Source organism: Papilio machaon, chromosome 28 (assembly GCF_912999745.1).
Source record: "Papilio machaon chromosome 28, ilPapMach1.1, whole genome shotgun sequence".
NCBI lineage: Eukaryota > Metazoa > Arthropoda > Insecta > Lepidoptera > Papilionidae > Papilio > Papilio machaon.
In genome coordinates this window covers 1,658,486-1,762,912 of record NC_060013.1, presented here as the reverse complement: position 1 = coordinate 1,762,912, position 104,427 = coordinate 1,658,486, and the positions used below count along the sequence as shown (strand labels likewise).

Sequence of the window (104,427 nt, the reverse complement as noted above, 5' to 3'; positions counted from 1 at the left end):
TTCGAACCGCAGCGATTCTACATGCTAAGCGATTACGCAATATTATAGAGCTTCGTACACAGGCACATGTCGCTCACAGTTCTTTCGCCGTCAAAGTTAGTCGCTCTAAACCTGTTTTTTAAGATAGTCGCGAGGAAAGTCGCTGCGATTTTCAAAACGGCGGAGAAAATCTATATATCGACGCTGGAAAGCATAAATGCTGTAACCCTTGAAATCGCGAATATGTTTTCCACACGTTAATAATTTCAACCATTATCAAAGGATAATGATTTTATTATAGGTTAGCACAAACTACACAACATTGCTAAATACCGCATGCTTGTAGACGTATCAGCTCACGAGTTATCATTTTTTGGCTCTCCTGTAAAGTTCATACTTTCGGGGTTACAGCGTTTACGCTTTCCAGCGTCGATATGTAGTTGACGTGTAGTAGCTACTGGCCGAATAGTCGCATCGACCATATAACGTTGTGTGTACGGAGCGCGCACAACGCTATACTAGCGACGCAAGGATACAATATTAATTTTGAAGATTTATGTTGCCTTTTTTATGTTTATTAATTCAAGTGTTACTTAATCTAAGTAATTGTCAGTGTTATCGATGTGTTTTTCAATTTTGACTTTTTCAGACCCAACTCTAACAAGAGTACTATGTATCTATAACTGTAAAATATTATTTAAAGCATTAAATACCTTGTAATTTAAGATGCATAATAAAGAGCGATAATATGATCGTAACATAAAAACCTCTTTTGTATTTCCCCGTTCAGAAACTCATCAAAGAATGATTATCAACGTTCGAGACATCATAAAATAAAATCATTATGCGTGGTCACACATCTTAATGTTATTATTACAACAAAAGACCAAAGTCAATAAAACCACAAGCGTCAAATCGTATTTGCATATCAGCCATCTTGGCTGAATGTCAAAAGAACAGTTGCAATTTGAGAGGCGAAAAAAAAATTACAATTCGAAATTCGAATCTCGACAGTCCTTAAGGTTTGTTATCTTTTGCGATCTTTTGAATGGATTTGGTGTTTTTTTTTATAACACGTGTCCGTAAAAAGATTTGTTAGTTGAATCACCATTTATATTTTACTTAGGTTATTTTGAATTAGATACAACTGAATTATGCTTTTATGAAACTTGAATACTGTTCTTTAATTGTATTATAAACCTATTAGAAGTTTTTTTAATCAATTATTTCGTTTATGTAGTTATTTCGATAAATCCGAATACGTTCTTTTCATCAGGGAGTATGCTTGTCTTTCTTTTGAATTACTTAAGATAATTATTTCTTGTGAATCCACCAGAATAAATCATTATCAGCTTAATTTCACTGACCTCTATAAATAGACAGGCCATAAAACGTGTTTTTTGTTCCTTTTTTAATTTCGCCATCTTGGCACTGACGGGCGCGGTTGATAGCGGTGGTGAAAATTCGAACTAATAATAGAGATAGAATTAAATGTCATTAACGTCCTCTGGTGCGTCCAAATTATTGTAAAAGTGACACCTTGACACTGTCGGACTACTACTGTTGCGTTATATTATAAAAAAATCTCGCTAGAATAGTCCCAGAGAGCGCAAACAAAGACCGGAGGATGTTCCTAGTGCTTGAATGACATAGATTATGTTCCCCATCGAACAAAAACAAGACACACGTGCGTTCTAATCCGACGGATCCGGGTTCGGAACCCGGTGGCCCCATACTTCATAGCCATGCTGAATAGGTGGGCGTATGCGCTTATTGTTTTAGAGGGTACGAACGTAATAGCGTATTATATTTTGTATAACACTTGAATATTTGGTAATTATTAAGTTGTATTTGTAAAGAAAATAAGATTAGCAATATTCAGAGTATTGTGGTGGTTCAAGAGCACGGATTTAAAATTCTAGATTGCGTTATATCCCACGAAATAAAAAATATTAGTAATAATTACTTTTTTACTGCAAATTTCTGGCCATATCCGTGCAAATTAAAACAAAATTTGAAACTAGTTACTTCCGCAAATGTAAAACTACTTTAAAGCTCGTTTTGTTATCTATTTTTCTTATCCACTTCCTTAATCTCCATTTTTATGAAAGGCCTTTACGCATTTGTAATTTTTTTAAATTTAACGGATATATCGGTGATTTCCTTAGAATAGATAAGTAATTTGTCTTCTATGATAAAAATAATTATATTTACGTATATTAGAATTTCACAGGTTGTCGACAATGTTCTAAAATTATTCACAAAACGCGTGGGAACGGGTAACAGGATTGTAAATTTTGGTGTCCAAAGTCAATATCTATGGTATTGTTTCGTTTTTTTTCGGGATGGGCAAAGGCTCGGTGCGATAATGCCATTGTCTCTGGCCGCAAGAAGGACGCACGTGTCTCCGACAGGTTTCACTACGTTTTGTTTATTAGTAATTTTTTTTCACAACGTAGTGGACACCTGTAGTGTCATTCATGACTTGCGATGTAATCGTTCAACAATTTGCGTGGGAAAGTTAGAGGTGAATCACTGCCGGTGACATTTTTTTACCTACCAAATGAGCAAATGCCGAATAAGAATTACTAATTATTTTATTTTTTATATGTGTCAATGTTGTATTTTTAAGTACTAACTAAACAGATGACAACAATTTTTTTTACCTGAGAAATATGAAATGTAGAGCTTTTAATGTACGATTTTAACGTACGGGGGAAAACTATGTTTATAGGCTTTGGACTACATCCAACAAGATTAAAAACTCCATTGAAACATCTTAATAACGGTATTTCACTGTAGTCTTTCAATTTCATATTTATTTTTTCACTTATACCGTAATTTCACGTTTACATAAACAAATTTCAATCAACTACCTGTCGCTAGTAATTCATAGTAATTGTAAAATATTATTCCCACGCTTGCTATACCAAAGAAAACAAACAACAGGACAATTTTTTTTTGCATACTACATCAATTTGTTAAAATTTTTACAATATTCTTACTGTAACATTAAATTTTAAGTCTTATTGTGTTAATTATAGAGTCAATTATCCAACAAAAGCTTTGACAGATTTGTCAATGACATTGTCTTTGGCGCTATGAATGACAGGACCTCGGTGGATGCTTTTGTTTGAGCGGGAAAATGTGACAACAATGGTGATTACTCAATAGATGCAAATTACAACACATTTGTCTATTACATTTGTGCAAGATTATTTCAATTTTGTTTTAATTCTATATAGGTCTTTTTTAATTATTACTAAGTTACGTCCGAGAAGAAGTAAGAGCGTACTAAGTTTTGGACTCGGAATTGACAAGAGAAATAGTAATAAATGTAGCTTAAGTCACTCACTTGTATGAATATTACGACATATAAACATCATAGTGAATATCTTTGCAAACAAAAAATTATTTTAAACTAGTTGTCGTCCACTTCTTCGTTCGCGTGGAACTAAAAAAACTGTGGTAGCCTATGCGCTATTCCAAATTTTACCTGTTCGATCCTTGTGACATAATGTTTTACTATATTGTTACTTGTTACATTCATCCATCCATCCAAAATATCGCATTTATAACATTACCTACTAGCTTTTGCCCTCGACTACGTCTACGCAGATTTAAAAAAAAAAGGTGAAAAGTATCTCATGTGTTACTCGAATCTATGTTCTATATCTGTGCCAAATTTCAGTAACTTGTGTTGAACTGTTGCAGAAATGTTGAATATATATGACGACTTGTACACACATATAGTTATTACCTACTAAACATTCTCTCTTTATGTTGTGGTCAGCTGTAAGAGAACTCTTTTAGAGTTAAGCTCACCAGTACGTCACCGCATTTCTAATGTAATATTACAAAAATTATATTGTGTACAAAGCCTAAATAAATAAAAACATGTGAATTAAACGAATCCCACGGGGACCGTTTACATTTCCGGGATCATAGGTAGCCTATGTGTTCTTTCGAACTATGTTTTACATCCCTAATTTCAAAGAGATCCATGCAAGAAACATCCATTCATACATTCAAACATTCTCATTTAGTTATAGTAAGGTTCGAATTTAAGGTAAATAGTTTTTTGATAAAAACTATCTTTAAAAATGTTCTAAATAAGATAAAGATTGAGATGCTTACTTGTAAATGTCAAATAATTCTTCCATAGACAATATATTTTGACAACTGTCATTAGAGCAAAGGTGTACAAACAGAAAGTAATTTACGGGAAGAGGCAATTTATCAAATGGCTAGTTTTTTGTTGTAATTCTACGTCGGGTTCCGTTCCAGCGGGATTAAAGGATTACGACCCAGTTTAGTTCGCGAACAAGAATTATTGCGTCGAGGGAGGCGGTAATCCACGCACTGAACATCTGGCTGATTGCGTGAGATTTGTGTAATTGTTAAATACTGGCTGGTTATGAAGAAATCGACTTTATTTTTAATCACCTGAAGTTTTTATTTTTATTTAAAAATATGCTTGGATGGAGTGAATTTAGAATACCACGACTGATAGAGATGTATGGAAGGAGTACTATGACAACACTAGATAAGGAAAAGAGCAGGCTTTATCATTATTTTATTTTCTTATTTACACTTGTACCTTTTTATACGAAGAAATCCGCAATATTTATAAATATACGTACGTCATCTTGTAAGTGTATCATCTGTGCTAAAAACAACGGAATATAAAATTAATACAGATTGAAATGTGCCATAAAATTATTAGAAACAAAAGCGTTCACGGATCATAATTTAATACACCAACAATGTGGTAAGTGACCGTGCTGTCAACTTTGTAGCGTAATCGATATTGGCGCGAAAACCGTCCGCCATTACGTGCTCCCGCGCGTAAACAGGGAGATGGCGCGCGCACGCCGAGCACGTTCCGTTGCAAGCGTTCGCGATTTTCCTTCACTAATGGCAACTAAACTGTTACTTTGTTGAGATGTTTAACTATTCATCTTGTACTTAAACAGTTGTTTTACAAAAAGGTTTGACTAACAAGGCAAACAAGTTTCAGACCACCAGTAATAGATTTTGCAATATAGGGTTGTCTATCACGGGCTTAAAAACAAAAATAGATATTTTTTCAGTGGCAGAGACCTCTAATTTCTCATATTCAAATTTTATTATATTACTGCTTATAATGTTGTCTCATTAACAGTCTTCTACTAAATTAAAACCCGAGCGTTGTTGTTGCACATGACTTGTAATTTGAAGGTCCTGGATTCGAATACCGCCATGTACCAATGTGTTATTCAATTTTCGATTTACATATGTACCTTTTTATAAACACTTCGAATAACCAGATCAACCTCACGTCCTATAGTGAATAAAGATTTAACCAATTTAAGAATATAGAGGTGATAAAATATAACAATATCACTGAATGGATTTACATAAGACGATCTCTATCAAGCGACAAGGGCTTAAAGTTTTGTTCTATATATAATGTTTAATTACTCTATTCGAACTAATACGTTTGTAATGAAATAATTATTACTTATATACTAATTATTCTATTAGAGTTGGCAAGAAGCAGGTCGGTCGTACAAAATTAAGCCAAAACATTAAGGTTAATAAAACTTTATGCGCCGACCCTGCGTGAGTGGGATAAGTCATTGAGATGATACCTACACTATGTATGTTTATCAAAAACTAATAAATAGAACTAGACGAAAAATAAAAAGTCAAAGATTACAAAATACCTAGTTATTATATTATTAAAACGACGATCACACCTGTTGTTATTTTGTTTATTTTTTATTCCACCCTTTCTGGGTTTGTCTATATATAAAAAAAGGTTTACTTCTGGCTGATCGTTGATCATCATTTGTCTAAATCATCCAAAAAAAAAACCCGCCAACCTTCGAAAAAATGCAGCCAACATCACGCACGAAAACGATCTATAAAGATTTAGTGTGTCTATACGTGCGCGCGCGCCGTCACGCGTTAAACAAAATGGCGGCGCTTTTTCACATTTTTTCCATTTTATTTGTTGCTCGTAGTTTCTATATTTGTTTTTATTGCGACGCAATGCATTTTGGTAGTCACGAATCGACCATTAGAGGGGATTGAACGGTTGCCAGCTAGGTTTATTAGTGAATTGCCGAAATTTTACCGACCTACGTGATTTTATGGTAAAATTTTTATGTGAACGTGTAAACTATTGTATCGGATTTGTACAATAGGTAAAGAATATTCAAGCACATTGCTGTATGGGATTACTAATTACTATTAACTTCTTACTAATATGTATTACAAATGACAGATGGAAACATGTTTCTAAAACATGTTGCTTAACGCATCCGGATGAAATTTAGCTGTAGATGTTAGATCTAGTAAGGTGTTTTGAAGAACGCGGAGGCTATACTTTTGATTAATTTTTCTAATTTCGCGCAATTATGAATTATCATACTATGAATACAGTCCTGGTGACATTGGTCCTAAATTACTCTTTTTTTACTCCTATCAGAATAAAAAATCATAAAATGAAATCAAATATGATTTTAAAATTAGCACAGATTCTCAAGTCACAGTCATTTGTTTCGTGATTGTTAATTGGCATTTCACTGATTGTCCGTCACGTACAGCCTGGTTTACATTATGCCAGTACAGTAGGACAGTAGCGCTGGCTTGGTATAAACTGATATGACAGACTGGCTCCAGTAGGTATACGTTTATATTACGCCACTTGTTTGCGAGAGCTGATTTAGAGCATAATGTAAACAAGACATTTGACTTTAAAAAAAAATAAAAAAAAAACGTGCATTATACATAGTCAATGCACTGGTAGCAGGTTTCTTCCATTTATTAAAATCGATGCTTGACGCCACGTGCACGACATATCCAAATAAATATTTGGTCACCGATAAAGCAATTTTATCCATATATTCTAAATAAAAAAAAAAAAACATCGTCCAAGTTCTTAGGAAACAGGTCTATAGAGTCGGCCATTTTATTTCACATTTACTCACAATATGGCTACCGACCGCGCGACCATGTTTGACGAGTCAATATATTATTTTTTTTATATCCTCGACAGGTTTTCGAGTTGCTTTATACAATATGTAGGGTTCAGTAATATTACGTTTAGAAGTTGCGCCCGTGATGGAGAAATTGTGAAGCAAATGGTTAGCGTTGTATGGATATATTATAACTCATGATTACATAAACAAAGGGAATATAATAAGGGAATTAATTCAGATAAGGTGACTGAAGTGCGTAGGGGAAAGGGCTGGTGATAATTAATATTACGTTACTTCTTATCACAACGCTTACAAACTGTAATATTAATTTGCATAATTAATTATCAAATACAATTATCTGTCATGTTTTGACATAATATATGATTGACATTATAAAGTGTCGAAAAATATTGCCTAGAAATAGGTAACTGTGACGTCATCTGATTGTAGTAATGATAGGCATAAGTAATACTAAGGGAAAATAATCACAACTGTAAGAGATGTTTCTTCCACGTCATAATAGTACAATAGAGATTTTAGTTGGCGATACCCATGGTTAGTTCAGAAATCAGCTATGAAACGGTTCAAAAGTTCAGCTCACATAAATCTGAACCGTTGAGCTGCGGTTCACTAATTAAATTGGCTGCTCACAGCTCATCGCTATGACTATGTAAGTCAACGAGTTGAGAGCTGTCTGGTGACTAGCAGATCGCAACTTGAAATGCAAATATTAGGTCCTTACATATGAAATTGGCGTTTTGTATGGGAGGAACAAAAAGTCGAATATTTTTTAATATAATATATTTAATTAATCAAAGTATGAACCATTATTTTCTATGCACTTTTGCCATCTCATAGGTAGTTCATTGATCCCTTTACTAAAAAAAACAGTCGGACGGGAATCAATAAAATCTTTGAAGGCGATTTGGACTGCCCCATCGGAGTTGAATTTTTTCCCTTGCAAGAAGTTATCCAAATTTCGAAAAAAATGGTAATCTGTTGGAGCAAGGTCCGGGGAGTACGGAGGATGTCTTAGACTTTCCAATTGAAGCTCTTCTAATTTAGTAGCCGTCTGTTGCGCAGTGTGTGGTCTAGCGTTGTCGTGAAGCAGCAGTGGCGTGGAGCGATTGACCAGCCTAGGTTGTTTAGCCGCTAGCTTTTCCATCATGGTTTGCAATTGCTGACAATAGACATCAGCCGTAATAGTCTGGCCAGATTTGAGAAAACTGTAATGCACAATAACGGCACTAGTCCACCAAACGCTTACAAGTAACTTTTTTGGGGTTAATTTTCGCTTGGGGCAGGATTTGGCTGGCTGGCCAGGATCCAACCATTGCGCTGAGCGCTTCCGATTATCGTAAAGAACCCATTTTTCATCACAGGTAATGATTCGGTTTAAAATACCTTCATTATTGTGCCGGTTTAGTAATGTAACGCAACAGTCGACGCGCGTTTGCCGGTTTGCTTCAGTCAATTCGTGAGGTACCCACCTTTCAAGCTTTTTAATCTTCCCAATTTGCTTCAAGTGAATTAAAACAGTTTTATCACTAACATAGCAGCCTGCAGCTAACTCGGACGTGGTTTGCGATGGATCCGCTTCCACAATAGCCTTCAACTCTTCATTATCATCTTGAGTCTCAGGCCGTCCACGGAGCTTGTTCTGCAGATCGAAATTTCCAGAACGAAAACGTTGGAACCAAAAACGAACTGTGTTTTCTTTTGCAACACGACCGCCATACACATCATTCACCCTTCGAGTCGTTTCCGCAGCACTAGTGTCACGGCGGAACTCGTACTCGTAAATAATGCGATATTTTAAGTTTTCCATTTTGTAAAATGAGTGACGTAAACAGAAAAAAACAGAAGAAAAAAAACAAATGAATGACGGTCATCGAACCACAAATACATGAGTCTATAGCTGTACAAATTTGAATTTGGAATTCCTTACCAAAGAGGAGAAATTCGTGATTAAAGTGGCCAGTACGAAAAACGCCAATTTCATATGTAAGGACCTAATATAAGAATAAATAACTAAGCAGATACAAATTGAGTTGAGCTGCGAGCCGGTTCACTGATCTGTTAAACACTTGTGATCCGTGAGCTGATCTGCAAGTCATCAATCTATTTGAGTTACCCATGTCTACTCGTGGATGAAAAATACAAGTTACAACGATATACAGTCGAACCTGGACAAGTGAGAAACTTCTTTAAGCGAGAGTTAATATTCAATCCCAATGAACGATCTCGAGAAAATTATCGCTGTGCCTTCAACTCTCGCTTATCCTGGTTCGATTTTATTTACATAAAGAAAGATATAATTGACTGAAAGGTACATTATCTATGCACAACCCTCAATTACTGTGCCGTCATACTTGGAATATTATTTATAAAGATGTTGCTGTTGTTACATAATTGAGATCCAAATCGTCTCCTAAATCTTTTAACTTCAGAGCGTGGGGTTGACTTTTTTTTAATATTCCCTTCAGCAGAATTATCTAAAAATTGACTAAAATTTCTTAAGGTACTCTAAATTAGTGTTATTACTATGACCCGACCCTTCTTGCTAATGGAGTGAAATGGTTTGTAAACTCAAAAGCTAGTGGGAGTACGGCAAACTCTCAAACACCTTCTTGCAAACAAACAAATTTAAACCTAATTTACTAATCCTTAGCTTATAATTTTCAATGTAACTAATCTCGTAAAACATACTCTTGTACATTTTACAAGAAATGTTTAATATAAGCATCATATTCTGTTATAGACGAGGAAAAAGTTTAAATAAAATGTAAAACCTTCAAAAATCCACAGTCACCCACGTTTGTGTACGTGTGGAATTAAAAAAGTAGTAGTTAGTAGTTAATTTATATTTAAAATAATAATATTTAAAATATAAATTTGACGTTCCTTTTTTTACTTAATTTGGATCAAAAAGAAGGATGAGCGATGTCATAATCATTTTTAAAACTAAATTCTGGGCCGCGTTCTAAATTCAAATTTTCACCATAAAGCCGGTAAAGCCTCTATTGTATGCGATGCGCGGAGGGAAGGGCGGGAAGGCGGAGTCTCTATGGATCGATGACCCGGCGAAGGTCGCTCTTTACCTAACCTATATGAATATAATGGATAGATTTAAACATGGATATGTTAAGTATCCAGTATAATCTTGTGTAGAAAAACGTATAAACTGGCCTATTATTTTATATAAAAAAATAATCGAAAAAGTAATGTTTCAAACGCGTTATTAATTCTCCTTGCAACATCATAACCAATATGTAATTGTATTTCAAAACATTTCATTTACAAAACTTTTTATAACCGCATATTTAAGACATATCTCTAAAAGGACTCTATTCTCAGAAAGCATATGACGTCATTTAACACCTGTTAAATATTAAACGCTAAGACACAAGCTAACAATTAAATTTAAAAAAATACTACGAATGTAATTCGAGATAACAAAACACTTCGTTGCGATTTAACAACGAAATTAAGTGAAAAAAGGAACAACAATTTCGAAACATTGCCGCCATTATGCTATTTCACTTTTTTAATTATCTTATGGAAAAAGCTAATGTGACATAAATTATGTGAAAAAAGTTTTTTACCTGAAATATTGGAATTTATGAATATTAGCGTGATGTATGCCTATGGTTAAGTGTTTTGATTGAGATGTATACGTGAAACGAAAATTTGTATAGCTATTTTCATATAATTTGGCGGCTCAGTCATCGGCGCTGCGCAGTGCCCGACCCCATTACGCTAAATTAAGAGCCACCAAGATGTTTGAAAACTACAATATTCCTTTTAAAGAAAATTGTTAAAATAAAATAGAAGAAGCGTGAAAGGTAGGGTCTCTGCCTACACCTTTGGGTTACGAACGTGAGTTATTAGTCGTTGAGAAATCTTTAAATTAAAGTCGAATTCCGATCTATGGGCAACAATTATAACTACTAAATCAGGGATGGCAAACCTTTGTCACTCGTGTCATAACTTCGAAAGTACATAAAGAAATTAAAATGTCACGGGCGACAGCTTGTAGAATATAAACTAAATAATTGTAGGTAAATAATTCAAAATTACTTCTATAAATAAACCAACAATAAAAATGTATAATAAAACATTATAAATAGAACAAAACTTTAAGCTCTTTAATCACATTAAATATACATCTTTAGAAAAATGGCACGTTGATACGTAAATGTTTGTCATCCCTGTATTTAAAAACGTATTAGGAAATAATTAGTTTGATATATTGATACTCCATCATTTTGTTTTGCTTCTGTGGTGGTCCGGAGTACGAAATGTTATCGCGTCTTTGCTGTAGGTAGCTTCGACAGTATAAACAAGATGAAAGTTACTGTACCTATTAATAAGTGTAGCAAAAATATAGTCTATATTTTTAAATAACTAGCTGTCGCTCGCGCCTCCGTCGGCACAGAATTTAATTTTTTTTAATAAGTAGCCAAACAATGTTCTACATCTGTGCCATTTCGTCTAGATCCATTGAGCCGTTCCGGAGATACCTTCTAACAAAGATCCATCCAACTAAACTTTCGCATTTATGATGCGTGCGACACTGTGTGTGAAACAGTAGGTAAATTTAATATAGCAAACAATCGTAACAAGATTTCCGTGGAATTAGAAAAAGCATACTGTTTTCCCTTTTTTTCACAGAAAGAAAGAGCGGGATGACAGTATTTTTTTGTACGCACAGAGTTAAAATGGTTTTTGTTGGTTCAATTCAAAAGTTTAGCATTTAGCAAAGAATTTTTATTTAGAAATACACTTTTATACTTACCCAACTTATGTGTTATTTTCATTTTCAGTTAAGTCTCCAAATAAAAATTAGCAAAATCAAACTAGTTCACTAATAAAAAAATAATTATCACTTTAAAAAATCACAGCATTTTAATTCGAACTCATAAAATGGAGCGCGTTTGAATAACGCGCGTGAAAGCGCGCGGACCTTCTATAGCGCGTAAACGTCAACTGTCAACTTTTTTCTTTTTAATTTATCGAAATGAGTTCACATATTCAGGCTGCGGCCACTTCCTCGTTACATCAATGTCAAAGCAATACAACGTCAGCGCTGTCATCTGGCAAGTGAAGGTGGAACTGCTGATGCGGCGCAACTGGCCAGTGTGACGTTATTGAAAATATAAAACCTCCTTAGAAGAAACTCATTTTGCTATTATATTTCTTTGTTCTTGCCAGTTCTAATACAAAATATGTGGATTACGTCACTCTTTATCAATAAATGCACTTTGAAATATTAGCCAATAATACTTTGTTTAACGTTTAATAATTGTTTTACGTTTTCTTAGTATTGGTTAATAATGTTCAAGTTATCATTTATTAATTTACTGGTTTTTTATGATTAAAAAAAATATGAGCAGATGATTGAGCAATTAATTATTATTTCTTGCAATCATAAACAATGAAGCTGCTTTTTACTACGGGATTTGAATTTTTGAACCTACGACCAAGAAAAATTAGAACCACTAGAACATTATAAAAACACAAATGATATCAATAAAACTTATTCTCACCTATCTTCATAACATAAGCTACCATTTTTTTAAAGGTGGGAAGGGGAAGTGGATTTGATGGAGGAGGAGATTCATAGGAAGGGTAAACATTCTCTTTTTGAGCGTCTCCTCCTCGGTGGATTAAATGTAAGCAACGCATCTACAATTGCGGACGTCTATGGTCAGGGGTCGTTTCTCCATTTCGGCGAATTCAGATGGCCGCTTGTTAGTTTGCCACCTTGTAATATAAAAAAAATCTATTTTTTTTTTAAATGACAGAAAATGTGAAATTATGTAACGAGCGTTATATAGCCATTAATTCACTTAACTTTATCATTGAATTGAAATTATATATCAATCCTATCTGATTTTATTTATAACTTTAAATATTATAATTAGAAAGAAAACTTTTTTACGCATTGACTCATCGCTCATCGCCAGTGACTTGGGAAGTGCGAACTAATCACTACACGAAATTGTACCGCGCTGACCCAATGAACTGGCATTGAAAATAAACAGGTCAATATTTTTATTAAGAATGATTGAGTAATAATGTAAAAGGTAAATCGAAAAATATACTATATCTTGTGATTGTTAAAATTTTATTTATTAAACTAGAGGTTACTCGTTACTTTTTTTGAATTTATTAAATTTTCTGTTTCAATCAAATTACAGTGCTAAAAATTATATTACGTTTAGAATCAAACATAATAGAATTATTGCGATGACTCCTATGAATAAGGGCCAATGTGCAAATTGATAAATTTACAGAAGAGGCTCACGAACTTTCAACCATATAGGAAAATAAGCCGCATAGGCCCTTTTACTTCAGCAAAAAAATAACATTTACACCTGTAAATGTGTATTTTATTTAGTGCATAAACTAAACTAAAAGGTAGCTTTTAACAAAAAAAAAGTAAAAATAATCAATTTGTTATTTGGCCCTTATACATAGGACTCATCGATTAATTGTTATTTTACGAAATGGTATTGATTTGATTATTTAAAAAGTTATAATAATTTCAAAATGGCGATGAAAATATCTATATTAGTTATTGTAGATGACATTTTATAAGCTTAATCGTAGACTTTAATAAGAAAATAATCGTTTATTAATCGTTAACCAGAGATAAAAGCACAATGGCGTCGACCCTCGCGTGGACGTGCGGTGGAATAACTTGTCTTTGTCTATGCGCCGATGACAAAATTATAGCACTCGAGCTTTTGACGTATCTTCGCCATCTCACGCGGGGTTCGCAGTGCAATGATCTTGATTTAAATAAAGAATTGCAACTGCAATAGTACGATCAGAATTTTAAAAAAATTAGTTAATAAACATAAAGTATTAGATTTTTATTTCTATTATTTCAATAAAATTGATTCAAGTTACTATTTTTAACTAGGTGATGCTTCGTCTGCGTGACTTAAAAAAAAAGATAATCTTAGTTCTCTCACATTTTCACCTGTACTTATAGTATGGAACTTCTCCTTGTAAATTATTGGTCCCAAATAAAAATCCTAAACCTAAAAAGGCTACAATTTATTTTGAAACGCGTAAATTCCGAGATATTTCTGGTTACTATTTCTCACATCACTTTATTTCAAAATTTATACAAAACTAGCTTTTACCCGCGACTCCGTCCGCGCGGAATAAAAAAAAAATAGAAAACGGGGTAAAAATTATCCTATGTCCGTTTCCTGGTTCTAAGCTACCTGCCCACCAATTTTCAGTCAAATCGATTCAGCCGTTCTTGAGTTATAAATAGTGTAACTAACATGACTTTCTTTTATATATATAGATAACTAAAAATGTCAATTATCGTAATGGCCGCCGTGTATGAAATTTGACTTGCCTCTTTACTTAATTTAGGTTTTCAATCGAAACGAAGGATAAAGTAGAAATTACACAAAAATCCTTTTAACATTTGTTCCAAGCGCTTATTCAATATACATCCGCTCTCGAACTATAAATAATACTTTTCAATACAACGACAATTATAATTGTACAACACAGATAAATCAGTATTGGAGACAAAAAATCCATGTAGCTCTACATCGACATTGTCTATGGTACGTGACGAGGAAAGCGACGCCCGCATTACGCGCCAATACCACCGCGCACAGTCACAGATTATCATAATGTTTTTTTTTGGTGACAAAGTAGGTGAGTAGGCTGAATCGATAGAAACATTCAATCTTTTTTAATTGTAACTTGGTTCTGCCTTTGTTAATGGCTAAAAAGCGAATTACCGCTGACCATAGACATCTGCAGTAAGTTAATAGCCAACAAATTGATTTGCTTACTGTTAATGAACGGAAGATGGGACATACAGAAAGAAGATATCGACGCTGGGAAGCGTAAACGCTGTAACCCCGAAAGTATGAACTTTACAGGAGAGCCAAAAAATGATAACTCGTGAGCTGATACGCCTACAAGCGTGCGGTATTTAGCAATGTTGTGTAGTTTGTGCTAACCTATAATAAAATCATTATCCTTTGATAATGGTTGAAATTATTAACGAGTGAAAAACATATTCGCGATTTCAATGGTTACAGCGTTTATGCTTTCCAGCGTCGATATTTGCCTTTTCCTAACTCACTCCATTCATTCCACGTTTCCGAACGTGACACACTAAATATTTATATTAAAACTGGCGAACTCCGGCCGCGCAAAAAAAAATTAAATAGCCTATTTGTACTTCCAGGCTATAGGCATCCGTACTAGAGATACCTTCAAACAAACATCCATCCATCTAAACATTCGCATTATTATATGAATACTATACAAAAAAAATTGAATAATTTGAATTTTCCCACAATATTGTATAGTTGGTAGCGTACAACGCCCACCTGAAGCGAAACTCCAATTGTCTGCAAATTCATTAGCAGCAAAGATTTAACGCCCCGTGGGAATAGGCCTATACTATGAACACTATGATAAATACATTTTTAGGACAGTCTCAAAATATGAAAAGTCAAGTATTATGTAGAGTGCGAGTGTTATTCTTTGATATATTACTTTTTATATTGTAAAAGAATAAAAGAATAACACTCGCACTCGTCATAGTATAATTGAGGATTTCAATGGTTGAAACACTTGAATAAACTTAATTTTTTTTTTTTTTTTTATGGCACAAGGTGGCAAACGAGCAAACGGCCACCTGGATTCGCCGCAATAGCGAGGCGACCGTTACCCATAGACATCCGCAAATGCAGATGTGTTGCCTACCTTTAATCAACGGAGAAGGGGACGCACAGAAAGAAGATATTTCTCCTTCCTATGCGTCCCCTCTTCCGCCAAATCCACTTTCCCTTCCCATCCTTTCCTAATAAGAAAAGGGTGGGAAGGGAAAGAGGACTAAAATTAGGCCTCCGGTACCACACTCATCAGACGAAACGCGGAATTGCTCCCACTTCACGCCTGTCTTCTGTGTGGTCGTGGTATTTCACTGAGCGAGGCCAATTCGTGCACCCAACAAATATTGTTGTTGCGGGATCTACCACTGTTAATGCATTCTTTTGCCTTATTGTCTATAATTTTAATAGTTTTGCATTATAATTTCCTTCTTGGTAGATAAAACTAATTAATATTTGTTTTTTCTACAAGGTAAATGGCAACTGAACAATCAGTTTCATCTTACTACTTTCATAGTCATTTTCGCAAATGAACATGTTATGTATTTCCAAACCGCTACGACTTAGGGTCCTTCAAGAAGCGAGCGTATCACCTTCTCAAAGGCCGGCAACGCATCTGCGATTCCTCTGGTATTGCAGATGTCCATGGGCGTCGATGAACACCTTGGTGTTCCCGCTGCTCGTTTGCCCCCTTCTCTTATATATAAAAAAAAAAAAAAAAAAACATCGAATTATATAACTACTAGATTTTGCTCAGGACACCATCAGCGCAGTATAAAAAAAAACTTTATAACCTATGTGTTCTTCCAGACTATGTTCTACATCTGTGCCGAATTTCATCAAGATCCGTTAAGCGGTTCCGGAGATATCTTCAAACATCCATCCATCCATCTAAACTTTTGCATTTATAATATTAGTAAGATTATAGTTATATTATTTTTTCAAACAGACCTACATTTTTTTCTATGTGTTTATTTGCCAGATTTATTGTTAAGTTAAATTGAATACAGTTTATGTCCACCAAATTTTTGGTCACCCTAATCTCAGGATATCCAACAGCGATGTAACAATCAATGTATTCCTATTGTTTCCACACGTACAACTATTGTATTATTTTTTAATTATGCCATCATACATATAGTATCCATCTTTTCAAATATCTTTACAGCTCAAGGTCAAGCTCAAGGCACGCTGCGCAGTGCCCTCCTCCGCATTCCTTTGCACTGAGTTACACTAACAATTGTAATATGTGCTGAGCAGCGACTTGTGCGATGTTCCGAGCTGTCAAGATATTATATATAACAACCTCAACCTTGTTGCTAGTATCTATGACATATGAAAAAAAAAGCATGGTCGATAAAGTATTTACCATTTGTATTAAAATATTGGTGTTCAATTTATCTTGTGTGTCCTGATTTATAAAAAATAAAGTGGCCCCAAGTCATCTTGTCTATATATAGCTATCTTAATAACTATTTTCATATTAAACGGCATCAAGAATCAAAAGTGGCCAGTGTCTGCTCATTTTTTTATGCTCAAATACTTAGTTCATTGATTAAATGAGTCTTAAGTATTTTTGTTTTTGTTTTATGTGATGTGTGCAGAATGTATGAAACTCTAAAAATAAAATAATCAAATAACGTAGGTACTAATTTTTTTGTAAAATTTTTGTCAAATAGCATTGACTAAAAATTGTCCGGTAATGTAATATTAATTACGATTATAGGTACTGGCAGTATAGAATGTGATGTTCAACAGACATTAAAACTGTTCTTTATAATATTTATAATCTGTATAAATTATCGGGGCGTGGTGCGCGCCGCGACGCCCCGCGTTCCCGCCTATAAATAACTGTCTCCCGCCATTTTACTATATCAAATCAATACTAACATAACGTAACATATTTATTCATTCATGCACCGTTCCATAAATAACTAGCTTTCGCTCGCGACTTTGTCCTTGTATAAAGTATTCATTAGTAAAGAAAAAACATAAATGAAAAAGATTCACATTAGGTTCAAAATATTTAGTTGAAAAAACTTTCGAAAAAAATATCCCTTCACCTCCCCCCCCCCCCCGTTTAGACATTCGGGAAATAAAATAAAAACTTTTTACAGTTATCATCTACTTAGTACCTACAAGCCTCTAGGTAAAAGTCTCTAGGCTCCGTATTTTACCAAATTTTAGTTAAGACAAGCTTTAGCCCACCACCAAGCTCTAACCTCCAAATTTAATATTGATTATATTCGCTTTAGACGTTACGAACTGAGAAATACTTTTAAAATATAGCTCCGCGATAGAATTAAAACCAGTTATTCAATTCAATTTATAAAACCATGTTAAACTATCGACCGTCGCCGTCGCAGTGCGTGCAATGGGAGCATATTTGAGTAAGGCACGCGCCGTCTCGAATGGTAAGGATTTCGTTTTCGTTTAAGCAAGCTAATCCACATCAGCTGACGGATTGCTTGAATATTCCAATACGATTAAAATAATTTTCACCCAAAAACAGAAGTGTAATGTTTTTCACGAGAAATTACTGGACCGATTTTGACGAGCAAGTTGTCAAGCGATTTTTGACATTTGTTATATAGATTTTTAATTTATAATATTAAAAAAAACAACGTCTTCGAGTAGGAGTTGTTTTGTAAACTGTATTCAGCCCATGGTGATAAGATTTAACATGAAATAAATAACCAAACGGTTGTACTTTTTAGGTTGTACCTTTCAAAACGTCGAAAAACCTTTTGAAGTGGGCTCGCTCGTTATAGCTAAGAGGTGGGCAAGCTGCGCCCTGATTGGTAGAGCGGGGGGTTGCAGAACAACCCCGTCCAATCACAATCAACCCCCGTACGTGCCCTATCTCGCTATACCACCCCTAGGGTTATGTTTACGTTGCATTTTAGTTGTTTGTCGATTTAATTGATGCTCGTTTTTTTTCAAAGGTGCTACTCGAGGGGTAGGTAGGGAGGGTGGGTTTTAGGGTCGTGTTTTTAGTGTTCACTAACAAAGGAATCTGAAGATTGTGTAAAATGTTTGATTCGCTTGATTGTTATGGCTACTTGACGTCCTGCTATAAATAAATCTTTATCGTTTTGACCCGCTCGTAGACGTAACAAACTCTAAAAACCTAATACTAACTGATTTTTAACTGCTCACATAGCTAAAAGTTATCGTAATATTGTTATAGGTTATGGAATTTTTTGTATTTATATTTCAGTTATAAAAGTCCTAACTGAAATATTCCAGTCCAATAAAAACTTATTTAAGAACATAAATCCATCAGAATCCTTCGATAATAAAAAATAAACTTTATTAACGGTCATATTTTTTATAACAAAGAACAAAAGCAATACGTCAAACTGGTCATGGCAAGCGCGGGAGACGCGAAAGCCGAAGAACAAAGCTTTTTGTTTTTAAAACTGTCGAAATTCGACACTGTTTTGACGTCGACCCCATTCAGCCAGTGCTGTATGACTTTTAAAAAAAATGTGTCACGTAGCAATAAAAAAATCGACACCGTCCAATATTTTAAACGAATAAAAAAAATATAAAAATGACCATCGATAAATTGCAACTGGCCAGTTTTAATACACCAAAACTCATTTTGAATAGGGAATTTTAAAACCGTACATTATCTGTTTTTGAAATACAAATTGCATTTCACGCCTTTATTTTGACAAATAGTACTGGCCGGCAAAGTATTTAAACATTATTATTTTTCTAGCTGACAATAGGGTCGTTTATTTACACCTTGCAGTTCTGAACCTTATCGACCTAGATAATAAAACCCGAAGTTAAAATACGTCGTTTCAAATCTTGTTACCAAACAAACAATAACTACTACTACTTTATCAAAGCTTATTGAAGGTCTGCTTATTATTGTTTTTTACCAGATGACTTTCTTGGAACTAAATTAAATTAAATGTACCGTTAATTATCCTTTGCTGTTATCAAATGGTGATTTAATACCTTTTTCATTACACAATACCTTTATGTAAAGTATATAATACGTATACAAGCGAAATTATTATAATATATTAACGTAGCGGGAGATAAAACGTAAAAATTTCCGATGCAGTAAGTCTAATACTTACGTAAATATTTTGGTACACTTTGATATTATTTAAATTTGCATTCATTTATAATCCATCCCTGTATAAATAAAATTATTCTACACAAAGTGGAATAAAATAGTACGTATTCAAAATTAGACGTGAGCAAGTCAGCTCTGAACCGGTGCAAAATTTCCGGTATCGTGAATTGGAACGTTGAGCTGCGACTCAACAACTAAACTGGCAGCTTACGGCTCTTCGCGATGAATTATTATGTGAGCCGACGAGCTGCAAGTTCCCTACTGACTCGCAGATCACAGCTTGAAACGCAAAAAACTCCACGAAGCTTCAAAGTAAGCTGAGCTGCGAGCCAGTTTACTAATTTTCTTAACACATGTGAACAGTGAGCTGATCTGCATGTCATCAATTTTAGTAGTATTACCTATGACTATTGAAAATCAATGTATTAAAAAGAAAAGCATAAATTTTGTATGGTACAAAGTTTTCAATTTAATTTTTGGATATTACGCGAACGAATGTACAAAAAAATTTAATATAAATTATGATCGAATTTAGATCAAATAGTTGCAATAACTGATAATGAAAGTCAATACAATTTTTATAGACATAATTTTTAATTAAGTATAACTTAAATTATAATATAACTAGTATTTATAATATTACGTACCTTATAAGAATCCAATAGGTACAAATTGTAATAAATATGCTTTTTCACCCAACATAATTCACCAAATAAAACAAAGAAGTTTTCATTGTTTTCTAAATCACTTGACACTAGCAACTAAGAATCACTTAAGACATAAAATTTAAAAAAGATTAAAAAACATTCATTTATAATCACTCATTGTTGCAGATTAATAAACGTAAATTAACATTAAAAAAAGTTTTTAATTGTAATAATAAAATGACATTTGATTGCACTTTCTAAAGCCTAAAATATAATCACATTTCTATAAGATTAAAAAAGATATTAAAATCATAGACAGCTTTTTTTTAATATGCGTTATGGCGTCGCGGACGTCGGCGCTTGACTGACAGCCATCGAGCTTTTGTCCCGTTCCCTCAGTATCCCGCCGGAGGGAATAGGGAGGGATGGGGGCATGAGGATTATCTCAAATGGTATAGCGCGTGATAATACCAAAATGACACGTCTGTTTTTCAGGTAATTTATCTTTATGAGGAAAGCTTTTAACGATTTTATATTCGCAAAACAAACTTTATTATGGTCAGCCAAAATGATTTTTATGTACGATTATTTTGACATGCGTCACGTATAAAAGAAAATAATATTTTTCGTAGTGACTTACGCCCTTACAGTGTATTAAAAAAGGGTTCTAAAAGCTTCTACTTGTGAAATAATACGCACACTGTTTCTATACAGAATTATGTTGAAATCAGGACGAATATATATTACTAATTTTACTATAGTTTTATAACTCTGTACCTATAAGATGGGAAACGAGTAAGCAGCTACCTGAATTCGCCGAAATAGTAAAGCGACCTTTACTCATAGACGTCCGACAACTGTAAATGCTTTGCCTAACTTTAACAGATGGGGGAGGCGAATTTTTCCGCACAGAAAGTTCTCATTCCTATGCGTTCATCCGTCAAATCCACTTCCCCTTCCCATCCTTCCCTTATAAGAAATGCATGGGAAGCGAAAGAAGAGTAAAATTAGGCCTCCGGCTTACACTTCGGTATAACTTAGTCAAGTATTTACTTCCTAGGACAATACTAGTGTAAGCACTAACACTTTTCCTAATATGGAAAAATATGTAATTCGTTATAAATTTCTTAAACTTCCGTTAATTCGATCTTCAATCAAGTCTTTAAATTTAAATTACGACATGCAAATTTTCAAAGCCAGCTTGCCTTCTAGATAAGCATAATGTTTATGTTTTTGATTTTAGAAATATGAAAATATCATCGCTTCAATATTCTTCGAATCATCGTAATAAAATTACCACGTCTGGCTGTAAACAAACAAAGCGCCGAGAAACGAGTTTGCTATAAAAAAAAAGTTAAGTACAAACGTCATTTGCATTTGACGTTTGCCTCTTCCCGCCTCCGACGAGTGAGAGGTCGCTATTGGCTGCGTGACGACCAATCGACTTCGGCGCGACCGGCTTTACAAATGATATGATTCCCTTTTCAAAAATTCAATAAATTTCTGATTGATAACATTCGATTGTTGCCAAGATATTTACGAAAATTTTGACTGCGAAATTAAAAAAAAAATAAGTAGCCTACTAGCTGTAATCTATAGTGGCTATGCCAAACTTCGTCCAGATCCGTTAGTACGTTTTAGAGTTGCCTGCGAATATATATCCATCCATCTAAATATTCTGATAAGCAGACATACCAAAAGTTTAAAAATTGATTTTTAGTTATAGGCTACACGAATACAGCATGTGTACGAACTAATTTTATATCCATATATGTTTTTCCGATCTCCATACAGACACTCCAATTTCATTTATATGTATAGACTATAGATGTGTAGATAAAGCAATAAGTATAGTTATATTTCTAAATTCCGTCCCGTAATTACGCAAGTTCCTCTCCTCCCTACCTTTTTTAACTATTCTTCTCTTCTGGCAATACTGGCACACTTTCCATAGTCACATAAGCAGTGGTGACTTTGAAATTTGAATTTGGAACGCTGTTGTAGTGTATGTGGAACTTTCTAGAAGTATAAGTTTTAAAAAGTAGGTACCTACTTACCAATTTCAAAAGTTACCTGTGACGTCAGTCGTTTCAAGATTTCGTCACGTTTGGAAGCTAACTTTTACCGGTTTTTATAAATTTATTGTAAAGTAATTTAAGTGAAATGTCTTTATTTGTCTATTGTAGTACTAGTAAATAAATATTGAAAAATTTAACTCATTGAAATTAGTTCAGTACGAGGAGGAACGCGACCGCGAATTTAGTACATTAATCAGTCACCCTTAAGTACTGATGACATTTCTGATACTAGTCAGTTGAGTCGTGATTTTAATTCGTTTAAAAAGTTTTATAGTGTTATTGTGTTTAGTTTTAGATTTATTTTGTATAATTGTAAGTGTACGAAATCTGTAATGTTCATTATAATAATTAAACAACTTTGTGCAGTAATAATTTTGAACCCAACAAAGTGAGCGTCAGAGTTCCTCTACTGCAGACATTTCCGAACAAATTTAACTAATTACGCTTCGCCCTCGCGCCAGTAAAAAGGTAAGTTCAGATAATAAAATATATTTCTTTTTAATCTTTTTAGGTATGACGTAATTTTTACGTATAAATTACAAGATGTGGAGTTATTTAAGATAGATTTTTTAAGAAACAAAATGATGCATTGGAAAATTATATTAATGAATTTAGACATTAAAAAATTTTTTTTAATTTTTTTTAATGAAATTCAAACATATATTTTCATTGGTTGTCTGGAATATATCTAGTTATATGAATCTAGATTATTTCCTAATAATAATATCTATTATAGTCTGTGTATTTTATAAATTAATAGAAACAAAGGCAATTATCAACGTCGCGCCGCTGACGACGCGGGCTCGTTAGCGCGGCACGTGGCGCCTCCTGGTGGCAGCGCGTTTACGCGTTGTTATTAGGAATTTGTCTTATTATTATTTCGTAATCACAAGAGTTGGCAGTTTAAGAATTTATTCTTTATTCTTTAAATCAACCTTCGAATCGAATAGAATCTTGGATAATTTTCGCATCTGACAAATATTCATAAATCTATCTACTTTCAAATCTATATAACTTTGCCAAGATAGCTTCTATTGAAAAAATTATTTTACCAATTTACTCGCCTTTGTTTAAATGTTTCTGACTTAGGTGAGTTTAAAATTACAGTTTATTTATGAACATAGAAATATTAATAAAAGGCAAAACTACTTTCCCAAGCCGCAGGGCGCGTTATAATTGTGTCGCGTGACATATTGTGTGTAATGAAGGGCGTTTGATGTGCACAGGACCACCGCGGCGATCACACACGGTCCCAAACATACAATTAGTGCTGTATTTTTTAATGTAAAATAAAAAAGTAAAAACAGTTAAAGAAATGATAAATAAGACTGTTTTCCGCATTAATAAAGTAACGAAAAACTGACCTAACACTTAAATCAGTGACTAATTTCTATTTATCAGTAATTTCTCAGGACATCGTGGTTTTTCATTTTTAATTCTATTCAACAATAGATGTCGCTAATAATTCTCTGCCATCTTTTGCCGAATAGAAAGACCAGGAGTTTAAATATTTTCTACTCACTCTCAGATGGCGCTACGCATTTCATCTTTTTTGACCAACAGATGGCATTAAATTAAATTTTTAGAATACACTTCAGCACTTATTTTCTCCAAGTCTCAAAATTATAAATTTTACCTAAAACAATTATCGTCATTGCTACGATTATTGCACTTTCTAATTTTTTAATATTTATTTATTTATAATACGTCATTAACCTTGGGATTTCAACTAATATACAAGTATAACTTTGGAAATAGGAAGAGTTCACTCCTAACTTTAGGTAGGCTCCGAGCCCATAAGTGGGACATATAATGATCTGGAGATAATAGGAAATGAAATCAATGAAAAGATCTTAAAAATATTTATTTAAACTCTTAATTCTTAACCTTACAACAAATTTTTATAATGAAATTAGAAAGCCAATCTCTTCATAAGTAGATACATGTGCTGGTCAACTTCGAAACCGTGCAAATTGTTAGCATCTCCCTGCAAACGCATCAGTAGACCTCCAAATGAGACATACGCAGCCAATCTTGATGCCGGCTCCATTGCTGCTTCATCACCTTCTATCCTGATGAAGGTATAATGTAAATTTTTAGTACATACATAAAAAAACAGGCACCTGCAACTTGGTCACTATGAAACTAAAAAAATGAAAACAGAGTTATTAGAAGCCTTATTCCAATCTTAGTTTGTTTTTTAACCAGATCTGTTCGGCCATGATGGAGGTAAAAGAAAACAAACATTGGTACATCCAAAGTTTACAGTATTACATTTATTTATAACAAGCTGTGGCCCGAAACTGTCCATATAGGATTTTACAAAAATTGTTAATAAGTAGTCTGTGTTCTATATCTGTGCCGAATTTCATCAAAATCCATTGAGCCGTTCTAGAGATATATTCAAACAAACATCCATCCATCCATCTATACATTCGCATTTATAATATTAGTAAGAAGTAAGATAGTACTGCACACATTAATGTAAGGTTTTAAATTATTCTATAACAACTCTATGTGATATGACAATAGTTTGAACTGAGTCCATATTTGGGTTTGAGGTGCTTTTTAATTCAAGTTTTTGGCAAATTATTACTTATGCATTGGCATAATTTACTAAAATGGGTTCTGGGAAAACTGGGAACAAAATCCCTGTTTAAAACATTTTGTTATCTCTGTTTTGCAAAAGATAACAACCAGGATGACAATATGTTTTACAGGAATTTTGGTCTCAGAAACCAACAGTTATACGTAAATAAGTATTAAAGAACATATTACAACAAAATTGGGTCTAAATGACAAATATCAACAGTAAACACTAACTAACCTATAAACTTTGCCCGACATAACATACTCGAAACTGTCAGCCCTGTTACCCTCCGTTTCTAAAGGATTCCATTCTCCTCCATCAGGGTAACCGTTCTCCCTTAATGTCGTAGCTAACACTAATCGAAACTTATCTCCCAATTCCATAGGATAAATCCACGAATTTATATCTAATATTAAATCCATTTTGAATGATTCAGACTCGCAATGTAATCGACTAACTCGATCGAATTTCTTTCCCTCTGGATCCATGTCTTTCACATTAAATATATCTTCAAATAATACGCCTGCCATAATCTTTTGTAAATTTTTATAGTACTGAGAGTTTAATTTAAATTATTTGAAACTATAATGACAAACAAAACAACACGCTTTTTCTTCTTTCTTATGACATTGACGATGACAGTGACATTAAGGGATTAACGTTATTGTTTTAGTTACCGCAAAATCTATGGTGTAATAAAAAGGGAATCGATTGTCACGTTCGATTGTCGAAAACTTCAAGTCTCCTTAAAGGTTTTTAGCGTATTGGTAAATTATAAAAGTGTGCAGCGTTAGCGTAAAAAAACTCTTGGTGTCATTTATTTTTGGTTCATTAATTCTGACGTGTTATTTTAACATCTATTTTCGCTTTGATTTCGATTTATAACCATAAACAAGACTCGATACTTCGGCAAAGTAATGTCAGCTCATCCCTTCAACAAAACCCAAACTTGACGCAAACGAGCATCGTGAATCTAACCTATTTAATCGGCACGTGTGTTGTATCATAAAGATAAATGTGTATTTAAAAGTAACTATTCTAGTTTCACATTAAATATTGTGTTATTTGAAAATTCTCAACAATGACGGAAGTTCTGCAACCGGGTACCGAAGTGTTTTCTGAGAAAAAGAAGAAGAAAAGCAAGGAGCAAGTGACGCTGGGCGCATTTCAAAAGTTAGGCGACTTTAAAATTGAACCTTCGGAATGTGTAAGCAAGTTAGATACGGCGTACTGGCCTCTATTATTGAAAAACTTCGACAGACTTAACGTACGTACTAACCATTACACACCTTTGCCTTTCGGTCATTCTCCTTTGAAGCGTCCTATTGCTGATTATGTCAAGTCTGGATTTATTAACGTTGACAAGCCGAGTAACCCGAGTTCTCATGAAGTTGTATCATGGATTAAACGCATTCTCAAAGTCGAGAAGACTGGACACAGCGGCACACTCGATCCTAAGGTAACTGGTTGCTTGATCGTGTGTGTAGACAAGGCCACGAGGTTGGTTAAATCTCAGCAGAACGCCGGTAAGGAGTATGTAGCCGTGTTCAGCCTACATTCCGCAGTAGAAAGCATTAAAAAAGTAACACAAGGCCTTGAGAAACTCCGTGGTGCTCTATTCCAGCGTCCTCCACTCATTTCAGCAGTTAAACGTCAACTCCGTGTTAGATCTGTGTATGACAGTAAACTTCTAGACTTTGATGAGGAGAAGAACATCGGGGTATTCTGGGTTAGTTGTGAAGCGGGCTCTTATATCCGTACAATGTGTGTTCACTTGGGTTTGATGCTTGGTGTTGGTGGACAAATGATTGAGCTTCGTAGAGTACGTTCCGGTATTCAAGGGGAAAAAGAAGGCATGGTAACAATGCATGATATATTAGACGCACAATGGGCATACGAGAATCATAAAGACGAAAGTTACCTGCGTCGAGTTATCAAACCTCTGGAAGGTTTGTTAGTTGCACATAAGAGGATATTCATTAAAGACAGTGCGGTTAATGCTGTATGCTACGGTGCTAAAGTCCTCCTACCTGGTGTATTGAGATATGAAGATGGAATAGAAATAGATCAAGAAATAGTTATTGTTACTACTAAAGGTGAAGCGGTGGCACTAGCTGTTGCTCTTATGACGACTGCAACTATGGCGTCTTGTGACCATGGAGTAGTTGCAAAACTAAAACGTGTAATCATGGAAAGAGATACTTATCCGAGAAAATGGGGATTAGGACCAAAAGCATCTCAGAAGAAGCAGTTAATCCAGCTGGGAAAACTGGATAAATATGGTAAACCGAATGAGAACACACCGGCAGAATGGCTCAACAGTTATGTAGACTTTAAAGGCAAGAAAGCAGCAGATAAAGAAGAAAATGGTGACAATGATATGGAAGTGGATAGCAGGAAACGAACAGCTAGTACAGCAAATGCTGATGATCCTGATAATTCAGTAGAAGTGAAGGCAGAGAAGAAGAAGAAAAAGAAAAAGCGCGATCAAGAAGAGAACGAGGCTGATACAACTGTAGAGGCAGCGGCAGAAGAACAAACGGCAGATGATTCAGTACGTAAAGAGAAGAAGAAGAAAAAGAAGAAGGATAAAGACAATGAAAGACAAGAAGAATAAATGAGTGACATGGACAATTTTTTAATTTGTAACGTAATAGTTTTTTAAGTGTCAAGAACCTTGATAGCTTATAATTTAGAGAGCATGGCTGTCATAAATGTGTTCGAGTAATAATGAAATATATATGTTGAAGGAGTGTTTATAAAAATTTCACATCAGATGTTGCAAACTTGTTATAAATATTAACTTCACAATTTGGAAAAAAAAACTCTACAAATTAGCATTAAATTATGTATTTCATACTTAATTTGGAATTGTAATAAAATCAATTCATTTACAATTATTTTGCACAACTTCTCAGTTTAACGATCACTTACTAACTGTAGCCAGATAGACTTTCCACACATACCAACATAGTTCTCTGCTATTATCCAGTAATTTTCAGCCATTCTCAAAATCATTTATAACATCCATGGTTGCTAAATGTTTTTGTATTTCAATGTCATTAACAATGTGCATTTTGATAACCAAATATTTGGTATCACTTGTCCAGAGTGTGTTTAAGTTTTTTTATGTATGCCCAATTTAAATGTTACGGGTTCCTACATTCAGCCACTTTCTAGTAATAAGCTTAGTTATAAATGGGAAGAATCAGCCCAATTTTTGTTTTTGAAATTAAGTATAAGTTAGGAAATAAGAGAATTTTATAGATATATAAATGTAAAATAATTGTAAGGAAATGTTTATTAACATTATAATTTCATGGAAAATAATAATTGTTTGATTTTGACCTCTTTCATATATCAAGAGTATGGTGACTAGACAGCTTTTTCCATGTCGGGGACGAATTAATCACACAATAGGATAAATGAAGCGACAATGTATAAAACGACATTCTTAACATTATAAACTAGCTGGCGCCTGCGACTTCGTCCGTGCGTAGTTAAAAAAGAAGCTTAATAAGTTGCTTAAGTGTTCTCCCAGATTATGTTCTACATTTGTGCCAAGTTATATCAAAATCCGTTGAGTCGTTCCGGAGATACTTTCAAACATCCATCCATCTAAACATTCGCATTTATAATATTAATTAGAATAAAATTACTCCTTGCTTAAATTATTTTGACATTAATTTTCTTTTTATATCAAACTAGCGACCCGCCCCGGCTTCGCACGGGTGCAATGCAAAATATACCTACTACAGAATGTCCTTATACACAACGTTCACAGCGTTCACATTAGAAACCTTTAAATTTATCAGTGTTTCTCTACTATATTATGCATTTATTATACATACAAACCTTCCTTAAGAATCACTCTATCTATTAAAAAAAACCGCGTCAAAATCCGTTGCGTAGTTTTAAAGATCTAAGCATACATACAGCGAAAGCGACTTTGTTTTATACTATGTATTGATGATTGATCTTAGAAGCTGGTAACCCTAATCAGACGTCATAGTGACGACATTGTTGTTGTCAAATGACAAAAAATTTGAAGATCTGTTATTATGGTTGTAACTTTAACTAAAAGATTCTAAATAAAAAATCCTATGATGTCTTTACATACCGCGGCAATTGATTCAAATTTATATACTTACGAATATTTTCAACAAGAAGATGTATGTAGGCTCTGTTTTAGCAAACACGCCGAAAGAGAAATTATTTCAAAAGATTCAGACGATATATCTTTTATTAAAAACCAGTTAATCGATAAAATACTTTATTGTTTAAATATAGATGTAACAGAACTGAACCATCCGAATAAAGTGTGTGAAAACTGTATCGATGTACTAGACAAATTTTACGAATACAAAATCTTTTGTAGCGAAAACGATGGAAAGCTTCGTGAAGTTTTAGCAGAAAAATCAAATGTCGATAAAACAGACGAAACTTGTGCAGTTAAAGTAGAAAACAATGATACATTTGAATTAGAAAACTCTGAATATTTCGATACTTATTTTCTCGATTTAAAAAACACAGATCTGAATTTAGCTTCAGAAACATTAACAACACAAGTGATGGACAAAAAAACCAAAATAAAATCAAATTATAAGCCTGTACGTACACTAACTTACTGCAATATCTGCAGAATTGACTATGAAACTGTAGAAAGTTTTACGGAACATAACTCTACATATCATGGAATTGAAAATGATCTTTACAAGTGTTTTGGCTGCGAAAAGAAATTTAAAAATAGAAAGACTAGATTAGGCCACGAGATAAATTTCTGTAAAGGTTTAAAAGATGGCTATCAATGTAATATTTGTAACAGATACCTACCAAAACGGAGAATTTATGAAAATCATATGCGGGCACATAGATACAATGTTGTTGAGGAGATATCGGATGATATTTTTAAATGTTTGAAATGCTACAAAGTGTTTAATACAAAAACAAATTTAAACAAACACATTGAAGAGCATAATGTAGAGAAGAAGAATTTTGTTTGTGAGGTAAGTTACACTTTATGATATATATTTGAACAAAAAGAAAAATTGTACAATGTAGTGAGAGCAGAGTGAAAATGCACCTACTAAAATGTGTACAATATTTTTACTAGATCACCTAGAGGTGGAATCATGGTAATTTATTATTATTTAATTATTTATTTATTTATTTACAATACAATAATAACCTAAAATAGAACTATGTCCCACAAAATTATATAAAATAATTTGACTGTGGGATCAAAAAATTTAATTTAAATTTTAATTGATATAAAGTAAAATTAGATAAGTATGATAATTAAAATTAAAGTAAATTTAATTTAAATTAATATAAAATAAAAATTAGATAAGTATGATCATTAAAATTAAAATAAATTTAATTTAAATTAATATAAAATAAAAATTAGATAAGTATGATAATTAAAATTAAAATAAATTACTTTATTGATAACTAGTTGCCACCCGCAACTCTGCCTGTGTGGGATTAAAAAAACCATAATAAGTAGCCTATATGTTCTTCCAGACTATGTACTACATCTGTGCCAAATTTCATCAAGGTCTGTTGAACTGTTCTGATGAAGAAGTTCATACATATTCAACAAACAATAATTGTGTTATAATATAATTCTCAATATAATGTTATCTTACTAATATTATAAACTAGCTTTTACCCGCGACTTCGTCCGAGCGGAATAAAAAAATGCACACAAGATAAAAAAGTTCCTATGTCCGTCTCCTAGTTCTAAGCTAACTCCCCATCAATTTTCAGCTAAATCAGTTCACCCGATCTTGAGTTATAAATAGTGAGGTATAAATACTTTTATATATATAGACAAGATGTCAATGTTTGCATGTATCTATGGATGGATGTTTTTTACAAGGTATCTCCGGATTGGCTCAACAGTTCTTGATAAAATTTGGCACAGATGTAGAACATAGTCTTGAAGAACACAGGCTATTAATTAAGTTTTTTTTAAATTCCGCGTAGACAGAGTCGCAGGCGACAGCTAGTTTTATGATAATTTTCAGAATTGTGGCCGTGTGTTTACTAGACAGGACTATCTATACAAACACAAATTGATACACACAGGAGTTAAACAGCATGTCTGTGCGCAGTGCGGCTTCGCAACTACTCAGAAGTCTTCCCTCACTGTACATATCAGGTATGAAATATAGGTTTTTTAATTATACAAGTTCTTTATCAGGTCAAATTCAACTTTTAAGAATTCAAAAATAATGGCTAAGTTGTATAGTATTTGTTAAAGTAGATTTTTTTTTTAAATATAAAGGTAAGTGGTCAAGTGGCCACCTAAAATCGCCAAAATAGCAAAGCATCCGCTCCCCATAGACATCCGTAATTGCAGTTATGTTGCCTACCTTTAATTACCTGACGGAGGAGGGGACGCACAGAATGCTTATGCGTACCCTCAGATGAAGAATTATATAGATATGGCATGCGCGTTCACCCGTAAGGGACAGATAGAGAGTACTATAGACTATACCTATATATAAGTGAGAGGATTGGGGTTACCAGTTATTTGTTTTGTCCCGAAAATGAATAATTACGATATAATTTAATATAGACCAATTTATAAATTCCCAATTAAATTGTAATTAATAAACGTAATAAATATAAAAAACAATGCGTAATTTTTGTTTATGTGACTAAGATTACATAAACAGATTTTTTTAGTAATACTTAGTCAGGTCATAAATTCTGTTACATGTTTAATATAAAATAATTGAAACAAGTTTATTCATTATGTGACCATTTATATACCAAAATGAACTTAACAAAACATAGATTCTTATGACACTAAAGTTTATTCAAAATGACATCCGTGATTTTGAATACAGGCCTTCAATCTGCTCGGCCAGTCGTCTATCACAGCACGAACGAGGTCCATGTCAATATCGGCGGCTGCCTTAATCAAGGATGTCTTGAGTGACTCCAAAAAAAGAATTTCCCGATATTTTTTTCCCGCGTACTGCTTCAACAAAGCGCGGCATCTCTTAAGTCTTAGGTCCATTAGACGAGCATTCAAATGATGTCCTATTTTTCTTCGATATGCACGAAGCCCTAAGTCTTCATAAAAAGCTACAAAAAACATACCAATATTATAGTCATATAATTTTAAATTACTCTGTATATCATTACAGTGAACACTACATGTAAAACTACTTAATATTAAACTATTTTGATTGTAATTTCTAAGAAACAAAATTTACATGGGACAAATTAAAAAGCATACTCTTTAAAATCAACGGGATAAGAAAGTATCAAATATTTAAAAACACAGCATATACCAGAATTAAAAACTCCTTTTGAAATCTGTTGAAAATAGTATAAAAAATGTGAATTGTTTCATTTATATACATTATACATACTATAATTTATTTCCCCTAAATTCAGGGTAATTTTTACAACAAGATGGTGGTATTATTTTTACGGGTAATAACCAACCAATTTGAAAAGAAGTTTAATATGGCCGCTTGTTTCCCAGATCTACAGTATATTATTTGACACAAATGACATCTGCGTTTGGGCGCATAATGTTCGAAAAATACTATTTTATTTTAGCTGATTTTACCCGTATTTTAACATATTAGTTATTACAAAGACTGTAAAGAACAACTAGTTTGTATTTTCTTCCTTATTTTGTATGAATACATGTGAATAAGTGCGTAGTTTCAGTACTTACGAGTGAAAGGTTATGTTTTTCTCTTTTCGCTCACTACGGCTTTTACAACCGACGATACAGCAGTATACCATGTTTTATAAACTTTACCTTACTAAAACTGTAATATCAAAATATTTTTGCACAATTACAGCCACTAAGTACTCACAATTTTCGAAAAATAGCACGAATGTCAAACTTTGTTAGGGACAACCTAGGTTGTTTGTAGGGGACAACCTTTGTTCCAAACAAAGCCCAAACCCTGGTACGCAGAAAGGGACGGAAGATAGTTATCCCTGTCTTTGTCACGTCACAGGAATTGTGTATAACTGTATCTCTCTCACTCACGGTATTATTATTACCGTGTCATAGACTTGTGCGTACCCTTCACTGTCAAATCCACTTACCCTTCCTTTCCTTGTAAGAAAAAGGTAGGAATGGAATGGGGACTAAAATGAAGTGTCAAAAATTACATTTTAAAGATGGGTAGGAAATAAACATCCTCAACATGTAAATGTCTTGTGCTTTGAAAAAAATAGCGGAATGACGATCTTTAATCTCTTCCTACCCTCATTAATGATGCATGAGCATGAGTATTATATTGTGATGTAGGAAGCATACAGGAGAGCGTCCATACGAGTGTGACTTGTGCCCTCAACGCTGCGTGTCCAGCTCTAATCTACGTGCCCATCGCAGGCGGCATCTCGGCCTCAAGAACTACGAGGTGATTACCCAACCATAGATTATATCGAACCATAGACACTTAAGAAAGTTAAATTCCATTGTGGCCGTTATGCTATTTAACTTTTTAGTTATTTAGATATGTGAGAGATAGTCTAGATATTTTTCAGGTTATATTTTGATATTTATAATAGTTTAATCTTAGCTATTAATTATGGTTAGTTTGTCTATGGTAAAGACTTTTCGGTTTCGATGATAATCTGTCACAATTTTTTAAATTTACTCTTAATTGTACCATTTCTTCTTATTGTGATAGTTGTACCGTTTTTTTACTGCAGTGTACAATATGCAGCAAGAAGTTTGGTTACAAGGTAAGTTTAGAAGAACACGTGGCGTCAACGCACGAACGTGCAAACAGCCACGCCTGTGGACAGTGCGGTGCTGCGTATACACGACCGCGCGGTTTGCGTCGCCATGTTCTCACTAAACATACTAAAGTCAATACAGATTTATACAAACTTAACGAGAAGGTTGAAGAAGAAGATGTAGATCCGGAATATGAAAATACTCAAGATGTGTTTATTGTATAAGACTTATTAAAAAAAAAAAATTGGTTTTTTTACCTATTAAAATTTTATTTATTCAAAATAGGATTGTCTTGTCATTTTGATGTCGCTGAATAAAATTTATATTAATCCAATGGAATCCATGAGAAAAATACTTAAATTCGTAAATTAACAATAAGTAAGAATAATTTTATTGATAAAGGTGATTTAAATTGCTTATTTATTGTTTAATAATATTTGACGATTAAATGGATTCCTTTGGTTTTTCAACTAAATATTGTAAAAGTAGATCCTTTTAACTTAATAAGAACTTACTTTGATAAATTATTTTAAGGCCGCCAAAAGCAGTAAAATAATATATTTGGAAGAAAATCATAGATACCATGACATTTTGTTAATTAATTTTATTAAAAAAAAACTTGAGCTTTACAATTATTTATAAAAGCAACTATGCTATGTTTTTTCGTTAGGTACTCCTGTTACTGTTACAATAATAATGAAAATAAAAATAAAAAATCAAAACCACTTGGAATTTAATTGTACAAAAGCACCTAAATAATCCAATCTCCCTGGCCTTATCCCACTCACGTGGAGTCACAAGGTTTTATAAACCTTAAAGATTTGGCTTCTTTTTTTACGGCCGGCCGCCTGCCTGTCACCAACTGCACTTAAGAATATCTTAACTTTAAATAAAATCTTCTTTAAGATCATCTCCATATTCTTGACTCTCTTCACTCCAATAGATGAGATCGATCTGGACATTCGAAGTGATGGTATATTATCAATTCTTAGATCTTTATTTTTCCATACCATATAATACATTTGATATTGACTATTCTGATGTTTCGAGAAGCTTTTGCTTGACACGATGAACAAAAGAGAAATCTGCCCATAATGTAAATAACCCCGAAAGTATGAACTTTACAGGAGAGCCAAAAAATGATAACTCGTGAGCTGATACGTCTACAAGCATGCGGTATTTAGCAATGTTGTGTAGTTTGTGCTAAACTATAATAAAATCATTATCGTTTGATAATGGTTGAAATTATTAACGTGTGAAAAACATATTCGCGATTTCAAGGGTTACAGCGTTTATGCTTTCCAGCGTCGATATGTTCCGTGTCACAACAATCCTAAATAATCCAAATAACTATGTCATATATCATATACCACAACCAAGTAATATATTTTTAACTAATTTTAATTCATATTATGTTAATCTATTTTTTTTTTCAAACATAAACTTATACAATAAGGCAAAGGTGATCGAAATCCTCACTTTCTGCAACAAATGTCAAAGTTTCGATTTGTTCTCCAATAGGAATTGAGAAATGTCATCCGCCATACATCCAGGGTCATTTAAATGTACAACGTGGCCTCCGGGTACTATTTTATATTTGAAGTTTTTATTAGGCCATGCGGAAGGATCTCTTAAAAACGGTACGTCATCGTATGTGCCCAAGTTGATCTCGTCCTCAGCTAATATTGCAAAAGTTGGCGTTGTGGGCGCTGTGTAGATTTTCTTTAAAAATTCACTGGGAAACGGTAAAAGGGTCACGTGCTTCATACGTTGATCGTAAGTGAATCTGAAATCAATGGGTTTATTGTTTTGATTTCTTAATAAAATACAAGGACTACAATAACATAGTCTAATTTTAATCATCTTTCCCTTCATTAGAAAAAAAGGATGGGATGGTGACGCATAGAAAGAGGAAATCTTTTTCTGTGCTTCCCCTCCTCAACGACACACAACAAGATAGACAACGCATATGCAATTGCGGATGTCTATAGGTAACGGTCGTTTCCCTATTTCGGCTAATTCAGATGATTGCTTGCTCGTTTGTCACCTTATAATTTTAAAAAATAGTGTTTATAACAAATACTCTTACTAATATTATAAACTAGCTTTTACCCGCGACTCCGTCCGCGCGGAATAAAAAATAGAAAACGGGGTAAAAATTATCCTATGTCTGTTTCCTGGTTCTAAGCTACCTGCCCACCAATTTTCAGTCAAATCGATTCAGCCGTTCTTTAGTTATAAATAGTGTAACTAACACGACTTTCTTTTATATATATAGAGATAGATGCGAATGTTTAGGTCGTTTTTAGAAGGTATCTCCAGAACGGCTGCATGCATCTCGCTGAAATTTGGCTTAGATGTTTGTTATTTTTTTTTTAATTCCGCGCGGACGGATTCGCCGGCGATAGCTTGTTTTTAGCCGACTTCAAAAAGAAGGAGGTTATCAATTCGAATGTATTTTTTTTTAATTCATAAGTCAACTAAATGTTGCTCATCTGAGAACTATAGTCATAATTAGGTCGTTAAAGTGTCTTAGTGGTTTTTAGATTTTCCATATTAAAATATTATTTACGCTATAAAAAGACGCCGTACCTATACAATCCATCTCCAGCTGGTTCAATTATTCTCTCTAGATGGTGTTTTAACGCTTCATCGGTCAAATCTTGAACATTTCTCAACAACTCTTTTATCTGTAATATTTAATAACAGGTATTATTTTTTATATTAAAAATGAATTCGCCTAAATCTTAAGGCCGAATATTTCTATGTTTCAATCAATTCAACGCGTAGTAGACGAACGTTAAATTGAATGCACATCTCAGTCATTACGTTATTTCTCTTTAAAGATAATAAAGTGTAAAACAATTTTTTTGGTTTATAACTCAAGATCTTAGCAATCACGCCATATTTTTGGAAAATTATTTTTGTAATGAAAGTCCTTATACTTTCGACACGCTTTAGGCTATATATTTTCACGCCATTAAGTTTAGGGGGCGAATAAATTGACAAAAATTGTTATCCGAGAAAGGGACAAAAAATTGCAAGCCAATATGGATGGAGCATTTGAATATTGACATTTGTAATTGAAAGTTTTACGCAATGTCGACAATAAAACAATGTAAAAAATAAAAAAATATAATTATAACATGTTGTATTTTAGTTGCGTCAAAATTGCTCCATTAGTTTTGTACATTATTTGGAACATATGCAAACTTACTAGATAAAAATTTTAAAAGCTTGTTTTTTTAAGTTTTTTTTTAAAGTTATTTGAAGTAAATAATGAAATACCTTCTCCAATGTATATTTGGGTGCAGTTTCAACACCATCATTGTGTTTCTTGTAACTATCCTCTTTGTAATAATTGCCGTAATAGTAATGGTACCAATCACCGATGGGCCTAGCTGCGTCCGTATTCTAAGCCGGTACAGGGTCTAATTCCACCATCTTAGATACACGTCCAGGATACGCGAGGTTGAAATATTTACCTACGAAAAACACGATTCGTTAATGTAACGAAACACCCGACTGACTGTACTCCCATGACATAGGAACATAGCGGGCCTAGCACGAATATTTGTGACAATTGCATAGTATCATAGTAGTCATATATCAAAAATAGTACGAGACATTTGGTGTACTTTACGTCCGATAGGTATCAATTTTAATACAACTTGTCGATAACGATAAGATGGTTCCTATTTAAACACGCCTGTTGATGTTGCCGAGTAGTGACAGTTTATCTATATTATTAGTTTGAATCTAAACCACTCAACCCCAACCACCTGAAAATGGCGAAAATCAAATAGGCACAACATAACGCGGTGTATAACCTATCCATGTATAAAGGTCAGTGTAGGGGAATAATACGAATTCGAATGACATCTTACTCGTAAATTGGGTTCAGTCGTCTAAGACGGTCACAACCTTTTTTTTTTTTTTTTTTAAGTCAGGAAATGTATTTACGCACCCCTACGCCGGGCTGTGCAATGGCGTAGGGAGTGAGGGACTCCGGCAAGACGGTCACAACCTAACTTACGTACAAACACACATATATAAAAACCTTTTCAATTACATACCCAGGAAAAAGATTATCCTGCGAAAATCTGGTAATAAACAATTGAAAAATTAAAAAACTACTTACCAATAGCTGATCCCAAAGAATGGCCGATATAAATGAAATTGTTCCACTTGTAATATTCAACAACAGTTAAGACTGACGGAACTAAGTCTTGGATAGAAAACCTCACTCCAAGCGGGAGAGTGTCCGATGATCCATTCCCTGGCAGATCCAAAGCTACGTAGAAAAAACTATTCGGTAACCTTAGCACTAGAGGTCTGAATATTGTACAAGGCTGCATTCTCCCAGGACAAAGTAATACTGGAGGATTTAACGCATCACCCCATGTTAATGCTGAAAAATAATTATTCTTAACACCTTAGCTGCGGCAAGTAAAATCTTAAACCTTCGTCTAGTGCGGCGGCGGGCCAAAGTGTGCCCCCAATGATTTTTCCGCCAGTGCGTGGCAGGCCTTTCTCGACCCACCAGCATAAGGTTAGATTAAATCGCTATATCTTTGCGAAAACATAATATAGGTGTGTACTTTTTGGACTATTAGAAAAACCTTGAACCCACCTTCTTTAGAGTTGATTCGCCCCGGGATCTGCCAAACAGGAAATGAGAAATGAACCAGGGAAAGTGGCGGGTCGATATCGACCAGCACCGCACTAGAAAGTATTTTTAGTAGTGATGGAAAGACAAAAATAAGGAGATATCGAAAATAAAATAGAATTGTAGAAAAGAAATGAAAAATAGTTTATTTAATTATTTATTTATGCTTGTCCTTAAAACATTTCGCACAAAGATTTTGTGTGCACATCCTATTTTTTATTTTTCTTGAAGGAAAATATCTATTTTTTTCTTGAAGGAAAATATCTATTTTTTTTCTTGAAGGAAAATATTTCCTCACTGCTGTCCCTATCACTTTTATCTGCCTCGCGAATTAGTTTATTTTCCAAAATTTGTATTTTTCTTTTGTTTCGTGCCATCGTGCGTCGTTAATTTTACGAAAAGAAAAAACGCGACGTACAGTTCAGTGAGATGGCTCAACACTAACTAGCGAAGCGGGGCGCTCCGTGCGGTATCGGGTCGCCAACCGCCTGTTGGGACGGCGGGCCGCGATAGACCCCTGCCGCACCGAGTTGATATTTTTCACCGTCAGTGCGTGGTAGGCCGATAAAGGCCTGCCGTGATTTTTTATGAGATAATCGTTCCGCACCAGTGAGAGGGACATAGTTTTCTTCGTCCGCACCAGCTGAAATTCCGCGGCAGGTCGATTTAGGCCTGATCCGCAGTGAACGTGTTAAGTTTACTAGGTTGACGGAAATGGTCAAATTGACCATACTAAATTATACTATAATGGATTTTATAAAAAAAAGTAACTGCCCGTAAATTCGCGCGGAATTAAAAAAAAAATCTAGTAATAAATATGGCCAATGTCACCGTGGAATAGTGTAACTTTCCAACAGTGTAGCAATATTTTTAAATCGATTTAGTAGTTTCGCAGGCAATGCAATCAAATCTTTATTCTTTATAATAGACAAAATGTAGAAAATGAAAACAGGCGTGAAGTGGAAGTAATTCCTCGTTTCGTCTGATGAGTGTGGTGCCGGAGGCCTAATTTTAGTCCTCTTTCCCTTCCCACCCTTTTCATATAAGGAAAGGATGGTGTCGTGAACTACATCTCTGTTACTATAGCCACGAAGTGTCTAATCTGAATATACGTGCATACACACGCATGTGCACACGTATCTGAATCGAAGCACCTACGTTCTTCGTCAATCTTAACTCTAAATCGGGCTGCACCCGTCACTTAATCGAGATACCTACGCATCTCGTCGATCTCTATGTAAGATGAACATTCTCAATCAAGGGTTTGCACCCCGCCAATGGCCTCCACCTCCCCTTACAGCCATCCCTGTCCACACGCTCTAAATATCTCTGATAAATATCAACAAACAACTCACCGCAGTGATACATATATGGTACAGTAACAAACAGCACTAAAAATATTAATGGAAATTGTATAATCGCTTACCAACTGCTTCTCTGGATCAACACTTAATCAGGATTTCTGTTTGCCTTGTTTATTCGCATCGCGCCAAAACATGCGTCCAAGCGTTACCTTCCATAATGCAAGAAAGTCTAAAAGTTGCCAGAGGAAAAAAGTTGCCAGTTCAAAAACTTAGTTTTTTACCAAACTAGTTCGCGTGCGTTCGCGACAGATGGGAAGGGGAGGTGGATTTGATGGAGAAGGAGATGCATAGGAAGGTTAAATATTCTCTTTTTGTGCGTCTCCTCCTTCGTCGATTGAGGGTAGGCAACGCATCTGCAATTGCGAATGTCTATGGACAGCGGTTGCTTCGCCATTTCGGCGAATTCATGTGGCCGCTTGCTCGTTTGCCACCTTGTAATATAAAAAAGTACCGATAACATAACGGTTAAGTGTGCGGACGATCACGTGGTCGTGGGTTCGAATCTTATCATTCGACTGTTGTGAACTATATACTAGTACAAGCCTGGAGGCTATTTATAATAGTCATAATACTAGTAAAATAACATAAATATTCTAATATTAATTACTATTAATATTACCGGTTAGATTACCCCATGGTGCCTTTATATTTACAGCCTTTTCCGTTGTCTCGAGTGATTTCATTGCACTAAAATAAATAAAAATAAATTATGTTATTAATCTTACTAATATTATAAATGCGACTTTAGATGGATGTTCGAAGGTATCTCGGGTACGGCTCAACGAATTTTGCTGAAATTTGACAGAAATGTACGAGTAGAACATTGTCTGGAAAAACACATAGGCTACTTATTAAGTTTTTTTTAATGCCGCGCGAACAGAGTCGCGAGCGACAGCTAGTTTGTCCATTAGCGCCGATGTTGGTATGGAACTGAATACTGGCCACCTTATTTATACACCACATTAAAAATATAATAAAAAAAAAACTTTATTACGTGATTACAAGGTTATGTTTTTTGTATTTTATTATAACGTCTGTAGCCTGAATATACATGATATAATTTATGATGCGCTGGTATCAAATGCAAATTTGTGTACGCCGTCTAAAATAGTGTGGTAAAAATAAAGGTTTACATATACTACATATTACATATTACATTCACAGCAAGTTTACACGAATGTGACTACATAAAAATGTTGTCAGGTATGTTTTGTGTGACCGAATATTTTTTGCCATTAGACAGGTTAGACATTATTTGTCAGCCCAGTGTATCGGGTTGACACGCTGCCTAAACTTCTAAAAAGACTGACGGGGTATTGGACTTGCCGGAAAAAGATGCCATCGAGATCTTATCTTATGCGGTTGAAGTACTCTTGACTTCGGCTGTCATGTTTTGCATTCCGAATCTAGGATAGCCAAAAAGCCCAAAAAGGTTTCCTTTTAAACAGCTGATTTTAAAATACACAGCTCCCTACACATAGACTATGTCACTATTTTATTATCTGTTATAACATTAATCGCTATAAACTATAAACACGAATGTCATTTGTTATCCACTAACTTTTTTACAAAAGACTATTAAAGTAAATTAAGTGTAAAGTTTAATTTGTTTTATTAAAAACTAGCTTTTACTCGCGACTACGTCCGCGCGGAATAAAAAATAGAAAACGGGGTAAAAATTATCAAATGTCCGTTTCCTGGTTCTACGCTACCTGCCCACCAATTTTCAGTCAAATCGATTCAGCCGTTCCTGAGTTATAAATAGTGTAACTAACACGACTTTCTTTTATATATATACTAGCTTTTACCCGCGACTCCGTCCGCGCGGAATAAAAAATAGAAAACGGGGTAAAAATTATCCTATGTCCGTTTTCTGGTTCTAAGCTACCTGCCCACCAATTTTCAGTCAAATCGATTCAGCCGTTCTTGAGTTATAAATAGTGTAACTAACACGACTTTCTTTTATATATAAGATATAGATAGATAGATTATTGGTAATTAATTATTCATTAACACTTAACACTTACATTTGTAACAATCTTGTTAACTTCATGACAATCACATTTAACAAAACACTGAATCATATATTTCTAGGTTACTCTCTCAGTACTAATTAAGATTTAAAGAAAAAACAAACACAACACATAATTAATTCATTAAAAAACGGCTTAACTCACGCGTGATCGTCCCATCGGGGGTCCGAAACTAGTCGGTGCCGTCACCGGACGACATACGTGAGTTAAGCCGTTTGTTAATGAATTAATTATTATATCTCACGAAAGTTTTAACAATTTAACAACACATAATATACTTAAGGATGTTATACAATACCTATTTGCGATTAATATCCGTAAACTAACAATTCTATACGAAAATTGACAAAGTATTTCTTATCTTAAAATAATAAATAAACCACCATTTCCCTCGCGTTCTTGCATATATCTAACTTCGGAGATTTGAAGTGCAACGACATAAAGTAGTTTTTTGTTTGAGGATGATTGATAAAATGATAAATAACATCAATAAAGAATGAAAATAAATTTTATATTCACATTATTAGCGATTGCCCGCGACTTCGTCACCGCGGACAAAGAATTAGCCTAAGTTACTCTCGCACACATTAGTTTTACGTATTTTATATCATATGTTCTGTTATTTTTTGATCGTACATACAGACACTCCAATTTTATTAATTGTATAAATACAGATGACCTTGAATTTCAACTGCAGTAGACGTATATCTTTTGTATTCTCTCTTTCTTTTAAATAATGAAAGGGATGGCAATATTATTGTGACAGTGGAGACTAACCGTTTAGCTAGATGACGATAGGCTAGCCGCACACACACAATAATATTGTCAATGCAAGATTGTCAAAAATCTTCATCAACATATGGTCCCGCATACTACGCAATATTATTGGCAATTTTTCATGGTACAATCTGACTTAGTCGCTCAGCAGCTAGATTCATGTGTGCACGTTTCATATAATGGATAGAAGGAAAAAAAGTGAGTGTGAGGAAGTGAGAGTACTATCATCAACAGTATCAACACTATTTTCGTTGTTTTCGTCCTACATTTTGAATAAAAAACGAACGTCCGTCTTTCTCGAAATCTTTTACTCAACTAAAATATTGCTGCGCGCCCGCAAACGACAATATTATTATTATTATATATTGACAATACCCCTGCCTCCCCCCAATATTGACGTGACAAAATCAGAATTTCTGGATATCCACAATAATATTGAACAATATCACCAATACAGGCCGCACGCGCATAATATTATTGACAATACGTACTTTATTGTCAATATTATTGTGTGTGTTGTCACTGCTTTCTCAAAGTGATTGTAAGGGATCACAATATGTTTCTTTGCAGTACGCACACTTACTACTTATATGTAAAAGTATGACTTGCGATTGTGTTCAAATATTTTTCACATTGTGACTTTGTTCCATAATAAGTTCGACACATCCAAAGTCCAACGAATTACGATAATTGCAACACGTCATTTCTGAATTCGTTATAAGACGAAATTTAATATTTTACGATTTACTTGGCCAGTGACATTTAGAGTGTGGCTTGGTCATGTTATTCGGAGAAATGAAGGTCATTCAAAGTAATAAAAAAGAATGATTTAATGAAATTATCATAGTAGACGAAAAGCAAATAAGATAAAGGCCGAAAGAGATATAAAACGAAAGATGCATAACTCACTTTCCATTACATGGATCGGTGTTTTGATATATTCACCAATAATGCGCAATGTTTGGTTTTGAATTTTATCTAATTTAGAAATATGACTATTAGGCACTTGAATCATATAGAAAACAGCCAAAATCTAATCTACTTATCACAAGTGCTAAGTACAATTTACGTAAATGTCGGGTGAATACCCCAACTCGATCCAGACAAAACTTTTAGTATATTAGTGTATTTTATTACCATTTCAATGTTCTATACGTCCACATGCCTAAATAATCCACAGCGGATATTCTATTTCCATTTACTTCTAACATAATTTCTTGTCGCCTTATCCCTCTGCTAAAGATCCATACATTTTGATTTTTCAACAGAAATTTCCAATCTTATTTTTTTAAGTGAATTTGCTAAGTTTTTCAAGGAATTTCGAATGTGTAATTGTATTTCTTGAAAATAAAATTGTCTTGCGATTTCAACGTCGCTGAAGACAATAATATTTAAATTAATTTAATTTAATGAAATCCATGAGACATGATTTTATTTATACAGGTAATTAAAATAGTTATTTTTTAATGATATTCGACGATTAAATGGATTTTTTTGGTTTTTCTAACTAAATATTGTACTCGTAGGTCCTTTAAACTTAATAAGAACCTACTTTGATAATTTATTTTAAGGCCACCAAAAGCTGTAAAAAATATTATAATTGGAAGAAAATCATAAATACCATGACATTTTGTAAATTAATTTTATTAAAATAAACTTGAGCTTTACAATTATTTATAAAAGTAACAAAGGGCTATGTTTTTTCTTTACTCCTATTATAATAAAAAAATATTTAAAACCACTTTGAATGTTATGGTGAGCACTTAAATAATCCAAATAACCATAGTAATATAAATTTTAACTTATTTTTATTCATATTATGTTAGTCTAGTTATTATTTTGTTCATACTTAATTGTACATTAGTTAGTCGTAGTCCAATTAAAAATAAGGCAAAGGTAATCGAAATGCACGCTTTCTGCCACAAATGTCAAAGTTTAGATTTGTTCTCCAATAGGAATTGAGAAATGTCATCCGCCATACATCCAGGGTCGTTTAAATGAACATCATGGCCTCCAGGTACTATTTTATATCTGAAATTTTTATTAGGCCATGCGGAAGGATCTCTTAAAAACGGTACGTCATCGTATGCGCCCAAGTCGACCATTTCCTCAGCTAATATAGCGAAAGTCGGCGTTGTGGGCGCTGTGTAGATTTTCTTTAAAAATTCACTAGGAAACGGTAAAAGGGTCACGTGCTTCATACGTTGATCGTAAGTGAATCTGAAATTAATGGGTTTATTATATTTACGTGGAATTAAAAAAAAACATTATAAGTAGCCTATGTGTTCTTCCAGACTATCATCTACATTTGTGCCAAATATCATCGAGATATGTTGAGTCGTTCTGGAGATACCTTCAAACAAACATCCATCCATCCATCTAAACATTCGCATTTATAATATTAGTAAGATGACAGAAAAATACATGGAGTTCAATAACATAATCCGGAGGCCTAATTTTACTCCTCTTTCCCTTCAGAAGGATGAGAAGGGGATGTGGATTTGGCGGAGGAGATGAAGCATAGAAATTTTTTTTCTCTGCGTCGTTCCTCCGTCAATAAAAGATAGTCAACGCTTCTATAATTGCCAATATATATGGGTAACTGACGAATGGAAGCTTGCTCGTTTGCCACCTTATTATATAAAAATAATGCTTATAACAGTCATTAAAGTGTCTTAGCTGTCTTTACTGTACATTTTAACATTGGTAGATTCCTTAACAACAATATTTGTTGTTGTTACGTTGTTTGTCTTAACACGAGCACAGAGAAGACAGACGTCAAGTGGAAGCAATTCTGCGTTTCGTCTGATGAGTGTGGTTCCCGAGACCTAATGGAATGGAAAAACTGGGGGCGCATAGGAAGGGCAAATATTCTCTTTCTGTGCGTTCCCTTCTCCGTTGATTGAAGGTAGGCAACGCATCCGCATTTGTGTCTATGGGCAACGGTCGCCTCACAATTTCGGCGAATTCAGGTGGCTGTTTGCCACCTTTTGATATAAAAAAATCATATTTAAATATTATTTAACGCTTTAAAAAGACGCCATACCTATACAATCCATCCCCAGCTGGTTCAATCATTCTCTCTAGCTGATGTTTCAATGCTTCATCGGTTAAACCTTGAACACTTTGCACCAATTCTTTTATCTGTAAAATTTTAAAAAAATTAAACAACAGGTAACGTATGACGCTTGTATTAATTTTACTTCTAACTAATATAGATGGATGGATGGATATTTGTTTGAACGGCCATCCAGACGGCTACATGGATCACAGATGACACAGTTGTAGAAGATAGCCTGGAAGAACATACTCGTATAGGCTTCTCAGTAAGATTTTTTATTCCGCGCGGACGAAGTCACGGGCGATAGCTAGTTTTCTATATTTCAATCAATCAAACGCATAATAGACGGAGGTCAAATTCCATATTTATCAACTCTTGTGTCTAAATCTATACTAACAATAAAGTGTAAACACACAATTTTTCTTTATAACGCAAAATCTTAGCAATCACGCCATATTCTTGAAAAAATATTTTTGTAATAAATATCCCTATAATTTTGATACGCTTATATTTTCACACCATTGATCTTAAAAGGCGAATAAATTGAAAAAAATGTTATCTGAGAAAGAGGCAAAAATTGCAAATCAATAGCAGCATATATGGATGGTTGCCAGGATAATGGTAGTTATCAGCCAATGGCAAAGGCCTTTCTTGTCAATTTTGACATTTGTAGTTGAAAGTTTTACGAAATGTGAACGATAAAAAAAACATAATACTTTTTATTATCTCGCGTCAAAATTAATCCGGTCGTTTTTGACATTATTTGGAACATATGCATACTTACTAATAGGTAAACATTTTAAAAGGTTATTTTTTTGTTATATATATATATACGACTATATCATTTGCATGAAATATTTTGATGATAAAAACAAAAACTCCAACATAATGTAGAAGTTTTATTAAGTAAATAATAAAATACCTTCTCCAATGTATATTTGGGTGCAGTTTCAATACCAGCATTGTGTTTCTTGTAACTATCCTCTTTGTAATAGTTGCCGTAATAGTAATGGTACCAGTCTTCGATGGGCATATCTACGTCCGTATTGTAAGCCGGTATAGGATCTAATTCCACCATCTTCGTCACACGTCCAGGGTACGCCAGGTTGAAATATTTACCTGCGCAATGGCAAAAATCAAATAGGCACAAAATAGCGCGGTGTATAGCCTATCCATGTATGTCAGTGCAGGGGAATAATATGAATTCAAATGACATCTCACTCGTAAATTGGGTTCAGTCGTCTAAGCTGCAGGCGATCACAACCTAACTTACGTACAACGTAACTTACCAAACACACGTATATATAAACATTTGCAATTACATATCAAGGAAAAAGATTATCCTGCGACAATCTAGTAATAAACAATTGAAAAATTAAAAAAAAAACTACTTGCCAATAGCTGCTCCCAAAGAATGGCCGATAAAAATGAAGTTTTTCCACTTGTAATATTCAACAACAGTTAAGACTGAGGGAACTAAGTCTTGAACAGAAAACCTCACTCCAAGCGGGAGAGTGTCCGATGATCCATTCCCTGGCAGATCCAAAGCCACGTAGAAAAAACTATTCGGTAACCTTAGTACTAGAGGTCTGAATGCTGTACAAGGCTCCATTCTCCCAGGACAGAGTAATACTGGAGGATTTAACGCATCACCCCATGTTAATGCTGAAAGAAATTTATTTTTAACTCTACTCTGTTGACGTAAATGGTCAAATTGGCCAAATGCCATACATCAAGTATACTATTATACCAATAACCTGGTGGTTAAGGGCGCGGACATATGATTACATGGTCGTGGATTAGAATCTCACCATGCAACTGTCCTAAACCATATCCTAGCACAAGCCAGGAGGTTAGTTAAAATGGTTACAACATTTATTGGTAAACTAACAAAAATCTGCTAATAGTACAAAAAAATAACATATTACCGGTTAGATTACCCCATGGTGCTTTTATATTTACAGCCGTTTCCGTTTTCTCGAGTGATTTCATTGCACTAAAATTAAAAATTATCTTATTACTTTAACCATAAGTATCGTGATTGTTGTGGAACTAAAGACTGGCCACTTTATTTATACACCAAATTAAAAATATAATAAAAAGACAACTTTATTACATCGTTTTATAGTTACGTGTTGTGTATTATAATTTTTGTGGCTTGAATATCGGTAATATAATTTAAGATGCGCTGGTGGAAAATTTAATATTACGTCATTAAAATATATAATTAGTTGTTTTTAGTTTAACTTCGTCTACCATCAATTAAAATGTGTGTTTAATTTAATAAAAAATTACATTTAAATAATATAATAATCATAACACATTTGTGTGGCATAAAAAAATTATGTTAGTACATAATATATTAAAAAAAAAAAATTGATGCGTGTTTTTTGTGACTGAATATTACTTTGATTTTTTTCTCATTTTCATTGTTTATCAGGAGCCCAGTGTATCGGGTCGGCACGTTGACCAAAAATTCTAAACAGGCTCTGATGGGACGTTGGACTTGTTTTCGCCCTAAACACTCCATCGAGGTCTAATGTGGCTGAAGGGCATATCTAATTCGGCTATCATATATGTTTTACATTCCGAATCTAGGATAGCCATCAAGCCCAAGAAAGGTTTCCCTTTAAAGAGCTGCTTAAAAAAATTCAACTCTCTACGCATAGACTATGCGTAGAGAGTTGTATTTATTATCTGTTAAAACATTAATCACCATAAACTATAAACACGAATGTCATTTGTTATCCACATAGCCACTAACTTTTTTACAAAAGACTATTAAAGTAAATTAAGTGAAAAGTTTATTTTGTTTTATGAAAAATTATTGGTAATTCACTTACATTTGTAATAATCTTGTTAACTTCATGACAATCACATTCAACAAAATACAACAAAACACTGATCCAAGTATTTCTAGGTTAATCTCTCAGTACTAATTAAGATTTAAGAAAAAAACACAAACACAACACATAATATACTCAAGGATGTTATACAATACCTATTTTTGACTTACATCCGTAAACTAAGAATTCTATACGAGAATCGACAAAGTATTTCTTATCTTAAAATGATAAACAAACAACCATTTCCCTCGCGTTCTGACATATATCTAACTTTGGATTAAAATGCAAAGACATAAAGTAGTTTTTTGTTTAAGGATGATTGATACAATGATAAATATTATCTATAAAGCATTTCATTTCAATGAAAATACATTTTGTATACGCAATATTAGCGGTTGCCCGCGACTTCGTCACCGCTGACCAAGAATTATATTATGTTATACCTCGTTCACACTAGGCCTGTCGCGTTGGCCTGTCGTAGACAGTTTTGTCCACATTATACCAATCCAGTCTGAGGCGTGGCTTATTAGACTACAGGGACAATGTCGTCAAGAAAAAATGGAATCCGCTACATAAGCAAGTCTTCAATTTATTACTACAGGAAATTGTCAAATAATTAATAATGAGATATAGAAAAAACCTTGGGTCAGAAAATGCATTAGTGTTCACTAATGCATTTTCTAGAAAAGAAGGAGGGTTTACTATTGATGCAGCTCAAGGCGGAAGATCCCGCAGAGTATAAATTAGCGACAAAAATACATTTTATAACCTCGAAAAGTAATTTTAGTTTGCCTTCTACGGGTGTCATTAGGTCAGTTGTATGCCAGCGCTGATTTCGAGCGCGACTGGCCTCGTGAAACGGGGTATTAGCTCAAGTTACTCCCGCTCACATTGACAAATGACAGACAGACAGATAGATTGACAGACAGACAGACAGACAGACAGACAAAGAATTCAAAAAATGGTTTCTCGTTATAAAAAACCACAAATACATCTTGTGTATTGGTTTTTTTTCGACATTACACACAGACACTCCAATTTTATTAATTGTATAAATATAGAGGACCTTGAATTTCAACTGCCGTAGTCGTATAGTATATCTTTTGTATTCTCTCTTTCTTTTAAATAATGAAAGGGATGGCAATATTATTGTGACTGTAGACTAACCGTTAAGCTAGATGACGATACATAAATTGTACGTCAAATGAAATAATCAATTATGTATAATTGTGGATTAAGATTGTAGCAACACTTGTCTATACTACACTATTGTAAGACATCACAATATGTTTCTTTGCAGTACGCACATTTACTACTTATGTGTAAAAGTATGGCTTGCTACTGTGTTGAAATATTTTTTTCATATTGTGACTTTGTTCCATAATAAGTTACGACACATCCAAAGTCCAACGAATTACGATAATTGAATCACGTCATTTCTGAATCTATATATATAAAAGAAAGTCGTGTTAGTTACACTATTTATAACTCAAGAAAGGCTGAATCGATTTGACTGAAAATTGGTGGGCAGGTAGCTTAGAACCAGGAAACGGACATAGGATAATTTTTACCCCGTTTTCTATTTTTTATTCCGCGCGGACGGAGTCGCGGGTAAAAGCTAGTCTATTATATATATAAAAGAAAGTCGTGTTAGTTACACTATTTATAACTCAAGAACGACTGAATCGATTTGACTGAAAATTGTTGGGCAGGTAGCTTAGAACGAGGAAACGGACATAGGATAATTTTTACCCCGTTTTCTATTTTTTATTCCGCGCGGACGGAGTCTCGGGTAAAAGCTAGTTCGTTATAAGACGAAATTTAATATTTTACGATTTACTTTGCCAGTGACATTGGGAATGTGGCTTGGTCATGTTATTCGTAGAAATAAAGGCATTCAAAGTAATAAGAAAGAATGAATGGTAACTGAAAAGCAAAGAAGATAAAGGCTGAAAGAGAGATATGGAAGAGTAGTACTTCATACTTTGCCGGTCTTGCAAAAGGACAGGAAAATGAGTATTGAACATTATAATGAAGTCCCTTATCCAGAATATGTATGTAAATATGGCACGAGTATATACTTTAAAAGATAATAATAATAAATATAAAAAATACGTAATCATATCAACTTTTAATTTTTATTCCAATCACGAACTAATTATTAGTCATTGGGTATTTAGTAAAAATTTTTGTATTGTGATCAGACGAACTTTGACTATTAATTATATTTTTTTTTAATCTACACAAGTAAATGAAATGGAGTGTCTGTATATCGAAAAAAAAACAAATTTCGTGAACATGATGACGTCATTTGATTTGCTTTATTTTTAACGAAAATCGGAATTTTTAACGGAAACGGCTGGGCCGATTTTGACGGGAGGTAGCTAATGTATGCTGGAATAATATAGGCTACTTTATTTTTTTTTAATTCAACAGTGATGAAGTCTCAGGAGACCGTTACCCTATAAATATTAATTTGCAGTGTCTGCAATATCGTAAAAAAATCACATCTTGATTGGGAATAATGGATTATATCATATGTCATTTTGACAACCAATTATAAGTTATCTGTCAAATATAAATGTCATGGACGTTATCACTTATCAATATTAACGTCATAGTCAATTGGTCGACACTCTTTGGTTAATTGTTATTAGTTGTTGTGTCAAGAGAATGTACTATGTAAATACGCGGAAAATAAATTAATACTTTATTTGTTATAGAAAACGATATTCAATAAAAACAAAACATATGTGTTTACGCCAAACTGTAAAATTATTTAATTAACTTTATTTCATGATAGTTTATTAAATACTGAAAACGGAATACAGATATTATGTCTTTATTAGAAAAGGAATGGTTTATACAAGCCCCATGGGGCAAAATATGCAGTGAGTATATATTCAAATTTAATAAACGTTAAAAACAAGTTTCTGACTTAAATTAATTATCTAGTCATGGTTGTGAGGTTCAAAGTACAAATAATACAAGGAAACAATAGTACATCTAATATAAAAACCTTGAAGAGATTATTTAAACCGAACTTAGAACTTGTCAGTGCTTAAAAGTAAAAAAAAAAAGATGAAACAATTGACTATCTAAATTATTTTAATAAAAATGTATAATTGATTCACATACTTTTCCAAACAGTAACAAATAAATTTTATAATTTTTATAAATTGCCAGTACTTTTTTTGGACGAAAGGAGGTTTAATAACTCAGTATATTATTTCAGTTGTTGCATGGGGTGACTGTTTGGATCCTCCCGTTCTTGTGTGCCACGGCAATATAGATTCCGCAGCCAGCTTCAGGCCTCTCATATCATTATTGCCAAAGAAGTTCTATTATGTAGGTCAGTATTTATAGTTACAATTGATGATTAGAGTATTATTCTAGTTATTAAGTGGACATTATGAGCACTTTTGTTTAAATTTTTAAATACACACATATATCAGTCCATCACAACTGTGAAACTAGACTGCGGAAACCTGATCTCTAAAATTGGATAAGCTATTACTTGGAAATGAAACCTTTTGGTGTGTTCCGACTTAAATGTGCCTGAGGAAGTTCATGTTAGTTAATTTTATCTCTATTATTCATTCCAATCCTCACCACCACAAAAAGAATAGGCCACAAAGCACCATGGTTTATAACCTGTCCATGCATAGGCAGTAGTACCAGTCAGTGGTCTATACTCTAGCAGTAGTAGAGTTTGGATCTTAACTCATCTATTATATGTTTAAATGCTTAATATATTTGTTAATGAATTTAACTTGAGCAAAAAGATAACTGAACAACTATACTAATGTTTGATATATTTCTGGTTGATTATGATGTACAATAAAAGTTGGCATACAGTTCTAATGCTTACTTCTTTAAAGCAAAAAAAAAAAAAAGAATTACTAAAGTGTATATTAATTGGTAAGACATTTGAATTATTTGTCAAGGTTTCATATGTTTTTGATACGAATGTTTTAGTATAGTAAAAATATATTGTGTTTGAAAATCATATATTTGTTACTTTGGACTTTAAACATTGATAATGTTGATATGAATTATTATCTGACTAAGGAATTATCTAAGATAAAAGAAGAATAATCAACAGACATTTTGGTGTAACTTTGGTATAATATTTTGGTATAATCTAATTTTGTGCAGTTGTTGCGGCTAAAATTTAGATTATTGACGGTCGAGTTGGCGATTGTAGCTTTTATGGCGAACACAATTATATCTAAGAACTTACTAGCCAAAGTTAAAAGTTGCGTAAGTTCGTAGATTTTTAATTATTGAATAAATATAATCGTATTTTAGGTTAGTTATTTCCACTACTTTTGACAGTTTTAGTTAAAGAATGGGCAAAGGCTTTTATTTTATACAGCCTTAAGTCATGTATGCTACTTAAATAAATAAAAAAATACTCTAATTTGATTAAAGTTTTTTAAACCAAATATATTAATTATTTTAGTTTTTATTGCGAAATGTTATCTTAAATTGATTAGAAATAATAAAAATCTGACATTTATATTGTTTAATTATTTCATAATTTTGAAGACACGGAACGCAAAACTACGAAGTAACAAAGAGTATGTAACTACTTCGTAGTATACTAGCGAAATAGTTACAAACTCTTTGGCATTATCTATCAACGGTTTTTCAGTTGCTTTCTGTAAATTCAGTTCTTTGCAATTTTGAATTGTAAGGTTGGATATGAGTCACAGAACCGAATCAGTCAACCCCGACACCACGTGATACTTTCTACCCTACTTCGCGAAGGGTGAGCAGTCCCCGCCTGATGTAACAAGGCGCGGGTGCCCGTGCGAGCCGAGGCTGGTCTGGACCTGGACCAAAAAGCCTCAGCTGCGGAGGCGAGTATAGGCGCCCGCACATTGGTACGCTAAGGCGGAGGGGCTGCTCATCCCATAGCGCCGGAGACGTTGCAAATTTATCTTGTTAGGGAACCAAATTCTGCCCATTTCATATGATTGTTTAAAATAAGTTTTTTTTTTTGTTATTATTTAATTTATTTAAGTAGCATACATGACTTAAAGCTGTATAAAATAACGCCTTTGGTCACTTATTAAAAAATACGTCAAAAGTAGTGGAAAAAAACTAACCTAAAATACGATTATTTATTCAATTCAATCTACGAGTTTCCGCAACTTTTAACTTTGGCTAGTAAGTCCTTAGATGTAACTGTGTTCGCCATAAAAGTTGCAATCGCTAACTCGACCGTCAATAATCTAAATTTTAACCAAAAACTGTACCGCGCTGACACTCGGGGTAATTTTACGTATCGATTGACACCTCATTCGTCAAAATCGGTTCTGTGGGCCTAGTACGAAAATTTGCGAGATTTGTAACGTCACGACAAAATTTGTATGTATGCAACTATCGTGCGTAAAGTACGAGTCTCATACAAATTTTGACATATTTTGACGATGACGTAACAAAAACGCCTATCACAAATTTTCGTGATACACTGTCAGTTAAGCCAATAGGCGATAACAACAGAACTTATATTCACGGGAAAAATATTACCTCTTTTATCAGTAGTCAGACGATTTTTTTTTTAATTTATTAATTAAGACGCTTGTATAAACTATATGCATATTATTTATTCAGGTATGGAGTTACCAGGGAATGGTAAATCGGATCCTTTTCCTCCTGGGGTGTTGTTCAGTTCACATGACCTTTTATATGCCATTGTAGTAGTCGTTAGACATTTTCGATGGGAAAAGTTTGTCTACCTCGCACATTCCTTCGGCAGTAACTTGGGTACGTTTCGACATAAAATTTATTTGTAACCAACTGTTTATTTGGCTTTAAAGAAGGAGGTTCGGCTGCAGCGAACCTTCATAGTGGTATAAGGACAGGGAGATGGTAAACCTAAAATATTCTCAATTCGACTGTCTTTTATTAGCCGACTTCAAAAGAAGGAGGTTATCATTTCGACTGAATTTTTTAGCTGTGTTCTGTATGTCCGTCTCTTTCTTGCTCTACATAAGTTATATCTTCCTTCTCTTTCATGTAACGAAATGGGAAGCTTCAAATGTTCCTTAACTTTCGATCTTATATCGAATCGCGCTTACAAAGTTTTTTTTTAAAAGTTAATATTTATTTTTTCAGGCAAAATGTACGCACTGACATTCCCAAATAAGTTAACGAAGATAATTGAATTGGATCCCATTACGGTAAACGGTGTTACGGATCATAAAAACTATACAAAATGGTAATTAATTTTTATTGAAAAAAATAGTTGTGTTTTTAACCAAACTTTATATCGTTTCAATTGAACAAATTTCTTACATGGCGACGATATTCCATATTCAAATATTTTGTGAAAAATTTGATTTTTTTTAATTTAATGACCTGGTAGCATAGACATGTCATGTCTTATTTGGTGAAAACTCTGAGATAGAATGAAGTCATAATGTAAAATAAGGGTAACTAATGTAACATTAGTTATGTGACAAGTTTTTAACTATGAAAATTATAGAATTTACGAGATTTTGACAGACATACAAACGAAAATTAAAAAAATTGGTTTTTCGAATTATATACATATATTCCAAATTTATTAATATGTATGGATGTAAAGGTATTTTTAAAAAATGTCAAAATATTGACGGTCTTTATTGAAAGAAGTAGGTAAACGGTTTCATCTTGAAGATTGAATAGTTAGGGATTTTTGTACCGTACAAAGTTATAGATATACAAAATGTCTTGTTTCTTTTCTAGGTACCAAAGATCTTATCACGAATATTGTAAAAACTATGAAAAGTATAACCTTCCTAAAGAGTTCGGACCTAAATACAAAAAGGAGGAGGTGAGATTAGACTTATTAAAAAGTTCCACAGATGTCCTACTTTCGTATGGTATAAAAATGTTCGCTTGTAATTTCAGGCTGTAGCTAAATTGATGAAAAATAGACATTTAACAAAAGAGACTGCGGAAGCCACACTCGAGAGATGGTCAGAACCAACTGGTGATGGTCATATCAGGTGAGTTAGACTTTCGTAACAATGTGGGTAGTTCTAAAACTACAGAGAAAGTACTTTGAAAAAAGGCAAACTAGTTTTTCATGTTATATTTTCAAAAAATCGAAGCCTTTAAAATTATTCAAAATTACTTTTATATTATTTTTAAATATTTAACCTCCAGATTGAGAATCAAAATAAATCAAAAGATATTTTTTTCCAGGTTCACATTTGATCAACGTTCAAAAATATTCGTCCATTATCAAATATCAGAGAAATTAGCTAAAGAATTGTACACAAATATTAAAATACCAACATTAGCTTTGGTCGCTGACGTATCTATTGACAGGGGCTTGTATAAAACGACGCCATTTTGTTTAGACGAGAAATCATATCCCGCGGGTAATTACAGAGTTAGATTTGTCTCTGGTTACCACGATGTTCACGTTGTAAAGCCAGAAGTTCTAGCGCCTTATATAAGTAACTTTTTATTATACGGACTTCAAGGTCTCGATAATACTGCCAAGTTGTAATTTAAATTTGGAACTATTTTTTTTTCGAAAACAGTGGTCTTCAACCTTTTTTAAAGTCTTGGGCAAAAGTTACTTTAGTTATAACGTTGAGTGTGATAGAAAAGATGAAAACATATTTTCAGGGGTACAAAACATTTTTTTTTATGATTTTATAATTTATAAATGTCAAGTAGCAATTATACTATTATTTTCTTATTCTATTAATTTGTGATGCTTATAGTTCCAGTCACACTGGATTTTACTTTTTTTTTATTTGCATTTATAAAAAATATTATCAGTTACAGAAATATTAAAAATATAACTTACTTGCTGTTGCTAATTATACATTCCTATGTATTAACAGAAGACTTAAAATAACTAAATAATAAAAAATTGACTCGTAAAATACAGAAATATTTTTTTATTATCGAGTCCAATATTTTTCGGTGATAACAGTCCAAATTATCCATTCATTTGTATACAAATGAGTGTTTAATGTACTTAATTATATACATTTTATCGTGTAAGGGTCATATTCAAGGTTAGGGTAGGATCAACTAAAATGGGCTTTAAGGTTTTTTGTTTTGACATTTTTTTTTATTTCGTTATTCTCAGTTAACATTATCGAAATAACGGATAAATACCATTATTTTTAATTAAAAATAAAAGCTGACATCTTACTCGTCAAAATGGGTACAGTCTTTTAGATTAAAAACGGTACAATGTAACTTACATTCAAACTATTATACATAAAAATTTACATACGCACAAAAAACATTACCCAAATAAGTCGAGTGAAGACATTTACTAATATTGTTTTTAAAACATAGAAAACATTAAGGTACAAATTTTTATTAGTGGCAACGTACGGTTGTTTTTGACGGGACCAGTTTAAATTTTTTAAGTTACGTATTAAGTTTTCATAGTAAATCAGGATTTGTAATGTTTTTTCTTCTGGTTTATATGGACAATAATTTTTACTGTAGACATATGCAATGTTTATTACCAGATTCTGTTGTTTTTTTTTTGTGAAAAATTACCATTTTTTTCTACTAATGTGATGTACTATGAATAAATATATAAAATATAGATGTTTTGTTTTATTTGTGTTAAAAAAAATATCAAAAATACTATTTAATAAAACCTTATTATATGGAATTGTATGGAAGAGGTTAATAAAAGACGTCAAATTAATAATAAAAATACACATTCTTTAATTATTATTACTTAAGTTGCTAGTGTTAACATAAAAAAATTACAATTATGTTTTAATTTATACATTTTTTTCAATTTTTTTTTATTAATAATACTCATTAAGCATTAACGACAATTTTTATTTCTTTGGCGATCGTAATTTTTGTTAATTTCAATCATTTTTAAATATTAATCTAAACTTGAAAAAGCTGAATTAAATGCAATGAATTTTTTTGCCAACCATCGTAGTGAAATGTTTTTGTTTTTTAAACATTGTTACATTTTCTCAAGACTGGGTGCCAGTGTCATTGTACTAAAAACATAAAAACAGTTTGGAAAAAAAAACAGAGACTATGTCACAGAACAAATATGTCTACAGTGGAATTTCACGAAAATTAATTTCTTCAACTGGCTAAAAAGCATGACATTTTATATATCTTTAAAATGTATGAGAAATTAATATTGATTTAATCATCGTTTCCACTATCATCTGACACCTCACCATCTCCAATAAACTCTTCTTCCGCCATATTAAGTCTATTCGCGAAGCTATTTATCTGTAACACCGATGCCATAGCCAATCCAGTACCTAAACTATACTCTATGGGCCGTAAACTCTCGTCAGCTGTGTCTATGATTGTGTTCTTTTTGTTTACTCTATGCCGTCGAATGTCTTTCAAAATTTCCCCTCGTCCTATTTGATCGAAGTCTGATTCACTTTCAGATGATGATAATTCTAAATCTTTCTTCGAAACTTTGAAATTTTCTTGTGAATTATTGTTTATTGATTCGCCAAGATGGTGTTCAAATTTATTATCTGTGATTGGTTTTGATTTTCTACACCATTTGGTTATTATAATAAAATTACTAAATACAGTGATCGTAATTAATTTGATCTTACATTTTAAACATGAATTCGCTTCATAAATATATCCCGAGATTTCTGTTTCGCTCATATAGAATTTATTTTTCAATCTACATCTTTGATTATTAAATACACCGCATGATTTTTTATTTCGTTTATTTAACAAATGTAACTTATTTATTTGTCTCAATTTAACTTTTTTCGTTTGTTTTTTTACTATTTTTGATATAAAACCTTTTCGGTCTAAAACCTCTTCGAGTTTTATTTGTCGAGAGAATTCTGGAACCACTTTTAGTTCTGGCATAGTTTTCGCCAACGCCTGTCTTTCTCTTTCCCGCATCACGTCTTCTCTTTTCACTAATTTCCTTTTCAATTCATTTAAAACAAATTTCGAAGTTTCCTTTTCTTTTTTCCCCGGCCCTGTTGTGACATCTTCGGCCGCTTGTGTGATACTATCGTCTTCTGTTTTAACAAAATAAAAAACTTCATCTTTTGTCTCTGGTTCTTTGTCTTCTATTTTCAAAATATTTTCTTCCTCGTCGTTTATTACATTACTGTCAACTATCGGATTATGATCATCTAACTTTCTATGCAATTTTTTTAATCTAATTTGTGAATTTTGTGCAGTCGCCAGACATTTTGTTATATTATCTATTAGATCTTCTATATCTTTATTAAGTATTACAACATTTAGTTCTTGTTTATTCATAGCACACGCATCTAGGAACATATCTATGCTGTTACACTTTGTTAGAGCTAATTTCAGTTCCAAAGAAGCTCTAGCTATGTCTGTGTGTACATCGGAGTACATCCAACTATCTTTAACAACTCGACCGGTTTTCGGTTCATCTTTAACACCATAGTTCTTAAGTAATCGATACATTCTTTCTAATGAATTATAATTCTCTCTGAATTCATTTATTAGATATTCTATGAGCGTTTTATGAATCCAGTAAATGAGTTCGTTATGATTTTTATACATTTTTCTAGCGTGTGTTGGAGGAATGAAGTGTACCATTGCTATATGTTTGAGTAACGTTGACTGTACAACTAGAAACACGTGATGAATTTTCTGTAATTTAAAAACATTTATATTACCAGAGATAAAATATGTTGAAAGCGTAATTTTACGCTGCGAAGTTAACTCTATAAAACATAGCACAGAGCATTCGACGTAGACAGTGGTCGTTAAATAAAGAGTCGTCAACTCAAATCCGTCCCTACCGAAAGGCTCGGACCCTACTCAAGTTAAAGGTGACTAAACTATAGTCAATTACGCTAGCCTAACCCTAAGTTTGACTTAACCCCATCTTTGAATTTCATAGTAAAGTGCAGGTTGAAACACAACAGGTTGGGTTTAATGAAGTATGCTCCCATTCGGGGAGAGAATCTCACATAACTATAGTCCAGTCGTGGAGCACTGTCACTCCCGCGTAAATACAATGAGTCTCGCTCGCACGGAAACAAAGGCCGCCGTCCTCAGGGATTGTAAACCTTTAATTGGAGACTATAAGTTTAATTTTTAAAAAGAGGAATCGAAATTAGCTAGACTACATGATAATGTTGACAAAACTGTTGATTTTTTTGTAATAAATGTGACAGGCGAGACGTCTTCGGAAAACAGTTACTCCGAAACAGAGGAATCGGATTCTGATTTTTGATTTTTTATTATTAGATACTTGTCTAGATTTGTATTACTTGTATTATTAAATGTAAATAAATAATTTATATAATAATAATAACTATATTTTATAAGTTGGTAAGTTTTCTTTCTCCTTCAAATAATTCATGTAAATCGCACTAAATACAAAAATGTTTGTAACCTCTGTCAGTAGGCAAAGAGGTCATTGTACGAAATTCTTCGTGCTCCGCGACCGGACTATACCTTGTAAGTTTTCCGTTAAGTATTCCTCCTAGGAAAAAAAAGGTTTAAGCACAATTATGTCTTGTTCCAATACTCACTAATAAGTTATCATTGTCGCGATTAGTGACCGCGTCCCAAGCGAGGTCGTCTCTGAGCCAGGATGCATTACCGAGCACGGCGGAGGAAGCGCGCGCAAGTAGCACAGAGAGACTGCTCTGTTGACGACACAGCATCACGTGTGTCGCCTCAATCACTGATGATAACGACTCCCTAACATGACAAATGTAAAAAAAAAAGCTTTATTTGTTTATTATAAAACTGTGTTTAAAAAAACTGTATATGTCGGTGGTCAAAAGTGGACTAACATTAAATTCCGCATATATAAAAATATACATACTCTTATTAAAAAATTCGTGTTAATGTTTATTAATCTACTATTGTCAAATAAAAATCAAAAATATACAATATTAGAAAACGTAAGCCTTAGATGATTTTATACTTTATACTAGCTGTCGACTGAGACTTCGTACGCGCGGCTTTAAAAAGACTTAATAAGTAGCCTATGTGTTCTTACAGACTATATTCTACATCTGTGACAAATTTTATCAAGATCCGTTGAGCCGTTCCGGAGATACATTAAAAACAAACATCCATCCATCCATCTAAATTCTAAACATTCACATTTATAATATTAGTAAGACTGTAGTAAAAACTAGCAAATGGATGCGTGTGTATTGTGTGTGTGTTTCAAGTAAAATAACATGTTTTTTATCTTAATGATATTATTTTTAAATTTAATTTTAAATCTTACTAATATAAATGCGAATGTTTAGATGGATGGATGTTTGTTTGAATGTATCTCCGGAACGGCTCAACAGATCTTGATGTAATTTGTTACAGATGTAGAACATAGTCTGGAAGAACACATAGATTACTTACTATATATTTTTTTAAAGCCTCACAAACAAAGTCTCTGAGAGACAGCTAGTAATAAACAATTTTATATTCTTTCATGTAATATAATAAATATTTTATACAAAAACTATACAATTTATCTATGGTAAAAATACACTACAAGTTATGGTTAGGTTAGTACTTACAATTTAGTATGTAGTGCAGTATATTCCCTGCAGAGTGCAGCAGCGCGACGAGCAAGAGCGAGATAGTCGCGCATTAAAGACAACAAATCTGGTAAACGACCCCGACATTGTCGTCTGTGTACCCATCTCACACATACTGGTAGTAACAGATACGATGCTGTACGCAGTAATGTAGACCGCTGTAAACTGAGTGTGTATAGTAGACATTTAATAATTGTTTCCCTTAAAAAAGTGAACTATAACTAGGATGTTTACCTGGTAATATACCTATAGGGTTCTTACGATGAAGGAAAACATCGAGATGCTGCACATATCTGAGAAGAAATTCAATGATATGTGTGAAGTCAACTTGCACTGGGTCAGCGTGGTTGACTATGGCCTAGGCAACCCTAATTTAAGATAGGCTCGGAGCCCCTCAGTGGGGACTTATAGTGAGCTGATGATGATGAATATATTTTTAAGCCTATCTAAGAGTTTGCACATACTATTAGTGTACAGAAAAAAAAATCATACTAATATTATAATGCGAATGTTTGTTTGAAGTTATCTCTGGAAAGGCTTAACGGATCTTGATAAAATTTTACACAGATGTAGAACATAGCCTCGAAGAACACATATTTATTATGTTTTCTTAAATCTGCGCGAACGAAGTCGCGGGCGACAGCTTGTAAATTATATTTCCTTTGCTACCCGTTACTTCTGCTGTCAAATCTTACTGTTTCCATCTTTTACATTTTAGAAAAGATTACTAGAATGAGGCTTGATGCCATTATCATCCAAAATACAAAAAATCTCTGTTTTACTTCTTTAATTGTTTTTTTAAATATTTTCTTTGACTCTGAGATTTGTATTTCCAACCAACTTAATTGTTGATGACTTCCAGAGTAGAGTAAAGTACCATGTGGGATGACAATCAAGTGCATATTAATTAAAAAAAAAAGAATAAAAACACAACTCACTTCCGAGGTGGACAAGCTACCATACAAGCTGCCACTAACGCAGCAGCTGTAACCTGTTCTCCAGTTGTCAACCAGCCACCAGCTTGCCGCACCACTACTGGTATCTCCTGTTCAACCTCTGCACAATCCTCTCTGAACAGTAACCCACTTTCCAAGATATATATGATGTTATCCCGACTGTACAGTAACTAGAAATGCAATATGATTAATTTAAAATTATGGCTAAAAGGTTAAAGACCCAAGAAAATACTGCTTAAATTGTGTACAAAAGGATATATGTAAGAAGCGAAACACTAATACTAAAAATATATTGTTGGAAAAATAAGTAATTCTTCCCACACCTTTGTAATTTAAGTTTAGTATAGTACAGTTTAGATTTAACTTAGGTATATGTAATCATTGTTTTTTAAATGTATGTTGATTTAGAAGGAAAGCTATATTATCACTGAGTAATATGGACTATATTCTTTAATAGATTTTTTAAATTCCGCGCAGAAAATTCAATATAATAATCAATTACCATATTCGGTCTTAACTTTATAGCAATCCATTTCCTAGAAAGCACAGGCGGATTGAAGTCTTGTTTCATAAATAATGCCATCTGTAATTAATATAATAATAGCTGGAATTATTAACACATACATAACACAGGCATTGGCACATAACAGTTATTAAAAAGTTTAAACTACGTAAATTTAACTAATGAATAACTTTTACAGTATTTCTAGTACTTTTATAGTGATATAAATTTAAGTATATGATTATTATAGTAATAAAATATGCTCCTTACTTTTATTATCTTTGTTTTTATTAGAAAATGTCATTTATTTCTTATTTATATATTTATGTATAACCTAGTTCTCTCTTATTTTTATAAACAGCTGATATTTGACACCGGCAACGGCAATGACAAACAACTTGAGTGACTTGACGCTTGACGCCAGTCATTTGTGACAGTTGATTTGTTTTTCACAGAGTAAATATTATTTTATTTACTAATAAAATATCCTTTAACAACGAAATCTCAAGAAACGGCTAGTAATCATTTTCATAAATACTTAATATACTAAATAATTATGAAAACTTATTGAAATTTTACTCCAGTTCGATTTTTTTTTAACAGGTAGGTGCCTACTTACAATTTTTAATGGATTTCTAACGAGATTAATGGACATATCAATTAACAAGACAAACCCATTAGAAGTATAACGATGTATAATAAATACATTATAGCTTAGCAGTAATATGAGAATATGAAAAAACTATATACTTTAATATTTTATTTTATGGATATTTGATTTGTACTAAAATAAATTTTTGTAAACCATTTTTAATGTTTTCGCGGGTTTATGAAAAACATTTTGACAATACAATCAACGTCAAAAAAATATTAGCGCCATCTGGCATCAGCAACGACTACAAAAAGTCTGGTCTTTAAAATATTTCTGTTAATTTACTAATTTTATTAAAGCAAAAGTTTATGTGGATGGATGGATCTTCGTCTCCGTAACGGATGTTGGTTAAATTTGGCACAGATGTAGGACATAGTCTGAAAGAACATATAGGTTACTTATAATTTTGTTTATTATGTCCTTCCGCCGTTATTCGAGGCCTTGTAAACAATATTGAGATGACATAGTCTGTCTTCCGGCCGCCATTTTAGTCGTTGTAGTCCTCTTTACCGCTGAAATATGTTTTACCGCCTTCCGCCAAGTTCACCAGGTGCCGAACGTTGGAGTTCGTTTCATTGGCGTCTTGACTTTCGTGCCGCGAAGACTACTAACGCTGCTAGCGTTCGTGTATATTTTCTAATTAAAGTTTTAAATAAGTCTTAGAAGTTGTAGTCCCGTTTTGATAGTCGTTCTTTTCAAGAAAGGAATTATGTCTGAAAGTGAAGAAAATGTGGGCCAGGCGTCTTCGTCCTCAACTACAAGCACCGACGAAGATCTGCGAAGGAGCCGTAAGAGGAAAGCGCCGCGCAGAGAGGGAAGAAAACACAAAAAGAGTAAGGTATTAGAACACCTTGCCGAACAAGTAAGTCAAATACAAAATTATTTATCATGCGGGGCGTTCCCTCCACGTAACTGGTACTCGTACGACCTACAGCAACAACCGCCAGTAGTTACGAACATCGATGACCCGTCTCTCGGTCAAGACATGTTTCAAAGTCAATCCATTACCGAGGCTCCTGCCGAGTCGCCCCTCGAATTCGAATTTAATTTAACGACTAACGTAAAAGAGTCTTCGATTCCTAAAACATCTATAGACCATTTAGAACTTTTAAATTCATTACAACATTTTAAATCGGAAATTTGGAATAATGTGCGGTACTCCGAAATACAGAAATCTTACATCTCTCGTCCAGGGTTCATTGAACTGGAAGTAAATGACGAGATTAAACAATTTGACAAAGTAAACTCATTAGCGGGAACAGATAGGTCATTCGGTGCGATTACTCATGCGATAATTATGCAAAGTGATGCTCTAAAAACAGGTGTTTCTCAATTGTTACAATGGGTAAACAATAGCGAGAGTATCGATAAAGAGACTTTACTTATGAAAATTAAAGACATTTTTTCGGGTGATTTCCAAAAGATTTCTCTCGACTGTTTACAATTACTTTGTGGTCGAAGAGCTGACGTAATCGAACAAAGGCGTGAATCAATTTTAAATTTAGTAAGAGATAAATTTTTAAAATCGTGTCTTAAAAAGATACCTCCGTCTAGCGACTTTTTGTTTAGTAAAGATGAATTCACAGAGTTTTTAAAGAACAATGGAGGTATTAATAAAATATTTTCACGTCCCTCTTTCTCTGCGCAAGAGAAGAGAGTTATATCTGGTCCCCGGGCTGCGCAACCTGGACCCAGCAACTATAAACAGACCGGTCGCCCCACGGCACCGTTTGCTCCACGCTCTCAACCTCCTCAGGGAGTTGAGCCATATATTCAAATGCACTCGTACGCTCCATCACAACCTTTTCCTTATAATTATCAGTTCCCAGGCTATGCTGGAACCCAAAGATTTTTTCGACCCCAATTTAAACAACAGCGTTTTACCTCAGTTCAAGCCACCCCTAATACGAGAAAGCCAGCTACTCAAACCAGTGCTCCCCGAAGCGGGGCAAAATTCAATAGGAGATTTTGACATAACCCAACCGTTTCAAGGGGGCAGATTGCAGACGTTTGTGGAAACTTGGGCGAAATTAGGCGCTCCAAGCCCCCTACTCAAAATAATAAAGGGATACAAAATTCCTTTCCAAGCACGTCCGCCTCTTGTGTTGCCGTGCCTCAACAAAGTTTCCTATCAAACTACCCCCTCTCGGGAAATGGATCGAACTATAAGAAACTTATTGATGGAAGGAATTTTAGAGTTTTGCCCCGAAACGCCCAGTTTTCTGTCTACCCTATTTTTAACCCCGAAAAACGACGGCACTATGCGCCCTATTTTCAACCTGAAAAGACTGAATCAGTTTCTAAAACTATCCAAATTCAGACTGATTTCAGTTCATCGAATCCCAGAGTTTTTACAACCGAACGACTGGTTAATAAAAATAGACTTGACACAAGCTTATTATCATGTACCTGTGGCACTCTCACATCGCCGTTTCCTAAGACTAGCTTACAGAGGACAATTGTTACAAATGACCTCTTTACCTTTCGGTCTGTCGACAGCACCCAAAGCGTTTGCGACTCTAACAAACTGGACTGCGGAAGTCTTACGACAGCACGGAATCCGGATAGTTGTATTCCTAGACGATTTCTTAGTCGCGAGTCAGGACAAGTTGAAACTCGAGAAACAAACTCTAGTTGTACTCGAGACCCTACGGGAGCTGGGCTGGGTAGTGAATACCGAAAAATCAATCCTAAGTCCTCAGAAGTCCATAGAATATTTAGGTCTAGAATGGGATACGTGGAAAAACACAAAACGCTTGCCACCAAAGAAAGTAGAAGGCATAAGAACTATGATTACAAAGTTGTTGAGGAAACAACACGCATCAATAAAGGACCTCCAGAAATTATTGGGGACCCTGAACTTTGCCAGACTAGCGGTACCCCTCGGAAGACTAAACTATCGTTGTCTTCTCACACATTGCAACGGCATGCTGCGAAGAATGTTAGAGGGAAGTGCTCCTCTCCCCAATCACGCAATAGAGGAGTTAAAGTGGTGGAATCAAAACTGCGACAAGTCTGCCCGCCTTCATCCACCGCTGTTGACCCATTTCCTGACAACCGACGCAGCGGACGTAGGCTGGGGAGCCGAACTGGATGGTGTACAAGTGCGAGGCGATTGGACAAACGAAGAAGAACCAGTTCATTCGAATTTGAAAGAGATGCTAACCATTCTAAGGTGTCTAGAGCGATTTGCCCTTTATCTGAGTCATTCATCAGTACTGCTGCAATGCGACAACAAATCCGTCGTAGCATATCTGAGGAACGAAGGGGGGTGTCGTTCAATGAAGCTGATGAGCTTAACCTACAAAATTTTCAAAATAGTTGCCAGATTCGACATTTACCTGATTCCGCATCACATCCCTGGAATGTACAACAATGTCGCCGATCGCCTCTCTCGAAAAGCTGTTCTACCCGAGTGGCATCTCCTTCCTCAACTAACGGAGATTGTGTTTCGGAAATGGGGCACTCCAGAAGTCGACCTGTTTGCATCACATCGAGCCCACGTCGTACCAAAATATGTGAGTTTGGACCAGAGGGATCACGAAGCTTGGGGGCACAACGCCTTTGCCTGGGAATGGAAATTCAAGCTGGCATGGGTCTTTCCCCCGCCGAATCTTATCCCGAAAGTGCTAATGCATCTCAATCGTGCGATAGGAACTTACATAATAGTAGCACCGAGATGGCCGCAAACGTTTTGGAGAGCCGACCTGAAGTCGCGTGCAATACCTCCCCCATTCACAGTGGACCGGCTAGAAACCAAGCTGATAGACATGTCAACAGGCCACCCCCCTCCAAAAGTGCAGAAGATGACGCTAGAGATATGGAAATGTGGGGGTGGTCTAAGGCAGTAGAGCTTTGGTCAGCGCAACAAAAGTCGTTATTGCGAGCAGGTTGGCGAAAATCAACGATAAATACTTACAAACCTGCGTGGACTCAGTGGCTCAGTTGGTGTCAAAACTCTAGTATTAATCCTACGAGTCCGACGGGTTCAGATTTAGCTCAATATCTGGCAGATCTCTACATTAAGAAGAAGTTAGCATATAGAACTATTTTGGTGCATAAGTCTGTTGTTTCGACGCTATGTAACACAGAAGACAGTAACCGTCTCAGTTCGAATGTTTTGGTTAGGCAGATATTGAAATCCATAGCCATAAATGATGCAAAGAATCGTTCCAGGCCAAACATTTGGGATGCAAATATCTTAACCACTTGGCTGTCGAATAATAATTCTAGCATCCAAAGATTGTGGGAAGTATCACGAAGATGTGCTATGTTATTGTTATTATGCTCAGGACGCAGAGTACACGACCTAACTCTCCTTAGTGTAGCAGATGGTAACTTTATAGATGACAAGGAGGCAGATTGTATAACATTCTGGCCTTTATACGGGTCTAAGACTGATTCTGTATCATTTTCCCAATCAGGTTGGAAACTGCACTCCAACAGAGATAACACAAATATAGATCCAGTGTTTTGGGTTAGAAAGTTAGTCCAAATTAGTACAGAACGACGTAAGGAGGCAAAAGTAAATAATTTATTTATAACAATTAGAGGTCCGCCCAGAGCGGCTTCTAGAACTATGATTTCAGGATGGGCAAAATCTATTTTATCCGAAGCCGGTATTGATGCAACCCCGGGGAGTGTAAGATCGGCTGTGGCTTCCAGAGGTTGGACAGATAGGGAACCAATAGACACAATATTAGCCAGAGCAAATTGGCGATCAGCAAACACCTTCTTAAAGTTTTACAATAAAGAGATAGATTCAATTACTTCTAATTGTAATGTTACATTAGGATCGCTATTTGAGCCGATTGTATAACACTTTTATCTGAAAAAAAAAAAAAAAAAGAAAAATGTATATATATATAGATAAAAAAAAAAAAAAAAAAAAATTAAAAAAAAAAAATAAAATAAAATAAAACAAAAAAAAAAAAAGGATAATAATAAAAAAAAAAAAGAGAAAAAAAAAAATTAAAAAAAAAAATAAATTAAAAAAAAAAAAAAAAAAATAAATCACATTGGCGTCTTGTTCACCAGGCGAAAACAAACAATGTCTCAATATTGTTTTACAAGGCCTCGAATAACGGCGGAAGGACATAATAGCAGAGTTTTACCTACCATTAAAACTCATATTATGTCCGGAGCCTTATTCGAGGCCTTGAGTAAATTCTGCCTGGTAGTTACTCTTTTACAGATTATTGAGACACCAATGAAACGAACTCCAACGTTCGGCACCTGGTGAACTTGGCGGAAGGCGGTAAAACATATTTCAGCGGTAAAGAGGACTACAACGACTAAAATGGCGGCCGGAAGACAGACTATGTCATCTCAATATTGTTTACAAGGCCTCGAATAAGGCTCCGGACATAATATGAGTTTTAATGGTAGGTAAAACTCTGCTATTTTCGCGCGGACGGAGTTGTGGGCGACATCTAGTATAATAATACATACTACAGCGAGAGCCTGATATCGCGAAAGGTATAAACATGAATTGACCTTTCTAATCTAGATAATTCTCAATAATTTAATAACCAAACATGTTTACTTTCCTACTGTAATTTATATTACTGTGGCAGTGACGATGTCAACTTAACCTTGGCCGAAACTTCGTAATATTTAGATGTATCCACGCTATATCTTTCAATACCAAACATCATATATAGAGCACAATATGAGTAGGAGGCAGTTTTAATTTTAGGGGAGGTGAATCGGGGATTTTGGGATTTATTCGAGCATGGCAGTTAAACATAAGGGAAGAACCTTCCATGCAATTCAGCCTCCTCAACACACACATACAACTGTCTAAATAGTACCGCGCGTTTAGGGAAGCCGATTAGAAAAATATAAAGCAAAAAAAATTATGGTTAAAAATGCTTTAGCGCGTCATTTTGAAGCAGTATGAGTGAATTACATACAGAAAAGTCTACTACTATCTAATATTTTCCACGCTACAAAAATAAATAGGAGAGTATCAAATTCGCATGAAAAAAGTCACCTTAATATTATCAAGAGTGATAAATGATTTGAAATGTAGATAATCTTGAATGTAATTAACTCATCCTTAATCAGACGCAGTTGAATATTTATATTAAGGTATTTTTTACTTAGTATTCTAACCGGCTGCATTAAAAGCACGGCCCTATATGGAGAGGTTTATATAGTTTTATATGTGGTGGGTAAGATAAAAGGTAACGGGTACCCCGTTTGGGTATAATTCTCCATCCTTATATTTAACTCCCACGCTCGAGTTAATTATAATAATTAATATAAACTATTATTTTGGCACATTAATTCACTGCAAAGAGTATATACTCTATTGATTCACTGTCGATAAAAAAAAAAAAAAACAGTGGCACGTCAAGTTCCAAATATGGCGGGAATATTGATATTTGACATTTTTGATGAATACAGTACCATAATATAAAGTGGTCTTGTAAATTAAGGTTATGTGAGAATTTTTTTTTTTTACTAGAAATAACTTGGAATTTACGAGTTTTAGTGTCTATGGATTAGGTTTTTGATTAGTATGAGTGGGCCTAGCACGAACATTTGTGACAATAGCCATCGACAAAATTTGTATTATTTATGCATTGTTTCGAGGGTAAATACACCAAAAATCTCATAATAATTTTGACTAGTTGACGATGACGATACGAAGTCGCTTGTCGAAAATTTTCCTGCTAGGCCCACTGATATAAACATGATAGGCATGCATATGTGACTTGTAATTAACAAGGATGTTATCATATTGTGAGTAAGATGTTAATTAACGTATAATGTAACAAGTAATAAATTGATGCGTTAAATGGCATTGTAATGTTGATCGTAATCAAATGGACAGTCGACTTCGCACAAGATGCGCGTAAACATCGCACTGTGAGTCAAATTAACTTCTTTATTAATTTATAAAAATCACTACCGTAAATAATTGGTTTGAATCACTTAATGTAATTTTTGAATACTAAACCTACACTAAGGAAGAACACTTAATTAATTCTTAAATAACCATTTTATATATGTAATCTACTAGTTGTCGCACGCGACTCCGTCCGCTCAGAATTAAAAAAAAAAACGTAATAAGTAGCCTGTCTTCTTCTAGACTGTGTTTTAAATCTGTGTCAAATATCATCAAGATCCGTTGAGCCGTTCTGGAGATACCTTCAAACGAACATTCATCCATCCATCCATCCAAACATTCGCATTTATAATATTAGTAAGAAGTAAGATAGATGGATTGTTTGGTACACGTTTGACATATAAGCGATTGTCAATTTTTCACATGTCGAAAATGGCGTCTGTGCCTCAGGGGTTAATCACTTGACTTGTAATCTGAATGTCCTTGTTTCGAATCCCGTGTATCAACGTGTTTTTCAATTTATATATCCGAAGTTATTAAGATAAAGGAAAACATCTTGATGTTTTATTGGAATCAGTGACACTACCTAGTACAAATATTTGTGCCAGTCGCCATCAACAAAATTTGTATTCCTCGTGCAGTGTATCGGACGTAAAGTAGAACAAACATCTCATACTAATTTCGACATTATTGACGATGACGATACGAAGGCGATTGTTACAAATATTCGTGCTAGACCCACTGGCCCAAACATTCGAATACTCGATGTCGTCTATTTAAAAAAAAAAATATTTAACTTATTTAAGGATGTATAAATGAACGTGGTTATAAACAACAAATATAATTTATAAAGTTTAATATGCAAAAATGATGTTAAAGATTTAAAAATAAAAAGTACAAAAATAACTACTGGCATTAAATAAATGAAAAAAACATTAATTTGAATAAAAAATAAAGAATCTCCAAGAATTAATTTTATGAAACTAAGTTTTTTAAATGATTATTATATTTACAGGGAATCAAATGCAGAAAAGGTGCTTTATCTTATGACTAGCTGTCGCTCGCGACTCTGTCCGTGCGGAATTAAAAAAAAACTTATATGTTCTTCCAGACTATGTTCTACATCTGTGCCGTACAAATTTCATCAAAATCCGTCGAGCCGTTCCGGAGACACATTCTAACAAACATCCATCTAAACATTCCCATTTATAATATTAGTGAGATATAAGTAGTAGGAATAAGATTAAACAAACATTTCTCTTATCCTATTTACGTTACTTATTTTTTACAGTTGTTTTCTGACGACTGGCTTGTTTATTGCAGTATCGGCTCAGAATCCTATCCTAGCGGAACAATCAACAACCGAAACAACCGGTAGGTATTTAAAAGAAATAATTTTCAACTTAATACAATAATTTTATGCCACTTGGCGCCATTACTCGCCCTTGATTCTGATTGGAAGAGCTATCGCAGTGTTGCCAATGAAAATTTTTGCCCCACTTTACGGCTTTTTACACAATGTAAAAAAGCTATATTAATATGGAAGAAAGAAAACATTTAACAACATTCGTCTAATGACACTGTTTTAAGTTTTTTTCAACATTATCTTCAAAATGTTTGCAAATTTTCTCTCTTTATCTTAGAAAAATCTTAACTTTTTAAGCATTAAAATTTTATATAAATTTAATTATTCCCGATACAAATCAATGCCGTTCAATGACTATTTCTCTTTTTATTAAATACTAACTTTTACCCGCGACTCCGTCCGCGCGGAATAAAAAAATGCATACAAGATAAAAAAGTTCCTATGTCTCCTAGTTCTAAGCTACCTCCCCATCAATTTTCAGCTAAATCAGTTCGAACGTTCTTGAATTATAAATAGTGTAACTAACACGACTTTCTTTTATATATATAAGATAGATATTTACGGAATTTTATTGACACTCCTAACGCTTTAAAAGTAAATTTCTAAAACAAAATCAATTAATTACTGTAGATTTAAAAAAAAATCGCAGATTTAGCTACGTTCATAGGGTTTTTTTATAGGGGGCAAACGAGCAACGGACCAAAGGGTTGAGGCAGTAGGCCGTATATTTTGTAATTTTTGGCCTGAACGTCATACCATTGGCAACACTGAGTCAACGCCAGCTGAAGCTTATGGCGCGTTCGTTCGCATAAACGTCAAAACCTCAAAACTTTCAATTATGATTCTAATCTAAAAATATAATTTTTAATTTCGTAGAAACGACATCAAAAAATTGTATTACGTCTAGGGGAGACGGCGGCAGCTGTGTGGGACGGAACCGCTGTGACTACGGTACTCAGTACATCGACTTCACACTCTACGTACCACATGGTTACATCAAGTAAGTACTAGTAATATTAGGTCGTTCGGAAAGTCATTTCGTTTTTTCCTGATTTAGGATTCGTGTATTTTCGAAGATGCACCACGTCCTGGAAGTTAGGTTGGAGCTGATAAAGGCATTATTAAACATAGAAAATAGAAACAAACATAGAAAAAAACTTGAGAGGTGTGTTGAGACACCCGGATGGAACGAAGTTCCTTTCGATTAATTAGTGAAGGAACCAATGTTTATTCTATGAATAAAAAACTTAAGTCATCACAAGAAGTACATTTTATTTCTATGAATTTTCGTTATATATTGCCACGTCGTTGCCATGGTTACTATAGCAAAAAGTGTCGTGACAACTTTTCGTAAGATTTTTTTCCGTCTAGCCCCCTTTCACAACGCGCGATAAGGAACTTCGTTCCATTAAAAACAAAATGACTTTCCGAACAACAAATATTTAAAAAAAAGATCCGAAACTGCCAGTAGGCAGTTTCCTGGAAGTACGAATCTATGACACCGCGCTGTTCAAAATTTGTCATAATATTTAGGCCACAAATGAATTGTTGTGTTGTGACGCGATATTAAAAACCAATGAAATCATTTATTTTTATAATAACCAGTGAAAACCTGCGCAATTTTAATATTTCTGTAGTTTGAAATACGATTAGAGTAATTAAAAACTAGTTTAAATCAGTGTTATAAAAGCCAGTGTTTTTCATTGTTATAAACGTTAAAACCTTCATGGTTAATAGTTATATTAACATTTTAAAAAAGGATTCCTTTGAGATAGATAAGAAAAAAAATGCATAAATACACGATTCTAAATATGAAAATTTATAATCTGGTATTATACCGAATTTAAAATTCAGATTAATTCGGCATTTCCTTCTCGGATTTAATAATAAATATTCTTACGATAAAGCTCATAGCGAAGTATAAAAATGTATGCAAAATATGGCATTGTAAACGATTAATTTCATTGCCGTAACATTCTTAATTCATATCATATGCATATGTGTAAAGAACATTACTGTTATCTTTAGATTTTATAATTTAATGAAAGGTATGGCAATATTGTTGTTATATATGTTTTGTCACCGTGGAAATCCGTTAAAATTCGAAGTATGATTTAAAATAGGGTTAAAATATTGATGTGTGATTGTTGCGTCAAAGCGCCTACTACTTTTTCATAGCAATTCCCCACATTAAATATTAAGCAATTAATAAACAAACAAAAAATACATTAGAAAAAAATATATTACTCGATTTTTGGTTTGAATATGTTCTTTGTATATAATCTCTTTGCTAATCTTTTACACAAAGGTCTACACAATCTGCATACTGCATCTGACTGTTCAAATGATTAGGAAGAATAAACCCATACTTACTAATCTTGATATTTTCCAGACAATGTCTCGAAGACGAAGTGTGCTGTCCGCCTAACTTCGTGACACCCGAACCTGAGCGATTGTTTACACCTTCTGACGATTACGATTTTGATGATGATGATTAATGATCTCAATAAATTGATAGACGATTGGTTGAAAATGACAACTTTTGTTTCGTTACGATATAAACGCGGCTGTTATTACGTGACTTAATTCTGTCTATATTATTACTTCGAATTCACACCACCGTTACCATCAGCGCCAAAAATGTCAAATTCAAATAGGCACAAAATGCGACGTCGTATAGCCAGTCTGTAGAGGTCAATGTGATTAATTTAAAATCGATTTTTTTTTAGTAACACTGGCCATAAATTCAACTTTGACTGTAGATGTCGAATGAAAGGAATATTAATGCCCCGTTTACATTATTTTAGTCAAGCTGCTGAATCCAACGCTGGATTAAAACGTCAAAATGAATTTTCACTACGGTGCTGGAATGCATTCCAGTGTGAATGTATCTTATTCAAGATATAATCCAATGTTGGATTATATAATTGAACTGGAATAATGTGAACTGGTCATTAATACAAGCGTCAGCGTAATGACGTCTGTAAATTTTGAGAATTTTTGATCTATGGTGAAGTTAGCTCCAGAAACACTATGTTGCTAACTTCACACAATTAAATTTCGACGTATAATTTTTACAAAGTTAACTTATAAGTACTACAAACAATTATTTAATTTAAGAGATTTTTTAATTAACAAGAAAATAAAATAAAACAAGCTGAAAAATATTTAACCCGTTTTATTTACAACTTAATGCTATTTATTTATTTAAAAAATCATTAAATAAATTCAACAATATCACAAGATAGATAAAAACAAATTATAAATTTGAATACAAAAAAAAATGATAAATTTTCTTTCAATCGATTATTTTAGAAGAAAATTCGTTAACTATGTACAAAATAGAAAATAAGTTTCATAAAGAGTTTATCAAAATTTTCCAACAATCAACCTAGATTGTTGGAAAATTTTAATAAAAGTATTTAAATGTAAGCCAAATATGTTATTTAAAGAAATCATTCCAGTCTTTAATCATTTTGAATATATAATAAATATAACCTAGACTAATATTTCAGTCAAATATTACTAATATTATTAAATAATAAAGTTTAGACGTATAAATGTTTGTTTTAGAACGTATTTCCAAACTGCTAAACGAATCTCACTAAAATTTTGCACTGATGTAGAACATTGGAAGAACATATAGGCTACTAACAAAGTTTTTTTTTAATTTCGCGCCAACGAAGATAAGAAAATATTTTTGGTAAAACTCTCTCATACAATATAACATCAGCTACTAAAAAAAAGTTTTTGGAACGAAGTTCCTTATCGCGCGTTGTGAAAGGGGGCTAGAGGGAAAAAAATCTTACGAAAAGTTGTCACGACACTTTTTGCTATAGTAATTATGTTAACGACGAATGAGCGCTACTTCACCATGGCAACGACGTGACAATATATAACGAAAATTCATAGAAATAAAATGTACTTCTTGTGAAGACTTAATTTTTTTATTCATAGAATAAACATTGGTTCCTTCACTAATTAATCGAAAGGAACTTCGTTCCATCCGGGTGTCCCTTGACACCTCTCAAGTTTTTTTGATTATATAACAATGGCCGAATTTTCTTTGTACGACCACTAGCACATTTTACATTTATGATACCAACCATAAGTTAATAATGACTGTACAGAACATACTTTTGTACAATTCATACAGATCCAATCAATATCTTCGTGATGTTTCTCTTTAAAATGTTTCAAAATTTCATAACCTCTAAATGTCAAATGACATTCCGTGCAAAATATTTCAATAGAATTTTCAAATGTACAAGAAACAGGCAAATCAGAAATACTTAAAGTAAATTCGCAAATAGGTGAAATCACTTCTTCTAATTGCAAGTCATATTTATCTGTTTTATTTTCTTTAGGTACATTACAATATAAATACCTTAAATAACTATATTTACTTACGTATCTTCTGTAACTGCAAGGAATATCTAAAATATTTGGCATTTTTTTTAAATCATCCTCTATAATACTATAAAATACAGCATTAAAATTTGTATTATCAAAATTTAATACATCAAAGTATCTTAATATTTCTGTTTTTGGTATTTTTGTGGAATTTTCCCCTAACTTTACAAATGTATTTTGTTCTAAAGCTATATTTTTATGTGTGTTTGAACCTAGTTTTTTATTTACCAATGTGTGTTTTAATTTGTGTGGATTACGATGTTCGTAAGTGATGTATTTGTCATCTACTCTTAGTTTTATTAATGTTTCTACTCCGTACAAATTTATGATAGATTTTAGAGTATGCCTTGTGATACTTAGACTCGGATTTTTAGCATTGGATGTATTGAAAATGTTTTTTTGTATGGGTGATTGGTAAAAAAGATTATTCAGTTGTTGTCTGGTCGCTTCTACTTCCATAACTATTTGTTCTTTTTTTGAATTTTCTTTTTCTTTCAATTCTATAACTTTATCGGCGGCCAGTTCTTGTGATAAATTAAATAGATTTTGAAAATACTCTTTGAATTTCACATATTCTTTTTTTAAAATCTTTGTAATCTCTTCTTTGTCTTTTGTAGTTTTTATTTTAATTATATTACGGTCAAAATGATCCCATCCCGGCCATGTTTTGAGATATTTTTTAAATACACTGATATATACATCCACTTCAAATGCGTGCAACTCTGTCGTTTCAATATGAAACTCTTTTTGTAATATTTCAATTAGTTTAGAATTCTTTAAGATGGTCATCTCTTTTGTGTTACTTGATGCAAGCTTTTTCAATAAGTCTATTATTGGGCCTTCTGTGAAAATTACAGTAGTAAAAAAAATAATCATTTTGTACTTAAGTGAATCCAATATATAAATATTGAGTTATATTTTATATTGAATTAATCCTACATAAACAGTAGATTCTCACTAATCTTAGGCACAATTATCGTCCATCACTAACTTGAAGCTTTGTAATGCTCAGTAATAAACAAGCTTCCTTTTCAACTAATCTTAAAAAATTACCATATTCGAATGTTAATTTTACATAAGGAAATCCTGTATTTTTTATTATGATTTTTCTAAATAATCCAGTACAATCTGGTTTTAGTTAGTGACAGATTACTGAGGTTCTACTGCAACAAAATAAAGGCAAAGCCATGATATTTAACATAAAAATATTGTAAACAATGTATATAAAGACATTTAAGTCCCTTATAGCAACTTAAATAATTCTAAATTATAGTTTGCTCGATGTATATATGGTCTGAAGTGGGAAGCTAATTAAATTCTTTGACTGCATTATAAATTAAATAATTTAATGTTTACCTGGCTCACAATAGTTATTGTTGGTTGCCATTCTTTTTTTCTTATTTAAATTATAATTATCTTAATACCATCCTCTTTGTCAGTATTTCCTGAAACATTAAATATTAGAATGCACAAATGTGTCGGCTTAACATTGAAGCACTAGATTTTTCAAATTTAAAAAAAAACTACCACCAAGTAGATGACAGGCATTAAATAAAAGTAATTACGTGTTTCGTCTGATGAGTTTACGTGTTGGAGGTCTAATTTTAGTCCTTTTACATTTTCAAGGAAAAGATGGTGAGGGAAAGTAGATTTGGCGAGGCAAATTATAAAGGGAAACTTCTCTTTGTGTGTGTTCCTTCCTCTGTTAATTAAAGGTAGGCAACGCATTGACAAATGCAGATGTTTATGGGCAGTAGTTACTTTACAATTTTTATTGAATTCAGGTAGATTTTAAATAATTTGCCACTTAATACTACTAAAAATGTTAATAATTTTAACGTATGTTTACTTTTTTACACAACTATAATAGAATCAGAGTAGCAAAAATAAAGGTGTTATTAACTTACACACTGTTTATTAGAAATTACTGTTATTTTGAAGCTTTAAAGCTTTATTACATAAATCATAATCATTTTGTTATTATTGTCAATCTATAGTTGTATTTGTATGCACAAACATAGATACTTACGTTTTTTATATATTTAAATTAATATTTTTCTACAAAGTAAAATAATAAAATTTATACTATAAATGAAAACAATGTTTTTATGAGAATATGATATGACATTGACACAAATAGACAATTTACTTTTTTTTTTTTTTTTAAGGAACCATAGACAACACTTACGTTGAGAAACCGATAATCCTATCAATGTGGTTTTTGTCAATCTCGTTTTAAATATATTTTTACGAATATCTACATATTAGTGAAAAAATTTCAAATATCAATCTCTTTTCAAATGGAGTACCGCAAAAAATATTATTTATAATACCCACTCGCCATAGTCGTTAGCCAGCTTTTTCTTATATAGAAAAAGAGCAAGAGCTAAAGGGTTATATAAAAATACTAAAGTAATTTATTTATTATTTTATTTAAAATTCAAAATAACATGCAGTTTTCTGGAATTGCTGTGTAGTTATATAAAATATTCCATTATAAACTTATTCTTAAACATTATAAAACGATTTAGAAAAAATTCAATCTGCAGTTAACCATACTTGTCATATTTTTATGTATATTAAATATTACCGTCAAATTTCACTACCAAAATATTCGTTTTGTCTTTCGATATAATACAAAATTATCTGAACTGGTGGATATATAGGTAACAGACTAAAAAATAAAAATTTTGACAAATTATACCTCACTGGCTCTTCAGCGCCACCCTCCTCTGTCAAAAAATGACATAAGATTCTCGTTTTGCTGTTACTATCTATCATTAACAATGTCTAAGTAGATGTAACATATTTTCTAACAAAATAAATCAAACAAGGATATTTGGCACGACCAGAGAGGCGTTGCAATCGCGGTTAGTTCTGACAGAAAACATGTAAAAACTACATGGGCATAGATAATGGGATGTAGAAAAAAAAATAACATGACTACAGTACAAAAAGGACAATGTGACACTTTTTGATTTTAACAGTAGCAAGCGAGCTGTAATAATTTAGTCTGACTTAGATCCACCAGGTCAGATATTATTAATCTATGACAACGGTAACCACATCTTTTACTGGGACAGATAAATTTGTCATTCTGTACAAGTATAAATTCTTTCTTTAGTCCATAAAAATCTATTTATATAGATTTTGCAACAAATTGTTACGATTTAACGGGCATGTGTGTTGCCAGTTCATATTTGCAAGTTCTCTAGCTGATATTGTTGTATTACAATTGACACATTGCCAGTCCGGTTCCACAATATGGTACATACTAAAGTGTTGATCGATAGCGCATTGTATGTCTTTACCTTTTAAATCCATTTTACATATATCGCATTCAAGTCTCAAATACTCCTTCTGATTACTAGTCTTATGAAGATCTATATTTAAATAACAAATCGGTGTTACCATTTCTTCTAATTGCAAATCGTAATTTTCACCATTTTCCGCAATCGATTCCGTCACATCTTTATACATATATCTAACATAACTATATTTACTTAAATGTTTTCTAAATTCAACTGGCAAGTTTATATAAGAAGGCATATCTTGAGTTAATATTTTTAAATCGTTATGTATAATTTTTAATATACTATGCCATGAAGAAGTTCCACGATTTGCATTACTTTGCATTACATTTAGAAGATCTTCAATAGACATGTTTATTTTGTTTTGATTTTTACATTTCATTTGCCATTTAGTTAAATGTTCAATCTTATTTGGTTGGATCGGAAGTTTTTTATTGACTAGAGTGTATTTTGATTTATGACGATTTTCATATTTAAATAATAACATTTCTGATTGTGACCATGCTAGTTTGGCTATTATGTTTATTCCCCCCCAGTGTAAAATCGCCTTTATTGGCAATACGAGGCAATTATCGTTTTGTGACTCTTCCCAATTGAAAATATAATTATTATGTTTCGGATGTCTTAATATTAGATTATTTAATTGGGCTTTCGTAGCGCACACTTCCATTACAATTTTCTCATCATCGGAACTTTTGTTTTCTAAATTTTTTTCGACTTTCTCTTTTTGTGGCATTTCACTTAGATAATAATTTGATGGCAATAATAATTTTACAATATCCAATTTACTTTGTAAATAATCTTTAATTGCTATATAGTTTATTTCTATGATATTTTTTATATCTTCCCTATTCTTTTGTGATTCCAAATTCATAACATCCTTTTCAAATTTATCCCATTCCGGCCAATCTTTGAGATACTTCTTTATGATGTTTGTGTATATCTCTATTTCTAATAGATTCACTTTACTGACGTCCACATCAAATTCCTTATTCAATATATTAACAATTTGTGCATTGGTCAATACTGTGTTTTGTTTCGTATCATTACCTATCAGTCTTTCAAATAGTTTTATTATTGGTCTGTCTGAAAAAAAGCATAGAATAATTAAAAAAAGAAACTGAAGTCTTCACAAGAAGTACATTTTATTTCTATGAATTTTCGTTATATATTGTCACGTCGTTGCCATGGTTACTATAGCAAAAAGTGTCGTGACAACGTTTCGTAAGAATTTTTCCGTCTAGCCCCCTTTCACAACGCGCGATAAGGAACTTCGTTCCAACAATCATATGATATTCTGGATTTAATAACAAGTGAAAGGTGATTCGAAATCACCAAAATAGCAAAGTGACCCCTGCCCATAGACATCAGAAAAATGTTAGAAGGTTGGAGATGAGTTGTCCACCTTAAATGGACAGAACAGATGATAAACTGAAACTTTATATTTCTCTGTCCCATGTATTCCTCATTACAAAAGGATAAGAAATAGACTAAATATGGACTCATCACACAAAACATAAATTGACTCCTTTACTTTTTAAAATAGGTCAAATACAAATACGCATATCAAAACAAAACGAAACATAACACTCTTTTCGTTGGCGCTTATGTTAAATTACAGACACCACCACAATTATTCTTAGTTATGTGCAGTATTTTTTTTTTTTAATTTTAACAAGTTTTACATACCAGGGTTTTCTACATATGTTTGAGATCCGTCAGATGAAACAAAAATAACATCGCACGAAGACTCGTCGTCGCCCATTTTTATTGAAATTAAATTGTAAAACCTCAATAGAACTTAAATTAATTATTTTCAAAATACGCTAGTACTGATTGTTGTTGTTTTAACTAAGTAAACAAAAAGAAATAAACAATAAAAAGCAACTTACATGCTTGAACACTTTTTTGGTATGTCTTGTGAAACATGACATTGACAAGTAGTGATGGTTAACTCGAGTACCTGACTCGAAACAACTCGAGTTAGGCGTAACTCGAATATCCACTCGAGTTAAATTCTCTCTAACTCGAGTTCGAAAAATGTTTTTGTCAATAACTGTTAGTTAATTGCCGGGAAAATATTTTTCTTTTTTTTTAAAAATCATTTGACATTTTTAATGGTGTGTCAGTTAGTGGCACACGAAGCAAAGATAAAAATACACAGTGGAAGTTAAGGAATTGTATATATAATAGGAACAAACATAATATTAAATAACATAAATTAGTTACACACATGACACGAAAATTATTTAAAGATAAGTGACATTCTCTGTCTAAATATTTTTCTCTAATATTTATTCAAACTTATGTCATACCATAAAAAGTCAAGTCAACTCAAGAGATTCCATCTCTTTAACAATTTTCTTTTGGGTAAATATATTATTTTATTATACTATTACCATTTCCTACCTACCAAATAAATTTGAAAGGTCTACTTGCATGATTACCATATTTAATTCGGAAAAAACGAAAATCGATTTGTTTCTTTCGATTCCGAAATTGAAATATTTATTTCAGGAAAAGTATCAACTCTCAAACGATTTCTCTTTTCCCTCAATCACTCTCTAACTCTCTAACCACTCTCCACCTACCAAATAAATTTGAAACGTCTACGTGCATGATTACCATATTTAATTCGGAAAAAAAGGAAAATCGATTTGTAACTTTCGATTCTCGACTTATTACAGAAAAAGTAAAAACTCTCAAACGGTATTTCTTTTCTCTCAATGTCTCTCAAACTACTCTCTAACGATTTGTTTTAAAAACAAAAGTTATAATGTTTATGGTATGGGCATAATCTTGTGAGAAATTCTTCTCATTTATTAAAAACAAAAATATGATGGATATCGATTTTATTTATTTTCGAAACATTATTTATAGACTATTAATTTAAAAATAAAAAACAAAACGATTCAATCATTATAATTATGGCCGCGTCTCTGAGACTTTCTGCCGCGGCGGGAATTTTTTGTGTCGTCCATTTTATAGTTTCTGTAACTACTTGTCGACCTGGGTCTGGACCTTGATCTTGAGTAAGATCTATAGAAGATAAAAATGATTAATGTAAGATGATTGTGATATTTTATTTGCTTATTTATCAGGAACTTTAGGAGCTTAGTTCTAGGTAAATTCTTGTCACAGAAAAATACAACTTGTCACATTTCAGATACCATTCTTATACCAATGTAGGATTATCACTTTCATTTTTATCATCAGCTCACTATATTATACGTTCCTTTAGGGACTAGGAGCCTATCCTAAGTTAGGGGTGACTAGGGTTGACTTCACATATATCTTTGAATTTCTTTTCAGACATGTAATAACGATGTTTTCCTTCACAGTAAGAACGTTCATTTGCCTGCTTCTAGTTTAAGGTAACGAAAGAACAATCACATGTGATAAGGAGAACTCTGATTATAAATGTGGAAGGGCTTGAGAGTATGGCCAAGGAAGATGATTGCGTGAAATTTGACATTTTTATGAAGGGAATGACGACTGAAATGTCGGAAGATAGATCGATACGGAGGACGAAAACCTAATTCGTAGGCTCCACATAGAGTGGGATAAAGACAGGGAGATCAAGAATTAATTAAAGTTGATATAAAAGTTTTAACAGGTGTAAACTCCTGCATGTGCTGGCTCGCTCCGTGTATTACCACGACCACACAGCAGACAGAGTTCAAATGGATGTCATTCCGCATTTCGTCTGATCAGTAGGTATTATTTCCCTTCCCTCCTTTTTCATATAAGTAAAGGATGGAAAACGAAAGTGGATTTGGCAGAGGAGGGAAGGCATAGAAGGAGAAATATCTTTTTTCTGTGCGTGTCTTCTTCTGTTTTTTAAAGATAGGCAACACATCTGCAATTGCAGTTGTCCATGGACAGCGGTCGGTTCGTTATTTCGGCGAATTCAGGTGGGTTTTAATATAAAATAAATTGCAACCTGGAGCGAGATCTTGAAAGCCGTGGTCTGTAGTCCCCGTATTCATCTTCATCACATCCGTCGTAATAACACTTGAAGATTAATCTTCTGTACTGGTACATCACGTACACAATACTTAGAAGTGCCACAATCTGAGGAATCAAAAATATGAAAATATTAATAACTAGAGGTCGCTTGCGACGAATTAAAATAAAACTTATTCAATAGCCTATGATGTTCTTACAGATTGTTTTCTACATCTTTTTCGTTCAATACAAAGCCAAAAATAAGTTATTAGAATAACATTATTATTTCACCAAAAGCACGGAGCCTACACTAAGTTAGGTGTGACTAGGCCATAGTCAACCACGCGGGCCCAGTCCGGGTTGACTTAACACATATCTTTGAATTTCTTCGCAAATATGTGCAGCATCACGATGTTTTCCTTCACCGTAAGAACGTCGGATAAATGTACATATGTAAATCGAAAAACACATTGGTATATGGCGGGATCGAACCCAGGTCCTGCAGATTACAAGTCAATAGATTAACCCCTGGGCTTCCGACACTGCTTATTATTTACACGCCTCAAAATTTCTAAATCAGTTCAGTCGTTTTGATTTAAAGAACATACCTATTTAAAAAAACTTAAATACCAACGCGCCTAACATAACTCTTATGAGGCAGACGGTTAAAAATATCAAGACTAGTCCTTGATATTGTCGCCTGCGACTCTGTCCGCGCGGAAACAAAAAAAACTTAATAAGTAGCCTATGTGTGGCAAATTTCATTATGATCCGTTGAACCGGTCTGAAGATACCTTCAAAAAACATCCATTCATGCATACAAAAATTCGTATTTATAATAATAATAACATTTTAAGTACCTACTTAATCCACTGTAGCTGAAATTAAGAAATATATATTTTTTTATATAGACAAAGTCGCGGTCAACATAAAGTTAAAACTGTAAGACCCATTAGATTTCACAATCAAATACGTTATACCCCAAATTATTTTCAATTAGTGAGACCAAAGTTAAATGAAACAATAATAATCAAACTAAAACGCTTTTAAATAACCATAATGGCGATATCAAAGTTAACTGTGTATCAACAATACTTTCTACGTCGTATTGTCAGTCGATTAAAAAGCAGTCCGTTATTAAAATACGATTAATTCTATAGTTAATGTATTCATTGAAAAAATAACATTTCAAAATGAAAATTACTTCTGTGGCATTTTTCTAAATATATTACGAAAACATTTCTTAAAGGTAAGGAAACTACATATTATTTCAATTTGACATTTGTAACATAAGTTTTTCTTCCATAGTGATAAATATCACTTAAATATACGCGGGAAAATTACCCTATGTCGGTAAAGCAAAAATTTATTAAAAAAAATAAAGAAACTAAACATTCAGCCATCAATAGCTCCAGTTTAAACTGCGTAAATAAGCGTAAGTATCGATAAAGGATATGTCAATGAAATCGAAAAAAAAAATCTAGAAAAAAATGTGGTCTAGACCATAAAACCTAGACCTAGACCATAGATTATCATAAAAATGGTGAGTGTCAACATACCTGTTACCTGTTAAATTACGACCCCTCAAAAAAAACCTTCAAAACAGTGTAAAAGAGATTTCCTAAAGTTTAAAATTAATTTTATGAAAATTCGACATGATTCGCTGTTGTAAATTACTATTATTACCATTTTATCAATAAATGCGATTGTCAGATGGACAGAAAGAAGAAGAAGAAGGTTACCACAATATTGAGCTGGCGAACTTTAACGAACTCGTATATAGAGTCGACTAGGTCGTCCATAGCGCCGGCCTACGCTGTCTATACTAAATTCAGCAAGGAGACCACCTTACACGGCCTCAAGCATACTGTCACACCGAATTTACACCCTTTAGAAAGGTTTGTCCAAAACAATTATCTTTTTTATTCTATTCACATAATTTTACAATAAATTTTTGACGTCTTCCTAATGTTTATTATTTTTCTTTTCTAATGAGTATTATTTGCAGCCAGTAAGTAACGTTTTTGTATGATTGGTAAATACTTTTTTGTTTTATATTCACTCTATAGTACGTAGCTAGTAACGTAAAATGGTTTTTGGTTTATGTTTTTTTTAATACTTAAGTCAGCCTGGAAAAACACGCAATTCAGACCCATTACCGACCACTGCAGTGCGTCGTGATCTAATGTAGCCTACATGCTTTGCCTGTTTTGACTAATTTTGAATTACTATTTTTAGTCATTCAATTATTTTTAATAATGAGGTTATTTTGCTTCCAATCTTTCTACAGTTAAATCAATTTCAGGGTACTCTGGTTCGTACTAACGCTGAGCGCATTCGCCGGCGCGGTCTATTGCGGTTTAAACCAGTTTTCGCGATATAGTTCGGAGCCCGTCGTTGTCTCACTGCAACGGGACTACCGCGACTGGTGGTCCACTTTCCCCGCTATCACTGTCTGCTTCCAGGAGCGAGTGAACTCGGACCTCGCGCGAATCGAGATAGAGAGGTAAAGAGTAACAATTGATTCGGTATGCCTGGTCAGCCAGGTAGAGTACTTGTTCTTTGCGTATCGAATCAAATAGTTTTGATAGCCCGATTATATGTGTACTTACTATAAAATGTAATTCATAATTCATCATAATATTCAAGTTTACTGTTAGGTTGATGTCACAAGATCGGCACAGCGCCGACATATCGGCGCTTTGTCATTCGTTACAAAACGATCGCGGCGAAAAATATGCTACCGACTTTGTCAATTATGCTTTGCAATGCAATGAAGTTTTTTTTTCATGCCTTTTATATTGTCCCAGTCTTCTTTTTCCAATATCTTACTAATACTATGAATATTTAGATGGATGAATGTTTGTTTGAAGGTATCTTCAAAATGACACAACAGATCTCGATAAAATTTGGCATATGCACATTGGCTACTTATTATGTTTTAATTCCGCGCGGACGTAATCGCTGGCAAAAGTTGGTTAAATTATATTTGCAGAATTTGGAACGTAACTGAAAATTCCGATACTGAACTCTTCCAATACTATTATGGTTTTATCGAGCAAGTGGCAGATGTTTCATTCAGAACTAATTTACAAAACTTCTGGAAATATCAAAGTGATGATACCGTGAGGGATGTGGATTTGTTGAAATTGGCGCGCGCTGTGTATCCGAACGTATCACTGGATGTCAACGTGTCACAGATTAACAAAAAGGTAAAACAGCTGCCGCCATTTTTAATATTAATTAAATAATTTAATATTAAAAACTAGCTTTTACACGCGACTCCGTCCGCGCGGAATAAAAAAAATGCACACAAGATAAAAAAAAGTTCCTATGTCCGTTTCCTGGTTCTAAGCTACCTGCCCACCAATTTTCAGTCAAATCGATTCAGCCGTTCTTGAGTTATAAATAGTGTAACTAACACGACTTTCTTTTATATATATAGATAGATACTGTTAGATACTGTCTTAAAACACGTGTTTTAACCCTTTAACCGAAGCTGGTTGATATTGACATCAACGTGGTTATATGTTTCACCATAAATAAATAAATATGTATCACCACAATCCTTTCAGTATTACTTCATTATTAATTGGTAAAGATCGCATTTTGCAAGCTTATGCATAATAGTCTTTCAATAACTATGATTGGTCAAAAATCTACGCCTGGTGATAGAGTCGCGGTATAAAAGGATTTACGTATTTTTAAGCTAAAATATATTTGAAAAACTTTCTAAGTTTTTTATAGTAAGGCCCTAAATTTATTGATCTGTTTTGTAACTACAGTCAGAAGCTCGTTAGTTTTTTTTGTCTCACGTATCGTGTCTAGTTCTATCGCTTAGTAAAACGAGTAAGATAAGAAAAGAAGATTATATTTATCAGTAGGTCATCATCATCAGCTCAGTATACGTCCCCACCGAGGGGCTCAGAGCCTTCCCGATTTAGGGGCGACTGGCCCTAGTCAACCATGCTGGCCCAGTGCGGGTTGGTTGACTTCACACATATCTTTGAATTTCTTCTCAAATATATGCAGATTGCATCACGATGTTTTCCTTCACCGTATGAACGTCAGATAATTGTATATATGTAAATCTAAAATCGAAAAACACATTGGTATATGTCGGGATTCGAACCCAGGACCTCAGATTGCAAGTCAAGTGCTTAACCGTAGCCACCGACGCTCATCAGTAGGTCTAAACAATTATTTCCAGCTCTATTGGACACCGGTCATGACTGAAGAAGGTATTTGTCACACGCTCAACTCTTTGTACGCGGAATATCAGTTTTTACGACAAGAAGATGAATGGAAAGAACAAGAATTGCTAAAATGTCACTATCATAGCGGCCAGTGTTATCTCATAATAAAAACTGGGACAAATGTGGCAAGAGTAAGTTATATTGTTATAATCTTTTGCCAAATAAATGTATGCATTCAAACTTTGAGTCTCCATTTGTGTTACATCAACTTTGCTATCTCTGTCTTTTAAAAAATCCGACATAACAATGTTATGATACATTACTGCGGTCGCCTGTGACTTTGTCAGCGCTGGGTTAAAAAAGGACGCTTTAATATTCCCTCCACAATCAGCTACCTTCCCGCCAAAGACCAGTCAAAATTGGTCCAGTCCTTCCGGAGATTATCTTGAATAAATATGACCTTGCGAACAGACAAAAATTTTAAAAATTACTTTTGGAACGAAGTTCCTTATCGCGCGTTGTGAAAGGGGGCTAGACGGAAAAAATTCTTACGAAAAGTTGTCACGACACTTTTTGCTATAGTAAGTATGGTAACGACGAATGAGCGCTACTTCACCATGGCAACAACGTGACAATATATAACGAAAATTCATAGAAATAAAATGTACTTCTTGTGAAGACTTAAGTTTTTTATTCATAGAATAAACATTGGTTCCTTCACCAATTAATAGAAAGGAACTTCGTTCCATCCGGGTGTCCCTTGACACCTCTCAAATTTTTTTTCTTCAGCAACGCAAATACATCATGGGTACGAAATACGAGATTCTTCTAGCTAGTCTACTTTCGACTATCTGTCGCCTGCGACACCGTCCGAGCGGAATTCAAAAAACTTAATAAGTAGCATATGTGTTCTTCCAGACTATGTTTTACATCTGTGCCAAATTTCATCGAGATCCGTTGAGCCGTTCCGGAGATACCTTTAAACAAACATCCATCCATCTTTATTTTTTAATGTATAATGAAACATAACTAGAAATTATAATTGTTTTTGAATTCACAGTACTTCGTGCATTCGCCGTTTGATATAGCTTCAGCTATATCTAATCCGACAGGTGAAGTGATGCCGAACGAGGAATTACGCATCGATTACAAAGTAAAAAACATCTTCAGATACTTTTCAGATAATAACTTCATATAAAATAACAACTTCTAACAGTGGTAGATCCCGCAACAACATTTTTGTTGGGTGCACGACCTCGCTCAGTGAAATACCACGACCACACAGAAGACAGGCGTCAAGTGAAAGCAATTTTGAGTACAGTCTGATGATTGTGCGTGCCTAATTTTAGTCCTGTTACACTACCCACCAATTTCTTATAAGGAAATTATGGGAAGGGGAAGTGAATTTAGCGGAGGAGGGATCGCATAGAAGGTAAAAATATCCTTTTTCTGTGCGTGTCTTCTTCTGTTCTTTAAAGGTAGGCAACACATCTGCAATTGCAGTTGCCCATGGGCAGCGTTTGCATCGCTATTACGATGAATTCAAGTGGTTTGCTTGTTTGCCTCTTTAAAATCATCTCCCTGGCTTAATCTGACTCACGTGGGGTCGGCACACAAGGTTTTATAAATCTTAAAGTTTTGGTTTAATTTTTTACGATCGGCCACTTGCCTGTCGCCAATATTTTCCACCTTGAAATATAAAAAAATCTTATGAAATAATCATAAGTTTAATGTGCTCAACAATTAATATAAATTTGATTTAATTTAGTTTTTATTTAATTGTATCTTAATCGTGGAGTGCAACGGAAAATCTTTTAATAACTTTGTGAAACTAGGTCTCTACCAAAAACACAACTCGCGCCTGTAACCCAGAGGGGTAGGCAGAAATCACGGAGCTCCATTTGGTGTGGCCAAATGAACCTCCGCAATACATTTCGTCATTTCGAGAGACGGAACGTAACATGTGGCGAGCCGCGTCGCCGTCCTTTTCTTCCGGGAATTCATACATATGTGCGGGTTACACCACGATTTTTTCCTTTACCGTACGAACGTCGGATAAATGAACATATATAAATCGAAAAACACATTGGTACATGGCGGGATTCGAATCCACGACCTGCATTGCAAGTCAAGTGCTTAACCCTTGAGCCACCGACGCTCAAGTAGTAGGTCTCTACCAAAGTAGCATTTAAAAAAATATATCAAACAAACTACTATGTTGTCAGGTCGTGGAAATTCAGGCTGCATCACGCGTGAAGACACTGACTCCGGAACAGAGACGATGTCGGTATCCTGATGAATGGCTTAGCAGCTCTATTAAGGTATACAGAATTATATAAAACAAGAAATCATAGATTACCGACCGATAGTGTGGCATCTCTCTTATGTAGAAACATAAGTTTGCGTCACTAACTGTTGGTTTCTGAGACCTAAAACATATTGTTTTTTCTGTTTTATCAAAGTTCAAAATTTAAACAAATCAAATTTTGGTTTCAGTACTAACGGTTACTGAATTTCTATCATAATTCGTACTAATATTATAAATGCGAATGTTTAGATGGATGGATGGATGTTTGTTTGAAGGTATTTTTATGCTCTTCATTAAGTTTTATTTTATTTCCTCGCGGACTGAGTTAGTTAGTTTTAGTTTTTAAATAAATAATTTAGGTTTTCTTTCACAGGCGTACAGTTTCGGTCTTTGTCAAATGCACTGTCGCAATCGTATGGCGATCATGTTTTGTGGATGTCGTCCGTACTTCAATATCAAAGGAGGTGATGTAGACGTTTCTTTATTACTAACTCTTAATCTGATATTCATTTAAAGTTTATGTAAAATTATAAAACTTCAAACTTTCGTAGTTTTTACTATTATACTGTTTGTACGATCACGGGTAAATGTGACAGGGGATCATGGCACACGCTACTATGCCGAAATATCAGATATTTAAGCGCTCAAAAAGCTTAATCGACGTAAGAATCCCGTTTCTTACCGAACAGTATATTCATGTAAAAGCTTGGTTGAAAACTGTTTTTTTTTTTCATTTGATACTGAATTAAAGATCACAGTATATAAAACATCTAGTATGATCCAATCTACTGATAAAGACGAAACGATCTAAAGAGTCAGATTGAACTGTATACAGCAAATAAACTTATAAACGCGGAATAATGTAATGTAAAATAATGTTACAACTATAGTTAAACTATTTCGATCCGTAACCTTCTTGAATTTTGAATCAATAAAAATTTGACACTTTGAAAAAATATATCAAACGTCATTTTGTCAAACTGTCCCACATATTTTTATTGTTATAATTATCAACCATAACTAAATTTAATTTGTAAAGAAAAATAAATTGCAATAGTTTTTTATTATTAAAATTTGAAATATTAAATATTAATTTCGTTTAACGGTCTTTTTGTGTTAAAACAAGATGGCGACGTGTGCGATGCGCACGGGATGGCTTGCATCGGTAGGAACGTCGAAATACTCATCAATCTGCCCAAAAATCTTGCAAAGTGCTCTTGTCTACCCCAATGTTCTGAACTCAACTACTATTCTCACACAAAAAAGGTCCTTGTTCGGTAAGATTTTTTTTTAAATTTTTTTGTAGGTTAGTTGTCATGTAAGTGAAAAGAACTTTGTCTGATGCCGTCATATTGGCGTTTTTTGTAAACAAGAAATCTTACATATAGATGGATGCATGTTAACCTAACTGAATAATTTAGCTTAGTCGCTGGCTGTAAAAGCTAAGGCAAAAGTGATGACACTCGTAATATTGAACGGGTACTTCGTACCATCAAGTACGCGTACGATGTTATTGCGTGCGAGGTGTTTTAGTCTATGAAAAGAGGTTTCTATTTTAATGTCTGTCAGAATTATAGTTTCGAGAGATCAAGAGATGTTCGTAGGTTTCGTTGTTAGTGTCATAAAATATTTTTTTTTGTGATGGAATTAGCAATGAAACCGATGACGAGGAGCCACAGGCCATAGCGAGGTATAATCTGATGCCGCCAAGGTTCAGGCTGCACAGAGACATCATCTTTAGTCTGGAAGATTTGTTCGGTTCGTTAATTGTTTTGTGTTGTCAATTTTTCATCTGAGCTTTTAAAATTGCTGTATTTTAAGATTAGAAGATATGCAGCCAGGTATTTGTATTTTTAATTCACAGCCTCACTCGGCGGGACGACGGCATTATTTGTTGGAGCCAGCGTGCTCACAGTTGTGGAGACGGCGCTTTTCATTGTTCGATATGTTGTTGATTTTATACTTCGGTGGAAAATGCGAGATTATAAATCAAGGTTGCACTTTAAAAGATCTTAAAATAATGTATTAAGCCGACAATCGAGTTTTATTTTATACAAGGCCCTTTCCTATATTCCTTCAATTGTTATAATAATTATTATTATTGTAGATGTTAGAACTAAAATTGTTGTGACCATTACTAGCTTAATAAAGTACCGAAAGGTGCTGGAATCTGTTTAATTATAATACCTGCCTCTGCTAAATGCGTCGTAACCCCACAATTTGATTAATCAAAGGCTCTTGAAAAACTTCGTTACCATGCATAACTTCTATCGCGCGTAGTAAAAACGTTTAAGCAAAAACACAATTGCAACAAAAAAAAAAATAGCAATTTTTATGTAAAGAGTAAATTTTTTTTGTTCGTATTATAGGTATTGCAAGCACCTTGAATATTGATACATATTCAACGATAGGTTTTTTGTAGTATTTCTAACAATTTATCCTCAAAACATTTGCTTTTACATCATGTTTATTAAGAGTAAGCTGATTTTATGAAATTTTTAACTGTAATTCTTTGTGTTCTCTGCTTAGGTTAACATGTCGTCATCGTTTTACGAAATTAGAAAATCAATTAAGGTTACTTAGTGAAAATAGGAACGCAACTGTCAGTTTGAGCCCCGCCTTCCCGGATTGTATTTATTTATTTTCGAAAATCATAACATAGATTTTCATTAAATGTAGACAATAGGAACAGAAATATGTTCATCGTCGTTCTAAAATTTATATACCACAGTGTTTATTATGTTATTTCATTTATTTATACGTTTATATTGTTATTACATACAGTGTTACCGATCGGTCTTGATGTTGGGATACTAGGAGTCACGGCATATTTTATAACAAGGTTAAAGAAAGCAGACCCTAGTAATGTGGCACAGATATTTGGTCCTGATCCTTGGAGTAAGGAAAGTGAATTACATCCTGAGAAAGTTGTGAAATGTATCGCTCATAGAGGGGCAAGTTTAGATGCTCCAGAGAATACTATGCAGGCTTTTAAATACGTAAGTTTACTTATTTAAGTATTCATTTTAATACATTTTATATACAGAAGATGCACAGAATCTAATAACCTTCTTTCCTTCACAAGAAGTAAGCAAGAGACTAGAATTTACCTCTGGTAAACACACGACAGACATAACGCGAAAATGTTTCCATTTTACGCCTGTTTTCAGTAGTCTCTGACGTTGGAATGGGTTAATTGTGCATCAGCTAATACTGCTGCAGACTAAAATTGTTAAAAACCTATTGTTTTGTTTTTGAATAAGGAAAAGGTCATCTTTTTTTTAGTAGATACATTATAAACATATAATTTAAATATTATTCCAGTGCGTTGACAGAGACTGTAACTTTGTGGAGCTTGATGTTCGATCATCTCGGGATGGTCACTTGGTGCTTCTGCATGATGAAGGATTGGGTCGACTGACGGGTACAGAGATCAACAATGTTCATGTCATGGATTGGGATGAAATCAAAAATATTGATATAGGAGCTAATCATCCTAACAGGTATGGAATCAAAAATATTTATACCTAATTTCAATTTTTCTGGATATTTAGATGGATGGATGGATGTTTGAATGTATGGCAAGGTATTAAGATGGTAATTTGTCATAGATGTAGATCATTGTCTGGAAGAATAGGCTTCTATTTTTGGAACGAAGTTCCTTATCGCGCGTTGTGAAAGGGGGCTAGACGGAAAAAATTCTTACGAAAAGTTTTCACGACACTTTTTGCTGTAGACGAATGAGCGCTACTTCACCATGGCAACGACGTGACAATATATAACGAAAATGCATAGAAATAAAATGTACTTCTTGTGAAGACTTAAGTTTTTTATTCATAGAGTAAACATTGGTTCCTTCACTAATTAATTGTAAGGAACTTCGTTCCACCCGGGTGTCCCTTGACACCTCTCAAGTTTTTTTCTATTCAGCTCGGTTTTTTGTCTAGACTGGATTGATTCTTTTGACAATATATCTTTGTTTTCAGGCAACAGTTTAAAGAGGTGCACCTCTGTCTGTTGGATGACGCACTCAAATATCTACTGGCTAATGATGTAAGAGTCATAATTGATGTCAAAGGTGAAGACAAGGAGGTGATGCATTCATGTTATTACTTACAATGTTAAATTATGACAAAGTTATCAGGACCAGTGAGACGGATGGTGTTTTCACAGTTATACTAAAATATGTCAAACATATACATTACAGAGTGTCGGTGGCTCAGGGGTTAAGCACATGACTTGCAATCTGTAGGTCCTGGGTTCGAATCCCGCCATGTACCAATGTTTTTCGATTTACATATGTACATTTATCCGACGTTCTTACGGTGAAGGAAAACATCGTGATGCTGCACATATCTGAGAAGAAATTCAATGATATGTGTGAAATCAACCTGCACTTGGTCAGCGTGGTTGACTATGACCTAGTCACCCCTAACTTGGGGTAGGCTTTGAGCTCCTCATTGGGAATGTATAGTGAGCTGATGATGATGATGCATTAGCATAGAAAATGATATAAAGATAAATTATGATGTCAGTTATAGTATGATAAGGATTTTGTGACAGTCTTTGATATCTTGTGACAATTTTGGATGCTTATAAAATTATTGTAATGTTTATGTAATTTTGTAAGTGTGTCAAAATCACTGAACGGATCAAGTGACAAAAGCCTAAAATTATTTCTTAATGTTGGTATACAACAAAAATACTTTTAGAATTATTAGGTTGTTAGTTAATAATGATTTTATTTTATTTTATTTAAAAAAAATGTTTAATTTCTTTTATTCCATCCAAAGACCTCTTTCGCTTCCTATCCTTTTAAGTAAAGGATGAGAAGAGGAAGGGGATTTGATGAAGGAGGGGTCGTAGATGAAAGGAAAATGTTTTCTTTCTTTGTGTCCACTCCTCTGTTGATTAAAGGTAGGCAATGCTTACGTCGCTATTAGGTGAGGTCAGTTGTTAGGTCTTTTGCTATCTTTTAAAGTTACTAATATTAGTTTTTTTTTAATATCTTCAGGTAGTGGATGGTATTGTGAAGGCGTTTTCTGACCAACCAAATCTACATCAACGTGCAGTGGTTACAAGCTTCAATCCTTTTGTTTTATATAGGGTATGTGTTTTGAGAAATTTCTATTTTTTTTGGCACTTAAATATTTTTTTTTAATTTCTTTTTTTCCTTTGTATTACAGATTAGGCACAAAGACCCTAAGATTGTAGGCGCAATGAGCTATCGTCCGTATTGCTTCAGCTCACAGGACTATGACGCTGAGAACGGACCCAGTAATCCTAGGTAAGATGATATAAAAATTGTCTTTGGTTAAATTTATTCACCGTTGGTTTCTGATTTGGTTTTTATTATATTTTTGGTGTATTTTTAGAAGTAATTTCGAATTATTTAGCTTATATTTAATTTTAAGAAATTTCTTTGTAGTAGGGTTGGCTAAGCTAAAAACTTAAGCCATAACTTAAAGGTTCATAAAATCTTTGTATGCCGACACCACATGAGTTGGAAAAGGCCAAGGAGATGATGATGGTTTTTAATACCAAAATTTCTGTATAAAACATATCTTTGACAAAATAGAGGTAACAATATGTTTTTAAATAGAGGTTTTGGTCTCAGAAATCTACAGTTAGTGTATTATAACAATGTGTATGTGTTAGGTTCGGTGGCAACCTGCTAGTGCAAGGTGTTCTGCGGCTTGCGGATTGGGTACACGCGCGAGCGTGGCGGCTCTGTGCTCGCTGGTGCGGGGTCAGCGCTGTGCTGCTGCACAAGGATATTGTACACCCGTTAGTAACTGTAGTAACTATAGTAACTGTTGTACACACTTTAGTAACTATGGTATATCTGTTATATGTAGGTACAGGAGGATATTGTACACACGTTGGTAACTGTTGTACACCCGTTAGTAACTGTAGTACACACATTAGTAACTATTGTGTACACACTTTAGTAACTATGGTATATCTGTTATATGTAGGTACAGGAGGATATTGTACACACGTTAGTAACTGTTGTACACCCGTTAGTAACTGTAGTACACACATTAGTAACTATTGTGTACACACTTTAGTAATTATGGTATATCCATTATATGTAGGTACAGGATGATATTGTACACACGTTAGTAACTGTAGTACTTAGTAACTATTATGTACAAACTTTAGTAACGTTAGTAACTATAAAAACTGTTGTGCACACATTAGTAACTATGGTATATTCGATATTTGCAGGTGTACAATGTTACTGTACATCAGTAAGTAAATATAGTAACTGTAGTACATACATTAATTTTTTTTTTTTTTTTATTTTAATGTACAAAACAATTTAGAATCAATACAATTTATAATAGGCAGCAGTACGAAAACCCACAGGGTTTAAGTGTACTCACTGGTCGCTTAGTTTATTACAATCAACAAATTAAGAATATTACAGACGTCCTTTACTTCATTTCAATAATTTTACTGAGAAAGATTAAACTGTTTTCAGATCATAAAAACCGTTTGATTGACAATTGTATGATAAATATAAATTATTGAGTTAGAAGTGCCGATTTCAAGGTACTTTTACATTTTGTTGGCTTTTTAACGATTTGGTCAAGCACATCGCTGTCTAGTTCGTTGAGCAGCTGCGGCAAGAGATATTGCCAATTGCGCATACCTCTATTATAACTGTTATTTGCAGATGTACAAAGATTTTTCGCGCCCGCGACTCCCTCCGCGCGGAATTAAAGAAAACTTAAGTAGTCTATGTGTTCTTCAAGACTACGTTCTACATCTGTGACAAATTTCATCAAGATCTGTTGATACGTTCCGGAGACATCTTCAAACAAACATCCATCCAACCAAACATTCACATTTATAATATTAGTATGATGTACACGAGACATATAAGGTATATATGTATTATATAATTATTTATATACACTACAGTAGCGAGGTGCAGTACTGGAGGTCGCGCGGCGTGCGCTGCGCCGGCTGGTCGGTCAACCGGCCGCTGGAGAAGCTGTACTGGCGCGGAGTTCTGCGCGCCCCGTACCTCGCCAGCACGCTGCTGGGGGAGCCTGAAGTATGTACACCACTAGTACTAGTAGTATCACCAGAACTAATAGTACCAATAAAACTAGTAGTTCCACTAGGACTAGTGGTATCACTAGATCTAGTAGTACCACTAGAATTAGTAGTAATACTAGAACAAGTAGTACCACTAAAATTAGTAGTACCACTAGAACTAGTAGTAATACTAGAACTAGAAATACCGCTAGAATTAGTAGTACCACTAGAACTAGCACTATCACTAGAACTAGTAGAACCACTAGAACTAGTAGGACCACTAGAACTAGTAATACCATTATAACTAGTAGTAATACTAGAACTAGTAATACCACTAAAATTAGTAGTACCACTAGCAAAATAGTAGTAATACTAGAACTAGTAGAACCACTAGAACTAGTAATACCATTATAACTAGTAGTATTACTAGAACTAGTAGCACCGCTAGAATTAGTAGTACCACAAGAAATGGTAGTATCACTAGAACTAGTATTAATACTAGAATTAGTAGTACTACCAGAACGATAGGTACCACTAGAACTAGTAGTATTACCAATAGCGAATAAATGACATTTGGCATAGTGGTAACAGAAGCATAAGCAAACCAGACCTTCAACAAACCTATGATAATTTTTATGTGTCCTCTAATAAATTTAATAATAAATATTGAAGCATTTTCTCAACAGTAATGTATAATAGACAAAAGTATATATTTTTTTCAGGTAGATGATCAAAGGCGTGTCGAAAAGCGAACAATTAAAGAGGTTGAATAATACGATCCTAAACTTAAATTGTATGTGAAATGTTTTTTGAAAAGATTTTGTGTGTAAACGTAATGCGATACAAGTTTGTGCAATAATTTATATTGAAAATTATTTGTTTTGTCGAAAGAGTTTATTCCTAATTTTTTTTTTAAATCGAGTCTAGTCTGACAAAGTATAATCTATGACATTTGAAATGGCGGTTTTATTTTTTTGCAACGTCATTTTGACGTTTGACATTTTGCAATTTTTTTTAAATTGCTGCAAATATTCACGCTTTTAACCAAGAAGGGTTGGCAGAGATCTTATTTCTGTTAGAAGGTAAGATAAATGAAAATTTCAAAGTTAATTTTTACATACATTCCTTAAATTAAGTCGAACAAAAAAGTTTTAAACGTTATTCCGTATTTATTTTATTTATTTATTCTACAATTTAGTTAAAAATACTTAATAAATATCAAATATTGAGTACAAAATATGTTAAAAAAAATACATAAAAACAAATATTTAATTTTCGACTTTCACCAATTTACGGTCAACTGTGATTGTTTTTAAAAACGTTTTTAATATATGAGGCTTTATTTATTAGATGTGTTTTTTGTTTACTAGATTTTAAACAAATTGTATATTTATTTATAAAAAAATATTTACAATTGTTCTAAATTTTTAGTTTTTAATTTTAATTCTTGACGAAATATGATAATTCAAACAAATTTTCTCTAACATTCTAAAGCAGGATACTAACCGACGTTACGAGGTATAATGTAACATGTAACACATCGTTACAGTCAATACGTAGTGTTACATGTAACCTCATCGTGTAACATGTTACATTTCACCTCGTAACTTCGGTTAGTAGCTTTAGATTTTTTTTTAGTATATTACAGTCAAATACAATACGCGGGGATTACGTTCCGTATATGTGAATAAAACAGCTAGTTACCAAATATTTTCCTAAACACAGAATTCGCCTACAATATTTTTTGCCCTCGATTATGGTAATTTGACAGAATTTTGTAAATTAATAATTTGTATTTTAGATATATGTATTAAGTTTGTAAAAGATGGCGCCAGATTTTTTATTTAGATATACATTTATATTTTAAGTGTTTTCAAAGTATTATTTATCACCAAAAAAAAAAGTGTATATATTTTTTGCACAATGCAATTTAATTTTAGTTATGTTGGCACTGCCTATGTTCATTACGTTTTATAACCTATACCGAAAATGAAAGTTTTTTCAAGAATTACTATCCAATTACAATGTTACTGACAGATTGTGGACTTGGCGATGTTTTGTAATGTGCGCGTGATTTGTGATTGATTTGTGCAATTTTGTAGCTTGTTTTTTCTATTTATTGCAATAAAATTGAATATAAACACAACTTGGATTTTTTTTACATCAAAATGAGCAAAAACTTTTTTAAAGTCGACGACTGTTATTCTTCTTGGTATTTCTCACTTATTAAGCATTCGCATAAAGCATGTGTTCTCTGTTATAGTGTAAAAATTTTCGGAAATGCGAAATCACGTCCATACCAAAAATTCCGTTGACAAACTCTCTTGCAGCTAAAACAAGAAGCTGAGATTTCGTCTGAAAACAGTTAAAACTTTATCCTTCAAAGTTACAAGGTAAGGAGAAATATTACCGTTTCCATTTTAATTATATTGGTCTCATCACCAGAAAATGCAGTTAAATATTTTTATGTTAGAATTTAAACAAAACATAGTTAGGTATCCATTATCCATATTTGTTACTTAGAATCGCAATAGAAGGGATATGAGTGTATAACTACTACGAAAAAATAGAAATTTAGTTACTTATAAAATACCACAATTTACGTACTACTAAAATAATATTTTTTTCTGATAAAAGCACATAACGAAATGTTATTTTATTGGATTTAATCTGTGTATTCAAAAATTACCATAGCGAATTTCTGAACGTAGTCACAATGTTCTCAACCATCTTGACAGCTGCCACCAACTGGATTTTATGGTGGTGAATAGAAGGCGAGGTTTAGAAGGTTACAATAAATGTAGGACTTGGGCTACATCTAAAATAACCAGCAGCGTCCAAAATAAAGTGAAGTATTTATTACGTACGTGTCGTACCGGCTATGCTGTAAACTTACAAAATCGATTGAGACTCGATTTTCATCTAATACAGCTGTGAATCGAATCTGTCATGAGACTTGAGCTTATGTAACATTTTTGTCACTAAAATTATTTAAACTCGCTTACATATCAGCTGTTTACCACATCTGAAAGGTAAGGGATTATGTTTAATTATAATATAAATGTATTTACAACATTATCTAACCTTGATTTTATTGTGTTTGTTTTATCACATTCCATCATTTGAATCAATAATGACAAACATTTCGATTGTATTAATTCGTTAAATTGCTTCTGTAAATTAATAATTATATTCATTTTATAATTTAATAATCACCGAATTCGTTTCTCCCAAATTCTAACCTGTCATTACTCAAATGCCAGTTTTATTCTTTTCTTGTAATCCTCTGTCATATTTTATGCCTGCATTTTAAATTGCGATATAATTTTTAATTTTTCTTTTGCTAATTAAACAAACAATATTAAATATTTATATAAAGTTAAGAGTAAAAGTAAAAAAACAAATTGAAATTCTAACAATCAAAGAAAAAATCGTAAAATAATTAAATTTACTACATATGATGTCAGTAACTTGATTGACAAACCTTTTTATGACAGATTATTAATTTTCATTGCTTCATTATGAAGAATAATTGTTATATTTTGTCTTACTTACTATTTATTAAATATAAAATCCATATAATGGATAAAAATACCATAAAATTAATATTTATAAGATTTATAAAGTGAATTTAATAATAGTAAGAGTTAAACAAGCATTTTTAATTCACATTGAAGTGTCTTATTCTTGTTGTGTCTATTTTAAATGGAATACAATAAGAAGAAAAAGATGATGGTATAATATATAATATGAATTCAGTATTCTTTTGTACAAAATAAAGTTGAATATGCAAACAACCATCATGATTGAATGTGGATGGCTATAAAGGTAGAGGAAGACCAAAGAAAGTATGTATGGATTATGTGAAAGAGGATATGCGTAAGAAGGGGGTAAATTCAGATATGACGGCTGATAGAGATGTATTGAGTAGTAGTACATACTGTGCTGACCCAACATAGGGATAAGGGTAGGTTGATGATGATGATGCAAACAACCATCGAAACTACCACCAGCCAAAGTCTAAGATATGTATATCTTCAATATAAAAAGCAGAGTACATATTGTGTTGTCAGCACCGATAGGCTCTACCTTAACCTAAGTTAGGAGTGACTAGGCTATAGTCAACCATGCTGGCCCAGTGCGGGTTAACTTCACACATATCTTTGAATTTCTTTGCAGTTTTGTGTAGGTTTCATCACTATGTTTTCTTTTACTGTAAGAATGTAAGATAAATGTTCATTTGACAAACAATTGGTGGTGATGTAATATAGAGCTGTATAATTCCGGAACATAATCACTAAGTCTATGGTACTCAAATACTCAAATTAGTACCAATGTTATATGTTGACTTTATAATTTTTTTTTTTTATATTGAAAAAGCTAACACCTGAACATGATCCCACCCGATGAAGTGATGATGAGGTCTAAATTAATTAATTAATTGATGATGATGAGGTCTAAATTAATTAATATTAAATCATTAATTAATTAATTAATTTATCATTAGATATACGTATTATACACAATACGTTAAAATTAATATTTTAGACGAATTTTTCGTACTTTCGATTGTAAAAAAAAATATTGTATTAACACCTTGATCTTTGACTTGTAGACTATTATGTAACATTTGTACATATTGACAAATAAACTTTCTATATATTGCATCATACAGATAAATTGTTGCTTTTAGTTACATAGGAATAAAAGATTTTTATTCACAACAATTGATAAGATTACTTGAAATGATATTCCGAAATCAAAACAGATTCACATATGTAACTGTGAGTTTGCTTTGACAAAACATATACAAGAAAACATGTTATGTTTATCTCTCATCATCAAACTACATCTCTATCATCTGATATCTTTATATATATCTATATATATAAAAGAAAGTCGTGTTAGTTACACTATTTATAACTCAAGATCGGTCAAACTAATTTAGCTGAAAATTGATGGGGAGGTAGCTTAGAACTAGGAGACGGACTTAGGAACTTTTTTATCTTGTGTGCATTTTTTTTATTCCGCGCGGACAGAGTCGCGGGTAAAAGCTAGTTATTGATATTTTTTATATTGAGTAAGCCAGCGCTTGACCACTAACCCACCTGATGTTATGTGATGTGGCCTAAAGATGGTATGCACTAGCTTAGTAAATCCCTATTCACTATACTCTTGAAGGCCCCCATGTCATACTTGGATGGAAAAACTGATGCCTAGCAACTTGTTCCAAGTCACTCCATTCTTAAGCATATCTTACACAAAATTCCTACTTTTTCTATCTTCTTCTACCTTTATAGCCACATTTATTATATTCTTGTTAATTTCTCTGTCTGTCTCTCATTGTTTAAAAAGAGGTGTTTGACCAAATCATGTAAGATAGGTTGCGAAAAGAACTTTGTGCATTAATAATTAAATATGCTAAAGTTGATGGAATTTTGTGGTCTGGAAGGTTACAGTTTTTTTTTCCCAAGATTTATGTCTTAATTTGCTACTTTGAGCCTCTTGTGTTTTTGAAGTATTTCACATGATGTTTTTTTCAATTTCAGGGTAAAATAAACTTCAATAAAAATGTTGCGGCGCTGCTCGAAACATTTACAAACGTTATATCGGAGACAGGGGCAGAGCCTCAGGTATCGCACCACCGATGTGCCCAAGGCCCTCGGCGCTCTGGGCCAGGCGCGGCCGGCACCAGCCAGGATCCTCGCCGCCCACCACCAGGTGGCTTCAATACACTTCACCAGACCACTTTACGAAGAGCAGGATGTCATGACCCCAGGCTTCCCGGACTCAGTATCCGAAGGTGACGTCAAACTCGACAAGAAAGTCGGCGACGCCGTGGCCGCTGATGAAGTCGTGCTCGAAATTGAAACCGACAAGACCGCGATTCCCGTAATGGCGCCATCTCATGGCGTGATCAAAGAACTATACGTGAAAGACGGGGATACGGTGAAAGCCGGGCAGAAGCTGTTCAGGTTAGAGGTGACTGGGGAGGCGCCGAAGAAGGCTGCGGCCGCGCCCGCGCCCGAACCTCCCAAAGCGGAAGCGCCACCTCCGCCTCCTCCTGCCGCGGCCGCCCCACCACCTCCTCCCCCGCCATCAACCTCCACACCTCCGCCAGCGACTCCTCCACCTCCACCGAGGGCTACACCTCCACCTGCAGCCCCCATCTCCTCAATTCCGGTCGCAGCCATCCGACACGCACAGTCGATAGAGACAGCCACTGTTAAAGTTCCACCAGCGGACTATAGCAAGGAAATTTCTGGTACACGTACCGAGCAGCGCGTTAAGATGAACAGAATGCGTCAACGTATCGCTCAGCGACTGAAGGATGCGCAGGACACCAACGCCATGCTGACGACGTTCAACGAAATTGACATGTCTCACATTATGGCCTTCCGCAAGAAGTATTTAGACGCTTTCACCAAGAAGCACGGTGTTAAGCTTGGTCTTATGTCGCCTTTCGTTAAAGCAGCGGCAAACGCTCTGACGGACCAACCGGTGGTCAATGCGGTTATTGATGGCAATGAGATTATTTATCGTGATTACGTTGATATCTCAGTCGCGGTAGCCACGCCCAAAGGCTTAGTCGTGCCAGTCATTCGCAACGTGCAGACGATGACATATTCTGACATCGAACTGACGGTTGCAGGTCTGGCTGAAAAAGCCAGAACGGGAAAATTGACCATCGAAGAGATGGACGGTGGTACTTTCACTATCAGTAATGGCGGAGTATTCGGATCTCTTATGGGTACGCCCATAATAAATCCACCACAGTCCGCCATTTTGGGTATGCATGGCATCTTCGAACGGCCTATTGCGTTGAATGGTCAAGTTGTAATTCGACCGATGATGTACATCGCATTGACTTACGATCACAGATTGATTGACGGACGTGAAGCTGTCCTTTTCCTGAGGAAGATTAAAGAAGGTGTCGAGGATCCAGCGACGATCATTGCTGGATTGTAATTTTATAACAAAAACCGAGCTGTCGATATACTTGTAGATAGAGTAGGCGGGTTATATTTATTTAATATAATTTTTGCAGTGCAAAAATCTTTTGCTGATTTATTAAATTGTGTAATTTTTTTTAATATTACATTTTTTTTTCGAAACTCTCCTGCTCTATAAATTATCTGTAGACTCAATAAGTTACCGAATACTTTTGCCAGATCTGTTAAAAAAAAAAACGAATTTGACAGCAGCGGCTTGTACAGCTTTTTTGTCTTATTCTGAGTGCGTTGACAGAATCGTGTATTTTTTACATTATCTGTGTCGCGTCATGTTTAGCAAGATGGCTGCCGTGCGTCGTGCAGTTAATTTTGTATTTAATGAATACGTCCGTTTGCGTATTATTTATCGTGAATTAAGTAATTGTAATAAACGAAAGTACATTTCCTCAATATGACTAAAAAGTATTGTTGTTTTATTTGTTATTTATTTTATTTCGTTAAATCACTGCTTAATTAAACGTATATAAAAATTATAAAATTCGTATTAATTTGAAAACTAGACTAAGAAAACATTAACACCTTAACACTAGAATCAAAGACAAGAATCAAGCTTTTTCTTTATAGTATAAGAGGGTAAACAAGCAGCGGATGGCCCAGGCCTAACATTAATTGATCCGAGATGCCAGAGATGGATATGTATGGATGGATAGCAACACTAGAGTATTTTTATTGTAATTTAAAATTATAGTAATAATATGGAGATAATTAATGGCAACATTTTACTATGGTAACTTTTATCTCTGGTAAAATAGAAAAAATGTTTTCAATCCGTAACCATGGTAACGAAATTAAAAATATCACATTGCATATTTTTAGATTTCGATTCA

General features: G+C 33.7%; 11 protein-coding genes and 1 pseudogene across 20 annotated transcripts; 6 read left to right on the top strand and 6 right to left on the bottom strand.

Annotated features, from left to right (window-relative positions):
- Window positions 1-24,311: 24,311 nt before the first annotated feature.
- LOC106713416 (DNA-directed RNA polymerases I, II, and III subunit RPABC3) lies at window positions 24,312-25,581 on the bottom strand. Its single transcript, XM_014506223.2, has 2 exons — window positions 25,259-25,581; window positions 24,312-24,503 (listed from the first exon to the last, which is right to left on the bottom strand). Exons 1-2 carry the CDS (start codon window positions 25,549-25,551, stop codon window positions 24,344-24,346), a joined length of 453 nt encoding a protein of 150 aa, XP_014361709.1. The 5' UTR covers window positions 25,552-25,581; the 3' UTR covers window positions 24,312-24,343.
- A 360-nt stretch (window positions 25,582-25,941) lies between these two features.
- On the top strand, window positions 25,942-27,794 carry LOC106713410 (H/ACA ribonucleoprotein complex subunit 4). The gene has a single exon (XM_014506213.2). The coding sequence runs from the start codon at window positions 26,103-26,105 to the stop codon at window positions 27,636-27,638; it is 1,536 nt and encodes a 511-aa protein (XP_014361699.2). The 5' UTR covers window positions 25,942-26,102; the 3' UTR covers window positions 27,639-27,794.
- Window positions 27,795-29,116: 1,322 nt separating this feature from the next.
- On the top strand, window positions 29,117-33,970 carry LOC106713400 (zinc finger protein OZF). Its single transcript, XM_045685065.1, has 4 exons — window positions 29,117-30,027; window positions 31,051-31,184; window positions 33,312-33,423; window positions 33,719-33,970. The coding sequence occupies exons 1-4, from the start codon at window positions 29,125-29,127 to the stop codon at window positions 33,968-33,970; spliced, it is 1,401 nt and encodes a 466-aa protein (XP_045541021.1). The 5' UTR covers window positions 29,117-29,124.
- A 1,270-nt stretch (window positions 33,971-35,240) lies between these two features.
- Window positions 35,241-40,466, bottom strand: LOC106713412 (annotated as a pseudogene).
- Window positions 40,467-44,462: 3,996 nt separating this feature from the next.
- On the bottom strand, window positions 44,463-49,095 carry LOC106713411 (serine hydrolase-like protein). Of its 5 annotated transcripts, none has more exons than XM_045684988.1 (6): window positions 48,940-49,095; window positions 47,579-47,646; window positions 47,046-47,315; window positions 46,573-46,769; window positions 45,636-45,733; window positions 44,463-44,809 (listed from the first exon to the last, which is right to left on the bottom strand). In XM_045684988.1, exons 2-6 carry the CDS (start codon window positions 47,640-47,642, stop codon window positions 44,518-44,520), a joined length of 921 nt encoding a protein of 306 aa, XP_045540944.1. In that variant the 5' UTR covers window positions 47,643-47,646; window positions 48,940-49,095; the 3' UTR covers window positions 44,463-44,517. The 5 variants fall into 5 exon arrangements, with proteins under 5 accessions (XP_045540944.1, XP_014361701.1, XP_014361703.1 ...); XM_014506215.2 differs by lacking the exon at window positions 48,940-49,095 and adding an exon at window positions 48,652-48,832; XM_014506217.2 differs by lacking the exon at window positions 48,940-49,095 and adding an exon at window positions 48,667-48,832.
- Window positions 49,096-51,284: 2,189 nt separating this feature from the next.
- On the top strand, window positions 51,285-56,118 carry LOC106713413 (serine hydrolase-like protein 2). The gene is made up of 7 exons (XM_014506219.2): window positions 51,285-51,387; window positions 51,732-51,848; window positions 54,119-54,271; window positions 54,623-54,725; window positions 55,235-55,322; window positions 55,400-55,497; window positions 55,697-56,118. The coding sequence occupies exons 1-7, from the start codon at window positions 51,333-51,335 to the stop codon at window positions 56,004-56,006; spliced, it is 924 nt and encodes a 307-aa protein (XP_014361705.2). The 5' UTR covers window positions 51,285-51,332; the 3' UTR covers window positions 56,007-56,118.
- Window positions 56,119-57,635: 1,517 nt separating this feature from the next.
- LOC106713401 lies at window positions 57,636-62,785 on the bottom strand. Its single transcript, XM_045684853.1, has 7 exons — window positions 62,758-62,785; window positions 62,488-62,568; window positions 61,968-62,155; window positions 61,009-61,194; window positions 60,007-60,178; window positions 58,235-59,116; window positions 57,636-58,195 (listed from the first exon to the last, which is right to left on the bottom strand). The coding sequence occupies exons 2-7, from the start codon at window positions 62,566-62,568 to the stop codon at window positions 57,647-57,649; spliced, it is 2,058 nt and encodes a 685-aa protein (XP_045540809.1). The 5' UTR covers window positions 62,758-62,785; the 3' UTR covers window positions 57,636-57,646.
- A 6,970-nt stretch (window positions 62,786-69,755) lies between these two features.
- On the top strand, window positions 69,756-74,111 carry LOC106713417. 2 transcript variants are annotated; one of them, XM_045685081.1, is made up of 4 exons: window positions 69,756-70,015; window positions 71,287-71,369; window positions 72,269-72,361; window positions 73,754-74,111. In XM_045685081.1, exons 1-4 carry the CDS (start codon window positions 69,956-69,958, stop codon window positions 73,857-73,859), a joined length of 342 nt encoding a protein of 113 aa, XP_045541037.1. In that variant the 5' UTR covers window positions 69,756-69,955; the 3' UTR covers window positions 73,860-74,111. The 2 variants fall into 2 exon arrangements, with proteins under 2 accessions (XP_045541037.1, XP_045541038.1); XM_045685082.1 differs by having other exon boundaries at window positions 69,759-70,015; window positions 72,238-72,361.
- A 4,238-nt stretch (window positions 74,112-78,349) lies between these two features.
- Window positions 78,350-80,916, bottom strand: LOC106713414. The gene is made up of 2 exons (XM_014506220.2): window positions 80,775-80,916; window positions 78,350-80,171 (listed from the first exon to the last, which is right to left on the bottom strand). The coding sequence occupies exons 1-2, from the start codon at window positions 80,848-80,850 to the stop codon at window positions 78,910-78,912; spliced, it is 1,338 nt and encodes a 445-aa protein (XP_014361706.2). The 5' UTR covers window positions 80,851-80,916; the 3' UTR covers window positions 78,350-78,909.
- Window positions 80,917-81,997: 1,081 nt separating this feature from the next.
- LOC106713402 lies at window positions 81,998-84,980 on the bottom strand. Its single transcript, XM_014506205.2, has 3 exons — window positions 84,776-84,980; window positions 83,029-83,159; window positions 81,998-82,124 (listed from the first exon to the last, which is right to left on the bottom strand). Exons 1-3 carry the CDS (start codon window positions 84,833-84,835, stop codon window positions 81,998-82,000), a joined length of 318 nt encoding a protein of 105 aa, XP_014361691.2. The 5' UTR covers window positions 84,836-84,980.
- A 4,993-nt stretch (window positions 84,981-89,973) lies between these two features.
- On the top strand, window positions 89,974-97,421 carry LOC106713403 (glycerophosphodiester phosphodiesterase 1). Of its 3 annotated transcripts, XM_045685033.1 has the most exons (10): window positions 89,974-90,001; window positions 90,664-90,814; window positions 92,322-92,536; window positions 92,862-93,040; window positions 93,524-93,629; window positions 94,552-94,644; window positions 94,724-94,824; window positions 95,196-95,324; window positions 96,468-96,603; window positions 97,310-97,421. In XM_045685033.1, the coding sequence occupies exons 2-10, from the start codon at window positions 90,664-90,666 to the stop codon at window positions 97,358-97,360; spliced, it is 1,161 nt and encodes a 386-aa protein (XP_045540989.1). In that variant the 5' UTR covers window positions 89,974-90,001; the 3' UTR covers window positions 97,361-97,421. The 3 variants fall into 3 exon arrangements, with proteins under 3 accessions (XP_045540989.1, XP_045540988.1, XP_045540990.1); XM_045685032.1 differs by lacking the exon at window positions 89,974-90,001 and having other exon boundaries at window positions 90,621-90,814; XM_045685034.1 differs by lacking the exons at window positions 89,974-90,001; window positions 90,664-90,814 and adding an exon at window positions 91,922-92,013.
- A 1,877-nt stretch (window positions 97,422-99,298) lies between these two features.
- On the top strand, window positions 99,299-103,614 carry LOC106713419 (dihydrolipoyllysine-residue succinyltransferase component of 2-oxoglutarate dehydrogenase complex, mitochondrial). Of its 3 annotated transcripts, none has more exons than XM_014506228.2 (2): window positions 99,299-99,434; window positions 102,137-103,614. In XM_014506228.2, the coding sequence occupies exon 2, from the start codon at window positions 102,159-102,161 to the stop codon at window positions 103,554-103,556; it is 1,398 nt and encodes a 465-aa protein (XP_014361714.2). In that variant the 5' UTR covers window positions 99,299-99,434; window positions 102,137-102,158; the 3' UTR covers window positions 103,557-103,614. The 3 variants fall into 3 exon arrangements, with proteins under 3 accessions (XP_014361714.2, XP_014361713.2, XP_014361712.2); XM_014506227.2 differs by having other exon boundaries at window positions 99,299-99,450; XM_014506226.2 differs by lacking the exon at window positions 99,299-99,434 and adding an exon at window positions 99,457-99,619.
- Window positions 103,615-104,427: the final 813 nt, after the last annotated feature.

Coding starts and splice junctions, on each gene's coding strand:
- LOC106713411 (XM_014506214.2), bottom strand. CDS start 48,519: ATGAAGTTAACAAGATTATTACAAAT. Junction 47,316..47,578: donor ACCATGGGGTAATCTAACCG/GTAATATGTTAT, acceptor AATTTCTTTCAG/CATTAACATGGGGTGATGCG. Junction 44,810..45,635: donor GCTGGGGATGGATTGTATAG/GTATGGCGTCTT, acceptor CATTAATTTCAG/ATTCACTTACGATCAACGTA.
- LOC106713414 (XM_014506220.2), bottom strand. CDS start 80,850: ATGGGCGACGACGAGTCTTCGTGCGATGTTATTTTTGTTTCATCTGAC. Junction 80,172..80,774: donor AACATATGTAGAAAACCCTG/GTATGTAAAACT, acceptor GCTTTTTTTCAG/ACAGACCAATAATAAAACTA.
- LOC106713410 (XM_014506213.2), top strand. CDS start 26,103: ATGACGGAAGTTCTGCAACCGGGTACCGAAGTGTTTTCTGAGAAAAAG.
- LOC106713400 (XM_045685065.1), top strand. CDS start 29,125: ATGATGTCTTTACATACCGCGGCAATTGATTCAAATTTATATACTTAC. Junction 30,028..31,050: donor AGAAGAATTTTGTTTGTGAG/GTAAGTTACACT, acceptor GATAATTTTCAG/AATTGTGGCCGTGTGTTTAC. Junction 31,185..33,311: donor TCCCTCACTGTACATATCAG/GTATGAAATATA, acceptor ATTGTGATGTAG/GAAGCATACAGGAGAGCGTC.
- LOC106713419 (XM_014506228.2), top strand. CDS start 102,159: ATGTTGCGGCGCTGCTCGAAACATTTACAAACGTTATATCGGAGACAG.
- LOC106713403 (XM_045685033.1), top strand. CDS start 90,664: ATGGCGACGTGTGCGATGCGCACGGGATGGCTTGCATCGGTAGGAACG. Junction 92,537..92,861: donor CTATGCAGGCTTTTAAATAC/GTAAGTTTACTT, acceptor ATATTATTCCAG/TGCGTTGACAGAGACTGTAA. Junction 93,630..94,551: donor TCAAAGGTGAAGACAAGGAG/GTGATGCATTCA, acceptor TAATATCTTCAG/GTAGTGGATGGTATTGTGAA.
- LOC106713402 (XM_014506205.2), bottom strand. CDS start 84,835: ATGGACGACCTAGTCGACTCTATATACGAGTTCGTTAAAGTTCGCCAG. Junction 83,160..84,775: donor TTCGCCAGCTCAATATTGTG/GTAACCTTCTTC, acceptor TTGATTCCTCAG/ATTGTGGCACTTCTAAGTAT. Junction 82,125..83,028: donor CTTTCAAGATCTCGCTCCAG/GTTGCAATTTAT, acceptor TATCTTCTATAG/ATCTTACTCAAGATCAAGGT.
- LOC106713413 (XM_014506219.2), top strand. CDS start 51,333: ATGTCTTTATTAGAAAAGGAATGGTTTATACAAGCCCCATGGGGCAAA. Junction 55,323..55,399: donor CTAAATACAAAAAGGAGGAG/GTGAGATTAGAC, acceptor TTGTAATTTCAG/GCTGTAGCTAAATTGATGAA. Junction 55,498..55,696: donor ACTGGTGATGGTCATATCAG/GTGAGTTAGACT, acceptor ATTTTTTTCCAG/GTTCACATTTGATCAACGTT.
- LOC106713416 (XM_014506223.2), bottom strand. CDS start 25,551: ATGGCAGGCGTATTATTTGAAGATATATTTAATGTGAAAGACATGGAT. Junction 24,504..25,258: donor ATGTCGGGCAAAGTTTATAG/GTTAGTTAGTGT, acceptor TACCTTCATCAG/GATAGAAGGTGATGAAGCAG.
- LOC106713401 (XM_045684853.1), bottom strand. CDS start 62,568: ATGGCATTATTTATGAAACAAGACTTCAATCCGCCTGTGCTTTCTAGG. Junction 59,117..60,006: donor GCGACAATGATAACTTATTA/GTGAGTATTGGA, acceptor TTTAAATTACAG/AAAATTCATCACGTGTTTCT. Junction 58,196..58,234: donor AACAAACGAAAAAAGTTAAA/TTGAGACAAATA, acceptor TTAAATAAACGA/AATAAAAAATCATGCGGTGT.
- LOC106713417 (XM_045685081.1), top strand. CDS start 69,956: ATGTTGATCGTAATCAAATGGACAGTCGACTTCGCACAAGATGCGCGT. Junction 70,016..71,286: donor ATGCGCGTAAACATCGCACT/GTGAGTCAAATT, acceptor TATTTTTTACAG/TTGTTTTCTGACGACTGGCT. Junction 71,370..72,268: donor ATCAACAACCGAAACAACCG/GTAGGTATTTAA, acceptor TATTACGTCTAG/GGGAGACGGCGGCAGCTGTG.